The 144,179-nt window shown below is 36.5% G+C and overlaps 1 protein-coding gene across 1 annotated transcript; it reads left to right on the top strand.

Annotated features, from left to right (window-relative positions):
* The first annotated feature begins 49,108 nt into the window (after positions 1 to 49,108).
* On the top strand, positions 49,109 to 139,722 carry LOC131858286 (uncharacterized). Its single transcript, XM_059211480.1, has 4 exons — positions 49,109 to 49,429; positions 50,973 to 51,135; positions 126,395 to 127,194; positions 139,705 to 139,722. The coding sequence occupies exons 1-4, from the start codon at positions 49,109 to 49,111 to the stop codon at positions 139,720 to 139,722; spliced, it is 1,302 nt and encodes a 433-aa protein (XP_059067463.1).
* Positions 139,723 to 144,179: the final 4,457 nt, after the last annotated feature.

Genomic DNA, 144,179 nt, shown 5'->3' with positions numbered 1-144,179 from the left:
CACTACTCTTTCCATTTAGAGAGATGGACCCTCTACCTTTGACCATACATGGTGCATCATTACCAAAACAAACCACCCCACCATCATACTCTTCTAGAGATATAAACTTGCTCTTGTCACCAGTCATATGGTGAGAACAACCACTATCAATAATCCACTCGTTGGAATTATCAAAGTGGGAGACAAGAGCCTTCTTGTCTAACACATCCTCCTTGACTACAATAAACACAATATCTTCATTTTCTTCATCTTCTGATTCCTCATCTGTGACACCTTCATCAACTGCTACAAAATAGTTTCTTCAGATTCCTCCTTTGAATTTCTTGAACCTTTCTGATTTTTCCTTGTTGTCACCATTAGGACAATTTATAGCAATGTGTCCTATCCGGTTACAAGAGAAGCATTTCAAAGGAAGCTTACCTCTATATTTGCTGGTTCCATTTCTCTCTCTATCTTGGTTCACTGCTGGTGCTTGCTTCTTTTCCTTTCCTAGATGGTGCAGTAGATGCTCTAAAAGCTGATTTAGTCTTCTGAACATTGCCATCAAAACTATTTAACTCATAGGCTGTTAATTTTGCAATGATGAAGTCTAGGGATACCTTAGTCTTGTCTATTGATCTCAACTCCTAAATAGAAGCAACCCTTATTGCATAGACTGATAATAAGGACCTCAGGACTTTACTAATAATAGTAGAATCTTCCATTTTCCCTCCTACACTCTTGATGTCTCCAACAATAGTCTTGATTCTTATTCCATATTATTGAATGGTCTCACCTTCAAACTTCCCTCTAAGGCTTTCTTCCTTAGCTTGTTTTACATGTTCATCACTACCATAGATATTCTCAAGAGTATCCCATACTTCTTTGGGATTTTCTTTATCCTAGACATCAATAAATGTCAGATAGGCAGCTGATTAGGGCTTCCATTACTTGCCCATTCTCCTAGATCTCTCTCTTTTGATCATCGGTGAGAGTACCAGTAGGAATAGCATAGGCATTTTCAACATAGTTCTAGTGCTGAGCACCCATGCTTCTGATGTATAATAGGATCTTTCCCTCAAGCAGTTAAGCTTACAACACAGAGGACCAGGAGGATGCTCTGATACCAATTGATAACTCAATGATGAATTGTGAGTACCAAACCGATACTGAGAGGGGGGGGGTGAATCAGTACAGGCACACAAATTTTCCTATAACTATTTGATTGCAGACTGTACACTACTGGCAATCCCTAATACCAGTCCAAACATGATTACTACCAGTTTAACATAGTGCAACTGTAAAAGACATGAACTAGTCAATCTTCTTAGCTTTCCATACAACCTACTCCCTCATTTCCACTTTGTCCTTATGCATAAATAGATAATCTATCATCAAAAATATAATAACTTGCTAGATCTACATGATTCACTGCTTGACAAAAAAACAAAGCATCACATGAAAAAGGCATCACATATGACACACATATTTTTCACGTGGAAACCCAACTAGGAAAAACAACGGTGGGGATGAATACCCACAAGTTGTTTTGAACTCTTTAGAAGTCTTCTCTATTTGGAGCCTAGTCCGGTTAAAGGCTGTTACAACAGGTTCTGTTAGGAACCGAACCTGTTAGGGATCACCCAGTTAAGGGATGGCTAGAATACCCGGTTAAGGGTTAAACCCTATTAGAGGCTACCTTGTTAGAGGATTTTATGAGCTCAATGGCTTTGAGTCACCTTGTTACAGGAATTACAGCAAGCTAGTTAAAGCTACCCTGTTAAGGGATTTTCCAACTGTTGAAGTGATTAGAGATCAACAGGTATTACAATGATTTGGTAATAGCACTCAATGCCAATGCAGATCCACTTTTGTTCCTTTCTTCTGCACACACACAATGCAAGTATCAATCTTCTCAACTGATTTGGAAAAAATGATGTATCTCTGCACATAGATAGACACACAACATTTGCCAAAAACCTCAGCATGAAACACCACATTGACCTTATAGGAAACAGATAGGTCCGTAGCATAAACCCTAAACACTTAGGCTGAGAAATTTAGTTGGTTCAATCCTAACCATTGAACACTTTGCATTTGAATACAACGATCTTGAACAGATCTCAAGACATTCTCCATCGTTCGTTCTTCACTGCTTCTTGGAGGTGATAACCCATCACACGTTCTCCACCACTTGTAGAGACTTCACACATTCCCAAGGTAGATAGGATCAATCTCCTTCATGCAAGATCCTTCACATGCATGAGGCTGACGCGACAAAATGATCTGATCTCCATTACAATTCTATCTCATCACACAATGTCATTGGTTGAAACACACAGGCTCAAAACACTTCAACCGGAAACCCTGAAGCTAAGGCTACCAACCGGTAGTCATGCCATATGAACCCTTGATACAAAACATTCCATATACCGGTTCTCGTTCCAACATACTAGTTCTGGTTCACAACATCATACCGGTTCACTTGGACAAGTATACCGCTTCACTTTTTCGCATATGTTGGTTCACAACATTATACCAGTTCTCTTTGTTAGTTGCTTAACTTCAATAATCATGTTACCGGTTCGCTCTTCAGCATATTACCGATTCTCTTTCAACATATTGACATCAATGACAACACAATATCATCATGTCAACATATTCTGCACATATGCCAACAACAACTTCTTCCAATCTTCATACCAGTTCACCTTCACTTATTGACATTAATGACAACATACATTATCATCATATCATCATACTGGTTCATCATATGCCAACAATCTCCCCCTTTGGCATTGATGGCAATACTCAGTGTAGCATTGCAACTATAAAAAAACATAGACCAGTGCAACTATAACATATATCTTCATGGTCAGATATCTTCTCCCCCATACATTAGTTATCTTCTCCCATATCATACATCATCAGATATCTTCTCCCCCTTTGACAACAATGCCAAAGTGGAGGCACAAGATTCCATTCTTGACTATGTTGCTCCCCCTATGGAGTAGCATCCTTCAACACATCAATCTTGAAAGATTTGACACTGTAGTACCTGACTGATGTGGAGCACACATTTTTAATTTACTTCATGAAGGGGCAGAATCCCTAATTCACCTCTCAAATAGGTAAATGTAGTTTTTGCTAAGGGCTTAGTGAATATGTCTACTAGTTGCTCCTTACTGGAAACTTGTTCTAATACAACCTCTTTGTTTTGAACCTTCTCTCTCAAGAAATGATAGTTGATCTCAATATGCTTAGTTCTAGTATGCAATACTGGATTCTTGGAAATATTGATTGCACTTGTGTTGTCACAAGTGCAATCAATATTTCACATGTCTCATACAGATTGTTTGAGTGTAGTTCATAAATGTTGTCACATACCCCACTTTAGCTGTAGACTAGGAAATACAACGTTGCTTCTTACTCATCCATGAGACTAGTTTTCCACCAAGAAAGAACGCTCCATCGATTGTGCTCTTCCAGTCGTCCACATTACCTGTCCAATCTGCATCGGTAAATACTTTGAGATTAAAATCACCATTGTATGGATACCACAATCCATAATCAATTGTTCCTTTAAGGTATCTAAGAATCCACTTGACTGCTACCAAGTGGGATTCTCTTGGACTTTTCTAAAAATGGACCACAATGCCCACTGCATGAGCAATATCTGGTTTGTTGTGTACCACATAGTGCAACTTAACGATCATTGACCGACACTCCTTCTCATTCACCAATGCTGAATCATCTTCCTTAGTCAATTTGTAGTTGGTCACCATCAGTGTACCAACCGGTTTTCTCTCCTCCATACCAAAGGTCTTCAATACCTCTTTGACATACTTGGACTAGGTAATAAAGATACCCTCTTTCATCTATTGAATCTATAGACCAATGAAAAACTTCATCTCTCCAATCAGAGACATCTCAAACTCTTTCTTCATTTCATCTACAAATGCATGCTCATTTCATCATCTCCTACAAATATTATGTCATCTACAAACACTTCGCAGATCAGAATCTAATCACCTTCAGATTTCAGGTAGATGTTGCTATCCTCACTTGTTCTCTTAAATCATATCTTCACAAGATGAGAGTGTAACCATTCATACCATTCCCTTGGTGCTTGTTTCAATCTATACATGGCCTTGTGTAATCTACACACCATGTTACTATCTTTTGATAAGTAAAACCCATATGGTTTCTCAATATACACTTCCTCTTCTAGGATTCCATTCAAGAATGTAGACTTCACATCCATTTGGTATACCTTGAATCCCTTAAATACTGTAGATGCAAGTAGCATTCAAACACCTTCCAATCTAGCCACTGGGGAAACGGTTTCTCCATAGCCTTCTCCCTCTTCCTGAGCATATACCTTGCATACAAGTCTTGCCTTGTTCCTTAAAACTATGCTTCTTCATTTAGCTTAATCCTGAAGACCCATTTGATACCAATGACATTTTTGTGTTTTGATATGGGTACCAAAGACCATGTTGTATTCTTTTCTATTTGGTTCAGCTCCTCTTCCATTGTCTTAATCCAGTCTTCATCTGTAAGTGCCTCTCTAGTGGTTTTAGGCTTAAATTCAGAAATCCTACAAGAGTTTTCTTTCACCTTTCTTCTTGTGAGTATCCCTGCATCTTTATCTCCTATGATCTACTTAGGATCATGATGTAGTTTCACATATCTAGGAATGACTCTATCTAGTTCTACTTGCTTTACCTCTTCTTCTTCTTCTCCATCTTCTTCTTCACCTATTGCATCTTCTATCGGTACAGGAACACTGAGGTCTTTTATTGTTTCTTTCTTAACCGGTTCCCAGAAGGCTACACCCGGTTCATCTTCCACTTGCTCGCTGCAGGTTTCCTCAGGCTCCTTAGGGGATTCATCAACCCTGACATTGATACGCTCAATGATTTTTTGAGTCCTATTGTTATAGCACTTGAGAGATTTTCTCTTAGTGGAATATCCTAGAAATATTCCTTCATCACATTTAGAATCAAACTTGCTTAGATGCTCACCTATCTTGATATAACACTTACTGCCAAATACTTTAAAATAACTCATAGTGGGAGTCTTCCCAGTCTAGTACTCATAAGGGGTTTTATCTTTACCTTTCTTGATGAGTACCTGGTTCATAGTATAGACTGCAGTGCTCACTGTTTCTCTCCAAAAAGTGTGAGCAACCTTTCCTTGGATCAACATTATTCTGGCCACTTCAACTACAGTCCTGTTATTCCTTTCTGCTATGCCATTTTGTTGTGGTGTCCTTGGGGCAGACAACTACCTCTTGATACCGTTCTCTTCATAATACTTGTTGAATTCATCAGAAGTGAAATCACCTCCTTGATCAGTTTTTAGGCATTTTATCCTTTGACCACATTCCTTCTCTACCAATGCTCTAAAGGCTTTGAACTTTCCAAATGCCTTAGACTTGTCTTTCAAGAATGTGACCCACATAATTCTTGAGCAGTCATCAATAAGAATCATGAAATACCTATCTCGCTGAATACTTCTAGTTTTCATTGGACCACATAGATCAGTGTGCACAAGATCAAGTAAGTTCTCTACTGAAAAAGACTTACCTTTGAAAGTTGAGGAAGACATCTTCCCAAGTTGGCATTCTTTGCACAAAGAATTCTCCAGTTTATTCAGCAAAGGCAATCCTCTTATTGCCTTGATCTTACTCGCCTTTACAATATTATCAAAATTCATATGACAAAGTCTCCTATGCCATATCCAACTATCATCAAACTTCACCATCAGACATTAACTAATCTTGGCATTAAACTGAAACAAGTTACCTCTGGTCTTCTTACCGATGGCAATAAGTTCACCACTCTTTCCAATTATATTGCAGACTCCACCTTTGAACTCCAGAATGAGTCCTTTGTCATTTAACTGAGCAACACTCAAAAGATTATGCTTAAGACCTTTTACCCAGTAGACATCATCCACACTTCTCTTTCCATTCAGTGAGATGGATCCTTTACCTTTCACCAAGCATGGTGCATCATTGCCAAACCGGACAACACCTCCATCATATTCTTCCAGAGACAAAAACTTTCTCTGGTCACCAGTCATGTGGTGAGAACACCCACTATCAATAATCCACTCATTAGTGTTGTCAATGCGAGAGACAAGGGCTTTCTTGTCAGACACTTCTTACTTTATAGCTACAAACACTATGTCTTCATTCTCTTCATCCTTAGATTCTTCATCAGTAACACCTTCATCCACTGCAACAAGACAATTTCTTCTATCTCCTCCTTTATACTTTCTAAACCTCTCTGGTTTATCCTTATTGTCATTGTTAGGATAGTTAACAGCTATATGTCCTATCTTATTGCAGGAAAAACATTTTAAAGGAAGCTTACCTATGTATTTTTTGGTGCCTTTTGGAAGTCTCTTGGCAAGAAGAGCTTTAAACTCCATCAGAATCTCTTCATCATCCATATCTCTGCATTGCCTAGATTCATAATTGGTCCTTACTTCTTTTCCTTTTCTGGCTAGTGCAGTAGATGCTCTAAAGGCCGACTCAGTCTTCTAAATATTGCCATCATAGCTATTCAACTCATATGTTGTCAACTTTGAAATGATAGAGTCTAAGGATAACTTGGTTTTGTTGATAGACCTTAGCTCCCGAATAGAAGCAACTCTAATTGCATAGAATGGTAATAATGATCTCAAAACTTTACTGACAATGGTGGCATCATCAATTGTTCCACTAGTGCTCTTGATATCTCCAACCACAGTCTTGATCCTTATGCCATATTGTTGAATGGTCTCTCCTTCAATCATCCTCATGTCCTCAAATTTTCCTCTAAGGCTCTCTTCCTTAACTTGCTTGACATGCTCATCACTACCATAAATGGTTTCTAGTGTGTCCCATACATCCTTAGGAGTGTCCTTGTCTTGTACATCAATAAACTCAATATCGGATAGGCTGCTAATAAGGGCTTCCATGACTTGCCCATTTTCTTGAATCTCTCTTTTCTGATCATCAGTTAGAGTGCCAGTGGGGATTACATAGGCATTCTCAACATAGCTCCAATACTGAGCACCCAAACTCTTGATATAAATATTCATTCTATCCTTCCTTATTTTGAAGTTATCTCTATTGAACTTAGGACCTTCCCATTGAACTTAGGACCTTCCCTCCTCATCATTAAAGAAATATCTTTTACCTCAAGCAGTTAAGCTTATATCACTGATGACCTGGAGTTGCTCTGATACCAATTGATGAATAATGTTGAACAACAAATACCCTAATTGGTATTGAGAGGGGGGGGGTGAATCAGTATAGACAAAAACTTCACAATAACTTATCAAGTTAAAACAATGCTAACTAGTTGTCTTCATCACTGAACTTAACCATGGCAATACCGGTTAAACACAGTAAGACTTTAGATAGTTAAACCAGTAAAACTAATACTTCAAATAACATTTAACACTTGATAACTACTTCACCAATATACTCATGCATGTGTTGTATCAGAAAATACCATAACCATTAGCTTTGCATGCATATTCACTTAAACAAAGACTACTCAAACATCACATGAAAAATGAACAACTCATGACACACATATTTTTCACATGGAAACCCAAATGGGAAAAACCACAGTGGGGATGAATACCCACAAGCTTGTTTTTGAACTCTTTTAAAGCTTGCTCTATTAGGAGCCTAGTCCAGTTAAATACTTTACAACAAGGTTCTATTAGGAACTGACCCTGTTAAAGATCACCTGGTTAAGGGATGGCTATATACCTTGTTAAAGGTTGAAACCCTATTAAGGGTTACCTTGCTAGAGGATTTGGAGAACTCAATGATCTTGAGTCACCTTGTTAGAGGATTTACAATAAGCCTATTAAAGCGATCTAACAAAGGGATTTTCCTACTATTGAAATGGTTAGAAGACAATAGGTAAAGCTCTGATTTGAAAACAACACTACATGCTAAGGCATATCCTTTTCAGCTCCTCTACTCTGCAATCACACTCTACAATTTTCCACTCACTGGTCTGGCAAGTATCTCATCACTTGGATACAAAACACAACATTTGCCAACACTTACAATATAAAAACTCATCAACCTTATAGATAGCAATTAGGTCAGTAGCATAAACCCTAAACCCTAAACATTTTAGGTTTACAATTACAAGCGGTCCAATCCTGACCATTCAAACACTTTGCATAGAATAAAACAATCTCAAACAGATCACAAGTCATTCTGTATCATTCATTCTTTGTCGCATATGGAAATCAGCAACTCATCATGCTCTCTACACATACTGCTAAGAAGAATCTTCATTCTCGAGGTAGATATTTAATGCAATCAATCTTCACATGCAAGATCCTCAAGGAAATCCTTCACATGCACAAAACTAACATGGCATCTTGATCTCATCCTTGTTTCTTAGCTAACTCATCACAAAATGTCACTTGTTGCATTGCACAAGCTAGATTGCCAAACCGGAAACCCTAGAGCTAAGACTACCAACCGGTAGTCACACTTAGTGAAACCCTGACATCGGTCCACTTCATCCCTTCATACTGGTTCTCCAACTTGAACATCAATAACAACTTCTTCCAATCTTCATACCGATTCACCTACACTTATTGACATCAATGACAACATACATTATCATCATATCATCATACCGGTTCATCATATGCCAACAAGAGGATTTCAATTGCAATTCAAGGATGCAAAATGGAAGATCATTAATAAATCTATATTGGAGATTGCTTCTAGAACTCAGACTAATGCAAAAATCTTTCATTTGAAATCCAATGAGAGGGCTTGCTTGATTGCTTAGATTGATGAAAGTTGGTTATGGCATAAAAGGATGTGTCATGTTAATTTTGATTACATAGTAAATATCACTTCAATACCAATTGTCAAAGATTTCCCTAGGATTGTTAAACCTCATAATCCGGTATTTAGAGAATGTCAAATGGGTAAGCAAGTTAGAATTTCTTTCAGAAGTGTACATGATAAATCTAATGAAATTCTTGATCTTACTCATACTAATTTGTGTGGACCGGCAAGGAATAAAAGTTTTCAAAGTGGTAGATATTTTATGTTACTTATTGATGACTAATCTAGAATGATGTGGGTAACATTTTTGAAAGAGAAATATGAAGCTTTTGAGAAATTCAAAATCTTTAAGGCTATGGTTGAGACTGAGACAGGACTGAAGATAAAGTGCTTAAAATCATATCATGGCGGTGAGTTTACATCCGGTAAGTTCAACAACTTTTGTGAAAGGAATGGTATTAGGAGACAACTTTCTCAGCCTAGAACCCCACAATAGGAAACAGATTGGTGGGAACAAAGAACATAACAATTTTGGATGCTGCAAGGACTATGATGATTGAAGCTAAATTACCTGATATCTAATGGAGAGAGGTTGTCAATACCGCTATATACACTTTCAACTAAGTACACATAAAAGGTGATACCGATAAGACTCCTTATAGATTATGGTTTTTTCATACTCCTACTATCAGATATATCATATTTTTTGAAAGCAAATGTTACATTAGAAGAGATGATGCATTAGGAAAGTTTGATCATAGAAGTGATGAAGGAATATTTTTGGGTTATTCTACTAAGAGAAAAGCATATAGATGTTATAACAAAAGTTTGAATAGGATATTGGAAAGCATAAATATCAAGGTGGATGAGCATGGAAGTAATTAGATCAGAGCATATGATTACAGACCAGAAGATAAATTTTTTAGACCTAAACCAGTAATGTAATAATCAGTTCAAAATAGCAAACCTGTGATACCGATAACATCAAAAAATTCAACAGTGACAGTGGAACAACGGAATGAGTCAACAAATCAAGAAAATTCAAAGACTCCCAGGTATGTAAAGCTAAATCATTTTGAAGATCAAATTATTAGAGATAAAAGGAAAGGTGTGATGACTAGGAGAAGGTTAGCTAGTGAAGAGGTATGTTTAATTTCTCAAATTGAATCAGAATCATTTATTGAAGCAAGTAAGGATGAAAATTGCATAAAAGTAATGGAAGAGGAATTAGATCAGATTGAAAAGAATAAGACATGGGAACTTGTACCTAGACCTAAAGACAAGAACATTATTGGAGCTAAATAGGTTTTCAGGAACAAATTGAAAGAGGAAGGTCAAGTGGTGAGGAACAAGGCTAGATTGGTTTGTAAAGGTTATTCATAGGAATAAGGAATTGATTATGGGGAAACTTATGCCCCAATTGTTAGAATTGAAGCGGTAAGACTTTTTCTTCCTTATGCTACACACAACAACTACAAAGTATACTAGATGGATGTTAAAAGTGATTTTTTGAATGGAGATATTGAAGAGGAAGTTTACATTGAACAAACTGATGGATTTTATTTATCAGAAGACAAGGACATGGTTTGTAGATTGAGGAAATCTTTATATGGACTAAAATAGGCCCCTAAAGCATGGTATGCTAGATTGGATAAGTATCTTTCAAAGATTGGTTTCAGTAAAAGTAATGATGATAGTAACTTATATTACAAAATTGAGCATGATGACATATTGATTATTGAAGTCTTTGTGGATGATATCATTTTTGGAGGAGAAGAAGGTTTATGCATGAAATTTGCTAATGATATGAAGAATCAATTTGAAATGTCTATGATTGGTGAGATAAAAAATTTATTAGGTTTGTAGATTACTCAGATTGATAAAGGTATTTTCATTTGTCAAACTAAGTATGTGAAGGAGTTACTTAAGAAATTTGGACTTGAGAATTCTAAACTTGTCGGTAATGCTATGATAACCGATTGTAAATTGTCAAAGGATGATGAATCACCTAAGGTGAACCTGATCAGATTCAAATCAATGATTGGTGGTTTGCTATACCTAACTTAGACAAGACCTAATATAATGAATTTTATTTGTATTGCTTCTAGATTTCAGTCAGATCCTAGAGAAACTCATGATATTGTTGTCAAGAGAATATTCATATATTTGGCAGGTACAACTGACTTTGGGTTATGGTATCCAAAGAATGATGACTTCACAGTATATGCACATGCAGATTATGATTGGGTGGGAGATGTGGATGGCTGAAAGAGCACTACAACGGTGCATTCTTTCTTGGGAAGAAGTTGGTTTCATGGCTTAGTAAGAAACAATCATGCACTTCATTGTCTACAGCTGAAGTAGAATATGTTGCAGCTGCTAGCAACTATACTCAAATTTTATCGATGAAAAAGATGTTAAAGGATATAAGAGTAAGTTATGATGAGCCTATTGTTATTCACTATGATAAAACTGCTACTATTGATATGTCAAAGAATTCGGTATTTCATTCCTAATCAAAACACATTTCTATAAGGTATAATTTCTTGAAGCAAAAGGTTGAAGAAAAGGAAGTCAAATTGGTTTATGTGGCTACTAAAGTATAGATTGCAGATATTGTAATGAAACCATTTCCTAAAGACACTTTTGAATATCTCAGAGCTCAGTTGAGGGTTACCGACCCTTCGAAAGAGACTTAGAGATGTAGAGATGCATCAATCCGGTGAGCTTATAAAACATACTTTTCTGATGTAGGTTGATGAAGATGGTGCTACTACTCAGGGGGAGTAGTCAGTTGTTTGGTTTAGTACTCTTAGTTTAGTATCCATCATTTTTCATTGATGTTAAAGGGGGAGAAGGTATTCATGTGAAAAATGCTAGATCTTTTGATGGTTTTGGAGTTTGTTGGCATTCCTTGGCACTTGGATATTTTTCACATTTGGTGTTGCCATCAATGCCTGTTGAACACATAATGCCACTGAGAGGGGGGGGGGATGAATCAGTGATTCCTATTTTTTATTACCAATCTAATCTTCAAATCAACCAGTTATATGCTTAACCACTAAACAATCATACCAACAATGCAAGAGAGAAAACTAAAGAGATCACTCACACACAAGAAACTCACAACACCAGATCTATGAGGAAAACCTGATATGGGAAAAACCCCGGTGAGAAGAGCTGCTGGAGACTACTGCTCCAATCCAACCTCACAGGTAAAACATAGATTTACAAAGATTTTGGGCACCAACCCAAGGAGCACCAACCCCCGCACCAAGCTTCAACTTGGAAATGTATAATAAAATATTATTTGAATACAATTAAGGCTTCTTGTTGCAAATGAACTTTACAACTCTTGAATAAACTAACTCTCTGCCAGTTTACAGTCCTTTCTCCTCCACTAGAACTCCCACCACCTAATGTGAGATCAATGTCTATATCTCTCAAACTTTGTTATCTTTCTCTCCCTCTCACATACAATCTCTCGATACACTATTTCACTCTAGGATGCTGCCTGCTTTGCCACACCTTACCCGTTAGGCTCAACTGTCAGACTATGAGACTGTGAGAAGAATATTCTCATCGGTTTGCTTTCTCACTCTTCCTTGTCTTCCCCTTTCAATCTTCACAACATCATCTTCTTCTATCCATAGTTCCCCCTTTTTATCAAATTATTTCCCACCAAGAAGTAATTCAAAGTTTTGATGGTTAGGGTTTCCTCACTATCTACAAGGCAAACCAAATCTAATCAGATACTACAAGATCTGATCACCTTGATGTCCATCTATTCATCTCTATCATTTTCATGCCTTTTAAGGTAGGTTTTTCAGACAAGGGAAACCTAATCCTTTATATAGATCTACATCTATCAAACTTTTATTAATGCATCTGTTGTTTCCTTCTTGAGGTATTCTTTCAATCAAATCTTCTTGATTTGATCCAGGCACCAACTACTCCCTTGATCATCCTCTATCATTCCTTCTTCCTCAAGCCACATTTAGTCTGATGCAATCCCTTGATTTGCGGTTCCTTCATTAATGGTGAATAGCTAATTCATTAACCTTGTGGATGAAGCTTCACCAACCACACCTTACTTGCCACCTCATCTTCACACGACATCACACTGATCAAGACACGACCTTCCAATGTTCAGTCGGTCCAACAAACACATACTGGTAAAACCCTTTGCCAGTAGAGTGTTCTTCTCCTATTGCCAGTATAGCATCCCGTATTGGTTGCACATCTTAACATTCTGCCTCTTCATCATTAACCAAGGAACCATCTACCATGCTCAATCTCCACCGATTGACATCAATGACAACTTAGTGCCAAAATGCCAAAAATCTCCCCCTTTGGCATTGATGTCAACTTCTCACAGTCCACTCCACACCGGTACATTTGTCCCCCTTTGACATAATGACAAAGGGTACTTGCGCACTCTCCCTTTGATCCATACAATGCTCCCACTGAGCCACATAAACCTTCCTAGGCATATGATACAACTCCCAACTTGTGTCAAAGGTAATCAAATGTTCTTATCGGTAGTGGTTTGGTGAAAATGTCTACTACTTGTTCATCAGTAGGAACATAGTCCATTCTTACCTCTTGTCCTTCAACCTTCTCTCTGAGGAAGTGGTATTTCATTGCAATGTGTTTTGTTCTAGAATGCATGATAGGATTCTTTGCTATATTGATTGCACTCGAATTGTCACACTAGATGAGAATGGGACCAATGATGTGCACTTGGATATCTTTGAGAGTCTGCTTCATCCAAAGCACCTGAGAGCAACATGTAGTAGCAGCAATGTACTCAGCTTCAACAGTAGATAGGGAGACTGAGTCCTGCTTCTTGCTATGCCATGAGACCAACTGGTCGCCCTGAAAGAATACACCACCGCTTGTGCTCTTTCTATCATCAATGCATCCATCCTAGTCAGCATCAGTGTATGCTTCCAAAATAAAGTTTCCTTGATTGGGATACCACAAACCATAGTTGAGCGTTCTTTGTAGATACCTAAAAATTCTGCTAACAACATTCATGTGTGACTGCTTTGGTGCAACTTGAAATCTGGCCACCATGCATGTTGCTTGAACTATATCCGGTCTTGAGGCAGTTAGATATAGTAGATTGCCTATCTATACAAAGTTTGATCCACTACCGGTGATTCATCATTCTTACTCAATTTTTTTCCAGTCACCATGGGAGTACTTACCCATTTGCAATCTTCTACTTGGAATTTCTTCAACATCTCCTTTGCATACTTGACTTGTGAGATAAAGATTCCTTTATCTTGCTGTAGTATCTACAAGCCAAGGAAGTAAGTCAATTCACCAAGAATTGACATCTCAAATTCTGACTGCATCTGATCAGAAAACTCTTTGCAGAGAGTATCCTTGTTGCCACCAAAGATGATGTCATCTACATACACAACCACAATAATCATGTGATTCACATCTTTCCTTATGTACAAATTGTTGTCAGCACTTCCCTTTTTGAATCCTTGCTCCTTCAAATATAGATCTAATCTTGAGTACCAAGCTCTTGGGGCTTGCTTTAAACCATATAGAGCTTTCTTTAACCAAAATACAAATGTCTCATCATCATGTAGTAGAAATCCTTCCGGTTGCTCCATGTATACTTCTTCTTCTAAATTTCCATTTAGAAAAGCAAATTTTACATCCATTTGATATACATTGTAGCCCTTGTAGGCAAAGTAAGCTAAAAACATCCTAATTGCTTCTAATCTTGCCATCGGTGCAACTGTTTCTTCAAAGTCAATCCCTTCTACTTGAGAGTATCCTTTGCACACTAGTCTAGCTTTATGCCTCACAATCTTACCTTCTTCATTCATTTTGTTCTGGTAGACCCACTTTGTACCAATGATGTTCTTGTCTTTTGGTCTAGGGACTAATTCGCAAGTCTTGTTCTTCTCAATCTGGTGCAGTTCTTCTTCCATGGCATCCATCCATTCTTGTCTCTTGCTAGCCTCAATGAAAGTTTTGGGTTCAGCTTTAGTCATGAGGCATAGGTTGACTTGTTCATCATTCCAGGCAAGCCTTCTTCTAGTCTGCACACCATCACTCTTATTTCCCATAATTTTCTCTTCTGGATGATTCAACTGTACATACCAGTTGGGAACCTTCTGAGGTGCTTCCTTTGGTTTAGTGTCAGATTGAACTTCATTATTTTCATCATCTGAGTCATCATACCGATTAATGTGTGGTTGACATCCTTTGTGCATATCCTCATCAACTCTTATATGCACACTTTCAACAATTCTTCTTAGTCTTTTATTGTAGCATTTGTAGGTTTTGTTGTTAGATGACTAATCAAGGAAGATCGCTTCATCACACCTAGAGTCAAAGCTTCGCAAACTATCCATATCTTTCTTAATGAAGCACTTGCTTCCAAAAACTTTGAAATATTTGACTGATGGGTTCTGGTCATACCATAATTCATAAGGTGTCATCTTGTTGTTTGTTCTTAGTTTAACCTGGTTCAAAGTGTATGTAGTAGTATGAACAACTTCTTTCCAATAGGTATTCGACAGATTGGCCTCATTCAACATAGTTCTGGCCATCTCTTTGACTGTCATGTTTTTCCTTTCTACCACACCATTTTGTTGTGCTGTTATAGGAGCAAAGTATTTCCTTCTAATTCCATGTTTTTCACAATAATCTTCAAATTCATTTGATATGAACTCTCCACCCTTGTCTGATCTTAGACACTTTAATTTGTACCCACTCTCCTTCTCCACTATCTTCCGAAAGATCTTGAATCTTTCAAATGCTTGTGATTTATCTTGCAGAAAGGTGACCCATGTCATCCTTGAGTAGTCATCAATGAAGAGCATAGAGAATCTTTCACCAGCAAGTGCTCTTGTTCTAGTTGGACCACATAGATCTGTATGCACAATTTCAAGTGGCTTTGAGGTATTGTGCTCCTTTGTCCTGAAACTTACTCTTGTTTGCTTGCCTTTTACACATTCATCACAAAATGTGTTTACTGACTTGATGATGGGTGGAATATTCCTCACACACCTCTTTTTTCTTACTGCAACTAAGTTATCAAAATTTATGTGGCCTAATCTTTTGTGGCATAACTAACTTTCATCTACTTGTCCCAACATACATTGGGACTCATAGCATTCCTTTAGATTATAAACATTTCCATCAATTCTCTTTCCTTCTGCCACTACTTTACTGATACTGTCTTTCCTTATCTGACAACCGGTTGAGTCAACGGTGAATTTGTAACCTTTGTCACACATTTGACTCACACTCAATAGATTATGTTTGAGGCCTTCCACATAGTATACATCATGTGCATTCAGTTTTCCATCAATGCTTAGTGTTCCTTTTCCCTTTATTTTGATGGAGGAATTATCTCCAAACCTTACTGATCCACCATTCCAATATTCAAGTTTAATGAATTTTCTTTTTTCACCAGTCATATGGTTTGAGAAACCACTATCTACCACCCATAGGTTTTTCCTTTCAACATGCAAGGCAGTCTGCACTATGAGCCTTGATTCTACCTTTTCCTTTTCTTTCTCAACCCAAACCAGTTTGATTTCCTTCTTCTTGTCAGCTGTTGTATTCTGGTTAGGTTCAGATATCAGTCTTTGATCAAGATTTTCCTTCACTTTCTTGATCTTTTTGTTTTGCATGATTTTGCTATGTGTCCAAATTCTTGACAGTTATAGCATTTTATGTTTTCATTAAAGGGAGCATCCTTAAGGTTATTGTAGGATACCAGTTTGTTCTTCCTACAATCAAAACTCTTATGTCCATATCCATTGCACTGATAGAAAACAACGTTCATATCTCAGAGTGCATTAAATGAATTTCTACTCTCAGAATTCATGGAAGGCTTATTATTTAACCTACAGTCCATGATTCTGTGCCCAAATTTATTACACGGTAACAATAACCATGAAAATTTCATACATACCGGTCGAGCTGTCTTAGTCCTGAATAGAACTATCTCATTGGGGTTCTTCCATTCATGTTGTTGAATGTGGTGAAACCTTCACGGTCAATTCTGGTATTCCTCCTTAGGTCTTCAAATTTGTGCATGAAATGTGACCTCTGGTTTAGTTCTGTGTACTGGTTTGGATGTCGATTTCCAATAGCATCTGCATATGTCTTCTTGTCGATTTCCTTGCCTATAGTGAATGTCTTATTTTCTTCATCTTCACTTGAAGAAGTGAACACTATTTATTTGTCGGGTTTACCTTTGTGGGTTGAACCTTGACCAACTTCAAAGCCTAGACCACCTATGTCTTTGGATTTCTTTTGTTTGCTTAACATCTTATCCAAAGCCTCAGTGCTTCCTTCATACTTGCTTCTCATTTTTATTTCTTCCTTAGATTTCTTCAAGCTCCTTTCTGAGCTTCATTATTTTTCCTTCCAGCTCTTGATGCTCCTTTTCTTTCTTTGTCAAGTCAAAGGTTGTAGCTTCACCGATCCTCTTAGTTTCTTCTAGCTGCAGCTTCAAGTCAAATATGATTTGACTGGACTCTTCCAGAGACTGCTTCAAGAGATCTTGTTCATCTACTGCAACAAGCTTAACTCTCTTGAGTTCTCTTCTTGTTTTACTTTTTTCATCAAGTGCACTGATAAGTTCACTCTCCAAATCCACTTTAGCCTCAATATCCTCTTCTTCCTCATCTTCAATAGTAGGTCTATCAAGTTCCATGAAAAGATTTAATTTTTTGTGCTTCTCATGATCATCATCTTTTGATGCATCTTCATCATATGTTGTGTCATCCTCAATGGTATATAAGCTATTTTGATTTTGGTAGTCTCTTCTTCCCTGCTGGTAGTCATTCCTTTCTCTGTCTTTACTGGTAGATCTTCTAAACTCTCTTGACTCATCTCCACTAGTTTCTTTGTGAGGACAACTTGTAGTGAAGTGTCCTACCTTCCCATAGTTGAAGCACTTTAGTGGTAGCTTTCCTTTGTACCGGCCTGATCCTCTTTTGAGCTTTCTGACAAAGTTAGCTACTTCAACATCAGAGTGTTCACTGGATTCTTTATGAGTAATATCTTATTTCCCCTTTTTGGTGGTGTTGAATGCAACTTCTTTTCTTGAGGAAGTCTCATCAGTTGTCATCATTTCATACACTATCAGGGAACCAAATAGTTCATCCATTGTAAAAGTCTTCAGATGCTTGGCTTCTTCTATGGCTGACACCTTAGTATCATATTTGGGAGTGAGAGATCTAAGTATATTTTTGACAAGAATTTCATCTGCAATCTCTTCACCAAGTCCTCTAATAGCATTCACAGTTTCATCAAATCTGTGAAGGTAGTTTGTAATTTTTTCATCATCTTTCATTTTGATGCTTTCAATTTGGCTCCTTAGAGTTTGCAACTTGGCTTATTTGAACTTTGCATCTCCCTCAAGCAACCTCTGCAATTTTTCCCATGTCTCCTTTGTCAAAACACAGTGCATTACTTTGACAAATTCATTATCGGACAGTCCACTCAAGATGGCATGTTTTGCCTTTCCATTATTTTCATACTCCTTCTTTGCATATGAATCAGTAGGGGGAGTATTAGGAACAACATACCCATTTTTGACTGACATCCATACATCAAAACCAATAGATGAAATATATGTCTCCATTCTTCTGCTCCAGAAGGCATAGTTAGATCCATCAAACATGGGAGCTTTTGAGGAAGCAGACTCACTTCTTGCCATTGTACTCAAAGTCCAGAATCTACCCAATATTTAGAAATAACCGAGAACTTGGCTCTGATACCAATTGTTGAACACATAATGCCATTGAGAGGGGGAGGGTGAATCAGTGATTCCTATTTTTTCTTATCGGTCTAATCTTTAGATCAACCATTTATATGCTTAACCACTAAACAGGCATACCAACAATGCAAGAGAGAAAACTAAAGAGATCATTCACACACAAGAAACTCACAACACCAGATCTATGAGGAAAATCAGATATAGAAAAACCTCAGTGAGAAGAGCTGCTAGAGAATACTACTCCAATCCAGCCTCACAGGTAAAACACAAATTTACAAAGATTTTGGGCACCAATCCAAGGAGCACCAACCCCTGCACCAAGCTTCAACTTGGCATTGTATAATGAAATACTATTTGAATATAGCTAAGGCTTCTTGTTGCAAATGAACTTTACAACTCTTGAATAAACTAACTCTCCGCCAGTTTACAGTCCTTTCTCCTCCACTAGAACTCCCACCACCTAATGTGAGATTGCTATCTATATCTCTCAAATTCTGTTATCTTTCTCTCCCTCTCACATACAATCTCTTGATACACTATTTCACTCTAGGATGCTACCTTCTTTGCCACACCTTATCGGTTAGGCTCAACTGTCAAACTATGAGACTGCTAGAAGAATCATCTCACTGGTTTGCTTGCTCACTCTTCCTTGTATTCCCCTTTCAATCTTCACAACATCATCTTCTTTTGTTCATAGTTCCCCCTTTTTATCAGATGATTTCCCACCAAGAAGTAATTCAAAGTTTTGACGGTTAGGGTTTCCTCACCATCTATGAGGAAAACCAAATCCAATCAGATCCTGCAGGATCTGATCATCTTGATGTCCATCTGTTCATCTCCATCATTTTTGTGCCTTTTAAGATATGCTTTTTATATAAGGGAAACATGATCCTTTATATAGATCTACATTTGTCAAACTGTTATTAATCCCTCTATTGTTTCCTTCTTGAGGTATTCTTTCAATCTGATATTCTTGCTTCGATCCAGGTGCCAACTACTCCCTTGATCTTCCTCTGTCATTCCTTCTTCCTTGAGCCACATTTAGTTTGATGAAATCCCTTGATTTGTGGTTCCTTCATTAATGGTGAATAGCTGATTCATTAACCATGTGGATGAAGCTTCACAAACCACACCCTACTTGCCACCTCAGCTTCACATGACATCACACCAATCAAGACATGACCTTCCAATGTTCAGTCGGTCTGGAAAACACATACCAATAAAACCCTTTGCCAGTAGAGTGTTCTTCTCCTGTTGATTGGTATAACATCCTGTACCGGTTGCACATCTTAACATTCCACCTCTTCATCATTAACCAAGCAATCATCTACCATGCTCAATCTCCACCGGTTGACATCAATGACAACTTAGTGCCAAAATGCCAACAATACCAAAGGGGGAGATTGTTGGCAATATGCTGGATTTGGTTAAGTGTTGTTATTGATGTCAACATTGTATCTCGATTAGAGACTATCCTGGTTAGTCTTGGTGATCTTTTTGGTTTTGGCTATGATTCTGATCCGGTATGATTAGAAATTTGGAATTGGTTTTGGATGCTTATTCTGATGGTTATATACTCGATATTTTCTGGTGGTTTCATGGTTTGGTTATTGCTTTTGATATTTCCAGTCACCAGCTTGTTCTTGGCTTTCCTGGATAGCTTTTGTCTTTACCAGCTTCAAGTGTTCCCGATTAGCTTTATCGGTATATGCTATTTTGGTGACTTGGTCCATGGAATTTGTGTCCGGCTTATGGAATCAGTTTCTTTCATGTTGTTGGTGCTTCTTGATCATATCCTAAGAATTTGGTGACTTTGCATTGGATGGTGTGCTATTATGGTAGTCCTATTTGGGTCCAGTTAAACTTTCACTAAGGGTTTCTACCAACAAGTGAAGTGTGTTGGATTTTGGTCTTAGCGGAATCCCCGATGGATATAATTGTTTGGTTACTTGATTTAGGTTGATTTTATGTAATGTAAATCATAATGTTGGTCTAGTGGTATCATGTGATGTAGTTTTTTGTAACTATAGGTTTATGGGTTTAGGGTTTAGTCGACCTTGTCAATAAGGTTGATGATTTGTATTTTTAGGTGACTTATTCATCTAATTTGCAATGCGATGGTTATGGTTGGTTAAGTTTGCATTATTAGAGAAAGTATTAAGTGCGAAAAAAGTCATATCATTTAGGTGAAGGCTGGAAATGTTTTCTATTGTAGAGCAAACATTAGTGCTTAACCGAAACTATATTAGGCATTAGTAGATGCTACTTTCACAGCTCATTGTTTTTAGGATTGTAGTTCGATGATTTTGTAAGTTAGTGAGAGTTCCCTTTGTAATGAGCAGTGTGCTCTAGGCTGTTAGCCATTCTGCATGTGCAGACCCCATTATAATTATTCATAATACTACTATAGAGTATTCATCTGATTGTGGGTAGGGTTTCCCACCGTAGTTTTTCCTTTTCTGATTTTTCCCCATCAAATATTGGTGTTATGTGTGTTGTGCTTTCATGTTATATTCTTCATTGGGTTGTACTCTGGTTTAAGGTTTATAATTGAATTGATTGTTCTTATTGTTAGTAAACTGATTCAACCCCTGCTCTCAGTTTATTGCTGGTATTAGTGCATTCCAACAGGATTTAGTATTTTGACAAATTCTTTGGTAGAAAGATAGTTAAGAGTGAGCACTAGAAGTTGGGTATTTTTTTTGTAATTTTTTGTTGAGTATTTTTTAAATGAGTTTTTCAAATCGAGCACATCCTAAAAATTAGGTACCTATTCATGTGCGAAGCATAACTTGCACCAAAACAATAAAAAATGCGATTTTTTTTAAAAGTGTAAAGAAACAAGTGAACTACAATAATATATAAAGTTTTTTAAATTTGGATAAGTAGATGAAAAGTTATTAAAAAAATGGTACAAATGTCTCTGAGAACTATGGAGACACTAGTAAAAGAAATTCAAGAATAATATGTTATTGTTATTCAAATTTTTTAAAAATTATATGGTTAGAAATCTCAAAAGATGGGTGAAAATATGGTGGAAATTTTAGAAATACCCAGTTGATGAAGTGTAAACCTGATGATGACAAAATCGAGAAACCAACTTGATAAAACAAAACATGTAAAAAATGAGGGAAATGGAGGGAAATCAAACTTCCAATCCTCGGCTTTGTCATCCAATCCTATTCACAAGCCTAAATAAACTAAATGTATACAGTTTATTTTGAAGATAAAGCACGTATGGGGTTTGGATAAATAAAAGTGCGTACGGGGTTTTAAAAACACAAAACCCGTATGGGTTATGTTAACATAAATACATCCTATCACAAAGATATACATATGTATGTTTAAAATATGTGTGTGTATGAATACATATATGTATATGTATAATATGTATATATGTATATATATAATATGGATATATATGTACATATAATATGTATATAATATGTGTATGCACGTATGTATACATACATACATATATATATATATAATGTGCATGTGTATATATACATATATGTATATAAAATATGCGCATATATATTATCTTTGATATCTTATTACATTGTATTCCTACCCTCCTCTCTCTCTCTCTTAGGACCCCACATAATACCTAATGACATCATGTAAGGTCCCTTAGCACACATATGACCCCTTAAGACCATATTATGTCCTAAGGTGTCATATGATGTTCTAACACATGTGCGGCCCCATTAGGACCCCACATGACCTCCAATGATGCAATATGACCCCTTCAGACCATGTATGATATCCTAAGGGGTCATATGGTGTTGTAATACATGTGGCTCAATTAGGACCCCACATGACCCCTAATGACATCATTTGACCCCTTAACACACCACATGACCCTTTAGGAGCATATGATGTCCTTGATGGTATGATGAAAGAATAAGTATTTGATAGATTGCTTAGAGGGGGGGGGGTGAATCAGTAAATAGAAAAACTGATAAAAACTTTCCCAAACTCAATCTCAATCACACAAAGTAAACCTATCAATAAAATGCCACTGTCAAGATCAATACTCATAAGAATACTGGTTGACTGTTACATCAACTTAACAGTAAACAACATTTAACTTGTAAACATCCAAATGCTTTATCATATGTCAACATACTTCATTTCTTAATGCTTCCAGTTATCATGCCTTATTAGAAATAGTTAAGTAGTTAATTAAATCAATCATAAGATCATAACCATAAAAGAATTCACCACATGACACAAGTATTTTTGATGTGGAAACCCAAATAGGTAAAAACCATGGTGAGATGGGACTCACAAGATAAAATTTGAACTCTTCTGAAGTTCACCCTGTTAGGAGCCAAGCATGTTAAAGATTTTACAAAAGTCCTGTTAAGAACTGATCCTATGAGGAATCACCCGATTAAGGGATTGACTACAAATGCCTTGTTAGAAGAAAATACCCTATAAGGAGCAACCTCAGTAGAGGATTTCAAAATCCAATCTAATGAATCACCTTGTTAGAGGATTTAATAAGTAACCAAGCTTGTTATAGCTTACCCGGTTAGGGGATTTCAATTCTGTTGTAATTGTTAGAAAACAATAGGAGTTTGCTTGATCTGTCTGAATTGCACTACACTTTCTTGATTAGATCCATTTCATGCTCCTATCTTCCTTTACTCAAACTATAGACTCATTATCTAGTTCGGCAACCACACACTCAACTGATTTCTACCAACTCTTGCCAACACTAAACAAAACAAATTCATCAACCTTAAATACAAATCAATTACGTTGGTAACACAACAAATACCTAATTCTCTCATCAAGATACAAACAAGTCGGTACAAGTATGATCCTTGGATTACATAGAAATCTCTATACATCAATCAAGAGAACCTCAACTGCTCCTTGATTACCACTTCATCGAGCTCAGTAACTCATTATGCACTTTGCATTAGATGTAATACACTTTTCTCATTCCGTAGACAAAAAGACACACCAAAAAATTTGAACTTGTCTTCATACAATGACCTTATGTGTCACCATCATTACCGCTCAACATCAGATCATAAACCAACATAACCAATTCAACAACCTTAATCAGTTAGGGTTTAACAAGAAAACAACTGGTAGGGTTTACTAGTTACATTACATAGATAGGGTTTAACCTCTTACACTGGTTACCGATTTAACTTACAGACTTACATAGTGGTTTACAATATCCTTCACAAAGATCATCCTATCGGTTACAAGACAATATCAACAATAACAACAATATCAGCAATATCATTACCAGTTAATTGACATCAATGACAACATAACATATCATTAATGCAATCTTCATGCAAATGTCAACAATCTCCCCCTTTGGTATTGATGGAAATAAAAATATCAACACCATTTCTTGTTGTTGTGATTGTGAATAGGAATCCTAGTTTATATTACCAAGTATTCACATGCTCTCTCTGTCTTCAGTCTATCACTGGTTTTTCTTCTCATAATCACATAATTCTTCTCCCCCTATGACAATAATGCAAAATTGAAAGTAAAACATGTAATGTCAAATTTTCACTGTGCATCAACAACATACGACAACTTGATGCTCCCCCTATGAAATACATCCACTTCTACACCAACCCTTCTAAAATTCTACAAGTGATTCAGGGACTGATGCAATCAACATCATGCTCAACTAACCTCATGAAGGGGTACAACACCTAGTTGACTTCTAAGATACTCAAATGTAGTCTTAGGTAGAGGTTTGGTAAAAATATCAGCAAGTTGTTCCTTGGTAGAAACATGCTCTAAGATAACATCTTTTCTCTGAAATTTTTTCCTCAAGAAATGATACTTCAATTCAATGTGCTTGGTTTGTGCGTGCAAAACACGATTCTTAGAAATATTTATGGAACTTGTATTATCACATAAAATCTTTATGGGTTATGAAATCTTCATCTTAAAACCTTCCAAAATGTGCCTCATCCAAATAGCCTATGTGCAATTCATATAAGCTGCAACATACTTAGCTTTAGTAGTAGATTGTGAAGTACAACTCTATTTTTTACTACTCCATGAAACAAGCCTTCCTCCAAGAAAAAATGCTCCATGGGTTGTGCTTTTCTGGTCATCAATATTTCCTGCCCAATCAACATCTGTGTATACATTCAAATCAAAGTTTCCTTTATATGGATACCATAATCCATAGTCAATAGTACCTTTCAGGTATCTAAAAATTCTCTTAGTTGCTATCAGATGTGTTTCCTTAGGATTCTTTTGCAATCTAGGAACTATGCCAACCGCAAGAGCTATGTTTGGTCTGCTGTGAACAACATAGTGCAATTTGCTAATCATTGACTTGTATTCCTTCTCATCAACAGACTTAGATTCATCTTCCTTAGATAGCTTACAACCTGTAACCATTGGTGTCCCAACTGGTTTATAGTCACTCATGCCAAATGTCTTCAAAACCTCTTTCACATACTTAGACTGTGTAATGAAAATACCATTCTTCATTTGCTATATCTGCAAGCCTATGAAATTTTTTATTTCCCCTACTAAAGACATTTCAAACTTATTTTTCATTTCATCTACAAAACTATTGCTCATGACATCATTACCTCCAAATATGATATCATCAAAAAATACTTCACTGACCAGTATGTCATCTCCTTCAAATTTGAGATATATGTTACTATCATCACTGGTTCTCAGAAATCCTATCTTCATCAGATATGTATGAAGCCCTTCATACCATGCTATGGGTGCCTTCTTTAATCCATATAAAGCCTTATGCTATCTTCATACCATGTCTTTCTCATCAGTCAAAGCATAACCATCTAGATGCTCTATGTATACCTCTTCTTCCAATATCCCATTAAAAAATGTAGACTTAACATCCATCTAATATACCTTGAACTTCTTATGGGCTGAAAATGCAAGTAAAGTTTTGACACCTTCCAGTCTTTCTACTAGTGCAAAACTTTTGCCATAATCTTCTCCTTCTTCTTGCACATAACCCTTGTAGAATAATCTTGCCTTGTTGTGAACTACAACACAATCTTCATTCAACTTGTTTCTGTATACCCATTTAGCACCTATAAAATTCTTATTTACTAGTTGGGGTACTAGGGTCCAAGTGTTGTTCTTCTCAATTTTATCCAACTCCTCCTCCATAGCTTTAACCCAATTATCATCACCAAATGCTTCCTTAGCAGTTCTTGGTTCAATGGTGGAGATCATGCAAGAATTAACTCTGATTCTTCTTCTAGTTAGTACTCCAACATCCTTATCTCCAATAATCTACTCAAGATTGTGATTCAGTCTCACATATATAGGTGTAGACATCTAAAAATGGTCAACGCTTGTGGAGTCATACTTTAACATTTGCGCATTGCCTTATTTTAGGGTTTTTGCATCGCATTAACATTTCTTCTATGTTGCGCACTTGGTCTTTATCATTTGTGAGCATGGAGTCCTTCTTCTGCATTCTTCATTTGTCTCACTTTCGAATTTGGTCTTGTCAATAACAATCTTCAGTCATGATTTTGGTCGATCTTATCCTGTCGCATCAATGTGCGTGCTCATTTGTCATATTTTGGACATCGTCAATTCGATTTCATTTTGGACATCATCAATCCTAATCAATGATAGAATTAGGGTTTTGTCCTCTTGTCAATCTTTTCATCTTGCAATCGATTCGTCATCGATCCTCATTCTTGTCAATCTTGTCATCTTGCGATCGATTTGTCATTGATCCTTGTCCTTGTCAATCATGTCAATTTTGATCAATTAGTCATTGTTCCTCGTCAATTGGTGCCTATCAATTTGATCTCTTTATCAATCTTGGTCAATTTGTCAACCAATCTCAATCATTTATCAACATTGGTCCTTTGTCAGTCAAAATCATGATCAAATCGACCCTACATCAATTATCTTTTGTCAAGACCTAATTGTCGTCCTTGCATTTCTAATTCATCTTCTAGGGTTTTATAATTTATTCATTTAATCTTGTTTATTATTTTCCCTCTAGGTTAAATAATTTATTTATTTATCCTAAGTCTTCTTGTCACAATTAAATATTTATTTAGTTGGCTAATTAATCCCCCCTCTTTTTGTGAATTGATTAATGAATGAAAAATTATTAATTAATTTACCTAATTTTCATCAATTTTCTAATTTCCTAATTTCCAATTCATCTAATTTTCTATTTTCTCCTATGTTTCTAATATTTCCCCTAATTTCATGGGAATGACATAGCAATTTGTCATAATTTTTCATAATTTGTCAATCAATCAATTTTGCATAGCAACCTTGTCATAATTTTGTCATAATTTGTCAATCAATCAATCTTGCATAGAAAGTGTCAATCTTGTCATAATTTGTCATATTTGTCATTCTTGATTTGAAATTTCCTTTCAAATCTCTTCATGCTAATCTTGTCATCTCTCCAATTTGTCTATAAATTGGATGAATTTCTTCAATCAAAGAACCCAATTAATTACATTTTTTAATCGACCCCCTCGATCGATCAATCAATCACACTTCTAGTATCCTTATGTTGTCTTGTCAATTTTGCTTTCATATTATGCTTATGCACTTGTAGGTGAGATCCACAAAACAAAGCAATTTGAAGGAGAAAGAAGGACAATGGAAAATTCTTCAGGAGACATTCGTGTTTGTGATGGTTTGCATTTGAATTGAATGTCTTATTTTTCATGTATCTCTATTGAATGTAATTAGGATTTGTCATTGCAATTGAGTTTTTGTGATTGAACTAGTCTAATTTGTCTATTGCTTTCATAGTTTCCAAATTCCTATCTATATTTCTTAGTGAACTTGATGTGAACTAACCCCTTAACCATGTTTTGAGTGCTTTTGAGCTGTTTGCAGGTGAAAAACTCAAGAAACAGAGCAACTCGGAGCTTTCTGGGCACTTTTGTGCCTGTGTAGAAGGGTTCTGCGCCTGTGTCAAGGTATTTTGTGCCTATGTAACGTACACAGGCACATCTTGATGGGTTTTGCGCTTGTGTTGAGGCATTCTGTGCCTGTGTAAAAAAAAAAAAAAAAATTGGTTTTCATTCTATTCTTATATTCTAGCTTTTCTTTGGTACTGATTCTCTATGCAGCACCTTGGTGTTACGTGTGACGAAGACTAAAAAATGAAACTACTAACAAATCTTATGCAAGACGCGGTCAAAGACTTTTATTAAAACATCTTGCATGTGATTTTTAAAGTAGTTGCACATTTAGTTTCTTAAAGGTTAATGAACACCATGCATGCTTTGTTTACTTTTAGTTTGATTGCATGTTTTAACCTTAGAATTGGGCCTGCCTCCCAATTTGCCTGGCACTTTGCATAGGCATTGGTTAGAGGGAACGACCCTAAGTGGTGATGAGCTAAAGCCAAGCTCTTCTGAACCACTCTAAATAATTGTGGATGCAACAAAAGTTGTAGACAACGGGTGTTGGAATGGTATTGCGACGATTTATTCACCGGATCAATACCCACCCGAACGGATGCCCTTACTAGAATCTCTTGTTTTTAGAGGCCAAAATCCTTCTATCTATTGGCTTAGGCATTGTGATATGCGCATGCCAGAGACACCTCTCATGTACTCCTTAGTTAGAGATAGCAAGTTCTTGGGAAGTGATGCCCCTTGAACTCGAAGCTTGGTATGCCCGAGAAGTGAGTGCACTGTAAGGGGGAGCCAGTGCTATGAAGCATCTAGCTATCCAGTTGAGTGTTGTATTTTATGGCTAGAGGATTCAATAGATATTTCCCTTGCCAGCCATAAGATTTGTTGTGAATGAGCATGATTGTCTTGGGTCTAAGTCCAAACATTTTGTCTTCCGTGATTGTCAAAGGTTAAATTAAAAAAAAAAAAAAAACTTTCAAAAAGTGCTCATAATCAACTTGGATTTTCAAAATCAACAACATTCAACTCAAAACACAATCCGAACAAAGGTCCAAATTTGTCCAAGTATTCATCCAACATTTGAACATGGTCGTCAACACATTAAATGTCTTTGTTTCAAAATTCATGTCACTTTAGGCTATGTTTTGCATAGTCCCATTTAGGTCCTAAAGCATATTGTCATCTCCTTTCATTTTAGTCCTTTTCATTGAAAGAATCCTCATTTTGCACTTAGGTTCAAAATCATTTTCCCTAAGTTTGCATTTCATTGTCATATCCAAGCTAGATTTCCATTTAGGTGACATTCGTGCATTATCCTTATCATTGTATTGTCATATTGTATCCTTAGATCATTTTCATGTCATATCCTAAGTCATTTTCATAATCATTTCCTTCTTGCATTTAGTCTCAAAAATTTGGTTTGTCAAACTTGAAAAATCAAAACTTTGGATGATACCCTACATTGTTGTTAAGGAGTCTTGACCTTGTCTAAAATTTGTTCTTTCATTAATATCATTTTTGTCAAACCTAGCTTAGTATCCAAGCATATAGGTGAGACATTGTCAATTTGTCCTATTGTCATTTGGTCCTTTGTCCTTTAAGGTCTTGGCTTCATTTCAACTTCGTAAGGTTGAGTCTTTAGGTTTGCATTTCAAAAAGTTTGTCCAAATCTTGAAAAAATAACAAAAACATAGGTTGCATTCTTGCCATAGATTGCATTTTCATTTATTTAGGTTGCATTTAGTTGCATATCATACATCATCCTTTTAAAATAAAAAATTCCAAAAACATTGCATAGTGACATGTCTATTGAAATGAAGTTCCAAGCACCAATGATGTAACAAAGTTTGACATATCAACCGACAATGCAATCACAATTCTATCCAACCCAAAAACAAAGCAACATTGATCAAACTTTTTTTGATGAAACAAGTCTCCAAATACAAAAACTAGAGGAGAAACTAGCTCAAGAAAAGGAGATATTAGAACAAAGAGTGAAAAACGCTGAGAAGAATAGATCACAAATGTCCAAAATGTTTCAAAAATTTCCAAGTCAAAATCCAAAGATTGAGCCAATTGATGTAAGATCTCTTATCGAACAATCAGACATACCAGCTCTCCTCTCACAAATAGAGATGATGAAACAATTTCAGGAAAAGAGACAACAACATTATGTTCCTTCACAACAAGAACAAGAAGGTGTTTACTATTAATCAGATTTTCAACCATCACAACCAATGGTCCAACATATACAACCAACACAACCAATGGTCCAATTTCAACAATATGTCCAACCAACTATACAATGTCCACAAATAGTTCAACCAATGGTGGAATATCAACAAGTTCAATCAACATATCAATGTCAACAACGACAATCACAAATTCATAAACAAAACTTGCAACATGCACCAAGCCAAATTTTGAACATGTCAAACCAATTTGATCAACATCTAGTTCGAAATCAAAATATGACATCAGACCAGAACCAACTCCTTTCCAAACAAGTTCAAATTCTAGATACAACCATGTCAAAACCTCAAAAGAAAGGTGGCTTTATTGCAAGGATCTTAAGGAAACTACCAAGTGAGTTCTTTGAGGAAGATCAAGATAATACACTTATGTCTAGCAATGCCTCATCCCCCCACAAACAAATTGACTCTCTAGTGGCATCTATCCTTACACCTTTAGAAGTTTCACAAGAACCTTCCATATTGTCCTCACCAAAAAATACACCCAAGGATGAAATTATCCAAAGGCTATCCATATTTGATTGCCAAGATAATCCAATTCATGATGCACATCCTTGTCATGTTTTAGAAATACAAGACCCAATGCCACCATGCACTTTATTGCCATTACTTGTTTTAGAGGACCCCATTCGAAGTCCCTCTTCCTCATGTTCAAGCATTGATTCCTTGCCAGAATCGATCACAAATGTTCAAAGTGCATTTCCTTCATGCCAAATCATTGATTCCTTGTCAGAATCCTCCATGCATATCCAAAGTCCAACCCCATGTCAAGAGGATAATTTAGAGCATGAAGAAATGAGTCCTAAAGAAAATCAAGATCAAGATCCTGAAACCTTATCATCCCATCCAATTGTTGACTAGGATCCCATTTCCCTAGACACTCACAACGATTCCCCTATTCTTGTCCATCCTATCCAAAGTCCTAGTTACACTCCATTCCCCAAGAAAGATAAAGATATCCCAATCCATCGAATCTCAAACGATCCCATTCCATTTCATGAAAAAAATGTCCTTTCAAATCCCATTGGCATTCCACTTCCTAAGAAAGATCAAGATATCTTTTCCATCCTTTATGATGATCCCTTTAAAAGTCCAGAGAAAAGCAACTTTAAAGAGGAAGCCAATGATCTTCCTCCTTGTCAAGATCAAATTATTCCTTTAAATCCTCCACAAGATCCTTTTGTTCCTCCATCTCCTTGTCTTAATGCTCCATATACACTCCAAGATCACATTTCTTTTGATGATCCCATTATTTTTCCCATTCCATCTCTTGAAGAGTCTGTCATTGAACCATGTCCACTACACAATCCTAGTCCCCCTCATGATCCTAATCCCCTTCATGATTCTAACGTGTCAGTGCAAGATGTTCATGAACCCTCGACATGCATAATGGGTTCTTCCACTTTGGTGCAATCTGATCCACTTCAAGATCTCATTATTTCTCTCATATCATATCCACCTCATAATAGACTCACGTCTTCTTCCCAAAGAAAAGATTATCCTACATGTCAAAATATTCATAAAGGCAAAGGGGTAGAAATTCATGAGAAAGAAATCCTCCATATCAAAGAAGATCTTAAGGGTCATGTCTACACAACTCACTCTAAAGACATTGGTATCCCTCCATCAAAATCCAAACATATCCCTTCCCCATCATACTTTCCATCCATCTTAGGTCCTTATATCCCTTCATCCTCTATGCAAGGTCAGCAAAGGAACACATCCTTGAGTAAATTTCATCAAACCAAAAGAAGTCCATTTCATTCATATCCATCCATGCATTCCTTTCCCCCTCCAAGCAATTTGGATGCCAAGTATAAAAGTCATAAATCTAGCAATCCACATGTATTCAAGGATCAACATGTCCAATATAATCGACATGTCAAAAAAAAGAACAATATGATCTATAAAGAAAAAGAAATATCCAAAAGGCCACAAAGGCCCATTGGTCAAAAAAAAAAGTTAAAATCTATATGGGTTCCTAAATCCCTTGTGTCGACAATTCACTCCAAGGAACCACAAAATCATGAAAAATCAGAAACCATGTGGATCCCTAAGCGGCTCCTTGAAGCACAAAAGCCTAAAGAAAAATCCAACTTGGCATCCAAAATTGATATTCCTCCATCCAACCCTCTCAAATTTGTTCCTCCATCACCTTCTTCATCCATTTTGGGCCCTTATGTCCCAAAATCCCAAGCTATTCCTCCATCCAAATCTCACAATCTGAGATCCATTTTTCCTCCATCAATCCACCACCCCTCAAGGTGTGTGCCAATGTTGATCTTGCCTACATTTCCATCCACTGAAGCCCAATTCTTCCAATACCCTATCCATTATCCAATGCATATTTTTCATCCTTCGATCCCTTTGATCCAATCCTTTACATAAATCCTTGCCTTAATTTCATCTCTTTTTCCATGTCCTTATCCTACCAACATCTTTGAGTATACTTTTAAAGGTCATGGTCCATTCTTTTTTCATGGCTACTATCCAAAAAAAAAGATGCTTGAGTCCTTCTTCCATCCCCTATCATGTGTCCAACTTCTATTGAAAAAGCTCAAAAACAAAAAAATCTGAAAAATTGAAAAAAAAAAAAAAAGACAAAAAAAGAAAAAAGTAAAGCAAAAATAATCTGTCCACTGGTGAAAACCTGGCAAACAGGCACCTTGGGCAAGTACCATGATGAAAACCTGGCAAACAGGCATCATGTGTAATCTATGAACTTCTTGCACACCACACTTGGGGGCAGGTTTCCTCCTCCATTATCCTATCGAACCCCTGTCATTACCCTTCATATCCTATTGTCCCTCATGTCTAATTTCCCTTTCCACCTTTGATCTTGACAAGGCTAAGGATCTTCATGAGCATCATGCATCTTGTTTGTATCTTTTAGTCTATCATAGCTTTTGGTATTTATCCACTTGCTTATTACAACCTTTCATCCATATTCCCTAGCTTATTGCAACTTTCTGGCACTATTCCTTAGCCTACCCCGACCTTCAGTCCATGTCCCTTATTCATTCTTAGTCTTGCTTATCCTATCCATATCTTATTACTATCCATACCCTCTTTTTCATTCCTTGATCTTGATCTAACATAAGGACGCAAAATTTACACATAGTTTCAAAAACCTCTTGACATGTCCCTCATGCCATGTTCCTACTTTACATTGTCATATCCAATCTCTTGTCCCATCATGCAATAGCCCTTGAAAATTGCATCTGTATTGTCTCCATGATAAAAGGCCTTTGTCTTCCCTCTATCCACCAACATTTCAGAAAGCCTATTTATTCACCTGTCATATTCCTTGCCTTGCTAGACACTGGGGGCAAAATCATAAAAATTGAAAAATATCCTGAAATAATCAAAAAAGTCAAATAATGTCCTGAAATGATCAAAAAAATCAAATAATGTCCTGAAATAATCCTAAAAAACATTCAAAAAATGTCCTGAAATAATCCAAAAAAATCATAAAATGTCCTGAAAAAATCCCTAAAAATCATATAATGTCTTGAAAAAAAATCCCTAAAAATCATATAATGTCCTGAAAAAATCTCTAAAAAATCACATAATGTCCTGAAAAAAATCCCTAAAAAGTCAAATAAAGTCCTAAAAAAAACGAACAAAAAAATTGTAAAAACTCAAAAAAAAAAAAAAAAAACAATTTTTTTTTCAAAACATCAAAATCCAAAAGCAATTCCTTTGGCATTTTGCATTTTGTCAATAAATGGTCCCCTTCATGCGCAGACAGATCGCTGAGCATACATCCAATGGTAATCAATCAAACATTGTGCTTTAATTAAATCACACATTAACAAATGAACTTTTCAATCAAACCAGACATTCAACTTGATCAAAATTGTCATATCAATCAATCAACATCAATATCATTTGTCCTTATCACTATTATCATGGGTCTTATACAGGGTGTGGTATACTCGAAACCAGACTGTGTCCTGTCTTAGATGGGGTACCACATTCCCTGGAACCAGATAGCATGATCATTCTTGTGTTCCACTTTTGACAATGATGATCAGAATGTTTGTTTGACTTGGTCGAATTTGTGAGTCTTATCTTTTTACTGATTTATCTTTGGCTTCGATCATGTTCCTATGTTGCTCGAGGATGTCACTGAGTGATTTAGAGTGACTGGGATGGTTCATGGTCCCTTTCCTTTTTTTGTTGTGTTTGCTGTTTGTGGAATGTTTGTCACAAACTGGGGCAACTATATCATTAGGTGTCTGTGATAAGTACGTTCGCTCTATGAACACCGCACATACCTCGACCCTTGATGTATGCACCCTAGGATGATTCACTCATTCCTTGTGTACGATGTGTCTATCTTTTGCAATAGAGGTTGCGTTTCAGCTTTGGCCTTCAATGCCATGATGCTTTGCATCCACTTTGCTACATTAAATAAAGGTTCTCACCTACTTCTGTGCATTTGTGAAAGCAAGTTTTCCTTCATCTCTAATTGTCCTCTATCTAATTTCTGCTTACTAACATTTCTTCCGTCAGTCTTGGTAGTCTGTTCGAACCTATCATCTTCTGTCATTCTTATCGATCAATTGGCCTCTTTTCTGGATGTTTCTTGCCAATTCCTTGAGGGGGCATGCATATGTCATTGTTATTGTCTGGAGCATTTTCATTATTGTTCTTTGAAATAACGCTTAGAATTGCATTGTCTCAAAGAGGGGCAAAATGTAGACATCTAAAAAAGGTCAACGCTTGCGAAGTCATACTTTAACATTTGTGCATTGCCTTATTTTAGGGTTTTTGCGTCGCATTAACATTTCTTCTATGTTGCACACTTGGTCTTTATCATTTGTGAGCATCGAGTCCTTCTTCTACATTCTTCATTTGTCTCGCTTTCGAATTTGGTCTTGTCAATAACAATCTTCAGTCATGATTTTGGTCGATCTTATCCTGTCGCATCAATGTGCGTGCTCATTTGTCATATTTTGGACATTGTCAATCCTAATCAATGATAGAATTAGGGTTTTGTCCTCTTGTGAATCTTTTCATCTTGCGATTGATTTGTCATTGATCCTTGTCCTTGTCAATCATGTCAATTTCGATCAATTAGTCATTGTTCCTCGTCAATTGGTGCCTATCAATTTGATCTCTTTGTCAATCTTGGTCAATTTGTCAACCAATCTCAATCATTTATCAACATTGGTCCTTTGTCAGTTAGAATCATGATCAAATCGACCCTGCATCAATTATCTTTTGTCAAGACCTAATTGTCATCCTTGCATTTCTAATTCATCTTCTAGGGTTTTATAATTTATTCATTTAATCTTGTTTATTATTTTCCCTCTAGGTTAAATAATTTATTTATTTATCCTAATTCTTCTTGTCACAATTAAATATTTATTTAATTGGCTAATTAATCCCCCCTCTTTTTGTGAATTAATTAATGAATGAAAAATTATTAATTAATTTACCTAATTTTCATCAATTTTCTAATTTCCTAATTTCCAATTCATCTAATTTTCTATTTTCTCCTATTTTTCTAATATTTCCCCTAATTTCATGGGAATGACATAGCAATTTGTCATAATTTGTCATAATTTGTCAATCAATCAATTTTGCATAGCAACCTTGTCATAATTTTGTCATAATTTGTCAATCAATCAATCTTGCATAGAAAGTGTCAATCTTGTCATAATTTGTCATATTTGTCATTCTTGATTTGAAATTTCCTTTCAAATCTCTTCATGCTAATCTTGTCATCTCTCCAATTTGTCTATAAATTGGATGAATTTCTTCAACCAAAGAACCCAATTAATTACATTTTTGAATCGACCCCCTCGATCGATCAATCAATCATGCTTCTAGTATCCTTATGATGTCTTGTCAATTTTGCTTTCATATTATGCTTATGCACTTGTAGGTGAGATCCACAAAACAAAGCAATTTGAAGGAGAAATAAGGAAAATGGAGAATTCTTGAGGAGACATTCACATTTGCGATGGTTTGCATTTGAATTGAATGTAATTAGGATTTGTCATTGCAATTGAGTTTTCGTGATTGAACTAGTCTAATTTGTCTATTGCTTTGATGGTTTCCAAATTCCTATCTATAATTGGAATAACATGATCATTATCTCCAGGTTCAACTTCTTCATTATCATCATCTTCTTCTGAATTTATCTATTCTAGTTGAACAAGTGCATCAAAATTTGCTTTGTCAGTTTTAGTTTTCACAGTTTTTGGTTCCAAAAACAAAATGAAAGGATCTTCATCCTTTTTCTTTAAAATGGTTCCTTCTGAGACTTCAGGAAATTCATCCACTCAAACATCAATACTCTCAACAATTCTCTATGTGTGGTTATTAAAACATTTGTAGGCCTTACTCTTGGTGGAATATCCGAGAAATATATCTTCATCACTCTTAGCCTCAAATTTGCTAATGTAATCACCTCTCTTAATAAAACATTTTCTTCCAAATATCTTAAAATAGCTAACATCAGGTGATCTTCCATACCAATATTCATAAGGAGTCTTTTCCTTAGCTCTCTTTACTAGAACATAGTTCATTGTATAGACAACTTCTCTCCAAAAGGTTTTCTCTACACCTCCTTGTATAAACATTGTCCTAGTAGCTTCAACAACTGACCGATTGTTTCTCTCTGCAATACCATTATGTTGTGGTGTCCTTGGTGCTGAAAGTTTTTTTTTGATACCATTCTTTTCATAATACCTAGTGAATTCCTCATAAGTAAAATCACCACCTTGATCTGTCCTCAGACATTTTATCTTCTTACCACTCTCTTTCTCAGCTAGGGCCCTAAATGCATTGAACTTACCAAAAGCTTTAGTCTTATATTTCAAGAATGTGACCCACATCATCCTTGAGCAATCATTAGTGAGGATCATAAAATATATGTCACCTTGAATGCTTTTTGTTCTTATTGGTCCACAAAGATCTGTATGAACCAAATATAGCAAGTGCTCCGCTAAAAAGGATTTGAGTTTAAAAGTTGAAGAAGTCATCTTTCGTAACTGACATTCTTTGCAAAGAGCATTAACTGGTTTGTCTAACTAAGGCAAACCTCTCAGTGTCTTTGACTTACTCACTTTAACAATGTTATCAAATTTTATATGACAAAATCTCCTATGCCAAAGCCAACTATCATCTATTTTTCAATAAAATAGTATCTAACTTTAGAATTAAGGTGAAATAAGTTACCTTTAGTTTGTTTCCTGATTGGAATCAATTCACCTTTGTTGTCAAAGATTTTGCACATACCATTTTTAAACTCCAGTGATTATCCTTTGTCATTGAGTTGTGTCACACTCAAAAAATTGTTCTTTAGACCTTCAACCTAGTAGACATCATCTGCACTACTCTTCTCATTAAGAGAAATAACTCCCTTACCTTTAATCATGTAGGGTGATTCATTGCCAAATCTAGCAACACTGCCATCAAATTCCTTCAAGGAAAGAAATTTTCTCCGATCACCGATCATATGATGTAAACAACCACTATCAATGATCTAATCATCAAATTTATCCATCCTGGATACTAATGCCTTCTGGTATGATATCTCTTCCTTAATAGCTACAAACACAATATCTTCACTAGCATCACCATCAAATTCTTCATCAGTGATACCACTATCAATTGCAATAAGACAATCTCTATTGCCTTTACCCCTATACTTCTTGAATTTATCTCTCTTGTGTTCATTTTCACCATTAGGACAGCTAGCCTCTATATGACCAATCTTGTTGCATGCAAAACATTTTAAAGGTAATTTACCTCAATATTTACCAGTGCCTCTAGGAAACCATTTTTCCAACAATCCTTCAAGATCCACTAAATTGTCTTCATCATCAACATCTCTACTGGATTTAGATTCACAACCATGACTAGTATCTCTAATTTTTCTCACAAATGGGTTAGAAACAAAGCTCTAAATGCAGACTCATATTTTTGTATACTACCATCATATCCGTTTAATTCAAAAGTAGTAAGCTTTCCAATGATGGAGTCAAGAGTTACCTTAGTTTTGTTAATGGACTTCAGCTCTAGAATAGTTGCAACTCGAATATCATAGGCTGGTAGCAAGGTCCTCAATACCTTACTGATCACTATGGCATCTTCCACTTTCCCTCTTGTACTCTTAATTTTACTGACTATCTCTTTTATCCTTTGACCATATTTCTGAATATTATCACCTTCAGTCATCCTCATGTCATCAAAATTTCCTCTTAGACTCTCCTCTTTAGCAATCTTAACATGTTCATCACTGCTATAAATCTCTTCAAGTTTTTCACATACCTCATATGCAGTTTCAAGACCATGAACATCTACATATTCAGCATTAGACAGGGAACTGATAATATCCTCCAATGCTTGATGATTTTCTTGTTGTTCTTTTTTTTGATCATCAACCAGAGTCCCAGTAGGTGTAATATACTTATTATCTACATGATCCCAATACTGGCTTCCCAGACTCTTGATGTAAATCTTCATTCTATCGCTCCATATCCTATAGTTCTCTTTTTTGAACTTCAGACCTTCCTTCTTCATCATGATCTAGCAAATCTTTTCCTCAAGTTGTTAGGCTTAGACCTTAGAGGACCTGAGATGCTCTGATACCAATTGATGGTATGATGAAAGAATAAGTATCCGATAGATTACTAAGAGGGGGGGGGGGGGTGAATCAATAAATAGAAAAACTGATACAAACTTTTCCAAACTCAATCTCAATCACACAAAGTAAATTTATCAATAAAATACCACTACCAAGATCAATACTCATAAGAATACCGGTTGACTGTTACAACAACTTAACAGTAAACAACATTTAACCTGTAAACATCCAAATGCTTTATCATATGTCAACATACTTTATTTCTCAATTCTTCCGGTTATCATGCATTATCAAAAATAGTTAAGTAGTTAATCAAATCAACCATAAGATCATAACCACAAAAACATTCACCACATGAAACAATTATTTTTGACATGGAAACCCAAGTAGGTAAAAACCACAGTGAGATGGGACTCACAAGATAAAATCTGAACTCTTCTGAAGTTCTCCCTATTAGGAGCCAAGCCTGTTAAAGATTTTACAAAAATCCTGTTAAGAATTGGTCTAGTTAAGAATCACACGTTTAAGGGATTAACTACAAATGCCTTGTTAGAATCAAATACACTATAAGGAGTAACCTCAGTAGATGATTTGAAAATCCAATCTAATGGATCACCTTATTAGAGCTTACCTGGTTAGGAGATTTCAATTTTTCTATAATTGTTAGAAAACAACAGGAGTTTTATTGATCTATTTGAATAGCACTACACTTTCTTGATCAAATCCATTTCATGCACCTATCTACCTTTACTCAAATTATAGACTCATTATCTGGTTCGGCAAGCACACACTCAACTGATTTCTACCAACTCTTGCCAACACTAAACAAAACAACTTCATCAACCTTAAATACAAATCAATTAGTTCGGTAACACAACAAATACCTAATTCTCTCATCGAGATTACAAATAAGTTGGTACAAGTATGACCATTGGATTACAAGAAATCTCTACACATCAATCAAGAGAACCTCAATCACCCCTTGATTACTGCTTCATCGAGCTCAATAACTCATCACACACTTTGCATTAGATGCAATACACTTTTCTCATTCCCTAGACAAACAAACACACCAAAACATTTGAACTTGTCTTCATACAATGACCTTACATGTCACCATCATTGCCGCTCAACATCAGATCATAAACTAACATAACCAATTCAACAACCTTAATTGGTTAGGGTTTAACAAAAAAACAACTGGTAGGGTTTACCAGTTACATTACATAGACAGGGTTTAACCTTTTACACCGGTTATCGGTTTAACTCACAAAATTACATACCGGTTTACATTATCCTTCACAAAGCTCTTTCTACTAGTTACAAGACAATATCAACAATAAGAACAATATCAACAATATCATTACCAGTTAATTGACATAAATGGCAACATAACATATTATTAATGCAATCGTCATGCAAATGCCAATAGTCCTAAGGGGTCATATGGTGTCCTAATCAATCATATGGTTTTGTAATACATGTATGGCACCACTAGGATCCCAAATGACCCCTAACGACACCATAAGATACCTTAGCACACCGCACGAACCCTTAGGACCATACAATATCCTCAGACATTGTATGGTGTCTTAAGGAGTCATATGGTGTCCTAAGAGGTCATATGGTGTCCTAAGGGGGTAATGTGAACAATTATTACAATATTAAAAGTAGTTCCAATACTACTTAAAAAATAAGTTCAAATCACTTGAGCCCTTAGCACACCATATGACCCCAAGTAGGACCATATGATATCCTAAAGGGTCATATGGTGTCATTAGGGGTCATATGGTGTCCTAAGGTGACAAGATGAACCACTATTACAATATAAAAAGGAGTGATAATACTGATTACAAAGATAAGATTAGATCATCCCAATGAGCATGAGGTTCAAGAATGAAAATATTAAACCAGTATGCTCCCCCTCTTTCCCTTCCTCCATACCAAATCCCTCTCTCTCTATCTTCTTATCTCCCTCCCCCCTCTCTCTCTCTCTCCCCATCTCCCTCCCTCCCTTTCCCATCCTCTCCCTCTCCCATCCTCTCCATCTCCGTCTCCCTCTCTCTCTCACTCTCACTATCTCTCTCCCTCCCCATTCTCTCTCTCTCTCTCTCTCTCTCTCTCTCTCTCTCTCTCTCTCTCTCTCTCTCTCTCTCTCTCTCTCTCTCTCTCTCTCTCTCTCTCAGGACCCCACAACACCTAATGACACCATAAGACCCCTTAGCATACCACATGACCCCTTAGAACCATACAATATCCTAAGGCATTTTATGGTCTCCTAAGGAGTCATATGGTATCCAAAAGAGGTCATATGGTGTTCTAAGGGGAAATGTGAACCAGTATTACAATATATGACCCCTAGGACCCCATACAATCCCTTATGACCCCACATGACCCCTAACGACACCATATGACCCCTTAGCACACCATATAACCCCAAGTAAGACCATATGATATCCTAAGGGGTTGTATGATATCCTAAGGGGTCACATGGTGTCCTAAGGTGGAAAGATGAACCATTATTACAATATATAAAGTAGGACCAATAGTGCTTACAAAAATAATAAACCAGCATGCTCCCCCTCTCTCCCTTCCTCCATACCCCATCCCCCCTCTCTCTCTTCTTCTCTCCCTCCCCACTCTTTCTCTCTCCCTCCCTTGTCTATCTCCCTTCCTTTCCCATCCTCTCTCTCTCTCTCTCTCTACCTCTCACTACCTCTCTCCCTCCCTTTCCCATCCTCTCCCTCTCCTATCCTCTCCCCTCCCTCTCCCTCCCTTTCCCATCATCTCCCTCTCCTATCTGCTCCCCTCCCTCTCCCCTCACTATCTCTCTCCCTCCCTCCCTCCCCATTCTTTCTCTTTCCCTCCCCCTCTATCTCCCTTCCTTTCCCATCCCCCTATCTGTCTTTGTCTCTATCTTTGTCTCTGTCTCTGTCTCCATCTTTGTCTCTATCTCTGTCTTTGTCTATGTCTTTGTCTTTGTCTCTATCTCTTTCTCTGTCTCTATCTCTGTCTCTATCTCTTTCTATGTCTTTGTCTCCATCTTTGTCTCTGTGTCTATCTTTGTGTATATCTTTTCCTCCCTCCCTCCCTCTCTTGCCATCCCCCCACTCTCCCTGTCCCTGTCCCTCCTTCCCTTTTCCATCCTCCTCTCTCTCTCTCTCTCTCTCTCCTCAACTCTATTTCCCTTTTCCTTTCTCTTTCTCTCCCCCCTTTCCTTAACCTTTTATTTACTATAAGTAACGTGTACGTGTTTTAAAATTATAATGCGTACAAGATTTTAATATGTAAAAACATGTATGGGGTATGGGGAATATGAACGTTGGTCTGCTCGGCATTTTTAGGGACTAATAATGTGCACGGGTTAACTAAACATAACCCATGTATGTTTTAGGCACATATTTTTAGTTTCCCAACAACCTCAATGACCTAAAAAGGATTTTTTGAAGTTGTTGAAGGCCCCACTATAATTGATACTACGATTCTATTATAGTTTAATATGTGCAAGTAAGTGAAAATTTTGTTTTGCATGATTTCAAATGATTGAATTGTTGTTCTAATTAGTTTGGTCGATGTTATTGTAATTGTTTAATAGTTTTGATTTTTAAAAATAATTATAATACTCATTTTATGGTTATTTGATTGTTTAAGTTTTTCTTTACATATATATGCAAAATGATTCTATTTAGGACAACCACTATTAATGATTAGAAATAAAAAATGAGGAATAGGGGAACAACAAGAGGCTGAAAAGGAAAGACAAAGGCATCATATGAAGAAATTATGTGAACTAAGAACAATGGGACAGGAAGATACGCCATCCACAACATCTCAATTTGATGTACCAAATGAACCTAATGCAATTGAAGAAGAAATCACAAATAATAATCAAACAAATGATGAAGATACCCCAACAACATTTGATTTACTGAATGAACCTAATGCAATTGAAGAAGAGACCACAATCAATAATCAATTAAATGATGAACATACACCAGCTCTATTCGATACGATGAATGTACGTATTGAACATAATGCACCAATGTTAACACTTTCTAGAATTATTCTTAGGAAACCAAAGTATCTAATTGACATCGATGAGAATATTTTGAAGCCAATTCCTGATAAAATAAACTAATGAACTTGTAGAAGAATGGTTAAAAGAATATGGAAAAACTATTTTGAAAACTTAAATAAAATTGCAAGATGCCAATTAATCATTGAAATGATTAAAAATTTGAATTCTAGAGAGACAATGAAATTTCTAGGCCTAAGATCATCTGAAAGTAATAGTGAAAGAACTATTGTGAGAAATCTATTTGATGCATATCAAGCTATTGGTTCAAAATCACGTACTGAAGATTATAATGTTATTGAACGTGTTATTACATCAACCATAATGAGCAAGAAAATTAAAAAAGATCATTTGATAAGAAAAAAAAGTAAGTCATTAAACATAAGTAGAACAACATTACGTAAGGCATTAGAGAGGTGGGAGAAAATAGAGGATCCTAACACTAATTCTCTTTGGGCGTTCTCGGGTAGACACCACACAAAGACAAGGTTGTTGTTGATGCACTAAGAACATTAATTGAAATTTTTGGGATGACAACACAAGGGTTTTGCCTAACCAAAGAAATGTTGTTAGAAGGCGAATTGGATCTAGAAATTGTGAGCCACATGCCAAACACTATTTGGATATGACTCAAACAAAATTTTATGAAATATTCCTTCAAAAGTTTCCTCAAATAAGAATTAGTCAAAGATTTTTGAAATGGCAAAACCTTTTTATGTTAAGATTAATCATGTATGCACCACGTGTTGTTGTAGGATGCATATTGAATTTTCCATGCACTATGATATTTATCATCATATAAGTTGTACTTTGCACACTAATGATGTTTTGTAGGAATGCAATATACAAGCACCTCCTAAGTCACCAAGAAAATTTATTTCAATTGTGCTATGTAAAAGAGATGATGATTGCATTTATTATAAGATGATGTGTTTGAGAGGTTCTTGTGCTACATGTGTTGGTTTGCAACATTTGCAAGGATGTCTACATTTGGATAGCACACATGAAATTGGTAAGAAACTAGTTTCTTTTCAAAAGTACAAGACTGTCACATATGGGGTTAAAGATGGAAAAAAATTGAAGAGATGTGTGTTAGTGAAAAATGATATATGTGTAGTTGAATTTATGAGAACGTTTCAAGAGAAACTAGTTTATGAGTATATAATGCATACACAAAGCTCGGTGGTTAGATGAGCAATTCAAGCTATGTAAGAACACATTTCCTATTGGTACCATTGTCTCTATTGTTGATTTTTCTGAAAATTATACACTACAACCTCAAAATGAAGTGCAATCTATGTATTACCATTCTATACAAGTTTCTATTTTTGTACACATAGCATTCATGCATGCAAACGCTAGCATAGAGGAGGACAAAAAGGTTGTAAAAGAGTATCACTTCTACATAAGTGACAATCATACTCATTCATCAGAGTTTGTGCAAGGATTCTTTGAAATTACATATGATAATTTAAGGGAAAGGGACATATGATACAAACAACACATTATATGGTCATATAATTGCACCTCACAATTCAAGAATGCAAGGATGTTCTATTGGTTAACTAGGATGTATGTGACAAGCGATGTACAACATTTTTGGAATTTCACTAAGGATGGGCATGGAAAGGGAGAGCATGATGGTGCAGGAGCAAGCATTAAAAGAGCCTTAGCTAGAGAAGAATTGAAGTATGAAGGTGGTGCTGAGTTGACAGATGCAACAACAATTGTGCGATGGTGTAACTCTACAATGGGACCAGATAATGTAGGTATGTCAATGGTTCATAGATATTTTTGGTTGATCAGTGAATCTGACATTGAAAACTATCAAGATTGTTGTATAGTTGCAAGATTGAGTGAGATGCACTCATTTAGAAGTTCAAATGCAAGTTCACTAGTAATTTATACTAGATAGATTGTATGTTTTTTCTCTTCACGTATGTATTTTTTGTGGGAAGAATGTGAATCACAAGAGTGGGTTGAGAAATGGTCTTGTAGACCATTGGTTCCCATTGATACCTATCAAATTACTAAAGCATTGCAGTAGAACCAGATGGAAGTATTAGTTGATTTCGACCATGTATCTGACCTAGTGGAACTAGGTGATTATTTTTTATTAAGAGAAAAATAGGTTTTTGGGGGAACCTAAAACCCCTTACAATAGGGTTTTAAAGGGACCCAGAATCCTCATATTTTACTAGGATTAGGATCTTATAATTAAACTTCTACCAAAAAGATAGGTAAATTAAAATCAACAGACCATTACAGCAGATCTGGCTAGTGCCAGCTAAAAGCTAGCACAACCACAAGCAGAAATAAGTCAGCCAAACTAAGAGGAAGACATTACAAAACCTTCTAGCAACATAGCCTAAACCTTTAGATGAATTCAGTAGACTCCCTCATCCAAGCATCAGGGAATTTTTGGGCCCCCTTACCCATATATAAAAAAATTAGGCAACAAAAGACTAGCCCTACCCTTAACCAAAAACTATCACAATCTAAGTTGGGCCCTTCAAAACTATCAACATCCATCTAGACATAAGCAAGGGGTTTTTGAAAGGCTTTCCTAGCCTTTGATTTGGGTTTTATAGTGGCTCCCAAAACCACTAGGAAGAAGACAACAACCTCAAAGCATCTAGAAGTCATACCTCTAACAATAAAGCACCTATCCACCTCAATAGGGGCAGAAGGAGTCTATCAGTAGAGAGAGAAGAGCTTCTAATCACGAACCAAGGTCCAACAGCCAAAAGATGGAACCACAAAGCTGTGAAGGATAGTTGGGTTTTAAAAAGGCTCCCAAAACCTTGCACAAAAGAAGAGGCCCAATCCAAATAGATTTCCAACTGACAAGCTCCTCTGAAGTATAGAGGTGGGAGAAAAACCCAGCAACAAGGAAAGAGAAACAACAACACCACCAGCCTCAAAAAGCAAAGCATCCAAAACCCCAACTAGAAGCCATCCCAATATACTCAGCCCACAACTCTTCCCTTGGAGAGAAGAATGGTTCACCTCAATAGGACCGACCAAGAAAGATTGAAAGATGGCAGCCTAAAGAACACTTGGGAATCCCTTGAAAAAAATAGGAATAAAGGCATGGCCACACACATCAAGGGGAAACCCAAAAAGGAGAAGAAACAAAGACAAGAAAACCTCCCAAACAGAGGTCCCCTACAATATTTGAACCTATCCAATGACCAAGAAGCCATCAAGCCAATAAATAAAATAACCTCCCGAGTCCCAAACAACCCTACCGACCCATAATAGAAGCAATGAATAGTTGAACCCAGGTAGGCCCACAAAGCAGGAGCACAAACCCCTTAAGATCCAAACCCCAAAATCAAAAACATACATTGAAGCCCACACACCTACCTCATCTCCTTCCCCACCATAAATGACACCAACCCCTATTAGCATTACACACTCAGATGAGAATGGTTGATGTTGTCATTAATGGCAACCAACTTGTAACAAGCTTCTATAGGATTCTATTGATTATACCATCAACAGACTTTGCATACCGACACCGACAGCTACACAAAGTTCATTCACATTGGCAATGAATCATACCAGCTCCCAGGCCAACATATGATAAAGTTTTGTTTATGAGAATTATATTGTAATGTAATTAATTATTTGTAGCCGACATGATGTATTGTAAAGACTCATATATGTATGAGATCTTGTAGGTCATTTTGTAGGAGATGATTATGTAATTAGGTAATGAATATGAGAGCGAATATCTATATATGCATTTTGATGTAAGTATTTTATGAGCGAAGAAAATTAGAAGCAAACGGAAGCAAGGTTTATGCCAGAGGTATTTGACAGAGCTTAAACCAGTACTGAATCTAGCATTGCAGATGCTATTTTGAGAAGTACAATGTCATTGGATTTAATCATCCAATTTTGTAGTCAGTGGGACTCCAGTTTTGTTGTTGAGCAGTGAGCTCTAGGTTGTTGGCCTTCCTACATGTGTAGGCTCCTATCGTATCATTAATATTTATTCATATTGGCTAATGAGTAAACATTCTGGGTCATAAATCCCACCGAGGTTTTTCCCCTGCCGAGTTTCCTCACTAAAATATCTTCTGTTATGTTGTGCATTGATATTGTCTCTCTTATTTCTCTTTACTGCATTATTAATTGTTTACTGGTATATTAATTTAGGTTATAAAGTTTCAAACAAGTTTAAATATTCTATCCACCGATTAGACACTGATTCACCCCCCCTCTCAATGTCTTTGGGACTGATCAAGTATCTAACAATTGGTATCAAAGCCTAGTCCTCTATTTACAGAAGCCTAACAACTTGAGGAAGATTTTGAAACTGGTACCGATGGAAAGTTTGAGACAACAATTGGAAGGATCTCTTGAAGATTTTGATGCAGAAAAATTGAAGAATGTCAAATTGGAAGATGAACTCAGAACTACTCAAGAATTTATCAAAGCACTTTAAGATAACCTGGTTATAGCAAAGAATAAGAGAAAAGAATTACATGTGAAATTGCAAAATCAAGATGATGAAGAAAAAGAAACTCTCAGAGATATTGCAGAGAAATTGAGACAAGAGAATAGTAAAATGAAGAATGAGATGATATACTCAAAAGTCAGAGACCTGATGGAGAAATAATTGGACTTGGATTTGAACATGGAGAAAGATTCGGGACTACAAACAATCATGATTACAGCAAACTGGTAAGGCAACCTAATGCTTATAAATTTAATGGGAAATGTTTTAATTGCAACAAATTTGGTCATAGAGAAAATTAGTGCAGATTTAGGAATAATGAGAATACAAACTCACCCACTGGTCAATGTTTCACATGCAATAAAAATGGTCATAACTCAGGAAATTATAGAATGAATGTGAAATTCTATGTTTGTGGTAGATTTGGACATTTATCTAATCAATGCAGAACTCCAACCGGTCAAAGTTATGGAAAGGGTATTCAAAGAAACAATGTAACTTGTTATGCATGTAACAAAATTGGGCATATTGCAAAATTTTTGTAGAAGCAAGAATTCACCATTGAACAATAAAGGATCCAATAACAAAGGCAAAGACAAGGTGATTAAAATCGTGAGAATTTTCAAAACAATGGATTAGAAAGAGAGATCAGAGAGGAGATGAATTTGTCTTTGCACCGATAGAATAGGGTAGTCCTGCATTAGCAGGAGGTACTTCATCTAACTGAGGAATAATCCTTAGGGGTAAGGAAGCAAATTGAAAATCATGCATTTTACCCTCGGTTGATGGTAAGAAGTTATATTTCTTCTTTACCGATAGACATGTTAAGTTTTCACTTAACCAGAAGCATTTAAAGTAGTTGTTGGCAAATGTTTTGGTTATAAAGTGCAGAAATCTCTCATTTTGAATCACAAAGAATTCAAATTTACAAAGAGCATGAAGAGAGCAAAGGCATTCAAGAGGCAAAGAAGCTAAGACATTTTTAGGGCATTTCAGAGGATTTCACTTGTAGAAAAGGTATTTATTTTAGTATCATGGCTACTTCATCTTCTCTTCCCCAATTCATTGCAAACTCTACTATGGTAGAGAATGTTAAGCATCCTAGACCCATTTTTAAGATCATTCCCAAGATAGAAAAATAGGATGATTCTATTGGTTCCTTTTCTAAAATTTTGAAGGGAGTTGCTTTTGCTGAAGATATGAGGATATATACTCATTGCAACATAGATAATTTAGGTCTGATGATTTGAAAAACATATACCCAAATGTTATAGCTAATAAACAAGGTTTAATCAAGCCAGAGTATAAGATTGTTGAGGATTTAGGATTTGTTGATATCTTGAACATTCCTGAATTTTTGGTTGAGATAGTTTGTCTTGTACTTAGCAGGGTTCATGGAAAATGTATGTGGTTAAATTCTATTTTCAAAATTACTAAGGAGGCAATCAAGGTGGTCACTGGTTTACCCTCTATCAGTACTAGGCCTAACCAGAAGATGAAGATCCCAAACAAGGGGGTTATGAACCTAACCGATGCTACATCTAATAGTAGATCCCTTAGGGTTAGTGATATCAATGGTGAGAATGTGAAATATGTGAGTATGGTGATTGGTTACAGAGTTGCTCATACAAATAGGTTAAATTATGTTTCTAGTCTCTGTATACATAGTGCATATGAAATGGTGAAGAACAGTGCAAAGATTGATATTTGTGAATGGCTAAAGGATGAACTTCTACACAATGTGGGGAAGATCAAGGGTGATAAGAAAGGAATCTTTAGATTTGGTAACTTACTTATATGCCTAATGCTTTATTTCACAAAGGAGATTCTCGGTATGGGTCACAAGGACTTTGCTTATGACATCCTTGTTGGAAGACAAATTATGGAAGCAATTACCGGCATAGGTGCTCATGGTGATAAGCTGGTAAAAGATTATTTCAAGAACTTTCAAACTAAGATGAAGGCAAGGGAAAGGATTCCTCAAAGCATTGTGGACAAATATGACAAACATATATGTTTTGTAATGAAGAGAGATGAGACATGGATGGAGGTTGTTACTCCTCAAACCATTTGGATAATAAAGATGGGCTGTGAAGTAGATTTGAACATTCTCGAGTCTTATGTAAGGATACTTCTTGATGCATGAAGGGAATCAACTGAGAAGATATTTGGCATAGCTGAAACAATTGAGAGTGATGTATCTATGTAGAAGAAGAGGAAGAAAAGATAAAAATTAATGAAAGATACTTCAAATTTTGTAGCAGATGTTAAGAAAGGATTGATAGGATTTGAACATATGAGTGGTATTGCTGAGAGAATGAAGGAAAGTAAAACTAGACAGCAATCAGTAGCTCATGTTTCCCCAGTTATTACTTCTTCTGAGACAGAAAGTGATAAAGTAGCAAAATTTAAAAGAGTTGAAAGAAAGAAAAGGAAATCTTCACCGACACCTACTCCTTCTCCAAAAAGGACAAGAGCACTCAGGAAGAAACAACAAGCTATGAGAGAGCCTAGCATTCAAAGAAAGAAACTTACACAAAAGAAACTGATACCTAAGGTAATAGATATTCTATCCTCAAGAGAACTTATAAATGAAATTACCCAGGATAGAAACCTTAGCAATATCAGCAAATGTTATCATACTTACAAATATTCTGATAAGGGAACAATTGAGGAAAGTATCATTCTAAATCTTGATATTTACAAGAAATTTTTTAATTGAGGTTGTTGATTATTTGCCTAATGATGTTTATCTGAGACTTGAGGAAACAAGAATGTCTATAATGGAACTTGAAAAGAAATTAAAAGTTGAAGCATTGTTGGTGGTTCACCCTATCAATTCCCAGTAGGAGATTGATGAATTGATTACAAAAGCCAACCGGTTAGTTTTTGCTAGTGGTCACTGGCATGTTAACTTAATGGCAGGCAAAGCCAAAGAAATTACTGATGAAATGGCTAAAAAATGGGATATATTCTTTGTGGAAAAGGAGAAGAAGGAAGAGAAGGATAAAAAGAAAATAGACAAATCTTTCACTAAATTATATCCAAAAAATGATAAGGGTAAGAACAAAGTTGGTGATATTCTTGAATTGACTATCAAGGATAACCTACCCCCACTAGTTGAAGACACACCACCGATAGTGGCAGAGAAATAAGAAGAGAAATGAGTTGAGGGACAAGAAAAGGAACAGGTTAAAGAAAAAATTGAGGCACAGGTTGAACATGAGGAAGAGAAAACAGAGGAAGTGAACACTGAGAATATTGATTCAGAGTCAAACATTTTGTTTACCATGAATGTTGACACTCAGGATATCAATGTAATTATAGATAAATCTTCTGAGAATGTTGAAGAAAAGAAAAATGAAGCTACAAACATTGAGATCTCTGAGTCATCTTTCAACACTATTGACTCTCAGCAGAACATTGAGAAATTGGTAGAAGCACAAACTGAAATAGGTAAGGGACAAGAACATAGTATAGCTGAATCAATAGCTGGCAAGGAAAAGAGAAAGGATGATGGTAAAGTTGAAAACAAAATTGAAACACAGAGTGATCATAAGGAAGTAATAGTAAATAAAGAAGAGGTAAATGATGGTAGTAAGTTAGTAGAAGTGGTTAATGTATAGACATCTAAAGATGATAAGAAACCTACTGCAAAACATCTCACTCTACCTAGCACTCCCAACATGGATTACAGACCTACCAATGTGATAGATGTTTTATTAGATTCTATCAAGAAGTTCACTAAATGCAATGCCTTAGCATTTAAGGCTATTGATGACACCTTACCTATTTTACAACATATAGTACCAACATGTAAGGTAGATGATGTTGTAGGCTGTATTGGTAAGTTAGACACATTATCTAAATTCATTTCATCTAATATTCAGTCGATTGATAAGATTAATGAGGAGACAATTAGAGAAAGGGTAAATAAGGAGAAGGCAGATTTCATTAATAAATCTATTGAGGACTGTACAAGAAAGTTAGATTCCTTTATACCGACACTAAATTCAACAATTTTGGACTTTAAGGAACTGTATAGAGATGTTTGCAAGCCACAACATTTGACTGCTGATATTGATGATCAGATTAAATAGACACAGAAGGAAATTGATGATATAGCAGACAACCTGATTGGTTCTTCTGAACTCACTTCAGTTTTAGATCAAGAAATGGCAGTATATGAGGAGAAAATAGAAAATATTGAAAAGGAGAAAGCTCGATTAAAGTTAAAAGCTCGAGAGTTAAAGAAAAAACTCGGTCCTAGATTGGACAATCTGTTGACACACCAGAATGGACTATCTAAGGCTAATATCCCAAGAGGAAGATCATTGGAGGAACAAATGCATCATCTAACTGGCATGATCCGACAAACTGAGGATATCATTTTTGATAGTTCTAAATTTTTGCAAGGACTTAATCTAATTGTAGCAGATATCTTTCAGATTGTACATAACCGGTTACAGGCTTCTAGGTAGAATTTTTGAATTTTTGATTCTTTTTGACAACCTTTGTCATTGATGTCAAAAGGGGAGTGATAGAGAAAAGGTATACTAAAGGAGATCATTTGCTCAAGGGGAGCACTTTTGGTTTTTGGTTTTTCTCATGAGTGTTGCCATCAATGGCAAAGGGGAAGATTGTTGGCATTACACACTCAGATGAGAATGGTTGATGTTGTCATTGATGGAAACCAACTAGTAACATGGTTCTACATGAATCTATTGATTATACCGGCAACAAACTTTGCATACCGGCACCAGAAACTACACAAATTTCATTCACACCAGCATCCAGTTTACACCGGCAACAAATCATACCGACACCTAGGCTAACATATGATAAAGTTTTATTTATGTGAATTATATTGTAATGTAATTAATTATTTGTAGTCGACATGATGTATTGTAAAGACTCATATATGTATCAGATCTTGTAGGTCATTTTGTAGGAGATGATTATGTAATTAGGTAATGAATATGAGAGCAAATATCTATATATGCATTTTGATGTAAGTATTTTATGAGCGAATAAAAGTAGAAGCAGAGTGAAGCAAGGTTTATGGAAGAGGTATTTGACAGAGCTTAAACCGGTACTGAATCTAGCATTACAGATGCTATTTTGAGTAGTACATTGTCATTGGATTTAATCATCCAATTTTGTAGTCAGTGGGACTCCAGTTTTGTTGTTGAGTAGTGAGCTCTAGGCTGTTGGCCTTCCTGCATATGCAGGCCCCTATTGTATCAGTAATATTTATTCATATTGGTCAATGAGTAAATATTGTGGGTCACAAATCCCACTGAGGTTTTTCCCCTAGCGGGTTTCCTCGCAAAAATATCTTGTGTTATGGTGTGCATTGATGTTGTCTCTCTTATTTCTCTTTACTACATTATTACTTGTTTTACCAATATATTAATTTAGGTTATAAAGTTGCAAACACATTTAAATCTTCTATCCAACGGTTAGACATTTATTCAAACCCCCCCCTCTTAGTGTCTTTGGGACTGATTAAGTATCTAACAATCCCAACTAGGAAGAAGCATCGACACACTGAAAAATAGGAGGAAAAAGGGCATGAGATACAAAGAGAATCATGGTTTTGCAAGAAAATGATCCCTCTATAGAGGATCCACAATAGATAGCAGCCAGGACATATCAAAGCCCAACTGCCACAACCATTGTATAGAGGGACAAAGCTTATTAATCCCCTAAAACTGACTACCAAAGCACCAAGGATATCTCCAATGGGTCAGTCTCCACCTTTTCACCAACTCACAAATCCACTCTCACAACCACCCAACATATTGTAGGAAGAGAAGGAGGGGGACAAACAAAAACTAGACACAAATGCTCCATCATCGTTGCTATCTTCCAAATCCTCTGTAGCTTTGTTAGAAACCCTAGTTCCACCCTTGCATCCATTCTCACTCCCACTTCCACTCTCTATCTTTACCTAGTTCAAGAGTAGTCCATGTTATCTAAGCTTGCATATGGGGTTAATTTTATTCCAGGAATTATTTTTGGCTCATTTTGTTACATCAAACATTATTTTTGTTATTAATTATCATTCTATAACATGCTTAATTATAGAACAGGTCACTCCCGGACCTCCAAACCTAAGATATATCTACTATATTCTATCTGATTTTCTTCTGTCTTTCTTTTTGACTTCTAATGCTTAATTACAATGATTTATATGATCCAAGGGGATCCAATCGACCCAAAAGGAATGAAATGCTGAAGAACAAGATCAAACATGTAAAACCAATAGGTCGGCCTCCACCAAAGACATTCCTCTAAAAAATCCAAAGGATGAAGTGTGGATCAGAAGGGAAGATCAACCATAGGGCAAGGAATATCGAAATCCACACATAGGGCTTCACAAACTATGGAAGGGATCTAGTAGATTCACCAATGCAAATAGGTCCAAACGGTTTCAGTGCCTAAAAATTGTCTTGAAATCTAGAATCAATAACTTACTAAAAAATTATCCAAGCTCTCTATGGTTTAGGAATAAGGAATATGATCATGTCCTCAAGCAAAATCCAACTCCACAAGATCTGGTGAGCCAATGCAAGAAAATGCAGAATGAAATGCTGAAACTTCAAAATTGGAAAACAAACAAAAAATAAATATTTTTGGTTGATGCAAGATTGCCAAGAATCAAGGATGCTCCTGCATCAATGAGTGTTCCTACTATACATGAGTATGCCTACCGTACATGACTATCTATGCCTATCTTGCAACCTTGCATTGCATGCAACTGACAACTTTTGCACCTAGTGAAAAAATACTACCATGTAAAAATGGCTTTGATTCTTCAAAATTTGAGATAGGTCATTGTATATGAGCCTCACATGACCCTATAGGTTCAAACAGATCAATCATATGCATCCTGGATTGTGAGAAACAGTCTGACAAAGTTTGACAATTTTTTGGACTCAGGGCACTTGAGAGATCGTGCTGATAGGGTATGGCTATCAACATTCTGGCTAATTGGGAGGCACAATAGGAGCATTCCTACCATAAAAATTCCCACCCATATGCTCTTGTGAAGATAATTTGTGCCCACGATGAACAAAATCAAATCTAGCCTATCTTGCAACCTTGCATTGCATGCATGTGACGATATTTGGACCAAGTGAAAAATGCTACCATTTGAAAATGGCTCCAAGTCTTCAAAAACTAAGATAGGTCATTGTATATGAGCCTCACATGACCCTATAGGTTCAAACATATCAATCATATGCATTCTGGATTGCGAGAAATAGTCCGTCAAAGTTTGCCAATTTTTTGGAATTAGGGCACTTGAGGGATTACACTAGTAGGGTATGGCTCTCAACATTTTGTTGAGTTGGGAGGTACAAAAAGGGCATGCCTACTATAAAACTACCCACTTGGATGCACTCGTGCTCCTATTTTGAGCCCACAATGAACATAATCAAATCTAGCCTATCTTTCAACCTTGCATTGCATGCATCTGACGATTTTTGCACCAATTGAAAAAATGCTACCATTTGAAAATGGCTCTGAGTCTTCAAAAATAGAGATAGGTCATTGTAGACAAGCCTCACATGACCCTATAGGTTCAAAAATATCAATCGTATGCATCTTGCATTGTGAGAAATAGTTCATCAAAGTTTGACAGTTTTTTGGACTCAGGGTACTTGAGGGATTGCGTCGGTAGGGTATGGTTCTCAATGTTTCAATGATTTGGGAGGCACAAAAGGAGCATGGATATTGTAAACCTTCCCACCTAGATGCACTTATGATGCTGGTTTGTGCCCATGATGAACATAATCAAATCTAGCCTATCTTGCAACCTTGCATTGCATGCATCTGACGGTTTTTGCACCAACTGAAAAAACACTACCATTTGACAACGGCTTCAATTATTCAAAAATTGAGATATTTTATTGTAGACGAGCCTCACATGACCCTATAGGTTCAAACAAATCAATCGTATGCAGCCTAGATTGTGAGAAACAATTCGTCAAAGTTTGACATTTTTTTGGACTCAGGGCACTTGAGGGATCGCGTTGGTAGGGTATGGCTCTTTATGTTTTGATGAGTTGGGAGACATAATAGTTTCATTCCTACCATAAAATTTCCCACCCGGATGGACTTGTGCTATTGGTTTGTGTCCACAATGAACGAAATCAAATCTAACGCATCTTGCAACCTTGCATTGCATGCATCTAACAGTTTTTGCACCAAGTGAAAAAATGCTACCATTTGAAAATGGCTCCGAGTCTTCAAAAAATGAGATATTTCATTGTATGCAAGCCTTACATGACCCTATAGGTTCAAATAGATCAATTTTATGTGTCCTAGATTGCAAGAAACAATCCATTAAAGTTTGACAATTTTTTGGACTCAAGGCACTTGAGGGATCTTACCGATAGGGTATGTCTCTCAACGTTCTGGTGAGCTGGGAGGCACAAGAGGAGAATGCCTACTATAAAAATTCCCACCTAGATGTGCTCATGATGCTGGTTTGTGCCCATGATGAACATAATCAAATCTAGCCTATCTTGCAACCTTGCATTGCATGCATTTGACAATTTTTGCACCAATTGAAAAAATGTTACCATTTTAAAATGGCTTTGATTCTTCAAAAAATGAGATAGGTCATTATAGATTAGCCTCACATGACCCTATAGGTTCAAATAGATCAATCATATGAATCCTGGATTGCAAGAAACAATCCATCAAAGTTTGACAATATTTTATACTCAGGGCACTTGAGGGATTGCGCCGGTAGGGTATGGCTCTCAACGTTTTGACGAGTTGGGAGGCACAATAGGAGCATGCCTACCATAAACCTACCCACCTGGACATGCTCATGTTGTTAGTTTATACCCATGACAAACACAATCAAATCTAGCCTATCTTGCAACCTTGCATTGCATGCAACTGACGGTTTTCGCACAGATTTTAAAGAAATTGCAATACAAAGTTTTTCAACCCTTGAATCATGTTGAAAATGACTATTTATGACCACACAAGTGTTTTCCATCGTCCAACCCCAATGTTTGACAACTTTGACAACAATTGAGCAACTTTTACATATTTTATCCAAATGACTCCAAACTTTCACAAATGACTCCAAATAATCATTATTGGTCCCAAATCACCTTATTTAGATGAAACAATGTAAAATAAGACAAAAACCCAAATTTGACCATTGAGAGCATGAGGGTGCTCTCGCACCACTCACATTGACAAATATAAAGGATATGAATAAAAAACATCTAGTGATCATTACCATTGAATTTCATTTTGATTGAGGCAAGGAGTATTGTAGGGTTAATTCAATATTTTAGAAAGCCTATCAAATCATATTCTACAATTGCAATGCTTTATATCATAGATTTTTGTTGTTTATATTCATATTGTTGATTACATAGGCAAATATTCATTTAACTTTATAAAAGGGTAGTCACCAAATACATCAAATAGTTGTCTAAGTCTAAGATCAAATATTAGCTAAGTATATGGAGTGGAATTCAACAAAAGACATTTGTGTAGCTGAAGTAATTGATTAGCAAGCCACTAGTTTTGACAATACCTAGCTTGCAACTACTATTTTAGGTAGAGACAAAATTTAATGATTTGTGTGTTGGAGGCTCTTTTATTACAATTAAGTAAGCTTGTTTGTTATCTTTAAGACTTATTTAATTGAGCGCTCTTGATATATTTCTCACATAATGAATTGTATATCTTTGTTTGACCAAAAATTAATTATATCAATTATAAATCAACATTTATATAGCTTGATATATTTCTCACATAATGAATTGTATATCTTTGTTTGAGAAAAAAATAATTACATCAATTATAAATCAACATTTATATATATCAAAATGCACAATAATGAACACAATGAACAAATTGTGTATGTATCAAATATCAATATCAATATCAACAAAATGCACAATAATGAACACAATACACATTTATTGGATCGAATATCAACATTTATATATATCAAAATGCACAATGATTGTGTATGTATACAAAAATTGCATATATGCCAAGTCAATACAAGTTTTACAAAAATGTGGCATATGCCATGTCTAGATCGATATATAATAAAAATGTAGAATATATCTAGATGTATTGGTCATTCAATGACCATAGCTAACACTATATGATCCTATAGCTATGGTGGATCATCAAAATTGATCCTCTTTGATGCAGTGTGTGGCTTTGTAGATGGCTACACAACCACACTTCAAAAGCCAAGTTAGAATCCTTTTGTAGAAAATAGTTCACAATTATCAACATAACTATGCATTTAAGTATAATTTATTTTCAATTGAATTGTAGATTAACTCATTTGCTGATCTGGGATGTACTGCATTTTTTCTCTTTTCCTTGTCAAACTTAGGAATCTTCTTAAAATGGAACTTCAAAGGATCCAAGCGAAGGGGCCTATTGTAGGTTAAATACAATTAATACAAGGTACTAACATATATAAATAAAAAAAACTAAAATCCTACAATATATAGAAGTTAGAACAAAAGTTTACCAGAGCCTAAGATTCTTCTCCAGTAGACTTCAAAGGGCTCACCATTGATGGAGCAACTATGGCTATTTCCTATATGAAAAATGATAAGATTAAATACAATTAATACAATGATAAGTATTGTAGGTTAAAAACAATCAATACAAGGCAATAATATATATAGATAAAAAAACACTAAAAATCTACAATATATAGAACAAAAGTGCACCAGAGCTTGAGATGCTTCTCTAGTAGACTTATGAGGGCTCACCATTGATGATGTAGCTATGGCTATTTCCTATATGAAAAATGATAAGATTATAATTTATCTAAATTTCACATGTACACGTGCATGTAATCATGAAATCAAGAAAATAAAGTAGAGATACATACCTCTTGCCTCTCTCGATCCTCTAGCGTATCAAGTGCATTCAACAATTCTACAAATCCCAATTGCCGTTGTATATAAAATAAACAAAAAACACTAATCAATCTACAAGTTCCAATTAAGACAATTTCAACCTTTTCAAACAACTGTGTCACTTAAAAATGTGTTCAATTACCTTTTGACATTTAGGCATCCTCAAGGATTTCTTTCATCGAGGAGGTGTCCTAGACATGCGTGAGGTACCCTAAAACAAACAAAATTAACACAAGAGATATTAGTAGATAATATTAAACATAATTTAACAAATCTAAAATTAAATGACTTGCATATTCAATAAAAAGAATACATAAAATGAGGTGTGCAAAATATGATACCACATAGCTTTGTAGGCCAAAATCGATCATCGAGAGTATGACATTATCAATGTGGGCCATTTGATCCTCTGACAATGCCTATAAAACAAAATATAAATATGCATTAAAGAGAGTTAGTATATCTTATTTATTTTTTTGAATTCAAGGTACTATTCTATTTTAACATGTTACAAAATTTATACCTCAAGCGTCGAAGCTCCAGTTGCAACAACTACAGGAGGAATATCAGATGGTGTATTAACACACATTACTATATCCTGAAATGCATGTTGTTTGTATAAATTTAAATCGATTTGTAAATGAAAATTCATTTATGATTATAAATTTTAAGTGATTGATAAATAAAATGTTATCAATTCAAATCAACACACCTGTGTCTATGTCTGACCACCAAACACCATATCCATCAAATCAACAGTCAACACCACATCCTCTATAGTGTTAGTGTGACATCTACTCCTGCAAATCGTACATAGATGGGATGTGGAACCATCTTCACTGGCATCAACATCCATACTAGAGCATATACCTGAACAACTAGGACACACATGCTGAATGGGCTGACCAAGGCTTGGTTCCTCACCTACTGGATCATTGTCTGAGCCAAGAGGGTGTGATAATTATGTCCCATGCTGAATGATGACATCGATCAATGTTGTGGTCGCCTGAAGAGTCTATAGCTCCATCGACTCTTTCAGGGTTACTAGGATCATCACATGCACCACAGGTTTTGGTGCTAGGGGGATTCAACTTTAGGGGTCTAGTACCCAACATGATCCATGTCTATCTTGGGCAGAGCCTCCACCTCTACCCTAAAACTCTCTCATATCAAAATAGTTTGACCGCTCATTGAGGATAAACTCACAATATAGTTTCCTCAAAAATATAATGGAACCTCAAAATTATTACAAGGTGGTCAGTCAAAGACCATCCACCATCTATCCCGAAAAGTATTTTTTAGCAGCAAATGGCTACACCAGTGTATAGGAAACCTCTTTGAATTAAGAGGTAAGGTCTCACTCATTTTAGGATTAACAAAAAGAGAACATATTTGTGCTTTACTTACGTTTTTCTTTTTCACTTCATTATATGACAACCCATCAACATAAAAAGCACGACATCGATCCCTATAGCTTCCCCATTTTGTAATTTTATTGGAAACTTCATTGGCAATACTAGCCAATAATTCTAGAGTTGTGGCAAGAGATGCATGATGCTCATGCTTAGATGCTTTCAGTCTATTCACTAGTCTAATTATTTTGATAGTGTTTTGTGCTAACTGGTTTATTAAATCCTCGTGTAGCTTGTGAACAGTCTATTAGAGGAGATGGAGGTGTATCTTGAGGGTTTGGTTGTGGGTTCTCCTGTGGGTTTTTCCCTAAGTTTTCAGGAGGCGTGTCTTTCTCGGGGGAAGTATTTTCAGAATTTGATATGCATTAATCACAAAAAATAAAAAAATAATTAAAAATAATGAATTTAAATTCAAATTGCAAATAAAATTCATCAAATGCAGAAAATAAATTAAAAAAATTACTTTTCCTACCTCTTTTCATGACAGGTGTGTGTGAATTTGTGGAGCTAGTGTGCATTTTTGCATTTTCCAAACCCCTCTCTTCTCTTGTAGCTATGGGTAAAAATGACTTAGTCAGCCACAATGAAAACAAAATTATTAATAGACAAATGCATACGCGGTTTTAGTTTCTAAACTGCATATAGGGTTTTAGTTTCTAAACCATGTACGTGGTTTAAGTTTCTAAACCACGTACGTGGTTTAGAAACTAAAACCCCATATGTAGTTTAGCCTTATTTAGGCTTGGCATGACAAGCCTAAATGCATATGGGTTTTTTAAATTTGAAATAGCTCGTGCGTGTTTTGTGTTTTTTCAAGTTTTTTGCACACCATCTTGGTGCACACACTCGGTTTGCAACATGAAATAGTAGGTTTGCATCCTGAAATAGCGGGTTTGCTACTTGAAATAATGGGTTTCCATGTTTTAATTTTGAAATAGTGGGTGAAGAGGGGAAAATGGATTTTGGAGGTCAAATGATCAAAAACACAATGAAATAAACATGAAAATGCTAAAACATCAAGAGATCATTTTACCTTCCTATTTTACCTTCTCCTTCAGATTGAGCTTGATGAAGTGAAGACGCCCTTTGATGATGCTCCACTTGATGTGCTCCTTTGATTGATTTGGATGTGGATTGATCTCCTTTGTGCTCAACAAGATAGATTGATGGATTTGATAGGATTGGATTTAAGTGATGGATTATGAATTTGATAGATTTGAGAGAGGATTAGAAGAGGATGGGAGAAGAAATAGGCAGCATGACAATGCATGAGAAGTGGATGATTTGTGAAGATAATAGGCTCCAATTTATAGATTAGAGAAGGCCAATGGAGGGCGAAGATTGATTTGATTATGAAGGGTTGAGATTGATTTGAGATAGAAGGCATGGATCAAGGGTGCCTTGGGAAAATAAATAGGAATATAAAATTCCTTTGGAAAAAGGGGGGAGAAATTTGATTTTCAAACTTGAGGAATTAAAAATTCCAAAATAAGGATGCATTGAGGGATTCAAAGAAATTTGAATTTCTTTGAGAGACTCAATGTTGATGTGACATGAGTGGGAATTAAAAATTGAGGGATAATGATAATCATGATTATGAGAGATTCTAGAAGGATTAATTAGGTTGAGTGGGATTAGGAAAAGTGATTTGTAGGAATCACATGACTATGTTAATTAATTAGAATTAATTAACTAAGTGGGTTTAGAGGAAATGATTATTGGAGGGGACTTTAGAGGAATAGGGGAATAATTAATTTATTTGATAAATTAATTATTGGACAATAGTGACAGGATTTATTAAATTAGATTTAATTGATTTTGAGAGGAATAAGGATAACACAATTAAATTAATTAATTATGTTGATAGGGTTAAATTAATTAAATATTAATTTTAGGTGTCTACAACAGGTTTGCACTGTGTTGTAGCAGGTTCGCTCATTATCATTTATATGATTTTCTAGAATGCTATTTTCAGACTAATTTGCTAACTTGTGTATTTTTGAATGATATTTTTGCTAACATTTATGTAGCTAATCATGTAATTGAAGACCCCATGCTTTTAAAACATTAACAATTACTTGTAGGACCACTAAAGAGGGGTTTTGCTAAAACAATTTTATTTCCTTTTGTTGTTTTTCAATTATTGCATTTTTGTCTTATGTTAATTAGGTACACTTTAATTTGATTAAAAGAAATGAACCCCATGTCTTTCATGATTGGTACACTTGTGCGCATGTAGAGTGGTCCTACTGCTAACACACACTATCCTCTCCCTTGGCTCTCGTGATCCTAGGTGCAAGAGAAAAGTGTTAGCGACACTCATTTTTCTAATTATTAGCGAGTCACCTCTTGGGGGCCTCATCACCTCAAGGGAGTGTTTCAAAATAGGGGCTGCACATTGGGAATAACATCTCTCCCAGCAGGACCTTGAGTGGTGTTTTTGAGCTGCTATATTAAAAACTTGGTCAAACAACTAAAGTGTTGACTGAATTCGTCATATGTGGTGGCCTTCTCTGCATTCATAAACTCAATTAAAGTCTTAAGTGGATTTCTTTGAGAACTTGTTGTTGGACTGGACTCATCAGAAAATTACTACGAACCATTATTATAGTGGCCCCAATCCTTCTACTTGTTGGCTTAGGCATTGTGATATGTGCATGCCAAAGACACCCCTCATGTACCCCCCAATTTAAGATAGAAAATTTCTCAAGATCTTAGGATCTTTAAAAATTCAAAGCTTGGCATGCCCGAGAAGTGTGTGTCGAAGGTGGAGCCAGTGCTACCAAGCTTCTATCTATCTGGTTGGATGTGGTATTTTGGGCTAGGGGATTCAACAAGTATTTTCATTTGACTATCCTAGGAAGTACATGAGTTCACAATTTTATCATATTTGCATGTTTGCTATGTTTGTGTCATAACAATATTTTGCCAAAATCAGTCTAAGTCATCAAACACATCACATTTTACACAATCCTAGTTGTTATTGTCTTGTAGCGAGTTCACTTCCTAGTATAGCGGGAATGCCTTTGTCTTGAGCTAGATTGCCATACTTAGCGTAGTCACTATCATTTGAACTCTTGTGGGTTTGCTTTGAAAACTCATGGGTTTGCTAATAGTCTCACCTGTCATTTTAGGTCTTTTCACATTCTAGCAGGTTTGCTCCCTATTCTAGCGGGTTTGCACCCTGAAAAAGTGGGTTTTCTTTTTATAGTATATGTTACCTTGTTCTAGAGGGTTTTCTTTTTAGTGTTGGTATGTTGTTAAAGCATTTTTCAGTCAATTTGAAGCTTTCCAGTCTTGTTCTAGCAGTTTTGCACCTTGTTCTAATAGGTTCATGCCTTGTTTTGATGAGTTTGTGGCCTATTATAGAGAGCTTACTTTATCTTGTCCTGATTTGTGAGTTTAGTCTCGTTATGTTGCCAAAATTTGTCCCCGTGAGTTTTCTTCATAATCTAGTGGGCTTACCTTGTTCCCACAATCCAGTTTGCATTCACTTGAGTGTCATTGTCGTCCATCTTAGTTTGCATTTGCATTTTTCCGTATCCTCATTGCTTACATAGTTACATCATTGTCATCACTTCTAGCTTACATCGTTATTATCATCCACTAGGGTCTCGACTTGCATGGTCAATTTTATCATATCAGTTGGTAGTCGTCACCTTAGTTATCATCATCTTGGTTCTTGCATCATCACTATCATCCATCATCATATCTCATCTCCTAATTTGCATCATAATCGCCTTCTTTCTAGGTCATCAATCCAAACATCAAACCTCCAGAATCGAACATCAAACTTCATCCTCTTTCCAACTTCCTCAAAGTCGGTCCCAATCCAAGTTTGAGCTTGTCAATCTTTCTATTATGAGATTTTGGTCTATCATCCATGTTCATCTTTCATCTTCCCAACTCATCAACTAATAGTAATGTCATAATTCTAATATGATGAGTGTGGTCACCCCTCATTTTCTTCCACTTCACCCTATGTCAATGATGATGAGGGTATAGTTGATCAACTTGATGAGACACATGTCCAAGGCATGCCTCAATTCTATTATGATGAGTGTGGTCATCCCTCATTTTCTTCTACTTCACCCTATGTCGATGATGACAAGGGTATCATTGATCAGCCTGATGAGATAGATGTCCAAGTCATGTCACAATCTTATTATGACGGGTTTGTTCATCCTTCATTTGCTTATGCTTAAATCCCTAATCCAAATCAATCAATTCATTACACAATCCCTAATCATATTCCTCCATCTTATCTAAATTATCCATCTAGTTCTAATCTCCCATCTTATTTCACTTCTCCATCTAGTTCTAATCTTCCATCTTATCTAAATTCTCTATCTGATTCTAATCTTTCATCCTATCTCAATCCTTCATCTAATCCTAATCCGCCTGTTAGACAACTCAGATAACTAGAGGACAATTGAGAGGGGGGTGAATCAGTTGTCAACAGATTACAAAACTTTAAACATTCAAATCCTTATTATTGAAACACATAAACCAAAGACTAGAATGCATAAACCAAATACCAAAATAATTGATATAGAAATTAAGCATAAAAATAAATCACATAATGGTTACCATCCATCCATAACACATGACACCAAGATTTGTACATGGAAATCCCGGTAAAGGGAAAAACCATGATGGGAAGCCTACCCACAGTTAGATAATACTTTTGCAGTAAGTATGTGATTACAAATAGAGGGGCCTGCACATGCAGGAAGGCCAATAGCCTAGAGCGCACTGCTCATTACAAAAGGATCCTCACTGAATGCAAAATAAATACAGACTAAAATCTGAAAAGAAGAGTGAACTACAAAGATAGCATCTCCTATGCCTAAGTACAGTTCCGATTAAGCTCAATACTAGAGGTCTTAAACCTCTCTTACCAACCCAATTCAATCAGCTATGATCAACCAAAACTCCTACATATGATTACAACATTATTCACCTAGGTAATCACATAACCATCACATAACCATGATCTACAAAGAGATCTTACATCATATTTATACCAACCTGGGACCTAAACAATTAGGTCAGCCACATAAAAGATAATACAATAAATTCATAACATAAACCCGCAATACAATGATCAACCAAGTCAGCCTAAGACTGAAACAACACATTCTAATCAATGAATCCATTTGATAATGCGTTGGGATCACCTATCAACACGTTACATAAGCTGGTCCATAACCTAGAAGAATAAGATAGCATTAGGTCCGGTCCTAAATGCAACACCATCGCTCAATAGGAACATGAACAAGATAACCAACAAAATCCCAAAACCCATCTAGAAGCCGCACCAACACAACTTATCAAGTGCATCAAAATATCTTCAAGTAAGCTTGGCCAGTAAAACCCTTACTGGTGACCAAAAGGCTTACTAGAACAAATGATAGTATATGATTCATCAAATCTTGAACCAACTGATCATGATATGCATCCAAATAGCATAAATGACAGATCCAAATCAATTCCACAAACCAAAGCATACTAGAGCATATTGGATCAATATCGTAATCCAACCACTCTATCGGTAAACAACCAAAATAGCCAGTGTTTCCATCAATGACAAAACATCAATGCAACACATAATCAATTCCTCCAAATTGCCAACAATCTTCCCCTTTGGCATTGATGAAAACACTAGATGTGAAAAACATCCAAGTGCCAAGAAATGCCAAACAAGTCTCCCCCTATGGAAGAAAACCAACAATCTCCCATAAAATGATATAGCAAAGAAGCTCTAAATGAAAATCCCCTAATGAATATATCTCTCCCCCTTTGACATCAATGCCAAAGATTTGACATAAATACCAAAGAAAAATCATAAATCCTCTGATTCTTACAACTGACTACTCCCCCTAAGTAGTATCACCACCACATCAATCTAGAATGAGTAATAGCTTTGATAATGCATACCAGACTAATGTTAATCAACATCACTCAGATCTCTACTAGAGGGGCAGAAACCCCCAATATGTCTCTGAAGTACTCAAATGATTCTTTAGGCAAAGGTTTAATGAAGATGTCTGCAATCTACTCTTTAGTGTTCACATAAACTAGTCTGGCTTCATTTGCTTCCAACTTCTCCTTCAAAAAGGTATACTTGATAGATATGTGCTTTGTCTTAGAATGAAATACTGGATTCTTTGATATATTAATAACAACAAAGTTATCATAGCGAATAACTACCGGTTCATTATAATCCACCTTTATATCCTTCAACATTTGCTTCATCCATAGAACTTGTGTATAGTTAGTAGCAGTATCAACATACTTAGCTTCAGTAGTAGATAAAGAGGTACATGACTATTTTTTGCTGATCCATGAAATAAGTTTCTTTCCAAAAAAGAAAGCTCCACTGGATGTGTTCTTTCGATCATCAACATCTCTAGCCCAATCTGCATCTGTATATGCATATAATGTAAAGTCGTCACTTTTAGGATACCACAAACCATATTCAGTTGTTCCCTGCAAATACTTTAAAATCCTTTTCACCACACTCGTGATTTTCTCTAGGATCACTCTGATATCTAGATACAATATAAACAACATTCATTGTATCCGGTCTAGTCTGAGTCAGATATAAAAAACCTCCAATCATACACTTGTATCTTGTAGGATTTACCGGTGTAGATGCATTTTTCTTTGTCAAGTTCTCACTTGTAACCATCGAACTACCAACTGGTTTAGAATTTTCCAACCCAAATTTTTTCAACATCTCTCTAGCATACTTAGTTTGAGAGATGAAAATACCTTTATCAATTTGAGTAATCTGGAAGCCTAAAAAAAATTTCATCTCCCCAATGATAGACATCTCAAATTCATTCTTCATATTGTTAGAGAATTCCATGCACAACTTATCTTCACCTCCAAAAATTATATCATCAATAAAGACTTCAATAATCAATATGTCATCATCAGTCATTTTATAATATAAATTATTGTCAGCTGTATGCGGGAAAAGTGGGCGAATAAAACTTAATATGTGAAAATATGTTAGAATACTAGTCCACACACACACACACAGGACTTCTTGGTGCAAGCTATGGAGTAATAACGTATTACTCAGCTTCCCAAGGAGGGTCCCATGGTTCTCTATCTCACAATGTCCCTCAAACCAATGTTTTGCTCTTAGATCACTGAGCAAAATGGTTTAGGGATGGCAAATGCAAGAACGAGGGATGCTTTTGATAGATTTTAGATTAAGATGTGTTATAAGCTATGTATGATTATAGAATGCAATAAACTAAATGATAAGATGACAAGATTAGTATGAATACTATCCTAGCATACTATATTTAATCTATAATTGAGCTAAAATGATAAAGAAATTACTCTAAACATGCATATTAGTCTAATTCCTGATCTAAAAGAGGCTAAATGAGGAGCATAAAGATGATATGAAAGCTTGAAAGAATTTGAGCATAAGTGTAATGCTTCAAATTTGAAAGATGATTGTTTAGAATGGAGGAAGGAGAGCTCTATTTACAGCATAAATAGGGCAATGGATGGTCAAGATTGAATGGTTTAATCAAGGGTTGAGTTTGAAAGTTGGGGATCCATGTGCACAATTGGCACCAATGAAATGGGGACAAGTGTCAACATAGAGTTGGGTTGAGAAAAGGGGTTGGAGGCATTAAAGGCCTGAGAAGACCTCATGGTTATCTAAAGGCTAAGGGTCAAGTCTAAGTTAGGCTTACCCACTGGATTAAGAGTTAATCCAAGGATAAACCTTTGTGCAAATGATTAAGAGATAATCATGGTCAAAGCATTAAAGGCCTGATGAGACCCATGGGTTAGATAGAGGTTGAGTCAAAACAAATGTTTTAACCATGTAGGAGGGTTTGAGTTAACCATTAATGGTTATTGGAGACTTTGGGAATTAAGTGGTTGAAGGTTGAAAGCCTTCAATGGTTATCAAAGACTTTGAGGATTTTGGTGGTTGAAGGTTGAAAACCTTTAATGGTTATCAAAGACTTTGAGGGTTTGAGAAGTGACCTCCTCTTGCTTAGGAATGTGACAAAGTTTAGAGGAGGGGTTAGATTAATTAGAAGCGATTAGAAGATTCTAGAAGGGATTAGAAAGGGGTTTGGGATTTTGCAAGTGGATGGAGGGATAATAGGATTTAATTGATTTAAATGATTTAATTCAATTTGGTTGTAATTTGGGGAAATTAAATAAATTAGATTTATTCAATTTAGGATAACTATTTAATTAAATTTGAATTTAATTAAAAGTGGATAAGGAGAATTTAATTGAATAAAATGATTTATTCATTAAATGGGTATAGTGAATTTTATTTAAATAAATTGAGTAATTTACTTAATAAAATAGAAGAATGTGGATAATTTAATTAAATTGGATTTAATTAAATAGAGAAATGAACATAAAATATTCATTTAGAAATGGTCATTTTTACACATCTACATTTTTCCCCTCTTTGAAGTGACGTGTGTGCACATGTTATTTCAAAGAAAATGATGCTTTATCATGATTTATGATCTAATGCAATTTTTGTGTCGCTCTTTTAATTTGCCAGTCGTGCCCCAGATTTGATGTGATGCCCCAGATTCGATATTAGATGGTGATGCCCCCTCGGGAGATGAATCAATATTTCTGAAAAAAAAAAATTGTTTGAAATTTTTTGATGAGTTGCGAGGATGTGTATGATTTCGTGCATGTAAAAAGTGTGCAAATTGATTCATCTCCCGATAAGTTACAAATATTATGGTATAGTGGAGACCGCGACCATATTACAAGTCCATTTGGCTAACCCTAATTTCATTTTCCTCTTATAAAAGGGGAAAAAGGCTTGATTTAGACTCATTTGTGCTTTGTTGACTTTGAAGAAAGAGAATTTGCTCTGGAGAGAAAATGCCTATTCCCTATCACAGACACCGATTCGAGCACGTTCGGAGGTACCGGAGACCTATAGCGTGTGGACCACCAGTAAGTTAACACTATTGACCCTCTTTTGATTTTTTATTTTGTCATTTTTACTCGCTTTTTGAATTTCGAAGTTTGGGTTTTATGGTTTAGCGCATCTAGGGTCTACAATAGCGCATACGAAGTGTGAAGTAGCGCATCGAGTTCAAATATAGGGGTCGCATCCGAAAAAGATAGGATAGCGCATAAACTATTAGGTTAGCGCGTGCATGTAGAATAGCACATAGAAAGTGTCAGGTAGCGCATCGTGTCAATAGGTTAGCGCGTAGGAATGACCTAGCACATAGAAGTCACAGGGGTTCACATAGGGAAGGGGGTTTAGCGCGTAGGATTAACCTAGCACATAGGGCTAAACGGGCAGCACCTAGGAGGGGTAGATTAGCGCGCAGAGTCAGTCTAGCGCATAGGGTAGATAGAATAGCGCATCGGAGAGACAGCCTAGCGCGTGGGAGGTTTTTAGCGCATTGAATAACTGTTTTAGCGCATCAAAAAAATTTTGCAGAATTTGCCGATTTGAAAATTTGTGTTGTTTGCTTGTCGTGTTTTGATGAACTTATCCAATATGAGTGTTTGCATAACTTGTTTTGATTTGTGATTTTCCAAGTTATGTATAGATATCAAGCTGTTGTATTGATCAGAATATGATTTATTTGTGTGGTCTGTTTCAAGTTCAATGTGTGTGAAAGCCTGAGTTGTGTTACAAGACGATATGGGTTGGAAACTTGAGTTGTATTACAAGCTTATGTGATTGTGGAGACTTGAGTTGTACTACAAGTTTTGATATGGTTTTTGAGAACTTGAGTTGTTTTACAAGTTGATATGAAATGATAGGATTTTAAACTTTGATTGTAGATGAGCAAATTGTTTCATGTTTGTTGATGTAAGTTTGATTTTGATATCTGTGTTTTGATGTGGAAACTGATATTGGATATGTTGTGTTTGACAGGAGCGATTGGGTGTGGTACAGTCGAGGGAGAGATTCCCCAGACCGTGGACATTGATACCGCGGTTGTCACAGGCCGATTTGGACATTATTGAGAGATGTGGATTGACGTCTCTTCTGGATATGCCTCGATTCACTGTGAATTGGGGGATTTTGACAGCTTTGGCAGAGAGGTGGCATAGCGACACGAACGCCTTCCATTTTGCCACTAGAGAGATGATAGTCACACTTGAGGACTGTTACTGGATTCTACCCATTCCTGTGGTAGGTGCACTACTACCATATGAGCAGTCGGAGGAGGGTGGCACAGAGGCACTATGCCAGATTTTCCAGGATGATACTGTTTGTAGTTATGAGATCCCCTGGCAGGAGTTTCTGGATTTGGATTATGCACCACTGCCATCTGTACTTGCAAGATTCATTAGGGGATTCCTTTGTCCTGATCGTAGGTCAAAGGGATTCTCGGTGGGATGGGGATTGGTTTTGGAGGAGATGGTTACACAGGGCAGGAGGTTTGCATGGGGGTCAGTGATGCTGGCTCATTTATATAGGAGTCTACATGAGGTAGTATACCTCGGTTACGGCAGTTTGTCAACTGGCATGACTTTGTTACAGGTATGGTGTTGGGAGCACATTCCAGTAGTGAGGCCACTGGCAGACAGGGACAGGCTCGTAGGTGTAGCATATGCCTATGGATACAGAGGTCTAGTTGTCTAGCGTAAGCTGGGCAAACTAGAGCATTGGAGGAGGGTTTTTGATGACATAGATACGGTCACCTGGAGACCATATACAGGATGCGAGGTATGGGTAGAGGATGGGCTGGAGATGCCCTTTGTATTCATGACGAGGTATCTGATTGGGAGGACCCCATTCGTCATTGAGCAGTTTGTGGTGACCCAAGTTTTGAGACAGTTCAGGCACCAACAGGGTATTCCACAGGGAGCGTGCCTTTATGCACGGTGGCAACAGGAAGTGGCCGATTGGGGGCCGACTATTGATAGTGCTGTGGCACTGGAGGAGTTTGTGGGGTTGGCCGAGAAGATCTGGGACTATGCCCCAGAGATCCAAGATGTGGGGATGACAGATGAGTTCGCTTGATTATTTGCGGCGCGGGCGGTGGCTAGGATCTCGGATCCAGAGGAGATGAGGCCAGCATTTGACTCTGATGAGGAGGAGGGAGATGGGGGAGATGATGGAGATGATGGGGAGGATGAAGGAGGAGGAGGAGTGAGAGGAGTGGATAGAGCAGTCAGATAGGGGAGGATAGACAGGGGGAGAGGTGGATTGGCTATCGGAGCCAGTGGAGAGGGGAGAGTGGGGGAGGTGTTAGCTGTAGTGGGTGGTGTAGAGGAGGCCATGCAACCAGCTTAGAGGAGGAAGACAGATGTGCTCCCACCTCCAGTACCGAGGACAGGCCGAGTGGGAGGGGTTCCTCCAACACAGGTACCACTATGGGTTTCGGGTCCCAGGACATGTGGAGGATGCTCAGATCTGGACCTTACAGGTTACTGTACAGCAGCTGCAAGCACAGATTTTGACCTATCAGCGGCAGATTTCTCAGTTGATGACTGAGAGAGATACCGAGATAGAGTGGAGAGGACAAGCGGAGGAGGTGGTGGCGAGCATGCAGAGAGTAGCGGCGGGTGGTCCTATGAGAGACACCCTGAGAGAGGTAGCACTGAGAGCCCAGGAGGCAGAATACTATAGGTGGCATTATGAGGCAGTGGTACTTAGGGATCGACGGGTTGAGAGTTTTGCTCAGTCGAGATCTAGCCAATCTCAAGCCATTGGGTCATGATCTGAGAGCTAAGGTGTGACGGGGCCAGCGAGACTGGACCCTCCTAGAGATCCAGGGGTGGGTGTATCTGGAGCGAGACCATCTCCGTCAGGAGATAGTCATACTTGAGAGACTTGGTCTCTGTTATATTTGGAGCATTGTATTCATTATACTGGACACAGTGTGTGGACACATTTTGTAGATTTTGATCAGTTTTGAGATAGATATATATATATATATATATATATACGGCACCATTTTTTATCATGTGATGTGTTGATATGGATGCATTTATTTTATGTGATGATGTAATGCTTTTAAATACATGATGTAATGTATGATGCAGGATGTATGCTATTTATATGCTATGAGATGTATCTTGAAAATGAGATGTATGTTTTAATATGCAACTGAATGTAATATGATATGTAATGATGTTAAAATGATATGCAACTAATTGTAAAATGATCTGTAACTAATTGTAAAATGATATGCAACTAATTGTTGTTGGAGCATCCCTCATTCTGTATTTGTCATCCGATAGAACCATTTGTTTGCTTTCTTTGTAGATATCATCATTGAGCATTTACTGATTTTTGGATATGTTGAAAATTTAGACAAGCATAATGGTATAATTGAACCATAATGACCTGAGAAAAATTTACATGATATTTTTATTTTGCAAAATAGCACAAGCATCAAGGTATAATTGAACCAGGATGACCTGAGTGCGCATTTCATAAATAGACAAGATTAGATCATTTATATGCGTGAAGTGGAATTAGGCCTTCAGTGATATTCGACGTATCACGTCTTGAGGCATGTATTCACACAGTACAAGTGATCGCCTCCCAGACAGAAGACAAAGAAAATATTGGAAAGTCCTCTTGACCTCTAGCTGTGAAGCATGTAGTGAGACAAGGAAGAGAATCCAATAATTCAAAATGTCAAAATGCAAAACTAGTCAAGACTTTATGCAACAATGCAACATCTAGTACTTCAGAAAATCATCCATCCTTGATATTTGTGTGAATTGTTTTTGTTTTGGTTTTTGCGATGAAGCGTAGTGTTGTGTGTTGGATGTCATGCTTCTGATTTTGGCAATATTTTGTGATGTTTGGAATGTTTGCAAGTTTTTGAACCAATGAATGCCCCTAGTTGAGTGTGCCTCTTGATATGATCATGTACAATGATTACCAAGCCATGGTGGGATGTGGTAAGAGGATAGATACAGATGGATAACCTAGGATAGTGACTACATTAAGTATATCCTGAATGAATATATGCTAAGTGTCGGGCAATGGTCATTAGTGTTTTGATGGATAAAATGGTATGGAGATAGATAGAGAAGCCGTTCTTTCACAAGGGCGCCTATTTACCAGGTTTTCACCATTTGTTTTTATTGTACTTTGTATTTTTGCTTTTTCTGGATTTTTGCTTTTTTTGTTTGTTTTTGGCTTTTTCCGTGCATTAGGCTACTTAAGTATAGTACTTCTTCAGATGAATGCTATTAGTTGGGTTGTCGAGTACATCTCTGTCTGAAGTTGTTAGCTGATAAGCACCTGATCCATAGACTGATATGATGACATAGGGACCCAACTAGTTAGGTTCAAATTTCCCTTTCTTTTCTCGATCTTGCTGATTTCTTGGATTTTCTTTGAGGACTAGGTCACCAACCTTGAAGTTGCGGGGAATGACCTTGTGATTGTAGCTTCTGCACATGCGTTGCTGATATGCTTTGAGATGGGTATAAGCATGTTGGCATCTTTCATCTAATAGTTCAAGTTCTTGCAATCAGTTAACTCGATACTCTTCATCTGGGATTAAGCCTTTCAAAGAGACTCTGAGAGATGGGATCTCTACCTCCAGGGGCAAAATGGCTTCTGATCCATATACCAATGAGTATGGTGTTGCTCCTGTAGGTGTGTGGATGCTGGTTCGATATGCCCAAAGTGCTGGATTGAGTTGTACGTGCCAATCTTTGCCTGCATCATTCACCGTTTTCTTGAGGATTTTTCAGTATTGTCTTGTTAGATGCCTCTACTTAACCATTTCCCTGTGGGTAATCTGGTGTAGAGAATCTATGTTGGATTTTGAATTTCTCACATAGTTCTTGGACATCTTGATTCTTGAAAGGTCATCCATTATCTGTGATGATTGAACTTGGAATACCAGATCTGCAGATCAGATAATTTAGGAGAAAAGAGGCAATTTGTTTCCCAGTCACTATGGTCATGGGAACTGCTTCTATCCATTTGGTAAAGTATTCTATTGTTGTTATAATGAACTTGTGTCCATTTGATGATGAAGGATGAATTTTGCCAACTAGGTCCAGTCCCCACTGACAAAAGGGCCAGGATGTTGTAAATGGCTGCAGTTCTTGTGCTGGTGCATGTATTAGATTGCCATGGATCTGGCATTTAGGACATTTCTTGGTGAAGTGATATGAGTCTTTCTCCATTGTAGGCCAGTAGTATCCCATCCTGAGAAGCTTTTTAGCAAGAGTAGTGCCACTTGAATGTGTGCCACAAATACCTTCATGAAGCTTGTGTAAAGCCAAATCGGAATCATTACGATCAAGGCAACGAAGAAGAGTACCATCGAGACCTCGACGATATAAAGTATCAGTGGTAAGGGTATAACGGGAAGCTTGTCAGATAAAATTACATTTTTGGTTATGGGATTGGTCAATGGGTAAGATATTATGCTTGAGATAGTCGTATATTGGTCCATATAACGGAGAATCTGAACCAGTCGAGGCATAGATAACATGGGATTCAGAGTGGTCATAGGTGGGGGAGAACAGTTGCTCTACCAGGAACTCATAATGACTCTGTTGCTCTGGAATTTGTAGTAGTGAAGCGATTGTAGCCATTGCATCAGCTGCTTTGTTATTCAACCTTGGTATTTGCTCAAAGGTGATGTGCACAAAATACTGTTTGAATTCATCCACCATTCGTTTGTAGGGTAGTACCTTGTCGTCCTTTGTCTGATAGTTGTTATTGATTTGATTGATGACCAGTTGTGAGTCTCCATAGACTTTTAACTCTGTGATTTTCTATTCGACAGCCATTTTGATGCCTATGACCAATGCTTCATATTCAGCCACATTATTTGTACATGGAAACATAAGCCTATATGATCTTGGCATAGTGTGTCCTTTAGGAGTGATGAATAGAATGCCGCCCCTAAACCATGTTGTGTATAGGATCCATCAAAGTATAGGGTCCAATGTTTGGTAGAAAGAGCAAGAACATCTCTGTCTGAAAACTCAACCTCCATGGTTTGTTTTCTTGGTAGTGGTGCTTCAGCTAGTTGATCTGCAATTGCTTGTCCCTTGATAGCCCGTCTTTCTATGTATTGGATGTCAAATTCATTGAGAATCATGACCCATTTAGCTAATCGGCCTGTAAGAGCGGCCTTGCTGAGTAGATATTTGAGAGGATCAATTTTTGCTACTAGCTTGATGGTGTGTGCTAGCATGTAATGTCAGAACTTTTGAGATGCAAAAACCACTGTTAGGCAAGCCTTTTCAATGAATGTATAGTTGAGTTCATAGCCATTCAATGTCCTACTGATGTAGTATATGGCACGTTCCTTTCCTTGTTGATCTTCTTGTGCTAATAGTGCCCCCAGTGAAATATCTGTTGTTGAAATATATAAAATAAGAGGCTTTCCTGCGACTGGTGGTACCAAAATTGGTGGATTCATCAGGTACTATTTGATTTGGTAAAAAGATTCTACACACTTAGCCTCCCATTTGAATGGTACATTTTTGTGTAGTAAATGGTTAAATGGGAGACTTTTATTGGCTAGCTGAGCAATGAATCGTCTGACTGATTGAAGTCGTCCTTGTAGAGATCTGAGTTGATTGATATTCTGTGGTGGTGGCATGTCCATAATGGCTTGTACCTTTGCTGGATCTACTTCAATACCTTTAGCTGAGACTATGTAGCCTAGTAACTTGCCTGATGTAACCCCGAAAACACACTTCTTAGGGTTAAGCCTGACTTGGAATTTCTCCAATCGATCAAAATTTTTTGTTAGGATACCAAGATGCTCTGCTCTGGTAAAAGATTTAGCTAATAAGTCATCCACATAGTCTTCCATAAATGTGTGCATCATGTCATGGAATATTGTGGTCATTGCTCTTTGATAAGTGGCCCCTGCATTCTTTAAGCCAAAGGGCATAACATTCCAACAATATGTTCCCCAAGGACAGGTGAACACTATTTTATCTTGATCTTCTAGAGCTATTTTGATTTGATTGTAGCCTGAGAAACAGTCCATTAATGAGAGCATTGCATGGCCTGCTGTGAGATCTACAATTATGTCGATACTTGGCAGAGGAAAGTTATCTTTTGGACAAGCTTTGTTGACATCTCTAAAGTCAGTGCATATTCTGATACTACCATCTGGTTTTGATACTGGAACGATGTTGGAAATCCACTCTGCATAGTCAATGGGTCGAATGAATCCGACATCTAATAGTTTCTTCAGTTCAGTTTTGACCATGAGTGCCACCTGTGGATTCATCTTTCGTAGCTTTTGCTTGACTGGCTTAACTCCTGTAGAAATGGACAAGTGATGCATGATTAAATGTGGATCCACTCCGGGCATATCAGCATATGACCAAGCAAAGTTAATTTGTTGTGCTTTAAAGAAGATGATGAATGCCGATCTTTCTTCCTCTGTCAGAGATTCTGCAAGGTGTATGTTTCTGGCTGCTTCTGTAGTACCAATGTTGATTGATTGAGTGGGCTCAATCAAAATGGGTGATCGCTCATAAAAGTACTCAGGAAGAGTGTCAAGTCTCCCATCATTAGGTGCCTTAAAAAAGTTTTCACCCTCCGATGCGTCCTTTATTTTTACTTTTTTATGATCTAGAGCTGCCATTGACTGGTTTTCAGCATTAGATTCTTTATTTGGTTCATTTTTGCGACTGAGAGACTTGGCACTCCCTGATAGATAGATATCGTTATTTTGTTCACTAGTAGAGCCTATTTCGGGATTTACGGTACATAAGTAATGGATAATAGATGCATCATTTGAGAAATTGGTATATCATGTGTTTCAGGTTCATCCCAGTTGATGAGGTCAGGAAAGACAAGTGATAAGGAATCGTTGGGCGGATCAAGCTCTGCTACTGTAAGTGTTAGGATAGAGTTTTCATCGTGATGGGTTTTTGGTTTAAAGAAATTTAGGATTTCGTCAAGGTCCTCGATGGTATCATCTTCCACATAGACTTGTTCATAATGTTTCTATTCGCTTTCCTTGGCGTCATAGATATTTTGTGGTCCAAATTCAAGAGGTCTATCTTCTGCATTATGTTCTTCCTGAGAAAGGGATATAGAATCAGTATCATCCAGAATATTGGTAGTAGCATTGGAGCAGGTACCCCATTCATATTCATTGGAATCTGTCTCATAGGCATCATCCCAGATTCTATCTGTGCTGTAAACAGGTGTGTTGTATGGTGAAAACAAATCTTTGATGATAGATACCATTTTGATGGTTTTTGTAGATTCTGTATCAGATCCATCTTCTACTTGCTGGATTTGTTCATAGACTATGCCTCCTCATGGAGGAATAATGGTATTTGGAGATGTCATGATTTGTTCTTGAGATATTGGTGATTGGATATGAGCTACTGTTGCAGATAGGGCCTTCTTATGACTTAGAAGTTTTTCCTGATGTAACTTCTGATCTTGACGTTCCCGTGTCTTGCGAATTGTTTTGACTGATTCAAAAAGTGCTTCCTGCTAGGATTCTTCTTTGTACTTCTTTTTTTCCTTCCATTGAGCTTTTGTAGCTATGTGTGTCGGCCATTTCAATAGGAATGTGAGTTTAGAACCCAATCCTACTTTGTTTCTACTAGGTTGTGAAGGAAGATCTATAGGTTCCATGACTCCTTCCTTGCATTTCCCAATAGGTCCTTTACCACCATATCCCATTTGCTTCATGATTAAGTAGCCTTTTCCATACAGGTGTGTTGGTAGAACAATGTCCAGAGTGGCTGCTCTATGATCTTCTTCCTCATCTTTGTATAACTAGCTAAGAACGTCTTTGTCCTCTGATTCATGTGCTAGAGTACCCAATTGGATGAAGGTACCATCAAATTTGGTGATGGGCTGAGTAGCCAATTGTGTTGATGTAGTAGGTAAACCATGTGATCTAGGTGATGTTGGCAATTTGGCCAAACATAAAGGCTCCAAAGAGTATTCTCCCATGCCTTGGTCTTTGATTTGCATTTTCTGCTTGAAGTCTCCCCATAAGGAGTTGGGCTTTGCTATTTGTAGATCTGATGTCAAGGATCGCTGCTTTTCTCTATTATGAGGAACCAAACTGTCTTGGGCTGCCCCTGTTGTGTTGCAATGTTGAAATGGATTGTGATCAACGGATATGGAGATTTCTTGTCCATCATAAGGAAACTTGACACACTGGTGATATGTAGAAGGTACTGCTTGCATTTCATGTATCCAGGGTCGTCCTAACAAGATATTGTAAGTGAGATCAATATCTAAGACCTGACATATAGTATCCTTTTGTACTGGCCCTACTTGAATAGGTAATATCACTGTTCCTTTAGAGGACCTTTCTTCATCATCATATGCCTTTATGGTAATTTTCTTGCAAGGATCAATAGATTCTTCTGAGAAGCCTAATGCATGGATAAGCTTTAAAGTACATATATTAAGTCCGACTCCTCCATCTATTAAGACTCTTTTTACTCAGTGTTTGCAAACAATGACTTCAATATGGAGAGGAGTATTATGTGGATGGCTCAAGGAAGTATTATCATGCTCTGAGAAGGTGAGGTTATGAGGTCCTGTTATATGGGTGACCATGGCTTGAAATCTGTCTGTATCTAGATTTTGAGGTACATTTGTTTCCAATAGTGCTTGCTCCAATATGTCTTTGTGCTTTGGTGATAGTTTTAATAATTCTAGGATAGATATCTGAGCGGGAGTTTTGCGTAATTGGCTAACCAAGTCATATTGGATTTTTGGTGTGGCAGTTGTAGGTGCAGTATGTCCCTTCAAGACATATTTCTGAGTTCGGGTTGTTACATTGACAGATTCATGATCATGCCGATCTCGAATGGTGATAACATTGACTTGATGATCTTCAACTGATATGTGGTTGATGGTGTTGTTGTAGATGTGATTAATATGAGCTCTGCGCGTATCATCTGAAGTTGATGCTCCATCTTTGTTGTAATTTGGGAGAGGATTTTTGAAGGCTCCGTGATCACCATTTGTTTTGAGACCATTGACTGTTAAGTCACCTCGATCAATCATGTCCTGTACTATGTGTTTCAATCTCATGCACTCATTTGTTCTATGACCCTTGTTGCAATGGAAATCACAATAGTGGGAATCATTCCACCAAGGTGGTTTGATTGGGGGTTCATAGTTGTTTATTGGAGGCAAAGAAAGAATCTTGTTTGCCAAAACTTCTCTAAATGTTGATTCTAATGATTGTCCCAGTGGTGTGAAGATACACTTTTGGAAATTGTTCGTGTTGTTGCGTGAATTGTTGTTAGGTCTTGGATTCATGTTTTTGCTTTGAGAATCGTTAGTGTTGTTCGTGTTGAGTTGTCCTTGATTATTGTTTGATGCATATGTGTTAGCACTGGTGGTAGCATTTTTAGGATTTTTTGGATTTTGAAGATTTCCGGATAATGCAAGCACGGGTTGCTTAGATTTGGGATCATATGATTCATTGTTGCCTTCATTTTGTTTCGGGTCCAAAATCGAGATTTGTCAAGGTTGGTGTTGTTTTGATTATTGTAGTTTGATGAGTTCGTTCCTTCCTTGTAGAATTTGAGTGTTCCCTTTTTGACATAGGCTTCCTCTACTTGAATGCCATTTTCAATCAATTTAGCGAAAGATGGTATGCATTGAAGTTTTAGTCTGTAACTCATTTCGCCATTCAAGTTATCGATGAAGATTTCCATTTTCTCCTTTTCAGGAATATCTCGAGGATATCTAGATACCATGTGTCGCCGGCGTTGAAGGAACACCATGAATGTTTCATTGTTCTTTTGTTTGGTGTTGTAAACATCTAGCATGGTTATGGCATGTTGGATGTTGTAGGAATAGTGGGTGATGAATTTGTTAACCAATTCATCAAATGATCTAATAGGTGGCGAAATTTTGGATAACCATTCCATGGTTTGCCCTCCCAGGCTCCTAGGGAATAACTTCATTAAATAGGTGTCATCATGAGAAAATTCAAGGCTCAGTGTGCAAAATTCTTGAACATGATCCCGGGGATCACTTTTCCAATCATATTTATCAAATTTGGGAACGTCCGAGTTTGGAGGAAAAGAAACCATGTTCAATCTTCTGTCAAATGGATAAGGACAGATTTCATTTAAAGAGTACTGTACTGTTGTCCCTTGTTGCATATCTTGTATTTGTCTTTGCAACATTTGCATTTGTTGGGTAAGAGAAATCAAAGGCGCATTATCTTGCCGAGGGAAGAGTTCTTCCCTTGTATTTGTTCTTAGTTGAAAAGTTGTGGTAAATGGTATGTTTTGTTATGGAGTTTCGAGCTCAGGTACATGCATTTCTGGTATGTGTTGTTCTGGAATATGTTGTTCAGGTATGTGAGTGTCTTCTTCTCTTTGTTGTTCTTGATATGTATATTGTCGAGACCCAATTTGAAAAATGTTTGCGTCGAAATCTTTAGGAAGTTTAACGCCTTTACTTGTAAGCATGAGCAAATACTTTTCTTTGTCATTTTCCATGAGCTTTTCTACAGGTTTTTGGAAGGAAGGGTTTTCCTGACATTCCCGAAGAAGTGCTTCAGTAATTTCAGTCTCTTCGATGGGTGGAACTTCAAAAGGATTTGATAATCTTCGATTCATAATTGATTCTGCGTGTGTCTCACTTTGTTTATCTCGTTGAGAGTGAGTGACAAGCATTTTAGTAGAAAATTTCAGTGATGAAAGGAACAAAATCCTCTTCGATGTGTTGCTCAGGGGTTGGTGGTTCTGGTCGAGATGTGTTATATGTGATGCACTCGTCGGGTAAGAATGCTAGATTGATCTTTCCACCGCAGTTTATAGTTTGATTGAAAGCAGACTTTTGACAGTATGCTCTTGTCTTCAAGGGTTCTTTGTCAAATTCGCTAGATTTGTTTTGGATATACTTTTTGACATGATGAAGGAATACTCGATGAGATTTGAAGAGTTGACGATTAATGTATAAAAATTTATTTCTCTTGATGAATTTGGAAAAACTAGGTTGTTGTTTCTTCAACGTGATGTTACAATAGAGGTTCTTTCTTCTCAGAATAAGGGGATTAGTCATGCATGAGTGATCAATGGTTTCCTTTGATTTGTTTGGATTCAGTTGATTCTTGTTTTTGGAAATTTCAAATCTTACTTTATCAGAGTGAAGGTTTAGATGTCCCTTCATGACAAAGCATGTCAAATGATATGGATAAAAGCTTCTCGATTGGGAAACTGGATTTGACAATTTGAAAATTCTAAACAAGTGTTTTGGGATAAAAATCCATAAGATGGTAAAGGATTCTGATGACACTGATGATGAAATTTTTCTAGATTATGATAGGAGAGACATCCTCTATTGTGCGATTTGTTTTGGATTCTGACAACTTTGTTTGACACAAATTTAGCTCGAGAAAAGTTTTTAATGGTCTGTTTTTGGCACTCTGTTTTGATGAAAACTGATGTCTGATGAAAAAGGCTTCTAAAAGGTTTTTGAAAATTTCAAAAAAATTTCTTGATTTTACTCTTTGTTTTTCAGCCTTGAATCACGCGCTAGACCAGAGTCTACCTGCGCTACTTAATTTACTCAATGCACTAAAAGAATAAGCACACACGCTAAGCTGCCCCTAGACACGCGCTAAAGTTTGGATTCATTGAAAATTGTTGTTTAACTAGTGTAAAAGTTATGCGCTATCCTGGGTCATCAACATGCTGATTTTTTGACTTTATGTGCTAAAATTTGGTTGCCACGTGCTAAGCTGTTTCTTCCACGCGCTAAAATTCAGACTGTTGAAAATTGTTTTGGAAAAGCTACACGCTATACTGGGCCTATCACGCGCTAAATTTCAGACTTTATGCGCTAATTCTTGGTTCCTGAGTGCTGAGATGTTGCTTCCACGCGCTAGACTATTGTTGGGATGCGCTAAAGGACTTTTGCACTGTTTTGCCTTAAGATGAAAATGCTACTGTTTTGGGCTAACGCGCTGGTTTTAGGTTTTAATGCGCTAACAAAAGTGTTGCACGCGCTAAGAGATTTCTCTTATGTGCTAAACTACACTGATTTTTCCTTTGGTTTAGTTTTTTATTGATTTTTGAAAGTTTTTGTGGATTTTTCAAGCTTGATGGATGATTTTCTAAAATAATAAATGCAAGCATAGCACCAAAAGTACAACCATTTTGCCTAATCTAACAAAAAGTGTATGTTCTTGCGAGGATGTGTTCAAATCCCCAATGTTTTAACAGGTTTGGATACAAGTAAGACACTTCAGAAAGACTCTTTAGTCAAGGGTCATAAATAACATCATAGCCCACTAGTCTCGATACTCTGTCAGCTCAAACAGCCGTGTCACCCCCTAGAGGGCGCCCGTTTTTTTGCCTTTTGCCAAAAATTAACCCAAAGTGAATTGTTTCACAGTTGAGTAGTTATCTTGGGAGATATATGGTGAGTAATCTTGGGGGCGGATTCTTCCCCACCCTTGCACTATGATGTTATAAATGTCTGGTTACTGACTCGGCTCAAAGTTTCTAGTGCTATGGTTCGTAATCAGGCTTCCCGTTCGACCGTCAGTGATAAACTCCCTCAGGAGGCTTCCCAACCTTTAGAACAAAGGCTTTACGTATATCAAGGATACTAGGGGAAGGCTAATCACTGCGTGCAACCGTTGAAAAAGACTTTCATCACTTTCCACATTTGATTATAGTGGGTTGAAATTCTTGGCATCAAAGCCGTTCCCCACTTAGGTCGTTCCCTTCACATCGGTCATAAATGGCTTTAAGAGTTGATTGCAACTCCTCGGGAAGGCAGGCCTGCTAAAGGATGTAAATGCTTGAATTTAAAGAAAGCTGTAAGAGTGGGCTGGATTTTTTATCACCCAGTTAAGGGGAGAGCATATTCCTTCCACTTTCGAGACAAAGCAGTCAATTTTATTTTAACCTTTCAAATCAGTGATTTGTTAAAATCTATGCGAAGATGTTGCTCCACAAAAACATGGTGTTCATTTTACCTTAAAAGAATGATTTTCTGATCTATAAAAAGAAATTGTCAACAAAGCAAATTTTTGATTTTGCGGTCAACAAAAGAAATCTTTTTTTTTTTTTTAAAAATAAAAATAAAGTGGCCCGCTCCACCTGTAAGAAATTTGTTAGAGTCCTGCAAACAAAAAGGAAAATGTTAGATGATTTGGGGGACTTCTACAAGTCTAAAATTTCAGTTCGGTTCCAATAAAGTTTTTTTTTTTTTTCTGTGTCTGTGATGCGCTACAGAACAGACTGTACACACTATAATATATGTTAGATGCGCTAAAATTAATGATCAACACACTACTCTATTCTCTGAATGCGCTACTCTGTGTGTTGGAAGCGTTGTTCTGTCTTTTTCTCTTTCCCACCGAGTCCTGCAGGAAATTTGAAATATGATACGCTAACGTTTGAAATATACGTGCTGGATGATGGTTTATAAGTGCCGAACTGTGGATTGTATGCGCTATTCTGGTTATTGAATGAGATACTCTATGTTTCACCCGCGTTGAGACCTACAGGAAATATATCAGTGGGGTTATGCACTAAATGATGGTCTTTACGCGCTAAAGTATGGCCCTCATGTGCTAAACAGTGAGCAAGATGCGCTAGACTGTTATTTGGATGCGCTAGGGAATGTTTCCCACACGCCGATTCCTGTTTCCCGCGGACCTACAAAAATGATTAATTACAAAAACCAATTTGTTATTTGGGGTCGAGCCCCACGGTGGGCGCCAGAAATGTATGCGGGAAAAGTGCGCAAATAAAACTTAATATGTGAAAATATGTTAGAATACTAGTCCACACACACACACAGGACTTCTTGGTGCAAACTATGGAGTAATAACGTATTACTTAGCTTCCCAAGGAGGGTCCCATGGTTCTCTATCTCACAATGTCCCTCAAACCAATGTTTTGCTCTCAGATCACTGAGCAAAATGGTTTAGGGATGGCAAATGCAAGAACGAGGGATGCTTTTGATAGATTTTAGATTAAGATGTGTTATAAGCTATGTATGATTCTAGAATGCAATAAACTAAATGATAAGATGACAAGATTAGTATGAATACTATCCTAGCATACTATATTTAATCTATAATTGAGCTAAAATGATAAAGAAATTATTTTAAATATGCATATTAGTCTAATTCCTGATCTAAAAGAGGCTAAATGAGGAGCATAAAGATGATATGAAAGCTTGAAAGAATTTGAGCATAAGTGTAATGCTTCAAATTTGAAAGATGATTGTTTAGAATGGAGGAAGGAGAGCTCTATTTATAGCATAAATAGGGCAATGGATGGTCAAGATTGAATGGTTTAATCAAGGGTTGAGTTTGAAAGTTGGGGATCCATGTGCACAATTGGCACCAATGAAATGGGGACAAGTGTCAACATAGGGTTGGGTTGAGAAAAGGGGTTGGAGGCATTAAAGGCCTGAGAAGAACTCATGGTTAGCTAAAGGCTAAGGGTCAAGTCTAAGTTAGGCTTACCCACTGGATTAAGAGTTAATCCAAGGATAAACCTTTGTGCAAATGATTAAGAGATAATCATGGTCAAAGCATTAAAGGCCTGATGAGACCCTTGGGTTAGATAGAGGTTGAGTCAAAACAAATGTTTTAACCATGTAGGAGGGTTTGAGTTAACCATTAATGGTTATTGGAGACTTTGGGAATTAAGTGGTTGAAGGTTGAAAGCCTTCAATGGTTATCAAAGACTTTGAGGATTTTGGTGGTTGAAGGTTGAAAACCTTTAATGGTTATCAAAGACTTTGAGGGTTTGAGAAGTGACCTCCTCTTTCTTAGGAATGTGACAAAGTTTAGAGGAGGGGTTAGATTAATTAGAAGTGATTAGAAGATTCTAGAAGGGATTAGAAAGGGGTTTGGGATTTTGCAAGTGGATGGAGGGATAATAGGATTTAATTGATTTAAATGATTTAATTCAATTTGGTTGTAATTTGGGGAAATTAAATAAATTAGATTTATTCAATTTAGGATAACTATTTAATTAAATTGGAATTTAATTAAAAGTGGATAGGGGGAATTTAATTGAATAAAATGATTTATTCATTAAATGGGTATAGTGAATTTTATTTAAATAAATTGAGTAATTTACTTAATAAAATAGAAGAATGTGGATAATTTAATTAAATTGGATTTAATTAAATAGAGAAATGAACATAAAATATTCATTTACAAATGGTCATTTTTATATGTCTACATCAACATTACCTTGAGTAAAATCAAGCTTCAAAAGATATTTATCCAGTCTTGCATACCAAGATCTAGGGGCTTGTTTCAATCCATATAAAGATTTCTTTAACCCGCAAACGATGTTTTTGTCATCTGAAAGTGAAAATCCATCAGGTTACTCAATTTAAACTTCCTCTTCAAGATCTCCATTCAAAAATGCACAATTAACATCCATCTGATAAACCTTGTAGTTCTTATGTGCAACATACGCAAGAAATAATCTCACAGCTTTAATCCTAGCTACCAGTGCAAAGGTTTCATCATAATCAATTCCTTCCTTCTGAGAATATCCTTGACAAACCAATCTAGCTTTATTACTCACAGCTTGTCTATCTTCATTCAATTTACTCCTAAAAACCCATTTAGTTCCAATAACATTCTTATTTTTAGGCTGGGGAACTAAAGTTCATGTGTTATTCTTTTCTATATGATCTAATTCTTCTTCCATAGTTTTCATCCAACATTCATCTTTACAATCTTCAATTACTGATGCCGATTCAACTTGATAGATTAAACATACCTCATTAGTTGCCAACCTTCTTCTTGTCATCACTTCTTTGTTTTTGTCTCCAACGATCTGATCTTCTGAATGATTCAACCTCACATACCTAGGAGTCTTCTGATTTTTTGTTCCTCTATCCTAATCTTCAGTTACTATTAAATTTTCTAATACTGGTGGAGTAACTGGTTCAACATTCTATTCTGACGTAGGTTCTATTGGTTCAGTTATGATCATTTTCACTGTCGGTTCTCTCTCATAAGTTCTGATTTGACTTCCCATTTGACTTTCCTTACATACCAGATTATAGGGCTTCACAATCTTAGGTATATCTCTAACTACCTTAGTAGAACTAATCTTCACAATGCAATCAAAATTCAAATGACACAACCTCTTATGCCATAGCCAACTCTCATCAATTTTTGCAATCAAACATGTCTTCTCACTGAGTTCAAATGAAAGATTTTATCTTTAGTCTGTGTATCGATTGTAATATCCAATCTAGATCTATTGATAATCTTGCATTTTCCATCCTTGAACTATAACTGAAGTCCCTTATCCACAAATTATCCTACACTCAAAAGATTATGCCTTAAACCTTCAACATAATAAACATTATCAGTGTTATGCTTATCGTCTAATGATATTGTTCCTCTTCCCTTAATCATGCATGCTTTATCATCTCCAAATATCACCAGACCACCATCAAATTCTTGAAAAGATAAGAACTTCCTTCTATCTCCAGTCATATGATGTGAACATCCACTTTCCATTACCCATTCATCCTTGTCTTCAATTTTAGCAGCAAGGGCCTTCTCTGCAGGTACCAGATCATCTTCCTTGATAGCCAAAAATACCCATTCCTTTCTATTGCTGAATCCACTAGCTAAATCTTGTGTCGGTTCATCATCAGAATAAGTCACACCTTCCTCATCAGCAAAGTAACATGATTTGTCTTTGTTCCTCTTGTACTTATGCTTGTTCTGATAATCATGGTTAGGCCTAAAAGATCTTCTAGCACTTTCTTCAAATATTGAATTCCTTTCAAGATATCTAGATGCAAAATGACCTATCTTATTACATGCAAAGCATTTAAAAGGTGATTTTCCTTCATACTCACTTCATGTCAGTCCTTTAGGTACTCTTCTAGCAAATAAGGATTCAAGTTGCTCAAACTCTTCATCTTCTTTCTTCATATCCTCTAGTTCCTTCGCATATAAAGCTTTCCAATTACTCTTGTCGGTAGATGATGTAGATACATGAAAAGCAGGTTCATATTTTATAGCTCCAGAAGGTCTGAATTCCTCAAGTTCAAAAGTAAATAAATTCCCAACCAAGGTATCCCTATTTATAGATGCGTTTTCCATTACTCTCATCTCATTAATTGTAGTAGCCTTCATCCTATAAGCTGGTGGAAAAGATCTCAGTACTTTAGAAACTATTTCATCTTCACTCAGAGATCCAGCACAACATTGAATTCCCATAATAATCTCATTAACTCTCTCCATAAATGTAGTACTCCTTTCATCTTCTTCCATCTTTATGTTCACATACCTCACTCGGTAACCATCAAGTTTTGCAATTTTAACAATAGGGTCACCTTCATTCAGAGTCTCCAATTTTTCCCATATAGCCTTTGCAGTTGATTTTTCAGTTAGTCCTATTATTTGCTGATCAGAAAGTCCACACAAAAGGGCTTCTCTAGCTCTACAATCATTCTCAAGCTCCTTATCTAGGCCTACCAGAGGAGGATTTCCAAATGTCAGATTAAAAGGTGTTACTCCTTTCTCATTGATCTCCCAAATTTCCTTTCGAAGACATCTCAGATGAGTCTCAATCTGAATCTTCCATACCCTGTAATTTGTTCCATCAGGCCTAGGAATTTCTCTCTGGAAAATAATTGCAAATGTATTTGATGAACTTGAACTATTAGTTTCCATAGGATCTTCCTCAAGTGGTTAAGCATCCGTAGAGAGGACCATGCTCGGATACCAATTGTTAGACAACTCAGATAACTAGAGGACAACTTAGATGCTGGGGTGAATCAGTTGTCAACAGATTACAAAACTTTAAACATTCGAATACTTATTACTAGAACACATAAACCCAATACCGGAATGCATAAACCAAATATCAGAGTAACTGATATAGCAATTAAGCATAAACATAAATCATAGAACAATTACCATCCATCCAGAACACATGTCACCAAAATTTGTACATGGAAAACTTGGTAAAGGGAAAAACCATAGTGGGAAGCCTACCCACAGTAAGATAATACTTCTGCAGTAAGTATGTGATTACAAAATGAGGGGCCTGCTCATTACAAAAGGAGATTCATTGACTACAAAGAAATCTAGACTACAATTCGGAAAGAAGAGTGAACTACAAAGATATCATCTCCTATGCTTGAGTGTAGTTTTGGTTAAGCTCAGTACTAGAGGTCCTAAACATCTCTAACCAACCCAATTCAATCACCTATGATTGACCAAAACTCTTGCATATGATTACAACATTTTTCACATAGGTAATCGCATAACCATCCCATAACCATGATCTACAAAGAGATCTTACATTATATTTATACCAACCGGGGACCTAAACAATTAGGTCGGCCACCTAAAAGATAATACAATAAATTCATAACATAAACCCACAATCCAATGATCAACTAAGTTGGCCTAAGACCGAAACAATATAGTCCAATCATTGAATCCGTCCAGTAACACATCAGGATCACCCATCAACACATTACATAAGCTGATCCATAACCTAGCAGAATAAGATAACATTTGGTTTGGTCCTAAATGCAACACCACTGATTAATAGGAACATGAACAAGATAACCAACAACATCTTGAAATCCATCTAGAAGCCGCACTAACACCATTTATCACATGCATCAAAAGATCTTCAACAAAGCTATGTCAGTAAAACCCTTACCGGTGACCAAAAGGCTTACTAGAAAAATGGATAGTATCTGAGTCATCAAATCCTAAACCAATTGAGCCTAATACACATTTGAATAGAATAAATGATAGATCCAAATCAATTCCACAAACCAAATCATATCGGAGCATACCAGGTCAATATCATAATCCAACCACTCTACCGGAACCAACCAAAAACTGGTAAACAACCAAAAGAGCCAGTTTTGCCATCAATAAAAAAACATCAGTGCAACACATAATCAATTCCTCCAAATTGTGAACACCGTCATCATTTATCACTCAAGCCATGATTGGGGGCATGAATTAAACAATTCCATTATAATTTGTGCCCCCACCCATCCAATCAATGCCACAAGTTATCAGTGCTCCACGACATCAAACTCAAGTAGCATCACAACCTGCTATTTCACAACCATGATTTATTTATCTATGGGCACTGCCTTCATCCATTGTTGTGATGAAAATTCATGAATTGGTAAGTGGTACCAATCACACTCCCTAATTTATCTCAACTTACCATCTACTTCATCCTACCTTAGTCCACCTTCATCCACCTCATCCTATCCTAACCCATCGACCACTTTCATGCTATCTCAATCCACCATCTTTCATTCCATCATGCACCAAAAGATCTTCATCTGTACCATCCAAACTTCACCTTTTTCAACCCCATCTTATCCCAATCCACCAACTTTACTTCCAATTCTCACACCTAGCATTCCTCTTCCACCTCCTAACATATCATTAAAAACCTCTCCTTAATTGAGACCATCCAAACACAATCCCCATCACCTATTTCTACCATCATTCAAACTCAATCCAATGAATCTCCCATCCTTCCATCCACTCCATCTCTCCTAGTTGGTAAACCTCACATCCTTCCATCCACTCCATCTCTCTTAGCTGATAAACCTCCCATTCTTCCATCCATTCCATCTCTCCTAGATGAAGAACTTCTTGCCCTTCCATCCACTCCATATCCCCCATCTGAGGAACGTCTTGTCCTTCCATCCACTCCATCTATCCTAGTTGTATAATCTCTCATCCCTCCATCTATCCGAGTTGAAGAACTCCCCATAATTCCATGTAGTCAATCTATCCCAATTGATTATCCTCACATCCTTCCATCTACTCCATCTATCCCAATTGAAGAGCCTCTCATCCTTCCATCCAATCCATCCATCAGTCATTGAATCTTCCATCATTCCATCCATTCCCTCTAAAGAATACACCCACTCACCTCTCATCACACCATCCACACCAATCCCCTTATGCCAAGATCTTGTTCCAGAGCATATTCAAGGAATTATTAATCCAAATTAGGATCATACCATTCCATCTCCTCCATTTCAAGATCCCTTATCATCCCCTCTTCCAAGTCAAGATCCTACCATTCCCTCTCCTTCATCTCAATATCCCCTACCATTTCCCCTTCCAAGTCAAGATCCTCCTTTCACATATACTCCACCTCTTGATCCTCCATTTCCTCCTATCCAAACCATCTCACCACCATCACTCTATCCACTTAGTTCACTTACATTTATCCATGGTAGTTCCCTCATAGCAAAAGAGCATCTCATATACACCACCCATTCTCCTCCATTTGATAAAGGACTCGCATCTTTTTACCTAGAGAACAAGTATCCTACTTTAAATAAAATTCTCAAAACAATGAACTATGAAGGAAAAGGCTTAGGCCTACATGAGCAAGGTACTTTGGAGCCCATCCATCTCAAAGCACATCTAGGATCTCATGGTCTCGCTTACATATCCCCAGGCACTTGATCCAAAAATGTTGGTACAACTAATGCAAAATCCAATTATACTTCCAAACACAACATTGCATCTCCCCATCATTCCTCCAAATCATTTATTGTCATCCCCCCTCCATCATATAAAGGTAAAACAAGTATCCATCTTCCCCCTTCATCATCTAAGTCCATTTTGGGTCCCTATATCCCAAAATCCACCTTCATACATTCCCCACATGAAAAATACATTTTGGGCCATTATATCCCAAAATCCCATCCTCCATCTTTCCTACTCATCCCTCCATACACAAATCCATTATCTTTGTCACCCATCATAAACATCCTATTCCTTTTATTCCTAGTCAGGATCAACAAAGGCACATGTCCTCACATTCCATCCAACATCCTACCTCCATCACTTCACCCATATTCCCTCCATCTCCTCCATGTTCACACACTCCTTCCAATGCTACTCACAACAATTTGGATACCAAATCAGAAATGCATAAAGATACACATCCACAACAATATAAAGGTGACCATTTCCACTCAAAAAGACATGATCCAATAAAGCAAAAGATGGTACAAAAATGTAATAAATCCCAAAGGCCACAAAGGCCCACTAAAGAAAAAGTAGAAACAATGTGGATTCCAAAGCAAAAAGAAACCTACAATGACATCCAAAATTGCTGGTCCACCAGCTAAACATTCTCCCCCTCTATCTCCTAAGTCTATTTTGGGTCCATATGTCCCAAAGCTCACTATCCTAATTCCTCCATCATATCCACATGCTACATCCATCTCTCCTCCACTCATCTCACACCCCCACAACATGTGCCAATGTTGGTCCTGAAAACATCCCCCCATCACACTCACTTTCCTTCATTCCATCCAAACACTTTCTACTACCATATCCCTTCCACCACATGCATTCCCCATCAAAACCATCTAATCCAATCCTTTGCATAATCCACTCATTCTTAATAAAGTTATACTAACATCTTGTAATCACTCCAAATGGGCTTCAATTACCTTAATATGGAACTTGATGCTTGAGTCCTCCATCCATCTCCCTTGTTATGTATCCTCTAAATCCATTTATCCTCATCAATCTCCATCCATGAATTTCCTCCCAAAAATCAGAAAATTCCAAAAAAGAAAGAGAAAAAAAGTAAAGAGAAAAATTCGTCCAATGGTGAAAACTTGGCAAATAGGTTCCTTAGACAAGTACCATAATGAAAACCTGGTAAATAGGTGTCATGCATAATTCCCCTCATCATTTTTCTCTCCACACTTGGGGGCAGGTTCTTGTAGCCATCTAGCTATTTCCTCCTCCATTCCATTTTCCTATCATATCCATCATATCCAGTCCATTTTGTAAGGAAGTTAAGTAGCGGAAACAACTTCCTACACTAACCTTGAGAGGAGGGTAATGCAAAACTTTTTCAGATCATTACAACAGTTACAGAGAATAGAAATAGATATAATAACAATCATACCACAACACAATGATTTACGTGGGGAAAACCCTTTCGGGAGAAAAACCCCACCCTCCAAAAGCAGCTCAATATTTTATTCAGCAATCAAAAATAGATTACAAAATACTTGCAGAGCAAGCTCTTCACAGGAGTAGCACTAATCAGAGATTCAGAGGCAACTCAATAGCCATAAGACTCTTACACACAACCTCTATCTCACACACCTCATAAATAGGAGATACAATACAAGAAACCGTCAAACGGTATTACAAAACCATGGGCTAAAACCACCCAATAAGATGTAGCCGACCTTATCTCCCTTCTATGACATGTTAAATCACACATCAACACGTGTCGCTCCCTTTTACAGCTCATTTATGTATCCGATACAAATTATTTTTCCTATTTCAGGAGTACAAACTTCCGGAGGCCATAACTTGAGAACCAGGTGTCCGATTGACGAACCGTTTGAAGCGCCGGAAAGCTCGTGAAGTGCTCTATCACCTCGTAACCCGCTTCGCCAGTTACGGCCACTTTTCAGGGTGTTTCGGAGCCTCTAAAGTCCCCAAAATTAAGTTTAAATATTTTATTGCACCCCTCCAAGACGAAAACTTTAATATCTTCAAAACTAGTTGTGACCTTATGACGAAACTTTACCGGAATGCTTATCTAGCCAACCAGAAGCTTCAGGGAGAGTTTCGCACCATTTCGTGCTCAAATAAAAACTTACTATAAATAGTAACCTCGCATAAATGCAAGGTTGAGACACCATTTTTCCCAACAAATCTCCCACTTGTCGAACACCTTGCATGAGCGGAAGGGAATGTCAACACAATGAATCAATTGCTAGGGGCCATAAGGCCCATAGACTCTGAACACCATCTAAACTTCTCTGTGCTTACAGCCTTAGTTAAAGCATCTGCAACATTCATCAAAGTTTCCACCTTAACCAGCTTCACCCTACCATCTTCGACCATATCTCTAACAAAATGATACTGAACATCAATATGTTTGGTCCGAGCATGAAATGTCGAGTTCTTAGCTAGGCTAATTGCACTCTGACTGTCACAGTAAACTGTCACTGTACCTTGTTTTATTCCAATATCCGAACACAGTCTCTTAAGCCAAATGGCCTCTTTACAAGCATGAGTAGCTGCCATATACTCTGCTTCAGTAGTGGATAAAGCAACCACAGCCTGTCGCTTACTCATCCAACTAATTGCACCACCAAACAAAGTAAACACATAAGCACTGGTGGATCTTCTGCTATCAATATCACCTGCCCAATCTGAATCCACATAACCATGGATATCAAGGGAAGTTATGTCTCCAACTGAATTACCATGATAACACAAAGAATACTCTGAAGTACCCTTCAAATATCTGAGGACTCTTTTGACTGCATCCCAATGATCTCTACCAGGATTAGACATATATCTAGAAAGTACTCCCACTGCTTGGGCAATGTCTGGTCTAGTACAGACCATAGCATACATCAAGCTTCCAACCGCACTCTGGTAAGGCACTCTGCTCATGTCTTCCATCTCCAATGGGGATGTAGGACAATCTGAAACAGATAGTTTCGTTCCAACTGTAAAAGGAACACTCAATGGTCTACAATTCTGCATGTTGAACCTCTGTAACACTGAATTCACATACTTACTCTGGCCTAGCCATAGCTTTCTGTTCACCCTATCTCTTCTAATTTCCATCCCAAGAATGTGCTTTGCTACACCAAGATCTTTCATTTCAAATTTAGCAGCGAGCTGAGACTTCAGTTCTGAAATCATACCTTTCCCTTTACCAATGAATAACATATCATCAACATACAATGCAATGAATAAGAAATGATCACCATAAGATTTATAATAAACACAGTGATCTGATTTAGAACGTTCAAATCCCAAACTCAACACATATTTATCAAATTTCTGGTACCACATCCTAGGGCTTTGTTTGAGGCCATACAAATATTTTTTCAATTTACAGACCAAATTACTTTTGCCTTTCACCACATAGTGCTCCGGCTGTGTCATATAAATATCTTCCTCCAAATCACCATGAAGGAAAGCAGTTTTCACATCCATTTGCTCAACCTCTAAATCATAAGCAGTAGCAATAGAAAGCAAAAATCTAATTGACGTCATTTTTGCAACAGGAGAAAATATCTCACCGTAATCAACACCCTCAACCTGAGAGTAGCCTTTTGCAACCAACCTTGCTTTATACTTTTCAATGCTTCCATCTGAACCAATCTTTTTCTTGAACACCCATTTACAACCAACAGGTTTTCGTCCTTCAGGCAATGGTACAAGATCCCATGTATCATTCTTTTTCAAAGCTGCCATTTCTTCCTCCATAGCAATCTTCCAGGATTCTGCATCATTCATACCTAATGCCTCTTCTACAGATTTTGGTTCATCCACACTAGTATTCAGAGCAAAAATACATCTCCAATCATCAGGTGAATACCTTTCAGGTGGTTGTCTATGTCTTGTAGACCTTCGAACAAGCTGAGTTGGAGGTTCTTCCTCCTCTTCTGAAGATTCAGAGCTAGATGAGCTCTCCTCAAATTCTTGCCTATCTAGGGGTCTTGATTCAACTCTTTCAGGTGTAGAAGGAAGTTGAGTCACATCTTCTTTTTTAGTCTGTTCTGGCTGCAATGTAACAGAAGGAGACTTAATTTCTCTAAAAATAACACTTCTACTGTGAATTACCTTTTGTGCAACAGGGTCCCAAAGCTTGTATCCTTTCACACCATAACTATACCCGATGAAGATACATTTCACAGCCTTGTTCTCCAACTTTGTTCGCTTCTCCTTTGGCACATGTGCATATGCCTCGCAACCAAAAACTCTAAGATGTCTCAATGAAGGCTTGTGACCTGACCATGCTTCCATAGGTGTTTTATCAACAAGAGCTGATGTAGGAGACCTATTAATCAGGTAGCAAGCAGTGGCAACAGCTTCAGCCCAAAACTTTTGTTCAAGACCAGAACCACTCAACATACTCCTAGCCTTTTCCATCAGTGTCCTGTTCATTCTTTCTGCAACTCCATTCTGCTGTGGAGAATACGGAGTTGTCTTCTGCCTGTTAATTCCACAGTCTTTACAGAATCTATCAAAATCATTAGAGCAAAACTCACCGCCATTATCAGTTCTCAAACATTTTATTTTCTTTCCAGTCTGCAACTCAACCATTGCTTTAAATTCTTTAAAACGACTAAAAACTTCAGATTTACTCTTTAGAAAATAAACCCATGTCCTTCTACTAAAATCATCAATAAATGAAACATAATATGTGGATTTTCCAATCGAAGAGACATCTACTGGACCAAACACACCAGAATGGATAAGATCCAAAACACCACAAGTTTTATGAGAACTCGAGTAAAACTGAACGCGGTTTTGTTTTCCATAAATGCAATGCTCACAGAAATCAAAGTCAAGATTACAATCATTCAAACCTTCAACAAGATTTTTATTTTTCAAGGTCCTTAGACCCTTTTCTCCAATGTGGCCAAGTCTCTGGTGCCATAACATAGTCTTCTCTGCAGGTAACTTTGCTTCAGATGAAAGTGTACCCTTAGGTACCCAAAAACCATTTCTATTTGCTGAAGGTGAAACCTTCAAATCTTCCAGTGAAGTATCCATAGATTTACTTTTTACAGAAGTGCTATTACACTCAACAGTGTATGCTTCAAGCTTATACAAAGTGCCAAACCTGACACCTCTAGCAACTACCATAGCACCCTTAATCATCTTACATCCTGTTTCAGAAAAGACTACCTGCACACCTACATCTATTAGTTTGCTCACAGATAACAGGTTTCGTTTTAATCCAGGGATATGTAGCACACCATTAATCCTTTTTATTCTACCATCAGAAAACCTAATTCTAACTTTACCTCGACCAACAATGTCTAGATGTGAATCATCACCCAAGTACACCTTACCTCCATTAAATCCTTCATATTCAGAAAACCAATCTCTATTGGAAGTCATATGAAAAGATGCACCTGAGTCAATTAGCCAGGCATCATTACTTGCATGAGTTGCCAAAGCCGCAATAAATGCATCGCCATCTTCCTTGTCGGACTCAGAATCAGAATCGAACTTTTTCTTTTTCTTCTTCTTTTCTTCTTTGCAGTCCTTACGGATGTGACCCGGTTTACCGCAATTCCAGCAAATGACTTTGGACTTTCCAGGAGATTTCGATCTCCCTTTGGATTTGGACTTGCCGCGCTTCTCATTCTTCTTGCCTTTCTCCTTAGGTCTTCCACGAACGGTTAGGGCTTCCTTTGAACTGATGGATACCTTCCTTCGCATCTCTTCACCGAGTAGGGCACCCACCACATCTTTAGATTTCAAAACAACAGAAGTACTACCGATAGCCATAACAAGAGAATCCCATGAATCAGGCAAAGAACAAAGCAAGATCTGACATTTCTCCTCCTCGTCCATCTTAACACCGACGGATACTAATTGAGCCACAATCATATTGAATGCTTCTAGGTGGTCTGCAATTCATCCACCCACTTCCATCTTCAAGGAATACAATTTCTTTCTTAAGAAATTTTGATTTAATAAAGATTTCACTTGATACATCTCACCAAGCTTAGTCCATAGCTTCTTTGCAGAGTTTTCTTCATGGACATTGATTAGAACAGAGTCTGCCAGGCACAGTCTGATTAGACCCTTGGCTTTTCGGTCCATAACATCATACTAAGCTGCCGCAGTAGGATCTGAGGGCCTTTGGACATTCGCATCAACAGCATCCCAAAGATCTCGATCTATTAGCAGATCTTCCATCTTCAGCTTCCACATCTCAAAATTACTTCCATTAAATTCCTCCACCTCTATTCTCCCTGACGAACTCGCCATCTGAATATTCCTGCAACAAGATCAAAAAGTGTCTTCTGCACAAGCTCCCACTCAAATCTGGATTAGTTCAAAAAAACCAACTGCCCACAATTGAAACCAAAGGTGATCAGGCTCTGATACCACTTGTAAGGAAGTTAAGTAGCGGAAACAACTTCCTACACTAACCTTGAGAGGAGGGTAATGCAAAACTTTTTCAGATCATTACAACAGTTACAGAGAATAGAAATAGATATAATAACAATCATACCACAACACAATGATTTACGTGGGGAAAACCCTTTCAGGAGAAAAACCCCACCCTCCAAAAGCAACTCAATATTTTATTCAGCAATCAAAAACAGATTACAAAATACTTGCAGAGCAAGCTCTTCGCAGGAGTAGCACTAATCAGAGATTCAGAGGCAACTCAATAGCCATAAGACTCTTACACACAACCTCTATCTCACACACCTCATAAATAGGAGATACAATACAAGAAACCGTCAAACGGTATTACAAAACCATGGGCTAAAACCATCCAATAAGATGTAGCCGACCTTATCTCCCTTCTATGACATGTTAAAGCACACATCAACACGTGTCGCTCCCTTTTACAGCTCATTTATGTATCCGATACAAATTATTTTTCCTATTTCAGGAGTACAAACTTCCGGAGGCCATAACTTGAGAACCGGGTGTCCGATTGACGAACCGTTTGAAGCGCCGGAAAGCTCGCGAAGTGCTCTATCACCTCGTAACCCGCTTCGCCGGTTACGGCCACTTTTCAGGGCGTTTCGGAGCCTCTAAAGTCCCCAAAATTAAGTTTAAATATTTTATTGCACCCCTCCAAGATGAAAACTTTAATATCTTCAAAACTAGTTGTGACCTTGCGACGAAACTTTACCGGAATGCTTATCTAGCCAACCAGAAGCTTCAGGGAGAGTTTCACACCATTTCGTGCTCAAATAAAAACTTACTATAAATAGTAACCTCGCATAAATGCAAGGTTGAGACACCATTTTTCCCAACACATTTCACTTCCTCCATCCTCGTTTAGATCTTGATAAAAGAAAAGGCAACTGTGTATACATGCTTTGGACACCTCTTGGTTTCCATTTCTCTATCATACTTTTCCTTCATAATCCTTATTTACCCATCACCTATCTTCCATCCACTTCCCTCAACTTCATATCCTTCTCTCAGTCATCTTATCTTATCTTATCTTATCTTATCCATCCATCTACCAATCCTTATCTCTCCATTCCTCCATCCCTTCATCCATAATCGGTTCCTCTCCCAATCCTCATCTACCTCCTTCCATCTATCCTTCATCTTTTTATCTCCTATCCACATCCCTAATGATTCCATTTCCAAATCCTTTTCATCCTATCCACGCATCCTTCCTCCCTTCCATGTAATCCTTTCGCACATCTTCATGGTCCTCACCACCCATCACCCTTTCTCCCATTCACTTCCCTCAACTTCCTATCCTCCTCCTAGTCATTTTATCTTATCTATCCATCTACCAATCCTTATCTCCTTGTTCCTCCATCTCTTCATCCATCACTTGATCCTCCACCAATCCTTGGACCTCCCAATTCCTCCCAATCCCCCATCCCTCCATCCCTCATCCTTCCATCTCCTAGCCATATCCATAATTCTTTCATCTCCAAGTCCTTTTCATCCTATCTACCATCCTTTAATTCATCCTATTATATCATTCCATCGCCTCTTTCATCCCTTGTCATCAGTATCTAGCTCTAGGCTACCCTCATTCAATCCAATGTCATTCTGTCCAAATCAATCCATCTGCTCCCTACAATCCACCATTGTGTAAAAATATTATCCATCTTCCTCAGCTATCCAGGGTCAAATTCTAATTGAATCATCCAATCATATCCTTGGTCTTGTTCTTGTTAGGATTCCCATAGATACTGAGAGGGGGGGTGAATCAGTATCTAACTGGTGAGTTGAATTTCTTAACTTAAAACATGTAGAACATATTATAACAGTGTACTGGTATGCAAGAAATAATGCAATAAACATAATTAAAAGCAACCACATGAAAAAAACACTATAACACAATGATTTAATGAGGAAACCCAGTGTGGGAAAAACCTCAGTGGGATTTGTGACCCACAATATTCACTTACTAGCCAATAAGAGAATATTACTGCTACAAGAGGGGCCTGCACAAGCAGGAAGGCCAACTGCCTAGAGCTCACTTCTCAATGGGAAGTCTCACTGACTTACAATGATGGATTATATAAATCCAGTATCTTCTACTGCTTCAAAATAGCATCTATAATGCCACATCTAGTACCGGTTTCTGCTCTACTTCTTACATAAACCCTTAACCTATAATTCACATAATAGGTCTACCTTATTTCACCTAAATATAATCTTCTCACTTACTTACAAATGTTCTATAATGATCTCTCTTATATAAGTCATTTTACAATGATGCCAAGTCAGCTTACAAAGATTTTACAATAATAAACAAAATATAATATAACAAAAATCCTATCAGCCTCTATGTTGGTATGCTTCCTTTCTCTGTTGGTGCTAGTGTAGAGTCTGATCTTGCTAGTGTCCGTGTAATGCCTTGCCGATGCCATAGGATTGTAAGGTTGCCATCAATGACCAAACCTTCAATCACCTACAATGTCTCATTGGAGTGTGCATATGCCAACAATCTCCCCCTTTGGCATTGATGGCAACACTCATGAGAAAATTCAAAAGTGTATCCAAAACTTGTAATCCAAAAATGTTTCCAAAAATATGTTACCAAAAATATAAGAGCTCCCCCTGAGCAGATAAGTCTTCTACCAGTTATTTTCTCATACTACTACTCCCCCTTTGGCATCAATGACAAAGGTTGTCAAGATGTCAGTAGAGTTGTAGTCTCACTCAACCTTGTAATTGGGTGGTTACAATTTGAAAAAGATCTGCCAAAATCAAGTTTATACTTTCCATAAACTTCTTGCTATCCTTTATTGTTGTCTCTATTCTTTGAATTGTACTGGTGAGGTGTTGCCTATGCTCTGTCGGTGTTCTTCATCCCTGTACGAGTGCCTCAGATATTTCCTTCCATAATGATGCTAGATAGTCCAATCTTGGACTCAATCTTAGTCTCAAATGCTTTGCCTTATTTACTATTCTCTCCTTTTCTCTTTCTAACTTAAGTAATTCTTCCTCAAAACTTGTTATCCTTTGCTCAAAAACTGATAATGTATCAGGTGAGTTAATAAAATTGTCTGCAAGTTTATTGATTTCATCCTATATGTTGCTCATTTTCTTATCTATGTCTATTGTCAAAAAGTTTGTCTTGCAAGTATCTTTGTATAGAGTTTTAAATTCCTTCAATAAGTTACATAGTTCTGGTAGAAGTGTGTCAAATTTCCTAGTACACTTCTTTATCTGATCTTCAAATAATTTTTGCTTTTCAATTTCTAACTTATCCTTCAATGTCTCTTCCTTTAATTGCTCAATAGTCACTGTGTTCTCAGTGATGTATTTACACAAAGTGTCAAGTTGTCTTAAAGAATCCTTATTGTCTATGTTATGGTTAGGAGCTATCACCTTCAATATTGGGATTGTGTCATCTATAGCTTTATAAGCCTGTGAACTACAATCTGTTATCCTTTTGATGGAGTCCAAAAGTACTTTAGTTACATTTGTTGATTTCTAACCTATTGAGGAGGAACCAACATTTTGAATTCCATCGGTGGAGGAATTAACCAAGCTTGTAGTGACCTCTGGTAGGTTAGTTTGTGTTTCCATTTCTTTAAGCAATGGTTTTTGATATTCTCCTGTTGTCGGTGGCACTGTTTCCATGTGAACTTGTTCCTATTCCAGAGCCTATTGCTCTACTTGTCTCTCAGTCTGAGTCTCTGCCTATTGCTCTGTGTTATCAACTTCAACTTTCCTTTTAGTATTGTCAATGCTGTCAGTTTTTGGTGGCTCACTAGCCATATTTGTCTTGTTGGTTGTTTATTTGTCTATCACAATGTTGACTTTTTGTGTATCAACATCAATTGTGTATAGTACCTTAGGATTAGGATTTGTATCCTCTATGTCCATACTCTCATCTGCCAGTTGATCTTTAGTAGTTGTTACCAGTGATGTAATTTGAGGCAGTGGGGATAAGTTATCTTTTACTTTGATGCTCAGAGGTCCACCAACCTTTCCTTTTCCTTTGTCTCTCTCCTTCTGGTATACCTTTATTGGTTTGGGGTTCCTGTACTCTTCTTGTTTTTCTTTCTAAACAAGAAATATGTCCCATGCATTTTCTGTTTCCTCTGTTACTTTATTCACTCTTCCAACCATTAATGCAATATGCTGGTGTGTAATAGACAATACTGACCGGTTGGCTTCTGCAATTAAGTCATCTATCTCCTTAGCTGAGTTTACTAGGTAAACAACAAGTAACTCTTCAATTTTGATTTTCTTATCAAGCTCTACAATAGCTTGTCTTCTTGCTTCCAGTCTTTTGAACAATTCATCTGGTAGATCATCTATCACTTCCATTAAGAACTTCTTATAAATGTCCATGTGTAAAATAACATTGTTTTCAACTTGTTCTTTGTCATCTGCTGATAGTGCATCATAGACCTCTCCTATGTTTTTGAGTTTCCCTTCCTCTGTGATTTCATATAGCAATTTGTCAAGAGGGTCCATGTTTTGTTTAGTCTTCTTCTTCTTTGGTGTTGTTTTTCTAACCGGAGACCCTACTGCCTATTGTTTTTGTCTAGGCCTTCCAGGCGAAGGTGTGGATGCTGGTGAAGGATCCCTTTTCCTTACAACTCTTTTGAAAGCTGTAGGCATGTCACTCTCTAAAGAAGTAGCTACCAGTGATAGGTGAGTCTTAGGCTGTAGAGTTCCTAACTCATCCTCAGTGATACCGGTTTGTTTCAATACATATTTAATAGCCTTAGCCTGTTTAGAACCTCTTCTCACAACTGCTTCAACCTTTTTAACTCTCTTCTTAGATTGAATTTGTTTTTCTATGGTCTCAGCACTACCAAATACTTCTTCCTTTGGTTCATTTGGTGCTTCCAGAAGTGCTTTAGAATAAGTTTCAATTATATGATCATCAGTCTCATAACCCATCTATGTTACCCAAATTGTTCTTGGGATGACTGCTTCCATCTAGATCTCATCCTTTTTTATTACAAAATATATATCATCCTTGTATTTGTTGACAATTTTCTGTGATAGTCTGACTCTTTTGTTCATCCTAACCTTTAGTGCTTGAAAATAGTCATGAATGTTCTTTTATTTGTTTTCACCCATGTTATTGAATAGGTCTGTTAACTATTTTCCTACTGGTATATCAAATCCAAGATTCTTACTGCCTATACCGGGAACCTGTTTGGTTATGTGTAGCAACAAGCATACAAGTAGATTTCCAAATCTAAAAGTTCCTTTCTTATCCTTCTTGATGTTGCCTAAGTTATCAATCAACTCATCTTTTAACCATTCACATACATCAATTTTTATATTGTCTTTAACCATGTCGTAAGCACTTTTAATGCATAAATTGGGAACTAAGTTAAGTCTGTTTGCATGAGTTTCTTTGTACCCTAAAATCGTGCTAACAAATCTCACATTTATATCAGTCACATCATTAACTCTCAGAGACCTTTTGTCTAATGTTGTACTAGTTAAGTTCATTACTAGGTCATTGGAGACCTTCTTAGTTTTGTCTGGTCTGTTAGTGGTGGAAGGTAACCCTGTTACTGCTTTCATAGCTTCCTTTGTAATTTTGTGTATTGAATCAAGCCAAAAGAATGAACCATGTACCCTGCTTAAAACTATCCTAATAACCTCCTTGGGAAATTTAGGAATGCAGAGGATTTCAGTGAATCCTAGGGTTTCAACAATTTTATGTTCAAGTTTTACATTACCGGAATTGTCACATATAACAGTCTTATACATGCTTTAAATTTCTTCATCTCCTAATTCCTCTATGTTACAATGAATATATATTCAGGGATCTTCTGCAAAAACAACTCCCTTTGGAATTTGGGAAAAAGCACCTACATTGTCATCTTTCTTAGCTACCTCGGGAACTAGTTGAAATACGGGCCTAGGGCATTTTATAACCTCGACTACTATAGGGTTTTCTATGAATTCAGGTGCAGAGGAGGATGCCATGATAAATACCTTTTTCTGCCTTTGGATGGATTGATTGCCGAAGTGCTTTGCCTCTTTGCTTGAAATCCCTTAGCTTTGCAAATTTCACGCTCTTCGAATGTTTGAAATCTCAGTGAAGTGAAATGGAGCCAAAACCACAAATTTATAATGTTTATTTGCCATCTACCACATTGAATGTATGCCGGTTAAGTAGCCACTTAACATTGTCTACCGATATAGAAGTAATTTTCAACTTCTCACCATTAACTGAAGGAATTATAGCATATGTCTCATTGATTGCCAAACCCTCAAGAAAATTTTCTTCAATTTGATGAAGAGCTTCCTATCGGTGGAGTATTACTCTGTCCTGCTGGTGAAGCATCACTCTGTTCTGCTGGTGAAGTGTTGATTGGTTCTACTAGTGGAGGAGTATTCCCAACAACATTTAGGTCAGACTTTCTAATCCATTGTTTTGAGAATTCTTGCTTAACCTCTTCAACTTTTTCTTTACCTTTCAAGCTAGAAATTTTGTTGTTTGCCGATGATCCTTTGCTTCTACAGAATTTAGCAATATGCCCAATCTTGTTACATGCATAACAAGTCACATTATTTTTCTAAACAACTTTCCCATAACCTATGCCAGTTTGTGTTTTGCATTGATTAGATAGGTGTCCAAATCTTCCACAAACATAACATCTCACATTCATTCTATAATTTTCAGAGTTGTGACCAACTTTGTTGCATTTTGAACATTGACCGGTGGGTGTGTTGATATTCTAATAATTTCTAGATCTATATTCATTTGCTCTATGACCATACTTATTACAGTTAATGCATTTTCCATTGAATTTCTAAGCATTAGGTTGCCTTACCGGTTTGCTATGATTCTATGTATTTGCAGTACCAGAGCTTTCACCAACTTCAAAGCCAATTCCAAAAGTGTCACCTTTAGGTTTTTGATTCTTTAGCAAGTTACCAAGTTCCTCTGAGCTTTTCTTGAATTTCTCTTTATGTTGATTTGCAGTATCTAGTTCTCTTTCTAAGACTTATTTCTGCCTCATCAGTTCATTTGAGTCATTCTAAGTGTGCATCAGGTCTGCCTTCAACAAATCATTTTCATAACCAAGTCTTGTGTTTTCATTTGCAACATCACTTAGTCTTCTAGTCAAATCTTCTTCATTCTTCTTTCTATCTTCAATTTCTTTACAAAATCTCATAGTCATATCCTGCATATCATTCTTTGTTGTCATGTTCTCTTGTTTCAGCTTGTTTATCATATCACTAAGTGATTCCTTTTCATCAGTCTCATTTTGCATCTTTTCACAAAGTTCTCTTCTTTTGTTTCTTGAATTTTTAAGATTTTCTTGAAGTGCCTAAATAATATCCTGGGTTGCCTTTAGATCATCTTCTAGTTTGATATTTTTTTAGTTTCTCTGCATCATAGTCTGAAAGAGCTACTTCTAGTTGCTTCATCAGATTTTCCATATCTACCGGTGTCAAGATCTTCCTCAAGCTATTAGGCTTCTGAAAATAGAGGACCAATCTCTTATACCAATTGTTAGGATTCCTACAGATATTGAGAGGGGGGGTGGGTGAATCAGTATCTAATCGGTGAGTTGAATTTCTTAACTTAAAACATGTAGAACATATTATAATAGTGTACCGGTATGCAAGAAATAATGCAATAAATAGAATTAAAAGCAACCACATGAAAAACACACCATAGCACAATGATTTAACGAGGAAACCCGGTGTGGGAAAAACCTCGATGGGATTTGTGACCCACAATATTCACTTACTGGCCAATAAGAGAATATTACTGCTACAAGAGGGGCCTACACATGCAGGAAGGCCAACTGCCTAGAGCTCACTGCTCAATGGGAAGTCTCACTGACTTACAATGATGGATTATATAAATCCAGTATCTTGTACTACTTCAAAATAGCATCTATAATGCCAGATCCAGTACCAGTTTCTGCTCTGCTTCTTACATAAACCCTTAACCTATAATTTGCATAATAGGTTTGCCTTATTTCGCCTAAATATAATCTTCTCACACAAATGTTCTATAATGATCTCTCTTATATAAGAGTCATTTTACAATGATGCCATGTCAGCTTACAAAGATTTTATAGTAATAAACAAAATATAATATAACAAAAATCCTATCGGCCTCTGTGCCGGTATGCTTCCTTTCTCTGCTGGTGTCAGTGGTCTGAGTGCTAGTGTAGAGTCTGATCTTGCTAGTGCCAGTGTAATGCCTTGTCGATGCCATAGGATTGTAAGGTTGCCATCAATGACAAAATGTTCAATCACCTACAATGTCTCATTGGAGTGTGCATATGCCAACAGTTCCCAGCCTTGCTGCAAGCCTTGATCACAGTCTTCTCATCATCATTAGGATGTATCATTCCCAATCATCATCACCAATCTCTCATCACTTTTCCTCTTGACTGGGGAAACATCATGCATGTCCCTAGGCCTTCCTCCATCATCCATAGTTCTTGTTCATCTTGTAATTATGTGTCGTTGTACATAGGCATTCATCAGTCTTGTCGTTCAATATTATATCCTATTGGCTTGTTCTTCAAAAATCATCCTTGAACATCTTGGTCATCATGATCCTATCAGACCTCTTTTGTTAATCATCATCAAATATTTTTATCCTGGGGTTGTTCCAAGATGTATCCTTCTCACCAACACCCATCATTAGTCTACATAGTATGTATCCTTCCATAAGTCAGACATCATCCAATCCTAATCCAATCACTCATCCTTTTGGCAAAAGATATCTGAGACACTTGTGTTGGATTTGATCTTCTTTTTGATCTTTGTTTATATTTAAGTTCCTCGATTCTTGTTTCCTCTTGGTCACCATGATCCTTTATATCATGGTGTATTGGGAATCACATGCCTCATGATGTGATCTTGTTGCTTTTGGTTTTTCTTGGTGTGTATTTTGGATGTGTCCCTTTTTGTGCCCTCATGAGGTCTCTATTATCTCATGTTACATTAGGGCATATCTTCTCCTTGGGGTTCTTCTAGCACCATTGCCTGTAGGGTCTTAGATTAGTCTATGTGTCTATTTTAAGTCAGTCCATGCATTGGTTGTGAGATTCCACCTCGATTCCTTTTACCTTGGTGACTCACAAACACTTCTAAATCAAAATAAGTGCTCACTACATGGTTTCTTATTCCATGGGTGTTCATTCTCCATGATCATTTCATCCATTGCATTTGCATTTTTCTCCCCTTCATGTTCTTCTTCTTTCCTTTTGTCTTGTCTGTTGGGGCAATGTTTCTTTCGAGATGCCACTCGGGCCCCCTTTTTCATTGTACACCCTCTCGAGGGGGCATCTCTAACCATTCCTTCATCCGCTTGGTACATTTTCTTGCTCCCTTCTTTTTTCTACTCTCGCAAGTGTCTTATTGTCTTCACACCAATGCTATTCTAGCACCACTGTGAAGAGGGGAAAAAATGTAGACACTTAAATTTTGCTAATCAATTTAGTCAAATTTATTTCCCTTAGCCATTTAATTAATCAGCCCATTCCTTGAATTAATTAATCTAATTAATTAATTCTCCTCTTCCAATCCCTTGAATTAATTAATCTAGTTAATTAATTCTCCTCTTCCAATCCCTTTGAAATAATTAATCCCCGTTTCATCCTATCCCATTAGTTAATTTCTAATTAATTAATGATCTCATTTCCATCCCGTTAATTAATTATCATAAATTAATTAATTACCCTCTCCTCATTTAAATAATTAAATAATTATTTAAATTAGTGACATGCCTCCTACATTCTAACCACCTAACATAACCCCCATTTAACCATCCCCTTATCCTTACCCTTGGGTTATAAATACCCTATCCTCCCTAACCAATCTTATCCTATCCCTTCTAACCTCCCCTCTCACATGTGTGCACATTCCCTATTTTCCAAATATTGGAAAATATCCTATATTTGGGTGGTTATTCCCCAAATAAACATGTGTCCTTGAGGACACATGTCATTCCTTCCAAAGACATGTGTCCCTCCTTTGGGACACTTGTCTTCCCTCTTGATTTGAGGAAAAGTGTGGAATCTTCTTCCACTAGGCTCTCTTTGGAGTGCCACTTTTCCTTCTTGAGGACATGTGTTGCATTCTCTCATCTCCCATCCTTCCTCTCATCTCCTATTTAGTCCCTCCTTTTTCTACACACTTCATCCAATTTTCATAATCATATCATCATAATGTTGAAATATTGCAGAATTCATTACTTAACCCACACTCCATCATTTTCATCCATTAATACATTTATCATTGCATCAACATCATGGAGAAACATTGAGCATTTGAAGCTACATCATGAGCACACATCGAATCGCAGAAAAATCAAATAAAAGTGGGAATTTGGTTTGCATTGTATGTTATCATTTTTATGCTCGTTTTGGTTTTATCATTCTAATATTGAGGTGTATGATGTATTGTGTTTTCTTGATTAAATTAGCTTTTCTTTTTAGTCCTTAGTATTTGCATGCACCTTTTTCATCGCACAATAACATTATTGAAATGCCTACAATACATGAAGGTAGCAAAATTGGGTATTTGGACTAAAAGAACAGAATACACAAAATTATAAAATTTAAATTTACCCAATTTACATAAATTATGTTTATGACAAAAATTTTATTGGCACATAAAAATCTAAAAATAATGATGAATGTAACAACAAATTAATCATCCTAATGAATGAGTTCTCAAAATAGTATCTTCTTAAATCATCTTTACTTGTCATTCATCATGTTATTTATATTATAATGATAAAACTTATGACAAATCGAATGTCATTAAAATGGATTGAGAAATTTTTAAAGAGATAATTGTCATAAAGGATTCACAAATAATCAAGAGGTTGAAATAAATATAAACATAAACTTATTTTATTTTTTCAAATATAAGATTCAAATTAGAAAACTTGTATTCAAATTACAAGACTTGTCAACGAGTCTAAATATGAAGAGCTCCCTTGAATCTTAACTATCTTTCAAAATAATCAAGAGAATAAAATTACCATATCTGATCTTTCCTTCTCCTAACATAAAGATAAACATGCTTTCCTTAGGGTTGTTTTGAAACATGATAAGATTGAAAAGGAAAACATAGATGCTCCCATATCATTACTCTTGAACCTTCAAGTTTTTAGGAGTGGATAGTTTAATAATTTTTAGTTTTTCTTTTTCTTGGGTTTTCTTCTTTTGTTGCTGGCTATTGTTTGTTTTGGGTTTGGAGTATTTTTGTTATGTCGATTGTGAATTTTTAACTTCTATTTGTCAATTTGCTTCCATGGTAGTATCATGCCCCTAATTGAGAAAATCACAAGATGACTATAATATCCCCATCCAATTTCTAAAACAAAACAAGAAAAAGAATATTGTATGGTCCAACGACATGGTAGGCCAAGGAAATTTCCATCTTGATTAGTTAACAATATAGGATTGATGCCAATAAAACAGATCAGTCGAAGACATAGTTTGTCTTGCTAGTGTTTATGCAGCACCCAAATTGTTCCATTGACAATGTTTTTTAATTAATTAATAATTAAAATATAACAAGTATTTATTTTTTTATTAATTTTTAAACAAGATCAATGACACAATATGGGTGTTGGATAGATGTTGTCATTTGTCTCACACATTATTGTTGTCCATGAGGAGACACCACAGATCACATGAACAAGTATTAGTCTTCTACATAATCACTATCAAAGAAGTAATTCAGCTTGACCTAGGAACAAGAGATTGTCCTCTATATTATCATTGTCCAATAAGGAGAACCATGAACTACAATTAGTTAACTAACTAATGAACACAACTTCTCACATCATATATCATTGTGGAGTACTTATGGGTGATCATAAGTTCTACCAAAAGAATTGAAGTTGTTTTATAATCTTGTTTCATATTCACAGTGCTCAAGGAGCCTTTTAACAACTGAGTAAGAGCGGGATCTATTAGAGTAAGTCAATAACAGAGTTTGTGTTGGAAACAACAAAGAAAGAAAACTGAGAGAGGGGGGGGGGTGTGAATCAGTTTTCACCAGATTATAAAACTTAACCTTACAAGTAAATCTAATAAACTACAATAAGAACAAAGATAAGAAAAATGTTTGGCAAAACAAATAAAACCAAGATTTTTACGTGGAAACCTAGTTAAGGGAAAAACCATAGTGGGAACCTACCCACAATATGATGATACTCTACAATAGTATGTGAAAATAATTACAATGGGGAATGCACCAGCATTCAGGAACACTACCTAGAGCTCACAACTCAAGATACAATAACCCAAAAGGCTACAACCCTTAGGGAAGTCTCACTGACTTACAACAAGATTTGGACTACAATCCAGAAGGAATGAACTGCAATAATAGCATCTGCTAATGCCTGATGACAATTAGAGTTAAGCACATTTGTCTGCTCTACACCAATCTCTGCTCAATACACCATATTGAAAGATGAATCCCTTTATTTGCACATACACCACTCTCTCATAATGCAGACACAAACTTGACCCTTAAATTACATGACTATATCACTTATTTATATAATTCATCAACCTTGACAACAAGGTCGGTCAAACCCTCAACTCACAATTAAAAAATTGCATCACACGATACAAGTATGACCACCAGACCAATATAATGATATACATGATATACCATGGACCTAACTCAAATTCTCAAATGTGCAACACCATCAAAAATCATGCAAAGATCTATCGCAACATGCTACACCACCAATAATACCACATAACACGAAGAATATCACTGGTTCAATAAAATTACCAAAAACTCATACAACGGCCAATGTGGATCATCAAAAAAAATAGGACACAATTAGGAAACACCAGCGATCACATTAGAATCATTCACAATAGTTGCACCAACACCACTTATCAAATGTTCATTGATCAACATCTGAAACTCACGAACACTCAAACAATAACAACTCGGACTAGAAAGATAGCTTGCGAAGCACCAAATCACGAACCATCTGAAATTAAGATACACCAGAACATCCCACACAATCTCCCAAAATATCAACTCAAGATCTGATCATTCCAGAATATACTAGAGGAAATACCGAACTCTACAAAGCAGTGATAAAAAAACCAAACTACAAAATAAATTAGTAAATCATAGGAATGTGTTAACATTAATGATAACAACATATCCTAGCAACAACTGTTGGTATTTTGGATATGATGATATGGTTTTTTCATTGATGTCAACACTTATCAACACTTATCAGCACTTGGAGATTTGGTTATGTTCACTGGCAAAGAAGTATGTTCATCGACAAGCGACTTATGCACAGTCGCCGGTATTTGGTTCACCGATAGGTTATATTGTTCACCGGCACTTGGAATGACTTGGAGACTACTTGATTACATCGAAGATATTGTTTAGACACTTTTTTTGGTGATTTGTTGATTGGTATATTTGGGTTTGCATATTTGCTATTACCGACAAATAGGTCTAGGTTATGCACCGGCAAGCATATCTATTCCAGATCAACACGACACATCATAGAGATGCTTTGTTATTATTGTAAATGCATTGAGCTGACATCATGCATCGGATATTGTTTCATTTGTAATTGATTTTATTGAAATATCTTTTAGTGAGCCGACCTATCCAATTGGTCTTAGGTTATGACATAAATGCAAGATCTCATTTGTGAGATTAAGATATGCAAGGATAGGATAAGGAAAGGGATTTTAATAAGGTATATGTGAATATAAGCAGAGCTATACATGTAGACATCATTCAAGATTGAAGGAAGGTTTGAAGAAGGCGTATCAAAGCTAAACTAGTACTGAATCCAGCATATGAAGATGCTATTTTGAGCAGTACATTATCATTGGATTTAACCATCCAATTGTAGTGAGTGTGACTCTCATTTTGTGATTGAGTAGTGAGCTCTAGGCACTTAGCCTTTCTGCATGTGCAAACCCCTTATTGTACACACACACTATCTATAGTAGTATCATCTAATTGTGGGTAAGGCTTCCCAACATGGTTTTTCCCCTTATAGGGTTTTCGCGTACAAATATTGGTGTTATGTGTTGTGGATGTTATTGTCTTTTTGTTTCATGGATTAATCTTTACCAGTACTACATTTAACTGATAAATTGTCTACCGACATAAAGTTTGGTTTACCAGTATTAAGCATTAAGTTTTGGTTAAGTTAATTTTGGTTTGAATTTATTGGACAACTGATTCACCCCTCCCTCTTAGTTGTCTCGAGGACCTAACAATTGGTATCAGAGCCTAGTCCTCTTTTTGTAGAAGTTAAACAACTTGAGGAGATCCAATGTCTTCTAACTATTTTAGGAAGGACAATCCTAAACTTGATGGAACCAACTATGGCATATGGAATATCAGGATGGAGACACATTTGAATTGCATTGGAAAGGACATATGAGAAGTTACAAAGAATGGTTATGTTTCTCCTACTCAAGGTCAACCTAATCCACCAACCTTAGGTAAAGATGAGAAAAATGATTGCAAAGCAAGAGAAGCACTTTTGAGCACATTATCAGATCAACAAATCATGGGATTATTAGATAGGTCTACTGCTAAAGCTATTTGGGACAAATTGGAAACATTGAATGAAGGAGATTCCATAGTCAAAATTGCAAAACTTGAATGCTTTCGGGCCAGGTATGAAAATCTGAAAATGGAAGAAGATGAAAGGATTTCTGTTTTCATGAAAAGAGTAAATGAAATTGTTCTGGGTATACAATGTTGTGGAGGAACCTTAAGTGAAGATGAAATTGTTATAAAAGTTTTAAGAGCATTTCCACCGGCATATAAAATGAAAGTAATTGCTATAAATGAATTAAGAACAATGCCTAATACATCAGTAACTAGAGACACTTTGGTTGGAAAACTTTCAACTTTTGAACTTGAGGAATTCAGTTATGTTGCTACTATAAAGACAGATTTAGCTTTCAAGGTACCATCATCTGCATCATCATCATTTGATAAATCTGATTGGAAAGTCTTTTATGCAAGAGAACTTGAAGAAAGCTAGAGAGAAAATGAAGAACTAGAAGAACTTGAATCACTATTTGCAAGAAAATGCCTAAAGGTCCAATTGGAAGTAAGTATGAAGGTAAAGCACCTTTTAAATGTTTTAACTACAATAAGATTGGTCATATGGCATCTAGGTGTCTTGATAGACATACACAATTGAAAGAAGAAGCTAAAAGAACCTACAAACCTAACCCTGAATATCAAAGATACAAATTTAAGAAGAATAGATACAAATCTTGTTATCTTGCTGACGAAGGAGTCACTAATGATTCTAATGAGGATCCAACAGACAATGGATGGGTTTTTGTTTCTATAGTAGAAGATCAACTGACATCTACTGTTCAACCAGTAGAAAAGCCCTTCGCAGCTAGAATTGAAGATAAGGATGAATGGATCAATGATTCAGGATGTTCACATCATATGACTAGTGATAAAAGTAAATTCTTGACCTTTCAGGAATACAATGGAGGTCTAGTGAGATTTGGAGATGATAAAGCTTGTTTGATCAAAGGAAAAGGCACTATATCTTTTGATGGTAAGAACAAAACTGATAATGTTTACTATGTTGAAGGTTTAAAGCATAATCTTTTGAGTGTTGGTCAATTAGTTGAAAAAGGATTTCAATTACAATTCAAGAATGGTAAATGCAAAATCATGAATAAAACTAGTTTGAAAATTGCAACCGGTAATCAGACTAGAGGTAATATTTTTCATTTGAACAACAATGAAAAGACATGCTTGATTGCATATATTGATTAAAGTTTGTTATGGCATAAGAGACTTTGTCATGTAAATTTTGATTGCATTGTGAAAATCAGTACAATTAAGGTAGTAAGAGATTTACCTAGAATTGTCAAACCTCACAATTCGGTATGTAAGGAATATCAATTTGGAAAGCAAGTTAGAGCATCTTTTAAGAGTATTCTAGAAAATTCCAACAATGTTCTTGACTTAATTCATACTCATTTATGTGGTCCAACAAGAACTAGAAGCTTACAAGGAGATAGGTATTTTATGCTAATCATTGATGACTATTCTAGAATGTGTTGGGTTACTTTTCTCAGGGAGAAATCAAAAGCACTTAGGAAATTCAAGTTATTCAAGGTGATGGTAGAAAATGAACTAGTAAGAAAATCAAATGTATGAGATCAAATCAAGGAGGTGAATTCACATGTAAGGAATTTTATACATTTTGTGAAGTGAATGGAATCAGAAGATAGTTATCAGCACCTCAGACACCCCAATAGAATGGATTTGTGGAAAGGAAAAATAAAACTATCTTGGATGCAGCTAGAAGTATGTTATCAGAAGCAAATCTACCTCATCTATATTGGAGAGAAGCAGTGAGTACAACGGTTTACACATTCAACAAAGTTCACATCAAAGGTGAAACCGGTAAGACCCCTCATGAACTATGGTTTGGTATTACTCCTACTCTTAAATATTTCAGAATATTTGGAAGAAAATGTTATATTAGAAGAGATGAGTATATTGGCAAATTTGATCCTAGAAGTGATGAAGGAATATTTCTTGGTTATTCATCTAAGAGCAAGGCATATATATGTTTTAAAAAAAGATTGCAGAAAATTGTTGAGAGTACAAATGTGAAGATTGATGAATAGTTTAGAAGAAATTCAAGGTACATGGACTCTGAACTGGCAACAGAGATAATATCAAATGAACCTACAATGAGTACACCAATACAGAATGATGTTCCAGTCACATCGGCATCATCTGAAAATTCCATAGTAATTGAGGAACAACAACAAGCAAAGACACCTCGATATGTAAGATTGAACAACTCTAAAGATTAGGTAATTGGGAACAAGTATCAAGGAGTTATGACTAGAGGAAGATTGGCAAATGAAGAGGTATGTCTTATTTCTCAAATTGAACCAGCATCAGTTAATGAGGCATGTGAAGATAAATTTTAGATTAAAGCTATGGAAGATGAATTGGAACAAATTGAAAAGAATAACACATGGACATTAGTTCCTCAGCCTAAAGATAAAAATGTAATTGGAACTAAATGGGTATTGAGAAACAAACTTAATGAAGATGGTAAGGTAATTAGAAATAAAGCAAGGTTAGTGTGTAAGGGATATTGAAAGAAAGAAGGAGTTGATTATAATGAAACCTTTGCACCAGTAGCTAGAATTGAGGCAGTCAGATTATTCTTGGCTTTTGTAGCACACAAGAATTATAAAGTATATCAAATAGATATTAAATGTGCATTTCTAAATGGAGATCTTGAAGAAGAAGTTTATATTGAACAACCTGATGGATTTTCCTTGACAGATAACAAAGATATGGTTTGCAAGTTAAGGAAAGATTTGCATGGGCTAAAGCAAGCTCCTAGAGCTTGGTATGCTAGATTGGATAAATATCTTTTGAAGATTGGTTTTACTAAAGGTAATGCTGACAACAACTTATATTACAAAGTGACTAATGATGACATCTTGGCTATAGAAGTTTTTGTTTTATGATATAATCTTTGGAGGAGAAGATGGATTATGTAAAGACTTTTCTAATGAAATGCAGCAAGAATTTGAAATGTCTATGATTGGGGAGATCAAATTCTTCTTAGGATTGCAGATTTCACATAATGATAAAGGTATATTCTTGAGTCAATCTAAGTATTTGAAGGAATTACTAAAGAAATTTGGCATGGAAAACTCTAAACTGGTAAGCACACCTATGACTACAACTAATAAATTATCATTGAAGGATGAATCAACATCTATTAATCCGACTAGATACAAGTCTATGATAGGAGTTTTACTGTATTTGACACAAACAAGACCTGGTATTATGAATGCAGTATGTATTGTTTCAATATTTTAGAGTAATCCTAAAGAAAATCATGAATCAATAGTAAAAAAGATTTTCCGGTACTTACAAGGCACTACAAATCTTGGGTTATGGTATCCTAGAGATGAAAACTTTGATTTATGTGCATACACAGATGCAAATTGGGCAGGAGATGTTGTAGATGACAGAAAAAGCACCACCAGTGGAGCATTTTTTCTTGGTAATAGATTAAGTTCTTGGTTGAGCAAGAAACAAAGTTGTACATCTTTATCAACAATAGAATTAGAATATATTGCAACAACAACTAATTGCACACAAGTATTATGGATTAAGCAAATGTTGAAGGAAATAAAGGTAAAATGAAAGGAACCTATAACAATTTACTGTGATAATATGGCAGCAATTGATATATATAAGAACCCAGTACTTCACTCAAAAACTAAACATGTTTCTATCAAATTAAATTTTCTAAAAGAGAATGTTGAAGCAAAAGAAGTGAAATTGGTTTATGTGAATACTAAAAAGCAAATTACAGATATTTTTACTAAGCCTTTGCCTAAAGAGACATTTGAATATCTTAGAGACCAGCTTGGAGTTCTACCTCCATCAGTAGAGACTTAGACAGTTGATGTTTGTCATCAACCGACAAAATTAACAGAGAAATATTTTATTTTGGCTTTGATGAAGAGAGCTACTTCTCAGGGGGGGTAGTTGGTATTTTGTAATGAATTGGTATTTTGTATCTGAATCTAGTTTTTGTATTGCTTTGGCATTTGATGTCAAAGGGGGAGAGATTGATATGGAAAAACACATTATCTTTTGGGGGAGAGATTGCTATTTTGGAGAATGATTGATTACTCTCTATATCTGTAATTTGGATTTTTGGAGATTGATTGTTTTTTGGTTTTTGGCATTTCTATTTTGGCACTTTGATGTTTTTTCCATCTTGTGTTTCCATCAATGCCAAAGGGGGAGATTGTTGGTATTTTGGATATGTTGATATGGTTTTTTCATTGATGTCAACACTTGTCAACACTTATCAACACTTGGAGATTTGGTTATGTTCACCGGCAAGCAAGTGACTTATACACAATCACCGGTATTTGGTTCACCGGTAGGTTATATTGTTCACCGACACTTGGAATGACTTGGAGACTACTTGGTTACATTGAAGACATTGTTTGGACATTTTGTTTTGGTGATTTTTTCATTGGTATATTTGGGTTTGCATATTTGTTGTTACCAGCAAATAGGTCTAGGTTATGCACCTGCAAGCATATCTATTCCAGATCAACATGACGCATCATAGAGATGATTTGTTATTATTGTAAATGCATTGAGCCGACATCATGCTTCGGATATTGTTTCATTTGTAATTGATTTTATTGAAATATCTTTTAGTGAGCCGACCTACTCAATTGGTCTTAGGTTATGATATAAATGTAAGATCTCATTTGTGAGATTAAGATATGCAAGGATAGGATAAGGAAAAGGATTGTAATAAGGTATATACAAATATAAGAAGAGCTATACACGCAAACATCATTCAAGATTGAAGGAAGGTTTGAAGAAGGCATATCAAAGCTAAACTAGTACTGAATCTAGCATATGAAGATGCTATTTTGAGCAGTACATTATCATTGGATTTAACCATCCAATTGTAGTCAGTGTGACTCTCATTTTGTGATTGAGCAGTGAGCTCTAGAAACTTGGCCTTTATGCATGTGCAGACCCCTTATTGTACACACATACTATCTGCAGTAGTATCATCTGATTATGGGTAAGGCTTCCCACTATGGTTTTTCCCCTTACAGGGTTTCCGCGTACAAAAATTGGTGTTATGTGTTGTGGATGTTATTATCTTTTTGTTTCATGCATTAATCTTTATCGGTATTGCATTTAACTGATAAACTATCTATCGACATAAAGTTTGGTTTTCTGGTATTAAGAATTAAGTTTTGGTTAAGTTAATTTTGGTTTGAATTTATTGGACAACTGATTCACCACCCCCCCCCCCTCTTAGTTATCTCTGGGACCTAACAACAATAATGTCCAACAACTTGTATAGTTGTAAAGAGTTCTAGTTCACCATCATAATGAGTTGACAATAAAATTCTATTTAGTTGTTTACTATTACAGTTTGTTGTCAATAACTTATATGTGTTATCAAAGTCTTTTCCAGATTTATGGGAAGATTGATAGAGTTTTATCTATCTATTTATATGTAACTTGGTTGATGAATAATACACATTGAGTTCTTATTTTATCTATTTTTACTTTTGTTGTTCTATTTTTCTATAGTATATAATATCTTTGTTTTAATATGGTATCAGAACCTAACATGTTCCTCCATTGTGTTTTTGTTTTAAAAGTTTGAATGATGGGTATGTTACATTGTGGTGGGTATTCACAAAGGAGACAACATCTGTTGTGAGATTTGAGAAGTTTAAACTGTTACAAATATTTTGTAATGTGTTGATTTGTAGCTTGCACTAAAATTGGAAGTGGGAATCCATGAAAAACTCTATGCACTGCTTGTAAGATTATTAAATCTATAGCTTGTAGCTTTGACCATTGTTTTTTTTTTTTATCGATAATTTTTGTGTTATATTGATTTCCAAAAAAAGGCTACAATAATCTGAGGCCATACAAATTTCAACATCAGCCCAAAAAACTAATAGTCCTAGGCTACTATGAAGAGCGTTCAAGCTAAAACAGAAATAAAACTAGTATCATGCATTTCTGCACTAAATATTACAATCATCCATAAAATATTGTTTTTTTTAAAAAACTAGCAACTAGTAGAAAGCAAAAAATGAGTTTTTAGCACCGTATCCCCTTAGTTGGTATCACTCTGGTTCATCTGCTTCTCTTCCTCATCTGCAATGTCTACTAGAGCTTTTCCTTTGGCTGCTTCAGTCTTCATCTTTGGGATGCAATCTAAATTCCCAAAGTCTGGGTCTCCTTCTAGACTTGCTAAAAACTTGACTGCCCACCCTTCCTCAAACTGGTCTCGCAGTTCTCTTTCCACCTCGATGCGTACCACCACCTTGAGGGCTTTCAGTACCTCATCTATTCTTATGAGTTTGATGCAGAGGTTCATGGCTTCCTAGCCTATGCGAGCTCGCTCTCTGCATTGCTCCTTTATTTGATTCTCTAGCCCACAAACAAAGGGTAATATCTCCTCCTCGACATCTCCTTCCCAAATGTGGATTCTAGTTTGAGGGATCACCCACTCCAAAATGGAGTCAAGGTTGATCAAATAGTCCCCATCAATCAACTTTGTCATTGTGAGCTTAATTTTTTCCACCTCTGGTTCAAATTCGCATGCCCAAGCCATAATCAAGGAATAAACCTCCATGTTCATCCTATACCTGAAGTGAATGTGCACCAAACATCTTTGACCATTGTTGTTTACTAGTAGAGAAGAAAGATTATTATCTAGTATTTGGGCATGCAACTTGTCCATAGTCTAAAAGAGAATGTAGATAAGAGTGAGACTGTTGAAGAACCATCAGATGATGATGATGACTTCATTAAAGATGAATAAATTATTCTATTTTGAAGAGGCCAATGCTTTGAAGATAGGAAAGGGTACAATAGAGGCTAGAGAGATTCTCAACAGTCTAAGGTGCTAATGGATTGAAGAAGTCATACCTCATTGAGGTTATGAGACATACATGTAAGAATCGATGTCCTATAGTTTAGGGGAGATCTAAAAATCTAGAAGTTTAACAACATACCTTTACAAATGTGATGAGAGACTTCATGTGCATATGGTGTCCAATAATGTTAGAAACTTGGATGATAGCTTCTTGATTATACCAGTAGTTGGGACCAACTTGAATAAGTCTTACTAGTTTAAAATATTTTCACTGAATAGCTTCTATATAATGTGTTATTTTATTTTATATTGTAAATTAGTTTGTACATAGTAAAATTATGTCCATCAAATTCTATTATTGCTTAAGGGGGAGTGTTGGAATAAGTCAATAACAGAGTTTGTACAATTTTAAGGAGTCCTAGTTCACCATCATAGTTAGCTATCAACAAAAATCTAGTTAGTTTTTTATTGTTACAATTTGTTGTCAATATTGTGTATGCCTTGTCAAAGTCTTTTTCAGATTGATAGGAAGATTGATAGAGTTTTATCTATCTATTTATATGTAAATTTGTTAATGAATAATACACTTTGAATTCTTATTTTCTTTTTCTTTATTTATGTTGTTTTATTTTTCTACAATACAATATCTCTATTTTAATAGCATCAACCTACCCTACTACAAGATAAATGGGGCACAAGTAGAAAGAAATAATCAAACACAACACCAAATATTATAGCGGGGATATGAAGGTCAATCAGGAACATTTGAGGCATAGCCTCTTATATCTTCATGCATGATCATATAAACTTAATCCTAAACAATGATTGATTGTATTTAATTCATATTCAAGATAATTATCGTATCAGATTTCATTAACAATAATTCAATATTCAGATCAGAACATGACACCATTATTAATTTCATTATATATTATATATATATATATATCCACCATCAAAACTTTTATTAACATAGAATTGTTTCCTTAAGAAATCGAAGGTGACATCACAATATTGGTTTCAAGTTATAGTTGGCATCTATTTGAAGGAAAATTATAAGCATCTCTATAAGGGAAATTACAATGTCCTGTAGTTTTCATTTGAATTGTAGTTTCAAATTCTTATTGCAAATATATCTTGTGCATTTATGATAGGATATTGGTCTTTCATTTTGAATGTGTAAATTTAATTGCATGCTAAAGAAAGTGTACACAATGTAAATATATGCTATGGAGTTTTCATCTATCACTTTCTATCTTTTAATAATTCTTAAATCTACTTGTCAAACTGAACATGGTTAGGATATCAAGTATAAAATAAACAGTTGAAAAAATGACTACCATAGTGAACCAAAACCAATAGTAGACTTCATTGCTATAGGATAAGGAAAATTAAAGAAATATTATTAAAGAAGAAATAAAAAACCCTCATTCATTTTGGAAGACTAACTAACAACAAATTTGTGGAGACCAAAGGTATCTATATTAGGGTTACAAACACAACTATGCCTAGGTAGCCAAATAAAGACATGTCCATTGTCTTGAGAAACTTACTTTGGTATCTGTTGTAAAAAAATTTACACCCTTGCTGAGCTATTAACCTAGCAAGCTCATGAAACATGGAAACAAACTCAAAGTGTGGGATCTTGTGCAAGGGGTTGAATCTCTAGAATAGGTTGACTTCCTTCTCAATCCAAGTGTAGGTGTTGAACCAACTCACCACTCCAAATTCTAATTCTAAACTTATCCTAACATCTTGTAGAGGAAAAGGGAAGAAGGAAATGCTAAAATGAAAAGAGGTAATTTACCAAGATGAGAGATGTTCCTCTCCCTACCCCAAAATGACACAAAAAATAAACTGAAAATACCCTGGAGATGCACCAACTTTAGTTGCACGAATGACCCCAACATATGTATGGAGGTTAGAATTTATTAAATGTCAAAGGGGAGAATGTTTCTCACAAGGCACACTCAAAAAAATGTTGACACAACATATATGTGAGAAAAAGCCACAAAACATGCACATATAATGAAGGTAAGAAAACATAAACAACATGCATAAGTTGATGAGAGGAAAGAATGATGATTTCAATTCATTCTCAAGCCAATGGCCAAACTTACAGTTGTAGAAATGCAAGAAAAAATAAATCTTCAAAAGAAGTGAAAGAGCAGAAGGTATCTCGAGCCAACAGGGAGGGAACCCTTTGCAATGAGGCTTAACAACCTATATATAGTGATCTGGTTGCAAATAAAAGACCAATAGTCAAGAAGGGGAAACCTTAACCTTGGAGTATACATGAGAATTTGAGTCTAGGAAGGTAGGGAAGTGCACAAATCTAACATGGTTGTGCATGCAAGAAACCCATCCATATCGTGACAAGGGAATCTCAAGAAGAAAAGTACTTATAGAAGGTGGATTGCATTATATTCCAAAGTCAGAGTGTACAAACTTGACATGAAGGCCATCAAGTAATTATAAATAAGCATGGCCTTGGACTCTACTTGATGGAAATCTTGTAAAAAACATTAAATGTTCTCATGTAGCTCCATAAATGAAAGTAGACAAGTCGTAGGAGTTGGTGGAGCATTAAGAGCCTTGAGTGATGATCACACCATCTAGAAGTATTGATTTCACTTGACATCAAATGTCGATCCTTTAGGAAAATGCTGCAAAGGGAGAGGAGTTGGAAACCCCAGATTTTGAAGGAAAGAGCGGGAGGAGATAGGAGGGTTTCAGGGTTCAGGGAGATGGGATACCTCTTCCCAAAGAGGGAAGGGGTAGAATGTTTCCCCAAATCCTGAAATCTGAAAAGGAAGAGAAGGTTGAGTTTGGAGGTTCAGTAAGATGGGATCACTCTTCCCAAAAAGGGAAGGGCTAGACCAGTTCCCTAAAATTTTGAAATCAAAAAAGGAAGGGAAGGTCAGGTTTTGAGGTTTGGGGAGATGGGATACTGATTCCTAAAAAGGGAAGGGGTAGACCAGTTCCCTGAATCTGAAAGTCCAAAAAGGAACGAAAGGACAATTTTTAGGGTTCGAGGATTAGGGATACATCTTCACAAAAGGGAAGGGGTAGACCGGTTCCTCAAATCCTAAAATTTAGAAAGGAAGGGAAGGATAGGTTTCAAGGTTCAAGGAGATGGGATACCTCTTCCTGAAAGGGAAGGGGTAGACCAGTTTCCCAAATCCCAAAATTTGAAAAGAAAGGAAAGGTCAAGTTTCAAGGTTTGGGGAGACAAAATGCCTCTTTCCAAAAAGGGAAGGGATAGACTAGTTCCCTGAATATCAAAATCTAGAATTCTTAAGAAGGAAAAGGGAAGGATAAAGGACCAAAGAACTCCACGGTGCAAAGAAAAGATGAAATGGTGAAGGCTCAAATCTGCCTCATGATAAGTGTTATTGTGAGGATCCGGTTATTACTAAGATGGGGGGGGGGTTCGGTAATAGCAATAAACTAAAATATTTTACCAATATAAAAATACACTTTTCAACTAAGTTGGTTACATAACCCTAACAACATTCAAAATAAATTTAATTTAAATCATAGATCATATCAGATCATTCCAGATCATCATACAGATCATTCTAACAAATTTCAAGACAATTATAACTATTGAATGATCATAACACATCATCACACATTAATCTGATAAGCTATCAAACCCTTTAACACATTTTGCTAAGAACTTCATTGTTTCCCAAGAAATTGGCTCCTTGTACGTGCTTAAATACAATCTTATCATCACACACAATTTTTGACACGTCATCACTAAGTAATGAACATGATAAGATTTACTATCAAACCATAAAACATCCCTGGTTAAAGATCTTGTTACCGGTTCTCAAACCCTTCAAGGAATAAACAACAGTCAATTACAAACGTGACTTCTGGTTCTCCAAACTTGATATGGTACCTGTCATAGACTCATTATAATGTCATAAGCATACATTCCAAACCACAACACCTAACTCAACATCAATCTCTACCACAACCATCTCCTTCATCGTTCCTGCTTACTAGTTCATTGTCAACTTAGCAAACATTCCATTACCAGTTAGGCTTAGATAACTTAGATGATATACCAAACATAAACACACATAGTTTCCATCAATGACAACACAAATAACTGATCATAGAGCATCATATCACAATTATATCATCACCAACAGTTCATCAATATATCATATCATCCTTTACTAGTACATCATCATCTCCATTAGTTATGTCAATATGCCAACATTGTCCCACTTTGGCATTGATGACAACACTAAAATAACGCAACACCAAAACAATCAACTGATGACAAATACCAGGAACTCATCATGCCATGTTGTACTTATCTATGTGTTGGCATCATGGTGGGCATGATGAAGTTTGAGGTACTTAAGAAGTTGTCATTGATAGAAATATCAGTTCTAATATCAACATAAACAATAGGAAAAGGATTATAGTGGATTGGTAAGGAACATTGGACTAAAAGCTTCCACCGGTGAGCAGAGACTAGTTTATAGGAAGCAATCGGTAGTTGAGCTGAGCAAAGAAGGTTCACTAATATAAAGAAAACAACCTGTAGTAGATCACAATGGTGAAATGTAGATCTGACAAATTTAGAAAGTGTCAGTTGAAGTCGGAGTGCTTGATAGAGAACCAGCAAGATTTGTAACATGAGCAGTTAGTCCCACTGCTAGAATCGACGAGATTTGAGGAACGAACAAATTGGTGCATAGAATGATTTTTTTTGAGTTCGAGTTCTGGAGGGAAAGTTTGTTCCAAGATTGAAGACAAATAAATACATGTTTTCATCTTGAATTTGTTGTGTTGATGAAGTTGTAAGTGGCTTGAGGTTGAAAATTAGAGCAAAGGTGAGGAACAAGCGTAGTGCAGAAGGGTTCCTCATGAATCAATAAAGCCATCACCAAGGAGAGATTGAAGCAGATACAGAATGGATCTATATGACATAAAAGTGTCATAATCAGATCAATGACTTGTTTCTCTCTAATAATTGTAGCATAGTAAAATCCCTTAATGGGGTGGACTTTAACAAGTCCCTTTGTAAAATCCCTTAACTGGGTGACATCTTAAATGATGATCCTAAGTCCTTTAACAAGGATGCCTCTAAAGGGGTAAAGGTTCTAACACACCTTGAAGAAAATCCCTTAACCGGGTGTCACCTAGCGGTGTCTTTGTAATCTCCTAATAGGGATGGCTCCTCACCAAGCATACTCCAAAATAGTGCAGATTTTGTGAGTTTCTACTCACACCATAGTTTTCTCCCATTTAGGTTTCCACATGATAAATCTTGGTTGTCATGTGTGTTTGATTTTGTGTGTGCATGTTTCTTATTAATTCTCCTTATACTGATAAGTGTTAAGTTTGAATAGAAGTTTTGATTAAGGTTAAATCTGGTATAAACTAGTATAGTGTTGATTCACCCCCCCTCTCAGTCACCAATTAATATCAATAATTGGTATCAGAGCTTTGGTCCTCTGAACAAAAGTGTAACAGCTTGAGGAAAAGATGATGGAGGAATACCAATATCAGAAGCACCTTGATGAAGCTAATGAGATGATTTCTCAACTGAAGGAGAGACTGAAAAAGTCACTTGGTAAAAGGAATAAACTTGCTCTACAACTTAATGAGAGTCAGGATATCATAGAACAACTCTCTAATTAGAGTGGATGTGAAGAAGCCAAAGAGGCAGTCTCAGAACTGAAAGAAAAGAACAATAAGCTATTTGAAGAAATAACAAATCAAAAAAGAGAGCATGAAAGTCAGGCCCTGAGAATGACTAAAATACTAGAAGCCAACATGATAGTAGAAGAAAAAAAGAGAAATGAAGATGAAGCACTGTCAAAAGTTGAAAGATACAAAAGGCTTGTTGAAGAAGCCCTAAGAGAAAATTATGCAATCATCATTGAAAAGGATAAAGAAATTCAAATTCTTACTCAAGAGAATATAGTCATGTATGAGAATTTGCATGGAAAAACAAAGGAAAATGAGAAGATGATGAAGGAGATTGAACAAGTCAAAAATGAGTTGAAAGTTGCAGATGAAAAAATGAAAAGCTAAGAAAATTTAATGAAAGCACTGAGAAGATAGATGAACAATCAAAAGCTCAGAGAAGAACAAAGGAGACAACTGTTCTTGGTTACTCTGGTACAGGTCCAATAGAAATTGGAGAATCATCTAATCCCAAAAGGATGAAGGATGATAAAAGGAACAAATCAGGAATGGAAGGTATGAAGTTTTCTAAATCCTCTTGCAACTATTTTGGTAAATCGGGTCATAAGTATGATGGCTGTAGAAATCAACCGGTCAGTCACAAGAAGTCATTCACCTTTGATGCTTATTGCTATAACTGTCACAAGTATGGACACACTTCTTATGAGTGTAGACCTTGATCAAGCTGTATGTCTAATAGAACAAGCTTTAATGGATATTGGTTTACATGCAATAAATATGGACACAAAGCTGAAGAATATATGTTCAAGAAAAAAGCATCAAGATCTCCATCCAAACTAGTTAGCCCTAATAGAAAGAGTAATCAGCTCAATACCACCTATTCTACTTGTGGCAACTTTGGTCATGTTGAAGAGAATTGCAAGAGGAGAATGGGTCAAACAAAAAATGCAGGACCATGGAAGATAGCTGGTATGCCATGTTTCAACTACCATAAGATCATTCATTTGGTCAGAGAGTGTAGGAATGGATCCTACAACCAGTTTGAAGACAGGAACCAGTTTAGCAAGAAAAAAGGGCCAAATGATTTGAAAGGAAACATGATAGTTGAAGAGATGAAGAATGAAATGAAAAGGATGTGGACTAAGAAGGAAGAAATAAAAGAAGAAGAGAGGTAGTCTGAAACTAATTCATCATCCACCGATGATGACAGTTCTTATTCAAACTAAGAAAACCAATGCTCAAGGGGAGCACTTATTAAAAAATCATGGCTGATTCCCCATAGCCAAAGTGAGGTAATTCTTATTTGCATTACTGAGATGCAAAAAAGTTGACATATTATTTTTAACTCTTCATCGGTGAATTGTTAAGAGTATAGGTGTTAAAGGTTGTATTGTTACCAGTAGGGAAGTAACACCGATAAATTATAAAATGTTACCTTTTGAGGTCGTACAATTTAACCATTGTAAAAGTGCATTGAAAAAATTAACAAACAAATAAGGAAATGAAAGCTCATTTTGTTTACCTTGCTTTCATTTGTGTATTTGTGAGCTCCTAGTGCGATCAAAGACATTCTAAATCTATTAAGTGCATTACGTGCAAAGTTAGTTTGGAGATCAAGCGGTGAAGTTTTTGTGATCGAAAGCTCTAGAAGAAATGGTAGAAGAAGTCAATCTATGAATTCTATTCTAATTCATCATGGCATCTTCCGTGTTGACTCCCGTGTTGGTTGAGGTAGCTAAGGAACCACCACTTGAGTTCAAGCTACATCCTATGAATGCCAGAGAAATCATTATAACCGATACCCTATCATCTATATCCTATGATGTGTTACTGATTGAAGATGTTTATTCCTTCATCCACTGCAAGCTTGAAGATCTTGAAAAAAAAATCATTCAAGATGAATTCAAAGGGTTCTATGACAATGGTCTATTGAAGGAAGAACATATGCATCTGAAGACCAAGGGTTTGTCGCATGTTGTTGATATTCCAAACCAATTCCATGTCGATTGGATTAGGTATGTGCTAAGTAGAGTGCATGACTAGTTTCTATGGTTGGAAGATGAAGCTCCAATCAAAATCACAAAGGATGTGATCCAAAGAGTAATAGGGTTCAACAAAACAGGCAAAGTACTAACCCTAAGGACAATATCATCCAGTGAGGTCACTCAGTTGACTCAATCCCGATATCACAAGAGAGCAATGATAGTCACTCACATTGAGGATGCGAAAGTAAGGTTTGCATCTGCAGTGATGGCTTATAGAGTGTACCAATAAAGCCACATGAATAGTGTGTCGAGTGATGTTATCCATGCAACTTACTGGATCATCAAAGAGGATGCAACATACAACATTTTTGAGATGATAAGGAGTTAATTCCCAGCGAACATGGACTGAATTAAGAAGGACAAAAAGCAATCATTCAAGTATGGTTCAACACTGGTATGCTTTTTCTTGTATGTGCAAAATTTATTTCCCAGTAAGGGTAATGTAGTGTGTTCTACATATAAAACCTATCACAGTTCAGATAGGTGAAATTACTAGAGACATAGGTGATAAGTTTGGAGAGACAATGTGGGGTTATTTTAAAAAATTCCAAACTAGAATGCATCAAAGAGAAAGAATCCTGATCGATATAGTTCAAAAGTACAAGGACACTATTTGCTTTCTTGTTGAAACTAATTGTTTCATCATTCAAGCGGTTGAACCTAGACATTTCTGGGTACCTGCTATTGGTTATGAGATCAGGGCAGACATTGCCAAAATATATGCAAACATGTTACTATCTAAATCGGTAGACAGAAAATCTAAGAGATTTGGAACTTATGAGGAGGCAAGCTCCAAAATTAAGAAGGAAATAAAAGAGCCTATCATTCAAAAGAAATTTAGGAAAATGATTGACACCTTAGACAAGAAATATGGAGGTGAAGCATCCAGTGCCACTTCTTGCACTGGTACAAGTGAGAAAATAGGGGCAAAATCAAGCAAAAATGAAGAGAAAATAGATGAAAAGAAGAAAATGTCCAAGACAAGATCCAAGGGTGTTGCATCCAGCAAACTAGAAACATATATGAAAGAAAAGGACTCAGATACTTCTACATCTTCCCAAGGTGGGTGGATGAGTAGGAGTCACATATGAAAGAAAGAAAAAGAATGAAAGGTCAATTGACACAAAGGCTAAGAAGAAGCCCAATAAAGATGAAAAGGAGGAGGATAACTCTGACACCCAATCTAATGTGGTAATTAAAGAAGTCAAAAGAAGTGGTAGGAATGTAGCTCCAATTTTTGATGAATTGGTCCATGGGATCAAAGAGTATGGAGGTTTAGTTGGTGTTGGGAGAAAGTATCCCCTCTGCAACGAGGAAGACAAGAGAAAAATTGAAGATGCACTCATCTGGAACTTACATAATTTATGTAGAACTCCCTATGAATTGCATGAAGTAATTCCATCAGATTTACAAAATCTCATTGAAGGGAGATGGAAAATTGCCTTAGCAATTGAGAAGGAACATAGAATAAAGGCACTCATGGAAGTGCAAAATGAATTGGATTATAATCAAGCAAATTTAGTGGCCGAAGCATGTGTACAACATTTCAAAATAAGGAACAGAATAGGGAGAGTGTCCATCAAAGACATTCAAGGCATGCATGATGAGGGTGTTGACATGTGGAAAATGATTTTGAGCCAACAAAAGGAAGATGATGAGGAAATAGAAAAAGAAGTGAAACAAGGACAAGATATAGCTACTCAAGAAAAGAGAAAAGGAAAAGACAAGGACACCACTGATGGGTTTGATGAATTTTCTGTTGAAGATATCATAGGTTATGTTGTGTCAGATATTCCTAATCTAACAAAGGATGCAGAGCCATCAGTTGACCAAAAATCAACTGTTGAAACTATTGATATTGATGATACACTGGCAAAGGTAATCGATCAAACTAAGCATCCCGGAGATGATCAAGTTACAATTGAGGACATCCCTTATGAGGAAAAACCTCAAAGGCATCCAATTATAATAAATATTCCCACAACACACCCTACTAGCAATGAACCTCATTTTCTAGAAAAAGGTGTAGAGGGAGAAAACCCCAAGATGATAGATTCATCAATACCATCTGTTGATCAAACGAAGGAGAAGGAACAAGAAAAGAAGGAAGCAAAAAAGAAGAATGAAGAGTTGAAGGAAACATGAGCAACTGATATTGGTCTAGGGGAGACCAAGGAACCTGACCAAGAGAAGAAGATAGAAGATTCTTCATTCGGTCAACCTAAAGGTGGTCAGAAAACAATGGTGGATACTCCTCCAGTAAAGAGGAAGTTAGTTTTAGAAAAGGAAACTTAGAAAGAGAAAGCTAAACTCCCCATCTCAGCCAACTCTGAGGTAGAAGCTGAAAAAGAAGAAGAAGAAGAAATAGAATTGGAAGAAGGGGAAGACTTAATAATTGATATCAAGAAGATGACCCCCAAAAAATTAATAAAAGTTTTAGAAAAATTGAGAATTCAAGCTGAAAAGGCCAAACTTAAAGAAAAGAAAAAGAAGGCAAGAATTCTTAATACCACAAAGACAATCTTATCTAATCTCATTCCTGATATTGTTGTTGATGAGAATGCACCTATCATTGATCAATTGGGCACTCTTATCAAAGCAATCATCTCTGAGGAAACCGATATGGAGAAGGTTGCAGCAAGGCAATATGAAACTAGAAGAGGTGAGCAATTAATGGAAAAAATATTAGTTGAAAAAGTTTCTCTCTCTACCAACACTGAAGAGGTGAAATCAATCTTAAAGGAAGTTGGCCAATTATTGGTCAGATTCTCAAACTTCCCTGATTTCATCAAAGATTTGCTAGGTTCCTTTGATCCTCTTACAAGCTCAGTAGCAAATTTCAGTGGAAAAGTCAAATAGTTGACTCATGAAATCAACAAGCTGAAAGAGGAACAAGACAAATGAGCTCTAAACCTACTAGAGATATAGTTCTATCATGCCCATTTCATTGATTTATTGCAAGGCAATGTGAAACAAGCTGAAGGCCTTATCAGTAACCTGACTGCAAGATAGTAGATGACATGGAGGATTTTTTCACACACCTGCATGGAAAAATTATCTCTGTGAATAAAGTGAAGCCTACATGGGAATCTTCTTTAGAGGCTGCTATGGTCAATTTCAAAGAAATATTTGACTTACTCTCATAAATTATTTTGTATACTTTGATTCCTTTATTCTTTGTCATTGTTGCAAAAAGGGGGAGAATGAATGTGTAGTGGATTGGACATATGAGGAGGAATGACTATAGAGACAATGTATATTAGCAGAGTAGTACTAGTAGAGAGGCAAAGTAGTACCGGTAGAATGGCAGAGCAGTATTGGTAGAAAAGGCAGTACTGACAGAGAGGCAGAGTAGTAGCAGAGTAGTACCAGTAGAGAGACAGAGTTGTACCAATAGAGTGGCAAAGGAGTACTGGCAAAAAATACAGTACCGATAGAGAAGGTTGAGAACATGGGGATAATTAGCAAGAATTTAAGATATTAGAACATGGGGAGATCGAGTTCAATCCAGCTAGATGTTTTGCCACCAATGCCAAAGGGAGAGATTGTTGGCATCATGGTGGGAAAGATGAAGTTTAAGATACTTAAGATGTTGTTATTGATGGAAATACTAGTTCTAATATCATCATAACCAATTAGAAAAGGATTGTAGTGGATTGGTAAGGAACAGGGGACTAAAAGCTTCCACCAGTGAGCAGAGACTGGTTTACAAGAAGCGATCGGTAGTTGAGCTGAGTAAAGCAGGTTCACCGATATAAAGAAAACAACCGGTAGTAGATCACAATGGTGAAATGTAGATCTGATCAATTTAGAAAAGTGCCAGTTGAAGTCAAAGTACTTGATAGAGAACTAGTGAGATTTGTGGCATGAATGGCTAGTCCCACCAGTATAATAAATGTGATTTGAGGAATGAACAGATTGGCACATAGAATGATTTTTTTTGAGGTTGAGTTTTGGAGGGAAAGTTTGATCCAGGATTGAAGATAGCTAAATACATTTTTTTCATCTTGAATTTGATGTGTTGGTAAAGTTGTAAGTGGCTTGAGGTTGAAAATTAGAGAAATGGTGAAGAACAAGCATACTGCAGAAGGGTTCCTCATGAATCGGTGAATCCATCACCAAGGAGAGATTGAAGCAGATACAGAACAAATCTATATGATAGAAAAGTGTCATAATCAAATCAATGACTTGTTTCTCTCTAATAATTGCAGCACAAGTAAAATCCCTTAACTGAGTGTACTTTAACAAGTCCCTTTGTAAAATCCCTTAATCGGGTGACATCTTAAATGATGATGCTAAGTCCTTTAACAAGGCTACCTCTAATAGGGTAAAGGTTCTAATAGGCCTTGAAGAAAATACCTTAACTCGGTGGCACCTAATAGTGTCTTTGTAATCTCCTAATAGGGATGGCTCCTCACTGGGCATACTCCAGAATAGTGTAGACTTTGTGAGTTTCTACTCACACCGTGGTTTTCTCCGATTTGGGTTTCCACGTGATAAATCTTGGTTGTCATGTGTGTTTGATTTTATGTTTTCATGTTTCTTATTAATTTTGCTTATACTGATAAGTGTTAAGTTTGAATAGAAGTTTTGATTAAGGTTAAATCTGGTATAAACCAGTATAGGGCTGATTCACCCCCCCCCTCTTAGTCACTAGATAATATCAACATTGTGCTTCACTTGATCTTCTCCTCCTTTTCATTACTTCTCCCTATCATTGTTCTTCTCCCTGTCATTTTTCTTCTTCCCCTTTGACAACGATGCCAAAGGTGCAAAGGCATCTTCTGTCTTCATTTCTTCACTTCAGCTCTACTGCTCCCCCTGAGGAGTAGCCCTCTTCTCATTAATCCATGGTGAAATATATTCAATGAGTCCACTGGATTGATTCTTCCACATCTTCTTAGTTGACCTTGGGTAGGGGTATAACCCCTAACTTACCTTTGAGATATTCAAAGGTAGCCTTAGGTAATGGCTTAGTGAATATATCTACCAACTGCTCCTTACTTGACGCATGCTCTACTCTCACTTTCTTTTCTTGAACTCTTTCTCTCAAAAAGTGATACTTCAATTCAATATGTTTAGGCCTAGCATGCAATATCGGGTTCTTTGAAATGTTTATAGCACTAGTGTTATCACAATATATGATCACTAGTTTTGTCATATCCTTCTTGAATCCTTCCAAGACATGTCTCATTTGTATAGCTTGTGTACAATTCATGGATGTAGCTGCATACTCTACTTTTATTGTAGACTGAGAAATACAAGTCTATTTCTCATTGGTCCAAGATACTAGTCTTCCTCTTAGAAATAATGCACCACCAGTTGTGCTCCTCTGGTCATCTACATTTCCTGCCCAATCTGCATCAGTGAATACCAACAAAGAAACAATTCCTCTATATAGATATTGTTAATCTTAGAGGATCCAGTTAATACTAAGAGGGGGGGTGAATTAGTATTAACAATAATTTGAAATCAGAAACTTAGACTCATAAAAATTTCACCAAATCAAATATAGATCAACACTAGAGTCATTTACCAGTACAAGTATCTACTAATAAACATTTGCTAAACTGATATATTAATGTTACACAATAAGTGCTCATTAACCATGCATAAACTGAAAGTAAACCAGATCATCACATCAAAAAAATTCACCATATGATCACCATGATTTTCATGTGGAAACCCAAATAGGGAAAAACCATGGTGGTAATTAGTACCCACAAATATTTTTCACTTTCGGAATGCGCCCTATTAGGAGCCAAGCCCGATTAGAAGCTTACAAGGATGCCCTGTTAGGAGAAGACACTGTTAGGAGTCACCCGGGTAAGGGATTTACCTTAGGCCTATTAGGGGCTTTGATCTATTAGGATCGACCTTGCAAGAGGATTTAGATCTCAGATATTGAGTCACCTTGTTAGGAGATTTTACAATGTGAGGCCTATTAGGACCTACCCGGTTAAGAAATTTTAGTTGCCGTAATTGTTAGAGAACAACAATGAATGATCTTTGTATAGCACTCAACTACTTTCTTGATCAGATCCAATTATGTTCTAAGTCTACATCACTTTGGAAAATCTTCTCACACACCCTAGTTTGGCTTCACACACTTGTCAAAATCACGGACACTTCAAAAAATCAACCTTACCGATATAAATAACCTTTACAACTAGGTCCGCATCAAAACCCTAAGACTTACTACATAGATCATCACAAATATTTACAACTCATTATAAATTATCATATGGATCATTACAATCAATTACAAATCATATCAGTCATTGAATGATCATAAATCATCACAAGTTGATCTGGTACAAAGTCAAACCCTCAGCTCATTCTGCTAAGCAATTTGCACATTCCCAATAAATTCACTCTCCAAATGCACCAAAACATATTTCAAACACATCACGTAGTTTGTGCCACATTATCATCAACATGTGAACTTGGTGTAGATCATTGCCAAACCAAAAATCATTACCGGTCAAGAGAATTCTTTATCGGTCCTTTAACCCTTCTTAAACCCTGGCAAAAAATCAACATAAATTATAAACATAACTTCTGATTCTCACAACATGATGTGGTTTCGGTCAGATACATATTACAATGATAGAAACTTACATTCAAAACCACAAAGCCTCAATCTTCACCAATCACCAGATATAATCAGAATATTTCCTCGTTTACTAGTTAAGGTCCTAATTCTTAGTTTCCTGATTCTTTATCGATAAGCCCTCTCTGGTAGACCAAAATATTTAGATGACACAATAGAACATAAGTAAACATAAGTATACATGAATAAACATTAGTTTCCATCAATGATAATATAAATAACTGATCAAAGTCATCCATCATGCAATCTCAATATCTTCATCACAATGTCATCTCGAATAGTCTTGTATCGGTTCAGTCATCATTCACCATCTATATCAGTTATGCAAAACATGCCAACAATCTCCCCCTTTGGCATTGATGGAAACACTAAACATCAATATACTCAACTCATACTGTTCCACCTTGTTGTAGACCTTCTCTGGAACTCTTCTCTTCTCTATTGCACCTCATCTGTCAGTTACACTTTATCTTCAATTACACATCTTCTCCTCTTGATCATATGTCTTCTCTTATGACTAATCATATTTCTTCTCCCCCTTTGACAACAATTCCGAAGGTGTATAAGAATCACAAATCATCAAATCTATTGTTGTTGTCTTCAACGCATCTAAAAACTCATCTAAGCAGCCCCCCCTGTGGAGTAGCCCCCATCTCATCAATCCAAAGTGAAAAATAGTCATGAAGCCCATTGGATTGATGCATCTTGCATTCTAGTTCTTTTTCAGTAGTCGTTTGACCCCTAATTTACCTTTGAGATACTCAAAGGTTGTCTTCAGTAATGGTTTTGTGAAAATGTTTGCTAGTTGCTCTTTTCTTGTCACATACTCCATTCTAACTTGTTTTTCTTGTACTCTTTCCCTTAGAAAATGATATTTCAATTTTATGTACTTTGTTCTTGCATTTAACATGGGATTTTTTGAAATATTAATTGCACTAATATTATCATAGTAAATAGATAATAGTTCAAACATATCAAATCTGAATCTTTCAAGCATATGTCTCATCCAGATTGCCTACGTGAAATTAATTGATGTTGAAACATACTCTACCTCTATTGTTGACTGAGAAACACATGTTTTCTTCTTACTTGTCCAAGCAACCAATCTGCCTCTAAGAAGAAAAGCTCCACCAGTAGTTCTTTTTTGGTCATAAATATTGCCTACCCAATCTGCATCAATAAACACATTTAAAGAAAAATTTCCTTTATAAGGATACCATAAACCATAATCTACTATGCCTTTCAAGAACCAGAATATCCTTTTCATCACTACCAAGTGAGTCTCCTTGGGATCCTTTTGAAATCTAGCAACCAATCCAACATCATGTGCAATATCCAGTCTGCTATGAATGACATAATGTAATTTACCAATCATAGACCTATATTATTTCTCATCAATAGATGGTGAATCATCTTGTTTAGACAACTTGCAGCCTCTCACCATTGGAGTACCAACCAGTTTACAATCCTCCATGCCAGATTTTTTCAACACCTCTTTGACATACTTACTCTAATAGATAAAAATTCCACCATCTAGTTGTTGGACCTGCAACCCAATGAAAAATTTAATTTCACTAATAAGAGACATCTTAAATTCCTTTTTCATCTCCTCACCAAAATCCATGCATAAGTCATCATTACCACAAAAAATGATGTCATCCACAAATACTTCAGTTATTAATACTTTCTCTCCACCAATATTTAGATATATGTTACTGTGTGTGTGAAAAGTGGACCTGTATCTGTATCTGGAATACACAACACTTCAATTAAGTCATTACATGTATGGTTAGACAGATATAAGTATGAATATGAAAACCATAACAAATCGACCCATTGCCTTCTAAAAGATGCGAGTATAAGATTGTTCTCAGATTTGTATAAGCAATCCAGTGGCTAGACAACACCAAGACGAAGGATTTAATCTATATGAGCATGATATTAAGCTAGATGGATGCAAGATTAATCTAACAAGATTTAAGCAATAACTGAGATAAATGATCTAAATATGTATGCAATGAATCTAGAGCAAAAACAACATAATAACAATATATTCTCCAGGATATTTGAATGAGAGATGAGAGCCTGAATTTATAGAAAATTCAGAAAGAAACTAAAGGTTGAGATCAAATGATGATGAATGGTCAAGATTTTCCAAGAGGAAGCACAATCCAGGTGAATTGATGTGATTGGATGCTTTTCTTAGTTTTAAAGGAAATTGAACTAAAATTAAGATAAAATCAGAAAAAACTGATTTATTCTCTATTTCATTCAATTTTAATATTTAATTATTTTCTTTGAGATTATTTATCAATTTTTAATTTGTTTTTCAAGATTATCTCCAATTGATTTCTTTTACTCAATTTTTATTTCTTTCTTGGTCAATTAATTCCTTTTTTTGATTTATTTCCTTTTTTGAAGATTTGGGCTCATAATTTCCAATCCCTCTTTCTTGATTTGTTTCCTTTTTTGAAGATTTATGGCAAATTGATTTATTTAATTAAATATGCTAGGATATTTAATAAAATAAATAAGATAATTGTTTAAAATGATTTACTTGGAATGATCAATTATTTAAATAAATATTTAATTAATATTGGGTGATTCATTTTGCCATGTGACATTTGATGATTTTAGAATTAATTATGTGCTCAAGATTTATTTAATTGCCTTTGGTTAGGAGCTTGGTGATATTGTTGAGATTAGGGGCTCATGGTCTAGATGACCATTTTTAGGGTATTACATTTTCCCCTATTTGAATTAATGTCCAAGCAACGCGTTGGTTCAAAGAAAATTTGATGTCTAGGAGATATCGATTCTGAACTTGATTGATCGCGAACTAGATGAAAGTGAGGTGTTTAACTCGTTTTGAAGTGACGAAGCTGAATAAAGTCTAAATAAAGTGATATCGTTCCTAAACTTGATTGAACTTAGGAACAATAGAAAACAAAAGATACCGAACTTGAACTTGATTGATCAAGAAGCGGATCTTACTGATCTAGAACTTGATTTATCTAGACATAGTGAGTGATGATACAAATTGATCTTGAACTTGATCGATCAAGACACGATGAGTGAAGATAAACTATCCTGCTTGATACAAAGCGATGAATACTAAACACCTACTTAGATTGAGTGTGATCAAAGAAACTCTTTAAACTCTTGATTGAGTTTAAATGAATAATAAGCTTGATGAAAAGCGATGAAATTGATTAACGTTAAGAGATTGATTCAGACGAAGATAAATATCAGCTTGATATGAAGCGATGAAACTAATGTGCCCCTAGAGATTGAGGTCTTATTTGATTTTATTTAGTTGAAAAGGATTTTTGCTCGACTTTTGATGAAGATTTGAAAATTTTCTCGAGATTGAAGAATGTGAGGTCATAAGGTCACAAGTATGCCCCCTCAGGAGCGAAATCGAAAGATAGTGAGGGTACATGATTATATGCAATTTTGAGCGATGATAGGTTTTTTTGAGCACAAATTGATTTAGAGGAATTTTGAAAATTTTGCATTGATTGATAAGAAATTGAGCACAAAGTTGATTGTAGAAATTTAATTGAGATTTAGCGTTGAAATATGAGAAATTGAGCGCAATTAGAAGAGAGAATGAGCTTTTGATGAAAAGCGCTATGTGGTTCAAACTTTGGGAAATTGACTAGCAAGATGATCTTGAATTTCTATTTCGATCCCAAAAATGGAATCAGGATGGTCAAATTAGCTAAGGGTACAATTTTCATGACCATCGGAGCAAGTTGAAAAATTAGGTTTTTGGCTATATGGACAAATGTGTCATTTTCAATTCATTTTAACCCTCCAAAGTTTGAAAATTCAAAAAGCCTTCCACAAAGAAAATGGTGGTTCCTACTCATCAGCATCGATTTGAGCACTAGAGACGTCATAATTGACCCCGAAACTATGAGCCAGTGGTAAGTGATTGATCTTAAGCCTCTTTATGTTTTTAATTTTGAAGTTTTTTGTTCATTTTTCAAGTTTTTCGCATGTTTGGGGTCGGGTTTTACGTTTTATCATGCGAGACAGGATCCTATCTTGTATGAGTAATTGGTAAATTTTGTTTTGTCATTTGGGACCATTATTTTTGTCATTCGGACCCTAACCTTGTGTCGTACGACATGTCAGTAAAAAGAGAATTTTGTCGTGAGAAGTCTTATAATTTGTCGTTCGGGAATGGTTTATCGTATGAGAGCTATTCCTGACTCGTACAAAATGCTACCCTTCTGTGTTTTGTCATTTAGAAAATAGTGAGCATTTTTTAAGGTCTAAACTTGAAAATTTGATTTTGCACTTGACTTAGTTGGATTTACGTGATGTTTTATTTCTCGTCTTGGCTCATTTGGAATGTATTCTGATGTTCGTTGTTGGGTTTTTGTAGGTTCGATTACCTCTTATGTTTTTCAGATGTGTATATCCTCCCACCATGGCATTACTATGACATTTATCTGAGGTTGAGCAGGCTTAGGTTGATTTATTTTATTTGACTCATCTTTTGAGATTACCTAATATCCGTGTTAATCAAGGTATGCTCATAGCATTGGTCGAGCGTTTTCACTCAAAGCATAACACATTTCATTTTCCAGTGGGGGAGTTGACTATCACTCTTGAGGATGTGTATAGGTCCTTCATATCCCTTTTGTTGGGGATAAGGTGGATTATGATACTGCACTGTTACCTGGATTATAGGCAGTTAGGCATTTATTCAGGAATCTAGATGTTTTGACCCGTTCCATTAGTTGGGACATATTGATGAGCAGATACAACAAGGAGTTTCCGCTGGCATGTGTTGTAGAAAGTTTCATTGGTTGTTTTTTGATGCCAGATAGAGGGCACCATGGTTTCCAGTGTGGATGGGGTCAGATGCTAGAGAGATTGATTGAGACCCCTTAGAGACTTGGTTGGGGTTCTTGTATATTGACTCACATGTATCAAGAGATGCATGCGATTATGTATAGAGATGGTAGGAGCATGGTTGCAGGTGTATATATCCTATAGGTTTGGGCTTGGGAGCACATTCCCATTTGTCGGCCAGTGGTAGATGATAGTAGAGAGATTGGGAAGCCGATTATATATAGGTATGCCGGTTATATTACACAGCCCCATCTGGGCTAGATAGACTTTTGGAGATAACAACTTGATGGCTTGATAGTCGTAGTATGGAAACCATACAGGGGCTTAGAGCCATGGGATGACTAGTGGTTGGTTCACAGGGACCCTTTTGTTATGCGCCCTCTCATCAGGAGATCACAGACCATTGTTGAGCGATTCGTTGTTTCATAGGTGATGAGGCAGTATGGCAATCCTCAGGGGATATCCCAGGAGTATACAGCTTATGCGCGTTATGCGGATGAGGAGAGACAAGGATGGTCTCCATGGTTATCCTATGCCTTAGCTATGCAGGAGCTGACTAGTCTCTAGTGACTGAGATGGGACTATTTGGACGATGTGGTAGATGTGGGGGTATTGCCTCAGTTCAGGGATTGGTTTTAGCAGCATCCATTCCCTTGATTCACAGATCTAGCAGAGCAGGCTCCTCATATTGAGGATGTTGAGGATGATGCCCCCTTAGTGACACAGGGATAGGGTTCAGAGGTAGGGATAGGGATAGAGAGCCGAGGCTCCGAGGCAGACAAGTGGTGATCTTGGTGCTAGCAGCAGCAGGTTTCCAACCGAGGGTGGACAACAGAGGGGGGAGGGTGGATCCCTATGGAAAGTAGGAGTGAGATTGGGTGGGACTGAGGAGGAGCAAGTAGCTCTGAGATAGGTTCGGCAGTGGAGGGATGAGTAGGGTGGTACTGGAGGTGGAGATGGGGGGGAGAGCCTGCTAGAGAGAAGGGGACTGACGCAGGGTGGTCAATGAGAGCACATCTTGTAGAGCTGTAGTCACAGTTGATAGTGGCTCAGACTCAACTGGTAGAGCAAGACCGACAACTTGCTGAGGTGAGGGTCGAGCGTGATCACCAAATTGTAGCACTAAGAGAAAAGATGAGAGTAGAGATAGAGCCCTTACGACAAGAGGTCCTTCACCAGACTAGTAGGGCAACCTACTATGTTGTAGCATATAGTGTTGCAATTCCTGTTGCGCAATAGGTGATACCCTACTCGTAGTATATGGCACGGTCAGAGAGAGCTTGGGCACCTTGTCAGGATGTCGGGCATCAGGCTGCTCCTCCTCCACCTGGCAATGAGGGAGAGGGTGCTAGCTAGATATTTATTTTTGTAGCTGGGATATATATATATATATATTTTGTAGACACACCCATTTTTATAGCCGATATGATTCTTGCTCCGATGGGAGTTTGTACATGTCATTGGACATCATTTTGTACTCTTAGACTTGATACGATATATATACGAGATCTGATTTGACTTCATCATACTTGTGTTGATTCAATTTTTCAGATGCTTTCTATATGCTTTATTCTACATGTATGCATTTTTGAGTTAGTATGAATGTATGTAATGCAGATGAAATATGGATGTTTATTTTTGTTTCTTTTTCATATGTAAATAAATGAATGTGAATGAGTAATGCAAACCAAATTTTATTTTTCTATGCAATAAGATGAATGCAAATGAATGTATGAATTTATATAAAATGCTTATTTATGTAGCTAACACCTCAAAACACAAGTACTCGATCGAAGAAATGATGAAAAGAGACTATTTAGCTAAGAAATGATGAAGCTTCCAACTCTTATTCAGAAGATACAGAGATTAGTGTTACCATACCAAAATCACTCTAAATTCACGAGATGCAAAATGAAATGCAGGATGAGATGAAAAATGAGATGCAACCCTAAACCTAGTCACTGGACTTTGAAAAGCTTAATTTTCATCATTGAGCGTTTTACAATTATAGCAGGCAGAATAGAAATCATTTCTTGTTATGTGCAATATTAATTATCTTGTCCACAATGACCCTTTTTTTGTTCATATCCTTGGACAGATTCTGTAGGGACCCAAATTGCATCATAAAGAAATTCCCTCAAAACAAACAAAGAAATGATGTTGACCTCCCCATAGCATTCAAATAAGCGGAATCAAGGTATGTGAGGTGATTTCACCTTGATGTGAAGGCTCTTATCATAGACACCCAACTAATTTAGATGTTTCTAGATCATTGGGATCATTCCTTCAAGCAGAAAACAAAGAAGATATTATGCCCCCAGTCCTTCCTACTCTTAGTCAAGATAGAATTCCTCGAGTTACTGAGAGGGATAATAATCAAAAACCAATATAAAAGACAGCACACAAAAAAAAAATTCATTCATAGCTCAAACTATTTAGTGATTGTTTTCCGTTACGTTGTTTTGCTTGTTAACTCAGTGATAAAAATCTTCAGTAGTCAGGCAACAGGTAATTGACTTGGAGTGGATGACCAGGTTTCACTGACGTAAGGTTGACTTGGTTGATACTTCTTAGGACATGTAATGTGCTCTTGTCAATGACCTAAGACTAGGACAATGATTAATTTCAAGCCATGAGGGTTCCAACGAACCAGGATGTCACAAAAGTGACCAAAATATGTACAGGCGAAAGCAAAGATACATGAAAGTAGGAATGCCAATGTTGTGTTGATGGATGGAGCACTTGAGTATAAGAGGCACCTGTTTGCTAGGTTTTCACCTACTTGGCAAAGATTTTTATTTTTTTTTACCAAGGTTTCTGTTTACCAGGTTTTCACCAGGGCATTTTCTCTCTTTTTTTTTTTCTTATTTCTTTAGGACTTTTTCTGATTTTTATGATTTCTTCAGGACTTTTTAGCTGTATAGGCTACTGGAGTAGACAATATTTAAGTGAAGAATTTCTTCAGATGGATGGTGTTGATCGGTTCACAGAGCTGTTCTCCTTTCGATGTTGAGAGTTGATAGGCACCAGAGCCAAAAGTTGTAGTAACGATATAGGGACCCATCCAGTTGGGTTCTAACATCCCTTTGTTGTCTCGAAACTGTTGATTTTTAGGATTTTCTCTCAGAACTAGGTCACCAACCTAAAATTCTCGGTGTCGAACCTTCTTGTTATATCCTCTGGACATTCACTTTTGATACACTCTGAGATGATCAAATGCCACTTGTCGACGCTCATCCAGCAATTCAAGCTCTTGCAATCTAGATACTCTATCTTATTCATTAGTAACAAGACCTTGCAAGGAAACTCTTAGAGATGGTATTTCCACCTCAATAGGTAATACTACTTCAGACCCATACACTAGAGAAAAAGGTTTAGCCCTAGTAGGTGTTCTGATACTTGTTCTATAATCCCACAATGCAGGACTGAGCTACAGATGCCAATCCTTCCTGGATTTGTTCACTGTTCTATGCAAGATAGTCAATAGGTTTTTGTTAGATGCCTCTACTTGTCCATTACCTTAAGGGTAATATACTGATGACTAGTGTTGTTTTATTTTGAATTTCTCACAGAGTTCGTCTAGATCTTTGTTCTTGAACTGTCCTCCATTGTTAGTTATAATGGATGGAGGTATACCATACTTGCAGATGATATAATTAAGAATAAAGAGAGATACTTGTTTGTTAGTTGCCTTGATGAGTAGAACCGCTTCTACCCACTTAGTGAAGTACTTAGTGGTAGTGATAATAAATTTGTTTCCATTAGATGATGCAGGATATATTTGGCCAATTAGATCAAACACCTACTGTTCGAAGGGCTAGTGTGTAACAAAGGGTATGAGATCTCTTGATGGAGCATGGATAAGGTGCCCATCTAGTTGACACTTTTCACAGGGTTTAGCAAATTTTATAGCTTCTTTCTCCATGTCTGGCTAGTAGTAGCCAACCCTAAGTAGTTTTTGTGCTAAAATTAGACCATTCGAATGGGATCCACAAACACCTTCATGAACCTCAGATAATGCACATTGGGACTCCTTAGTTTCTAGACATCTAAGAAAATTATTATCTAAACCTTGCCTGAATAGGTCGTTAGCAATGATGATGTACCGTGATGCATTTCAGATTAGGTTCCTTTTTTTTATTTCAGGAAAGATTAGCAGGGACAACTTGGTCATGAAGGTAAGAGTAAATGTGGCTATAATGAGATAAGTCATGTCCAATAATAGAACAGACCATCTGGTACTCAGGGGAATCATAGGCAAGATAATGTAACTCTTCCACCAGGAATTCAAAGCAAAAATTAGATTCTTATAGCTGTGATATAGATGCCAAGGTGGCCATTGCATCTGCTGCTCTATTTGTTGTTCTGGGGATCTACTGAAATGATACAAAGGTAAAGTATTTCTTGAGATCATCCACCATTCTCTTATAAGGCATTAGTTTCTCATCTCTTGTTTGATATAGATCACTGATTTGGTTGATAATGAGTTGAGAATCTCCATAGATGTGTAATTCAACTATCTTCCACTCGATGGCTAGCTTGATCCTACTTACCAAAGCTTCATATTCTGCAATGTTGTTTATGCAAGGGAAGAGAATCTTGTAAGCTTTCAGAATTGAATATTTTTGAGGAGTAATAAAAAGTATTCTGGTACCAGAACCATGTTGAGTGAAAGACCCATCAAAGAACATCTTCCATGATTGTTCAGTAAGGTGCATGATTTATTCATCTGAGAATTCTATATGCAGAGGTTGACTATCTTCAAGTGGAGCATCAACAAGTTAGTCTACAATAACTTGTCCTTTGATGGCTTTACATTCCACATATTTGATATCAAATTCCATAAGAACCATGACCCATTTAGCCAGTCTCCCTGTAAGAGTTGCTTTACTGAGAAGATATTTGAGCGGATCAATCTTGGCTACCAGCTTAATAGAGTGTGCCAACATATAGTACCTTAATTTTTGTGATGCAAATACCAATGCCAAGCATGTTTTCTCTATTATAGTGTAGTTCATTTCATACAACACCAATGTTCGGTTGATGTAATAGATAGCTCATTCCTTTCTATTATCATCCTGTTATGCCAGAAGTGCCCCCAGTGAAGTATCTGTAGCTGATATGTATAGGATCAGTGGCTTACCTTGAATTGGTGTTATTAATATGGGTGCATTAGAAAGATATTATTTGATTTGTTGTAAATGTTGTTTATAATCTTCATCCCAGTTGTATTGAACTCCTTTCCTTAATATCTTCGTGAAGGGTTGAGCTTTGTCTGCTAGTTGAGATATAAAATGCCTTATTGATTAAAGATGGCCTTGTAAACTTCTCATTTGACTAATATTCTTGGGTGGAGGCATTTCCATTATAGCTTGGACCTTTTCTGGATCAACATCAATTCATTTTTTTGAAATTATGTAACCAAGCAATTTTCTTGATGTTACCCCAAATGCACACTTTTTAGGATTTAACCGGAGCCTGAATCTTTCCATTCTATCTAAGATGAGGCCTAGTTCTTGAATATGCATAGATCTCTTCATAGTCTTTATGAAGGTGTCATCAACAAAATCTTCCATGTTTTTATGCATCATATCATGGAAGATAGTGGTTACTGCTCTTTGGTAAGTTGCTCCTGCGTTCTTTAGACCAAACGGCATAACATTCCAGTAGAAGGTTCCCCATGCACATGTGAAAGTTGTCTTTTCTTGATCTTCAGGTGTTATCTTGATCTGATTGTAACCAGAGAATCCATCCATTAATGAATACATCTCATATCCAACAGTCATATCTACTATCATGTCAATGTTGGGCAATGGAAAATCATCTTTTAGACATGCTTTGTTGAGATCCTTGAAGTCTATGCAAACTCTAATAGATTTGTCTGCCTTTGATATGGGTACTATATTTGATATCCATTCTACATAGTTTATAGCTCTGATAAATCGATCTTTCAACAATTTCTCTATTCCAGCCTTGACTAGCAGTGCCACATGAGGATGCATCTTACGGAGTTTTTTCTTGACTCGTTTAACTCTTGGTGTAATAGAGAGATGATGCATGATGAGATCAGGATCTAGTCCTAGCATATCTGAGTATGTCCATGCAAAGTTGATCTTCTTTTCTAAAAAAAGGTTGCTGAAATCTTTTAACTCTTCTGCTGATAGTGATTGAGCTAAATGAATGATGTGTGGTGTCTCTTGACTCCCAATGTTCACTGGTTGAGTTGGCTCGATCAATATGGAAGATCTCTACTGGAAGTGACTTGGCAGTATATCAAGTATCTCACCTTCAAGTGCCTCAAAGATGTTTTCACCTTTAGGTAAGTCCTTTATTTTCTCTTTTTTAGATTCTAACACCACCACAATGTGGTTTTCACCATTAGATCTTTTATTTTTATTTTTCTTATTTTTACGACTAAGATACTTGATATCTATTTTAGTCATGTTTTCACTTTGTTCGCTGGTGGAAGAGTACATGTGTTCAATTGCATTGAGATAGTAGGCTAATGTATAGTCATTGGCAAAAGTAGGTACATTCAAGGGTTGGTTATAAAGAGTACAATCAATCAGTTCAGGATGTATTAAGGATAAGGTTGGAATAGGCTCAAGGAAGTTCATAGTACTATCATCATGGCTTTGAACTAACTAGTTGAGTTCCAGAAGACTACCTTACGTATGTGTCTCGAAACCAAGAAGAGTTACGACATGATTATTGAAATTCATGTTAGTATATATTGGACCTAACCCAACCGACCTACTTATAGCATCATCACCTACTTCAGACTGGACTACATACTGTGGTGTGACAGTAACAGGGTGAGCAGACATCATCTCAACATTCATGACAAAGTAATCATAATGTGTTGTTGAATAATCGTTGTTATGAATAGAGCTCATGTCTGAGTTATCATAGTCATAAGATGAAGTTTTAGACTTGTCTTCAAGTGGCTTAGTAAAAGTATATATAGTATCAACATCCACACCTTTGATGCTACAAGTTCCTTTGTGATTTGGTTCATTGATTGCTTGTATTTGACACACTTGTGGACATGACCTTGATGGTTTTGTTAATCCCTGTCACCTGTTCCATTCAGCTTCCTCTGGACTGATGACTGGTTCTATTTCTATAGCTTCTAGTTCTTCTTTTGTAGTTTCGTACTTGATTTGTCTTATCTCATTAGAAGGAGAGTTAGTGGGTGAAGAAATTGCTTGTGTCCTTTCTTCCTCCATCTGTCGTTCATAGTCTTCTTGTCTTTTTAGTCTGATTTCTTCCATTTCCTTTTGTATTTTTTGGCGTATCAGCTCTTGTGCATCATCTATGATATCACTGGATTCTTTAGGGGTTTCCATAGTAGATGTATCTGAGAGATGGTCAAGACCCC

Source organism: Cryptomeria japonica, chromosome 9 (genome assembly GCF_030272615.1).
Source record: "Cryptomeria japonica chromosome 9, Sugi_1.0, whole genome shotgun sequence".
NCBI classification, from domain to species: domain Eukaryota; kingdom Viridiplantae; phylum Streptophyta; class Pinopsida; order Cupressales; family Cupressaceae; genus Cryptomeria; species Cryptomeria japonica.
Note: the sequence above shows the minus strand (reverse complement) of the source record. Positions and strands in the feature narration are given on the sequence as shown.

Excerpts from the sequence above, each read along its gene's own strand:
- LOC131858286 (XM_059211480.1), top strand. The coding sequence starts at position 49,109 with ATGAAAGATACTTCAAATTTTGTAGCAGATGTTAAGAAAGGATTGATA. Across the intron at positions 49,430-50,972 it reads AAAAGAAACTGATACCTAAG|ACACAGAAGGAAATTGATGA; the intron begins GTAATAGATATT and ends CAGATTAAATAG. Across the intron at positions 51,136-126,394 it reads AGAGTTAAAGAAAAAACTCG|GAGTCACATATGAAAGAAAG; the intron begins GTCCTAGATTGG and ends GTGGATGAGTAG.